The sequence below is a fragment of the Squalius cephalus genome (assembly GCF_949319135.1).
Source record: "Squalius cephalus genome assembly, chromosome: 7".
Classification (NCBI taxonomy): Eukaryota; Metazoa; Chordata; class Actinopteri; order Cypriniformes; family Leuciscidae; genus Squalius; species Squalius cephalus.
Window position 1 is genome coordinate 34,573,126 of NC_137128.1, and position 121,706 is coordinate 34,694,831.

At 36.8% G+C, this 121,706-nt stretch overlaps 12 protein-coding genes and 1 long non-coding RNA gene across 17 annotated transcripts; 5 read left to right on the top strand and 8 right to left on the bottom strand.

Annotated features, from left to right (window-relative positions):
- Positions 1-1,851: 1,851 nt before the first annotated feature.
- On the bottom strand, positions 1,852-17,228 carry nfatc4 (nuclear factor of activated T cells 4). The gene is made up of 13 exons (XM_079876139.1): positions 16,747-17,228; positions 14,359-14,519; positions 11,698-12,204; positions 11,354-11,529; positions 9,896-10,058; positions 9,495-9,595; positions 9,304-9,405; positions 9,030-9,217; positions 7,009-7,149; positions 5,159-5,214; positions 4,932-5,058; positions 3,445-4,131; positions 1,852-2,662 (listed from the first exon to the last, which is right to left on the bottom strand). Exons 1-13 carry the CDS (start codon positions 16,880-16,882, stop codon positions 2,592-2,594), a joined length of 2,616 nt encoding a protein of 871 aa, XP_079732265.1. The 5' UTR covers positions 16,883-17,228; the 3' UTR covers positions 1,852-2,591.
- A 2,563-nt stretch (positions 17,229-19,791) lies between these two features.
- ltb4r2b (leukotriene B4 receptor 2b) lies at positions 19,792-24,711 on the top strand. Its single transcript, XM_079876144.1, has 6 exons — positions 19,792-20,113; positions 20,216-20,346; positions 21,201-21,795; positions 22,550-22,750; positions 22,847-22,887; positions 22,967-24,711. Exons 2-6 carry the CDS (start codon positions 20,309-20,311, stop codon positions 23,169-23,171), a joined length of 1,080 nt encoding a protein of 359 aa, XP_079732270.1. The 5' UTR covers positions 19,792-20,113; positions 20,216-20,308; the 3' UTR covers positions 23,172-24,711.
- Positions 23,811-27,330, bottom strand: LOC307161437. 2 transcript variants are annotated; one of them, XR_013821725.1, is made up of 7 exons: positions 27,231-27,330; positions 26,861-26,881; positions 26,642-26,685; positions 26,410-26,465; positions 24,242-24,262; positions 24,028-24,066; positions 23,811-23,933 (listed from the first exon to the last, which is right to left on the bottom strand). It is a non-coding gene; the product is annotated as an uncharacterized lncRNA (long non-coding RNA). The 2 variants fall into 2 exon arrangements; XR_013821726.1 differs by lacking the exons at positions 23,811-23,933; positions 24,028-24,066; positions 24,242-24,262 and adding an exon at positions 25,587-25,642.
- A 657-nt stretch (positions 27,331-27,987) lies between these two features.
- Positions 27,988-31,012, top strand: sdr39u1 (short chain dehydrogenase/reductase family 39U, member 1). Its single transcript, XM_079875206.1, has 6 exons — positions 27,988-28,126; positions 28,549-28,655; positions 29,150-29,232; positions 29,332-29,453; positions 29,708-29,860; positions 30,326-31,012. Exons 1-6 carry the CDS (start codon positions 28,111-28,113, stop codon positions 30,751-30,753), a joined length of 909 nt encoding a protein of 302 aa, XP_079731332.1. The 5' UTR covers positions 27,988-28,110; the 3' UTR covers positions 30,754-31,012.
- A 2,051-nt stretch (positions 31,013-33,063) lies between these two features.
- On the bottom strand, positions 33,064-37,693 carry mettl17 (methyltransferase like 17). Its single transcript, XM_079875210.1, has 14 exons — positions 37,467-37,693; positions 36,561-36,699; positions 36,280-36,429; positions 36,121-36,208; positions 35,947-36,028; positions 35,797-35,870; positions 35,356-35,450; positions 35,203-35,273; positions 35,000-35,107; positions 34,526-34,594; positions 34,332-34,382; positions 34,139-34,231; positions 33,746-33,945; positions 33,064-33,604 (listed from the first exon to the last, which is right to left on the bottom strand). Exons 1-14 carry the CDS (start codon positions 37,542-37,544, stop codon positions 33,511-33,513), a joined length of 1,392 nt encoding a protein of 463 aa, XP_079731336.1. The 5' UTR covers positions 37,545-37,693; the 3' UTR covers positions 33,064-33,510.
- A 1-nt stretch (position 37,694) lies between these two features.
- Positions 37,695-44,994, top strand: parp2 (poly (ADP-ribose) polymerase 2). Of its 2 annotated transcripts, XM_079875207.1 has the most exons (18): positions 37,695-37,772; positions 38,056-38,144; positions 38,413-38,613; positions 38,694-38,864; positions 39,101-39,171; positions 39,644-39,694; positions 40,073-40,169; positions 40,266-40,341; positions 40,432-40,534; positions 40,634-40,784; positions 40,901-41,039; positions 41,522-41,585; positions 41,777-41,911; positions 42,057-42,184; positions 42,353-42,452; positions 42,591-42,689; positions 44,348-44,472; positions 44,562-44,994. In XM_079875207.1, the coding sequence occupies exons 2-18, from the start codon at positions 38,072-38,074 to the stop codon at positions 44,719-44,721; spliced, it is 1,944 nt and encodes a 647-aa protein (XP_079731333.1). In that variant the 5' UTR covers positions 37,695-37,772; positions 38,056-38,071; the 3' UTR covers positions 44,722-44,994. The 2 variants fall into 2 exon arrangements, with proteins under 2 accessions (XP_079731333.1, XP_079731334.1); XM_079875208.1 differs by lacking the exon at positions 37,695-37,772 and having other exon boundaries at positions 37,926-38,144.
- A 1,770-nt stretch (positions 44,995-46,764) lies between these two features.
- On the bottom strand, positions 46,765-52,412 carry LOC307161499 (protein lifeguard 1). Its single transcript, XM_079876235.1, has 7 exons — positions 52,017-52,412; positions 50,745-50,956; positions 50,511-50,590; positions 50,214-50,414; positions 48,187-48,315; positions 47,586-47,729; positions 46,765-47,466 (listed from the first exon to the last, which is right to left on the bottom strand). The coding sequence occupies exons 2-7, from the start codon at positions 50,953-50,955 to the stop codon at positions 47,314-47,316; spliced, it is 918 nt and encodes a 305-aa protein (XP_079732361.1). The 5' UTR covers position 50,956; positions 52,017-52,412; the 3' UTR covers positions 46,765-47,313.
- A 217-nt stretch (positions 52,413-52,629) lies between these two features.
- On the bottom strand, positions 52,630-60,673 carry LOC307161500 (uncharacterized protein). The gene is made up of 5 exons (XM_079876236.1): positions 59,901-60,673; positions 58,025-58,120; positions 57,836-57,941; positions 55,394-55,482; positions 52,630-54,733 (listed from the first exon to the last, which is right to left on the bottom strand). The coding sequence occupies exons 1-4, from the start codon at positions 60,403-60,405 to the stop codon at positions 55,425-55,427; spliced, it is 765 nt and encodes a 254-aa protein (XP_079732362.1). The 5' UTR covers positions 60,406-60,673; the 3' UTR covers positions 52,630-54,733; positions 55,394-55,424.
- A 772-nt stretch (positions 60,674-61,445) lies between these two features.
- cbln13 (cerebellin 13) lies at positions 61,446-62,646 on the top strand. The gene is made up of 4 exons (XM_079876240.1): positions 61,446-61,677; positions 61,794-61,856; positions 61,954-62,085; positions 62,176-62,646. The coding sequence occupies exons 1-4, from the start codon at positions 61,494-61,496 to the stop codon at positions 62,451-62,453; spliced, it is 657 nt and encodes a 218-aa protein (XP_079732366.1). The 5' UTR covers positions 61,446-61,493; the 3' UTR covers positions 62,454-62,646.
- A 236-nt stretch (positions 62,647-62,882) lies between these two features.
- On the bottom strand, positions 62,883-65,894 carry hbl4 (hexose-binding lectin 4). Of its 2 annotated transcripts, none has more exons than XM_079876239.1 (5): positions 64,664-65,894; positions 64,042-64,238; positions 63,796-63,882; positions 63,378-63,461; positions 62,883-63,264 (listed from the first exon to the last, which is right to left on the bottom strand). In XM_079876239.1, the coding sequence occupies exons 2-5, from the start codon at positions 64,226-64,228 to the stop codon at positions 62,885-62,887; spliced, it is 738 nt and encodes a 245-aa protein (XP_079732365.1). In that variant the 5' UTR covers positions 64,229-64,238; positions 64,664-65,894; the 3' UTR covers positions 62,883-62,884. The 2 variants fall into 2 exon arrangements, with proteins under 2 accessions (XP_079732365.1, XP_079732364.1); XM_079876238.1 differs by having other exon boundaries at positions 64,042-64,272; positions 64,664-64,938.
- Positions 65,844-69,157, bottom strand: LOC307161501 (mannose-binding protein C-like). Its single transcript, XM_079876237.1, has 4 exons — positions 68,977-69,157; positions 67,733-67,937; positions 67,543-67,629; positions 65,844-67,345 (listed from the first exon to the last, which is right to left on the bottom strand). The coding sequence occupies exons 1-4, from the start codon at positions 68,977-68,979 to the stop codon at positions 66,876-66,878; spliced, it is 765 nt and encodes a 254-aa protein (XP_079732363.1). The 5' UTR covers positions 68,980-69,157; the 3' UTR covers positions 65,844-66,875.
- A 2,452-nt stretch (positions 69,158-71,609) lies between these two features.
- Positions 71,610-107,455, top strand: tep1 (telomerase-associated protein 1). 2 transcript variants are annotated; one of them, XM_079876231.1, is made up of 56 exons: positions 71,610-71,871; positions 73,555-74,091; positions 74,471-74,653; positions 74,999-75,148; positions 75,244-75,408; positions 75,593-75,730; positions 76,097-76,168; positions 76,275-76,396; positions 76,521-76,678; positions 76,774-76,883; positions 76,970-77,048; positions 77,763-77,955; positions 78,059-78,272; positions 78,385-78,537; positions 78,969-79,049; positions 79,158-79,279; positions 79,451-79,528; positions 89,688-89,834; positions 90,044-90,335; positions 91,706-91,827; positions 92,022-92,135; positions 92,220-92,337; positions 93,015-93,200; positions 93,315-93,499; positions 93,585-93,726; positions 94,335-94,514; positions 94,615-94,707; positions 94,813-94,945; positions 95,630-95,789; positions 95,876-96,009; positions 97,463-97,551; positions 97,637-97,751; positions 97,839-97,883; positions 98,037-98,244; positions 98,395-98,515; positions 98,623-98,747; positions 98,842-98,941; positions 99,033-99,188; positions 99,270-99,482; positions 99,590-99,646; positions 100,059-100,200; positions 100,411-100,641; positions 100,954-101,111; positions 101,205-101,312; positions 101,405-101,509; positions 101,597-101,726; positions 101,832-101,917; positions 102,428-102,563; positions 102,772-102,902; positions 103,013-103,134; positions 103,929-104,066; positions 104,211-104,310; positions 104,396-104,885; positions 105,368-105,450; positions 105,549-105,653; positions 105,771-107,455. In XM_079876231.1, exons 2-56 carry the CDS (start codon positions 73,564-73,566, stop codon positions 105,888-105,890), a joined length of 8,166 nt encoding a protein of 2,721 aa, XP_079732357.1. In that variant the 5' UTR covers positions 71,610-71,871; positions 73,555-73,563; the 3' UTR covers positions 105,891-107,455. The 2 variants fall into 2 exon arrangements, with proteins under 2 accessions (XP_079732357.1, XP_079732358.1); XM_079876232.1 differs by having other exon boundaries at positions 102,775-102,902.
- A 7,564-nt stretch (positions 107,456-115,019) lies between these two features.
- LOC307161589 (mannose-binding protein C-like) lies at positions 115,020-119,944 on the bottom strand. The gene is made up of 4 exons (XM_079876442.1): positions 119,764-119,944; positions 118,518-118,722; positions 118,327-118,413; positions 115,020-116,709 (listed from the first exon to the last, which is right to left on the bottom strand). Exons 1-4 carry the CDS (start codon positions 119,764-119,766, stop codon positions 116,237-116,239), a joined length of 768 nt encoding a protein of 255 aa, XP_079732568.1. The 5' UTR covers positions 119,767-119,944; the 3' UTR covers positions 115,020-116,236.
- Positions 119,945-121,706: the final 1,762 nt, after the last annotated feature.

Here is a 121,706-nt window from a genome sequence, read left to right on the forward strand (position 1 = left end):
TGTTCGATAAACGTGCTAATGTTAGCGATGGCTAACCGTAGCTGTTAGCGTTTGATAGTTAGCTCTACCCACAGATCCTGTTATCTACCAGAGCCCGTCTCTACCAAGCTGATGCTAAAATGTAACATTAGCTAAGAAGCTTGAAATGTCTTCGATGATAATGAACCCCAAATGGACGCACGAAACGTAACGGAAAACATTGCAAGGTGTAATGAGACCGAATGTTTTTTGGTGACTAATGATATGACTCTATTAGGAGTTGGCTCGGCTTCGGCTATGGCTCTAGGGTCGTTGTGAAGGTAGGGGCGGAGCATAGAGACTATGCCGTTTCTCGGTTGTTACTCTAGAGTAGACCAACTCACTTTCTGGAGGTATACTGCCCCCATCTGGTATGGAATGTGGAGTATGAATTGATTTTTTGGCGGACATTACACAAGGCACCTTTAATGAAATAGGTACTAGTAGCTAAAAAATAAGTAGCATGAAAATAGATACTGGTACGTATTAAGGATTAAATGTAAAAACGGCTTGCCATTGGAGCACGACACTTGAACAGCAACCAAAGCTTTATAGACAAAACAACAGAAACAACGACATCTGGTGGCCAAATGGGTTAAAACCAGGCCTTCAGAGAAAAAGCACCTGAAAAACTACTAGAGAAAAACATATTTTAGTATCAGATGATTAAAAAATAAATTTGTGTACTATAAACTGTTTTAAAATGACTATAATACATTCACTATCATTTTGCGTTAGAGTGCCAAGAACATGAAGGCAACATTTCTCAGAGATAGACTTTATAGAAGTCTGGATGAGGGTGTCTACTTTGGAAATCAAAAGTTGCGGGTTGATAATAAGTGCTTTGGTAAATTATTTACAATGAACATGTAAATGTAATGTAGCCTAGCCTACTAGTTTATCTCAGCTCATGTGAGTGCACTGACAGACTGACTGACTGATGTTTGGAATATACAAGTGTAAGCAACTGAGGAATAGATCCGGGTCCATTCACAACCTCACCAATGTGGTTTCAGACCATGATAGTTTACCAGCGCCAGTTTCGGGCTGAAAATATGCTGCTATTTGGCAGTCCACCAAGATGCAGCCCTGCTTATTTTGGAACAACACAACATTCCCACAAGACAGATTTTCACATATTTACTGAGGTGATTCAGATTAATTATACTGATTTACAACTGAGATTAAACAATTTGCTTATCAGCTCTACAACCTGAGGTTATATTAAATCCAGAATTTTTAAAGGTCAAGTTGCATTAAATGCCTTACTTTTGCTAAATCTTTTGTTTACCTCTGTCATTTGGACTGTGCGAAGCTCGTTTTACTGAAGCTGAATGAACGCCATGGTCTTCAGAACTAATGACATTTCTAGTGTTCCTGCTTTACCCTCTCACCCATTGCCATCTATTACTGAAACATTCAAACTAAAATTGGACACTGTTTACCATCTCTAAATTGCGTAATAAGATGTCCTGGGCCTAAATTTATTATTTTACTAGATTTTATGAGACAATACGCTAAATTTCGAGAACATTCTTGTACTTACCCTCAGTCACTGTATCATGGTGCTTCCACGGTCACCGTGATTTTGCCAAGTAAGACATGTTCCTGTCCGAAAATGTAGTCCTAACCCTATCCCTACCCGTAAACCTAACCCTACCCATAAGTTATCCCTAAAATCAGGGAAATAGGTAACAGATTGAACTCTAACCCTAGTTGTAAAGAATCAGGAAGATGTTGCATGAGAAATCATGTTCACCGTGCTTCCACGGTAGGATACTTTTTTTTGAATAGTTGAAATGGAACAAGCACCATCTAATAAGTATTGTTGTTGTCATTTATGAATCAAAAATATTAATTTAAAAATGTTATGCGAAAACATAGACATTGACTTCCACTATAGGGGGCAGAGTCCCTCTTGTTGTCCAAATAGACAAATATTCCACTTCATTTACACTGTCAACCATGACAGAAACTAGTCACAAATCACAACAAGTCCACATTGTCTTTTTACAATTCAGTGACTTTGAATTCAATGATTATACATTTGATATTCTCCCTTTACAAATATTTAGATGTTTGAGGGTTGTAATATTTCCTGTGTGGGGGCAGGGGTGAAGAAGTCACATTTAAACTATCAAGACACTGTGTACAAAGGACATGTTCAATGATCCCACAAATAGACAGCAAAAATGAAGGCAGTTTCCCAGATAAAAAAAAGGGAATGGGGAACATATTGAGGTTTTGTTTTACATTACCTCATCGTTAAATTAATTTCCCCCATAAATGGACCTTTTAGAGGATCAAAACATAATAATATAATGATAATTTATTTTGCATATAGATTAAAAACATTAGTTCCATTCAAATATGCAGTCAGGAAGCAGTAACAGTTACATACTTACAACTGTATGCCTGGCTTCTGTTTTACCACAGATTCCCCACTGAAGTAACGCAGTCTTTATTATTATTGCCATATTTTAGCAATATACCATAAAAAAATTATACAGAAAATGTTGATATGATATTATCTATACACTGATTATCATTGAACTACAGCTGAGAGGATGTTGTCATCCAGGTCGACTGTCCATGTGTGACTCCATCTGAAAGGATCTGATATCCTCTCCGATGAATTCAGTCACTGCAGGGATAAGAAATTATGGTAGAAATCATTTAATTGATTGATACAGATCTATCATGAGACTCTGGTTCTACTTAGCAAATCTCATTATGATTATCCATTTTCAAACTGTAAATAATAATGTTGTGATGCCTAAATTCACTTGTAGCATTTAAAATGACTGAATTTAGTTTTTAGTGCTTTTTTTTGTGACAAAATAGCATAGAATTTTAGTATAAGCCTTTTATTAATTATTGGTCATAACATGAATTATAAATATTAGCTTATTGGCATCTATATCATGACATTCAGTATCATTAAATATTATAATAATATAATGTTTTACATTCAATAATATTTAATACATTGTAATTTACCATTATCTACATAATTATATAATAATAAATTATTATTTTATATGATTACACTACCATTCAAAAGTTTGGGGTCATTTAGATTTGAAAGAGGTAATCAAGATTTGTTTAAAATGTTCAAAAGAACAGCATTTATTTGAATGTATGCGTTCTTGCAGAATAAAAAAAAAAAAATTCTTTAAAGAAATAAGAGAAAAAACTCTTCTGTGATACTATCTGCAACACTTTATTAGAGGTCAGAGCAGCACATGATGTTTGCGAAGAAGCATCTTTTAATTTTTTAGACAAAAATATTAGTATAGAATTTTAATATGAGCCATTTACTGGTTATTGACCACAACATGAAAATAATTATTGGCTAATCGGTATCAGTCTGAATTTTAATATCAGTGCACCCCTAGCATCACACATAAAATCAGTCATACCCACCTTCCTCTAATGTGATATGTTGCATCGGTGAAGGGCCCGTAAAGTCCGGGGGTCCCTCCAACTTCAGGCTAGAAGCGGTGTCTCTTTCAGCGGGGCGCATCTGGTGCTCCCAGTTCTCGTATTGGCCGTATGGAGGTGGGCACAGGTCCTGATAGTGGCTAGTATTTGACGGAGGCGAGGAGCACATCTCTTGGGGGCAAGGACAGTGTGGATATGGGGAGTGAGAGAGCGGAGGAAGAGGCGAGGTGGAGATCGGACTGCTGGCAGGGAACGGGCTCAGAGAACAAGAGTGTGAGGGAGAAGGTGAAGAGGATAGATAGGGAGAGTCGAGCCACGGAGACGGGGAGGGGGAAAGAGGTTGTGAGGCTCTTGGGTACATAGGAGGAAGAAGCTCTGTGAAACCCAGCTCCAGGCTCTCAAAGCTAGGATGTCTTTCGGTCAGGGCACCGCGACCTCCACCATCCTCGATAACCTCTGGTTTCCGGCAGTAGTCCTCCTGGTAGCCGTGCAAGGAGTAAGAGTACTCACTGGGATATGGAGGGAGGTGGAAAGACATGCTTCTGTCATCTACGGATAGGTCTGACCTCATGTCGACAGAACTGCCACTCTCCATAGGGCAAAGCGTCACCCCTTCCAGGGGCAAGATGGAGGGACGGGATAGGAGTGGATCCTCTTCTTTAAACATGACTAGAAAATGAGGAAAACACACAAGTCAAGATGGACATATTATGACATTTAGTGACTTTCCTGTGCACTCCCCATCTACCATTGGTCAGCCAAACATATTTCCCCTCCCCCGAATTCACAACATTGGTTCAGCTGGTTGTGCAACAGAAAATATATTTTGTTTATCTATTTACATAGAGTTGTATAACAAAGATGTCTCATGACTTTCAGAAAATTTTATATGTAATATTAAATAATGTAATTTATTCCTGTGATGGCAAAGCTGAGTTTTCAGCATCATTACTCCAGTCTTCAGTGTCACATGATCCTTCAGAAATCATTCTAATATGCTGATGTGGTGCTCAGGAAACACTTATTATCAATGCTAAAAACAGTTGTGCTGCTTAATATTTTTGTCGATTTTTGTGATACAATTTTTTCCGGATTCTTTAATGAACGAAGTGTATTTTAGAACAGCTGAAACCTTCTGTAACATTAGAAATGTTTTACTATCACTTTTGATCAATTTAATGCATCCTTACTGAAAAATAAAAATTATTTGAAATATTAATTTCTTAAAAAAAATAAGAGAAAGACATTAATATGCTCTTCTGTGATGCTATCTGGAACACTTTATTGGAGGTCAAAGCAGCACTTGCGTTGAACACACTTTTAGATTATGAAAGAGAACAGGTTCTTTATTACACATGGCATGCAAAAGACATATTTTGCATTTCTTGTCAACAGCACCGATTAATACCATGCGCAGAGGGATTCTACCATGTAAAAACACAGCTAACTGCTGCCTGTGTAACACTCACTGGGCAGATATTTAAAGCAGTGTGTGCTGCTCCTCTTCCTCTTCCCATTGGACACGTACAGGCAGACAGATACTGGGTGGTTCAGTGAAAGATCATTATAGGCTGGCACTCGTACACACAGCAAATTCTGGACCATAAGTAAATATAGACAGAATTAGTCCATTTCCTTTCAAGTTCTACACAGAGTCTAACTCACAGAGTCATAGTTAAGTATATGGTCGATGTACCTCATTGCTTTTGTCCCTGTCCACATGTGCCTCCTCCTCCCACTGGACTTTGCCATCTAGAAATAAATAATAAAAATAAATAAAACATCATTGATTTTGTGATATTATGGTGTTTTCTTCCTTATGCGCTCATGTTAGCTATAATATACACTATCGTTCAAAAGTTTGGGGTCTCTTATGCTAATTAATGCTCTCTTTCTTTCTCTTTTCTATTTTAATACATTTTAAAATGTAATGTAATTTATTCCTGTGATGAAAAATATACATTTAGTCCAGTCTTTAGTGTCACATGATCCTACAGAAATCATTCTAATATGCTGATTTGGTGCTCAAAAAATGTGTTATTAATTAGTTGCACTGCTTAATTTTGTGGAAACCATAATATATGTATTCAGGATTCTTTTGAGAATAGAAAGCTCAAAAGAACAGCATCTATCTGAAATATAATTTTTTGTAACAATGGAAAAGTCTTAAGTGTCACTTTTAAATTTAATACATCCTGGCTAAAAACAGTATTAGGGTACATTTAAACGACAATGTAATAAAAATGGATTACAAAAAAACAGACTACAGAAGACAAAGTTGTTAAAATGATCCCCGTTCACACCAGAGTATGTGAGCGGTGCGGAGTGGGAGCGGAGCGAGGAGCGGAGTTGCGTGATTTTGCCAGGAGCGAGGAGCGGATTTTTTTAATGTCGGAGCGTTGTGATTTTCTCTCGCTCCGAAAACGCTCCACTATCGCTCAATTACGAATCACGAGCCAGGACCAAACCACTGTGAGGCAACGGAGGGGGACTCAAAATGTTTCTAATCATATTTTGCATTTGTTTGCATTTGTACTGTTTTACTAGTACTTTCACAAACATTTATATAAAGTATATATCATGTAATTAATTTTACACATGCTTTTAATGATATTTTTACCGACCCCCTTGCGATTTCCGCCTGTGCAACTCCATTATATGATGGACGATTTTATAAAAGTTGGCTTAAAGAGATCTATATTTTTTCGTTTGGCAATTTGTTTAACTTCATATTTTAGTTTGTGATTTATTTATTTTATTTAATGTATGTTTTTCGTTTGATAATTTATTTAATATAATGTTTTTCATTTGATAATTTATTTAATTTAGCCTCATTCAACACTTATTTTTTATTTTGCTTTGTTTAAAAGTGAGCTAAAGGATAGCCTAATTTATTGGTTTGGGGCTGTTCAAAATTCCAATAAAGTATGTGGATGTTCTTCTCTTAGTACTGCGTATTCGTTTTACAGTACATGCATCTTTTGATCAGAGGTTGGTGTTATTTAAAAAAAAAAAGAATAAAAATTTACCGTGGAGCGAAAACGGAGCGAGACGTATTAAGGACGGCGTGGGGAGCGAGCGAGGAACGGAAAATTGTACACCCAGAGCGGAGCTTGAGCGGAGTAATTATGAAATGCTTTGAGCGTGGAGCGCAAATTCTTTCCGCTCCGCTCACATACTCTGGTTCACACGGATCTGCGAAAACTAATACAAACGCTGTATTATGCATGCCAGGCCAGTAGTTGGCGATGTCACATTGACTGAACACGTAATACGCATGCACATGACATCACCATTTCACAAATTCTCGTTTTTGTAGTTTACATGATGACAAAAACAGTATTGTTTTCAAAAACTTAAAACCCTTTTTCAAAAGTTTGCGTTTTCATCCCCCAAAACGCTGTTGTCGTGTAATTGAAAAATATTCCGGTTTTAGTTGAAAAAGGTGTTAGTAGGTGTAAAGGTGTAAAGTAGGTGTAAAGAAAAACAGCTTTAATTTTTTTTTTCTGCATGAAAATGTGCCTTATTGTAGGCCTACTCGAATACCTGATCCTCTCTCCATAAAGAAGACTCTGGAGGTGGGGAGAAAGTTAGTCCCACCAAGAAGCAGTTCCTCCCCTCCCTCTGTTGAACAGGAAGTAAGACTGACAGACTCCACTACAGGAAGCTCCTGTGCGGAGCGCTGTGCTGCAGGCAGAAACAAGCATACATTTAAGCTTAAATTTGAGTGAACATGATGCTGGTATTTAGAGAAAATTGTGCTTAATTTATAAAAAGACGTTTAATAAAAAAAAGAAAAAGATAAAAAGCATTTAATTGACTTGATGTTTGAAACAGCATTCAAGCAGGCTCGGGTTACTCCACTGCTTAAAAAACCAACGCTAAACACATCATTTGTAGAACATTACAGACCTATCTCTCTCCTACCATTCATTGCAAAGACACTTGAAAGAGCTGTTTTCAACCAAGTAACATCCTTTCTGTCTCTCAACAACCAGCTGGATGTCAACCAATCCGGCTTCAAGAAAGGGCATTCTACTGAGACTGCATTACTGTCTGTCACAGAAGCCCTACGGATCGCAAAAGCTGCTTCCAAATCCTCAGTCCTCATCCTCCTGGACCTGTCTGCTGCCTTCGACACTGTGAATCATCAAATCCTTCTGTCCAGCCTCTCAGCACTGGGCATCACAGGAACTTCACTCCACTGGTTTGAGTCCTATCTCACAGGTAGGTCCTTCAAGGTCGCATGGAGAGGCGAGGTATCCAGAGCACATCAACTGACCACAGGGGTTCCCCAGGGTTCAGTTCTTGGTCCCCTCCTCTTCTCCATCTACACCACATCACTGGGACACATCATACAAGCACACGGCTTCTCCTACCACTGCTATGCTGATGACACACAGCTCTTCCTCTCGTTTCAACCAGATGATCCCACAGTAGCTGCACGGATCTCAAGCTGCCTGGCAGACATCTCGACGTGGATGAAGGAACATCACCTGCAGCTCAACCTGGCAAAGACTGAGCTTCTCGTCCTCCCTGCCAATCCGTCTCTACAGCACAACTTCACTATCCAGCTAGAGTCATCATCAATCACCCCATCAAAGTCGGTGAGAAATCTTGGAGTAACGTTTGATGACCAGCTGACCTTCACAGATCACATTTCAAAGACAGCTCGATCATGCAGGTTTGCACTGCACAACATCAGGAAGATCAGGCCTTTCCTAACTGAGCATGCAACACAACTTCTCGTCCAGGCCCTGGTCATTTCTAGGCTTGACTACTGTAATGCTCTTCTGGCCGGACTTCCAGCATGTGCAACTAAACCTCTACAGATGATCCAAAATGCTGCAGCCCGTCTTGTCTTCAACGAGCCAAAGAGGGCCCACGTCACTCCTCTGTTCAGCTCACTGCACTGGCTACCTCTCGCTGCTCGCATCAAGTTCAAGGCATTGACGCTTGCTTACAGATCTATCACAGGCTCAGCTCCCTCCTACTTTCACTCACTCCTACGAGTCTACATCCCTGCCAGAAGCCTACGATCGGCCAACGAGCGACGTCTCGTGGTTCCATCCCAGAAAGCCACAAAATCACTTTCCAGATCATTCTCATTCACAGTTCCATGCTGGTGGAACGCTCTCCCCACCCTCATCCGGAATGCAGAATCCCTGACAACCTTCAAAAAACATCTGAAAACCCATCTCTTCCGGGAGCACTTAACCTCATAAAAAAAAAAAAAAAAAAAAAAAAAAACACCTCCCCTTTCCCTCTAAACCTCACTTATCGGGCTTATGCTACTCTGAATAATGCCTGAACTTTGTATCTTGAGCACTTCTTGCGCTGCTTTTTGTTTTTTGCCTCTTCATGATGACTCGCTTAATCTAGTCCTACTTTGTAAGTCGCTTTGGATAAAAGCGTCTGCTAAATGACTAAATGTAAATGTAAATGTAAATGAAACAGTATTATGTATGCTCATCAAAATGCACTTTTAAAAAGTTAAAAAGTGAAAGTGGTAACTTACACATAGGAGTCGCAGTTAAACATGCATAATTGTGATTTGCTTCACTCACAGCACTCAATGGGTAAAGAGGCGACCTGAAGGGCTAAGACTCGTCCTGGGGGGACGATGGGCGGAGACAGCGGGAGGTGTGTGCGGAACACCAAGCGCACTCGAGTGTTCTTTCTTCCTACATCCGTCTCTCCTTTCCGGAGTTCAATGTCGGAGTTCCTCAGCTTTAGAATACCTGCACAGTCAATGCTGAGAGGCAATCACAGGAATTCATGTATGAGCACTTACTGAGGTGTTTATGACATTTAATCAGAGGTCAAATGTCTCTTTCTCACAGGGCAGTCATGTTGTTCTCCGGGTTGAGTGGGATGTCCAGGAGTTTGGTGCCAGCCTGGACGCTCTCCTGACTAGCTGTGCCTACCATCTTCCCTGTTACTCTGTGTGAGAGACAAGTATATCACATGTCAAGCCATGGATCAACCAAAAACACTTTTGTTCAATACTGTGAAGTATCATAGAGTTTTACCTATGTATTTGATAAAAAGGATGAGGACGTATTGATCTGTCATCGGCAGTTCCTACAAACACCTGTAAGGAGAGCGGCTGTCTCTCAGTGTAACCTACGAGCTGGATGCCAGAGAGAAAAGAGCAAAAATTGTATATAAATTCAATTATTTCGAATAAATGATCTATACTCTATATCTAATTAACTATTATCTAAATACAGTAATACAACAGAAAAGTACACACACACACACACATATATATATACACACAATAACACTGTTAATAATACTGAAATACAATAGTTTTTCTTTCTTGAAAGATAAAATGACACACACTTACAAAGCAAGTCACACACCTATGAAGTAACGGCACATACTGTACAGGATTGTACATTAATTATAGCTTATGAGCGTTACTAACCTTCACCACTGGATGGCCTCCAGGTGATGCCTTTACTGCTCCTCGACTTCCTTCAGTTTCATAATGAGCGCGATGGTGTGGTCTGGGTTGTACCTCTATACGCAGTTCATACTGGTCAAACTGTGAAGGAAGTGGCCAGTCAAGTGGCGGCAGTGCATTAGATCTGTGGAAGTATTAAGGAAGCAGAGTTGATTATCTAAGACATTATTCTGGTTTCTATCAGAATGTAAATCTAAAGTAGTCACCAAAACAGTAGGTTTAGTATGCTACATTTTTATCACATGACCTCAGTATGTTGTCACATAACCTCATCATGTTGCATGTTTAATTCAGAAAATTGTATAACTTTATAATCTTGGCAATTTTGTGTAAAAATTTCATAACTGATTAAATAATCATTTAAGAAAGTGGATCACTGATCATAACATCATTGATATTGCTTCTATTTTATCCATCACACTGGAAATGAAATGTCGAATTGTGTGCATTACATTGTGCGATACAATATTCTACAGTATTCCAATGTACTTTTTTTTTTACTTTTAGCATTTCTGCAGTATACAAAATGTATACTGTGCATAAAATTCTGTATTCACTGAATACCCGAATGACCTACTAAATTTGGCAGAATGCTCAGTATACAAAAGAGCTTATTGCATGGAATCCTAAAATGATTTTTTTTTTAAATAATCAATTTATAGTGGATAGATAGCAGGGTTTATGGAAATACATATGTTGAGAGGCAGGTAGGACATGGTATGATTGCATTCGGAACGAATTTTTTGGTCCTGCATGAGACTTCCGCAGAAGATATAAAGAGTATACATGTTGTAATATTTAGACCACTTCTGTTATTGATTGCTATCAGGAAGTGAAGAGAGTTTCAACCAGTATAACAAAAAGTGTTTGTAGAAAAATAATTGTTTAACACTTTACAATAAGGTTTCATTAGTTAACTACATTAGTTAACATGAACTAATAATGAACTGCACTTCTACAGCATTTATTAATCATTGTTAATGTTAATTTCAACATTTACAACTACATTATTAAATCAAAAGTTGTATTTGTTAACATTAGTTAATGCACTGTGAAATAACATGAACAAACAATGAACAGCTGGAATTTTATTAACTAACATTAACTAAGATGAACAAATACAGTAACAAATCTATTGCTCATGGTTAGATCATGTTAGTTAATACATTAACTAATGTAAACAAATGAAACCTTATTGTAAAGTGTTACCAAAAATTGCCTACCCTGCCCTATCTTTAAACTTTAATTATTTAAAAATACAACCTGATGAGGTCATGTGATATCATATCAATGTAGCGTACTGCAGTTGAAATGTTTGCATACTGTTTCAAATACTATTTTAAATATTAGGCAGTATTCTGTTCTAAACAACTCCTTAACATAAAAATTGAAAATGAAACATAAGAGATGTGTGCTAACCTAAAGAGAGGACTGTGAGCGCAGGCCCTGGTTCTGCCCCAGCCCAGAGCAGGGGGCACAGACAGGTAGTCCATCCCTAGTGTGGGGACATCCCTTCTCAGCTGAGCGACCTCTGGGAGGGGGCAGGTAGAGTTCTGAATGGGGGTCAGCTCTGGTTCGATATCTCTTGATGACACCTGGATTGGCACACATATTGTGAACACCCAGAAACACACCAAGATGGTCATGTGACAGAGATAATTCTTCAAATAACACACTCATTTCTTTGTTTGATTAGAATGGACCATCAGTGAATGACCACAAGAATGGACCATCAGTGAGTTTAAGGATTTCAAGAGGATCACCTGTTCCAGGGAGGTTTTCCTGGTCTTCTGTGGGATGTTGAGCTCACAGCTCGCTGGAGCCTGAGACTGAGCCGAAGTTTCTCCCGCGTCTGGGAAGGAAGAGAGATCCTCGGAGTAGCTGCTTCTGCGGGAGGTGCTGGGGGAGGCCATTGGGGAGTTCCTGCGCTTTTTGCCCCCAGGAGACGTAGGGCGCGAGGAGGGCGATAGGCAGAAGTGGGCAGCAGCTTCACTCAGCTCCTCCTCCTCCACCAGGAGAGAGTCACAGCTGGAAGCTGGACTCAGCCATCCACGAGATGAGGAACTGGAAGCAGGGCTGGGGCTGGGGCTGAGGGAACCTGCCCCTGTCATGACATCACGGTAGGAATCCAGCAGGGGCAGGTATAGACGCTCCCTGTCCCAGCCACCCCCACTGTCCCAGTAACTTCCCCCCGCTGGACCTGAGTCATCTTCAGGGGAGATAGTGGTGATCTGGATACTAGGGCACTCAAGCACTCTAGAATCTGATACCTAAAAAAAGTGTGATATTATTGAACTACCAGCAACTAACAGCGCTGCAACACAACTAATGAATCTACAGCATGACCAAAACAGACAGCAATGTTGTCCTTTTTATGAATGAATTCAGTTCTTTTTAGTGAATCAAACACATACAGCCCAATCAGTGTTCGGATTCCCGAACTATGTGACTTTTATTTATGTTACTTTTAGTGAATCAAACACATACAGCACAATCAGTGTTCGGATTCCCGAACTATGTGACTTTTATTTATGTTACTTTTAGTGAATCAAACACATACAGCACAATCAGTGTTCGGATTCCCGAACTATGTGACTTTTATTTATGTTACTTTTAGTAAATCAAACACATACAGTTCACAACTACCTAGTTTTAAAGGAGCCATTTTTTAACTAACTAAACCTATGCGCGTGAACTCGACAATCGACTACTTTGGACTTCAACCGAAAACAGGATGTAAATACAGGTATTTGCGCTGGCTTAAATAACATCATTTTTTATCCATTTCTTTCACATCTACTGCAGTCAGATTCACTCGTGTTCACTCTGAAGGAATCACTCACATGACCTGTGCACTTGTAATGACACATCAAGGATGTTAAGAGGCTAAAAGCAGGTTTAAATATTGCCCCATTGAAGTCAACAGGGTGCAAATTTTAAAAAGAGGATAACACGGTGTAGGCAACACCGATTTTTGTCGTTGTTCTCTGTATTGACAGCACTCCAAATTGACAAAAAAATGAGCTCAATGTTAAAATAGACCGGAGTTCTCCTTTAAATCAGTGTAGTTACTGAATATGCAGTGTTATTTTGTATTATTTATATACTATTATAGCATTTATTATTATTTGGAACTAGCTTTTATTTGAATATTATTTAGTTCATTTTATTTTAGTTTAAATTTGAATAACTGTGTTGTCCTTTCCATTCATTTTTTTTATTTTAGTTATTTTTAGTACTTCGACTTCAGTAAATGGCCCAGACAACAAATTTTCTTTCTTTCTTTTCTTAAAGTCTCCCTGCGGTGAAAATCAAGTTTTTAATATTGCTTATATGTCTATGTGGTGTTTTTAATGTTTTTAGACAAACCATGTGTAAATTCATAAGTCAACACCATTGCTGAGTATTTTCTCCTTAAAACTGCAGTGAACCAAACAGTCTCTAAAACGCGGTTTAAAATCGCTGGTGTTTCTGGTTAAAGTGTTTTAAGTTTAAACTTTTCATCTAATATTTATATTTTGTTTTCGTTCAGCTTTATTTACGTTAGTTCAAGTTTTAGTTAACAATAACAGCAATGTTCATATGATAATGTGTTATTAAAGATTTTCACCCATTATGAAGTTTTTCATTTTTAAATGAAATATTATTGAATAAAATGTGTTACCTGATTGTTTGTTTAATATTGTTGTATAGTAAAAGGCTAATATGGAGCTGCATTTATGCCGCCTATAAAAAGTGAAAGTCAATTAAAAAGTCACACATCTTTTGCAATAACTGTTTTAAATGTACTTATTATTTGAACAAATAAGATAAAATAAATAAATAATAATTATAACTTTTCTCATAATTTGACAATGGAATTGCATTTTTCCAGAAAAAGTACTAAAAGAATCATTAATGGAACTATTAAGGAACCAGAATTGTTTTGAGAAATCAGAAGCGGAACCAGATTTTCTTCGATTCTACATCCTATTTGCAACCCTGTTTATTACATGTTTTTGAGTTTCAAAGAAAAAGGTCTTGATTTTATCCATCAGAACAAGATTACAAAGACAAACATGTTTTGTTTTGGATAATAATTTACAGATGAATGACATACAATATGGCCAGAAACATGTATTAAATAAATAGGGTCGATTCTGGTTTTGTGTTGATTTTTGTGTTGATAAATGCTAAAGGACATTCAAATTTTATTTGAACTCTGACATTTATCTACAGACCTTATGTGCCAAAATAAAAAAATGCAGGTCAGGTCCTGGCAACCGAATCTGTTCACAATAAACATTACTGGGCAACAAAAATGAACTCCTGAAATTAAAACCAGACATCTGGATTTATTTTGCCATAATTAATCACAATGTGTAACATTATCCTAGTATCAGGATGTTCTAGAAATCTAGAATTCAGGCAAATGTGCTTCCCACCTGTATTGATCTTGCTGGTAGACTCTCGTAAGTGCCACTGAACTCCCTGACTAATGCCCGCCTGGGGGGAGGCGAATGCATCCCAGCTCTGCGGCCGGCTGACTGTGGAGGCAAGGGGATACCCATGGGCTGGCCAGCCTGTGTGGAAGTCAAGTGGGTATCTGGTGGCAAAAAAAAAAGAAAAAAGATTATTGTACATAGCAAATCACATGCTTTTTGAGCTGCAAGTATGTGCATATGGGATAAACAATTGCTGAAACATGAGACACAAGGCCACTCAATAGAAAATCATAACAAACACAGGGAAGCCTTTGTGGAAACGTCATTTATTATTTCCACAAGTACACACAGACTTGTTTACCTCAGAACACATCCATAAGGTTTTCCAAATGGGGTGATTTCTGAAATCTCTCAACTCACAAAACTACAATCTGCCACACCAAATCATTAGCATAGCAATGATAGTTTACACAAAAATGCCACAGTTTCTTTAGTTTTTTTTGTCTTGAGGATGCTTTTTTGTTCCCACCCTTGTGCTTCACAATAATTCAGCTTAATAATTCAGGTTAATTTAGCTTAAATTAACACATTTGTCAGATAGAATGTTTCAGATATTATAAAATCTACTTTAAAATCAACTTATCGCACTGGTAAAAGCCCTCATTTGCCGTCACTGCTCTATTGTTGGTAAACTATGATTAACAAATTAAATGTTTGTAGGGGCAATTCTAAAGTACAAAATTTAGAACCTACTCAGCAAGTTCTAATCCTTAAAGTTGTTAATATGTAGGGCACAAGTAAATAAATAATTATATATGGCAACGCTTTAAACATCTGAAGAAAGCACTTGCGGTAAAAGGCAGCAAAGTGATGCGGTGTGTGCGGACGGAAACCTGAGGTGCATGTTTCTACGACTTCATGCCAATATGAAGGCGGAGGATGGGTGTACAACAGAATGTGTGCCAGGAGGGGGAAACAGGGCAGAGAAAAGGAGGGAATATTGGAGGGAGGTATCTAAATGCATGCTCAGTAAACAGAGATTGAGGGTTCGGGTCCAGATGGCAGCTGTTAACTCTGCTCACACGCACAGCTGATTAAAAACACATTGCGCTGTGCTCCACACTTACCCATAAACACACGCACACTTCAGCGGATAAAACTTAGTTACATGGGCAGTGAGTCAGACTACATGAACATATAAGAATTCTTGAGAGAAATGTTTCCATGTTTTGTGCCTTTTTTTAAAGTAAAGACATTCAAAAAGTCTCCAAAAATATGCACAAAAAGTGTACTGCCAATGGGTCAATGACAAATAAGAATCAAGTTCATGTATTTTAAAAAATATTAAACATTTTTCCACAAAACATATTGAAGTAATGACTATATATAAAAATGTCAACTGGTCTAACCATCATCATGTAAAAAACTAAATAAAAAATATTTTCCTTCCACCTATAATTAACTAGTGTCCACAACTTATCGTTATTTTTAAAAACGTTTTAAACATGTCAGTGCAAAAAAATATTGTATGCATATAAATGTTTGAGCCTTGATTTTATATTATGAACTGAACAAAGTGTTCCCTTTCATAAAAGGTGAAAAATTGTTTTGGACACAACCATGAAGGTCTTCACTGTTTATGATTTTCTTGTCACGTGACAACAAAATTAATTGCCAGATAAACTTTTTTTTTCTTCTTCAAAATGTTCATAATATTTTAATGCAAAATCGTTTCACAGCGCATTTAAATAATAATAATAATAATAATAATATTAATGAGTAAAACTACATGTGCCAACTTTTTTTATGAGGTATTATGAGTTTTTCGGGCAGTTACAACACCTAGAGATTTTTGACAACTATAACAGAAATACTTTTAATTCAGAAAATGAAAATATGTTCATTAGGCCAATAGAAAATGTATGTATTTGTTTGAATTGAATTTGTATGTGCTTTGCGTAACATAGCGTCACCTCGTCGACTCATTTAGACCTACACTCACACAGACACAAGTTAAAAAGTCTGTGCCCGGCCATGTATGTAGCCTATATAGTATGTATTCTGTATGTTTCGGTCATTATATCAGCATCCTACAGAATATGCACTATATATATTATATATATATTGTGCATATTCTGTAGGATTCTGATATAATGACTGAAACAGTAATAATTTATCCAAAGCTACTTATAAATACGCCCCACTTAAAGCAACCTATTATAAATGTATTGACTGCTCAAGGGGACAACAGTTATCATTTAATATAGATTATGATTTACGGTTTTTGTACCTAAAACATCGGTTACCAGCCCAGATCTATAACCACTCATATGCACCATCCCAATAGGCTACCTATTGGTTCGCCACCCTTCCATCGTTCACACATACCGGCTGGCTCATGATGCGTCTGGCCGCTCTCGGGGTCCTCTGGGCCGCAGCGGCTCTGGCGCGGCGGATCCTCCTCGAACACGAGCTTGAACTCGAACTCTCCCTCCTCCCATCCCGAGCCCGGCGCGGCCCCCATCTCTGACTCCGAGAAAAGTACGACCGAGACCGGCGACAGAGAAATCACTGACCCTCTCTCACTTCTCAATATCGGCTCCGTCTAAAACTAATGGGAGCCATACAGCTTTTCCAGAAAGTCACTGCGCGCGATCCACTTTCTCCTTCGTGCGCCTTCCTTGTATTAGGCTACATTAAAGAATTAAAAGTTATCCTCAAGTTGAAGTATCACATTTGCATTGACCATTTTCTTATTTCCGCATCGCTCTTGCTGTTTAACAGTTGCACATCTCTTTATCTAACTTTTTCTTCCCTGTAGATTCGCTTGCGATTTCCGTGACAGTCGGTTATTATAACTTCATCTCACGAACTTCCATCGTCCAGAACAGTCCATATTCACAGCCTCAAGTCCCACACATACGTTCACGTTCAATACCAAATATCCGAAGAATTTACATTCATACCATCACTCCTTCACCAGCATAGAACAAAAAAGTTATATGTAGTTCTTTTTCGTTCTTTACCCTTAATTGCCTTTGGGCGGGTTCTTCGGTACCGTTACTCTCTCCCAATTGGCTATTTGACCTGTCAATCTACAGACCTTAACTTTACATGCCCGCGTTTGCTGCATAGTGTGTTGATTGGTCAGTGAGTACAACTACATATTTTAGGGTGAACTGTGAAGTATAACTTTATGATACCCACAAGAATCTATTCCAACACACATTTTTAAAAGCAGAAACACATTCTCTTCTGCCTAATAGAGAATTCCCTGGACAGACACCAGCGAAAGTCTTCTGGCAAACAGGTCTGAGAAAAACATATTTCATATTCCTTTTCCACATGCTTAAACATAGTGGCTATTTTTGTTTTAGACAAGATCCTGATGCTGAAAGTTTGTCCATCTATGACGCCATAACTACAGTCATTCTCTCTCTCTCTCTCTCTCTCTCTCTCTCTCTCCCCCATCATACTTTCCCCCTTCAATGTCCCTCCCCTTCCTTTTCCCCAACTCTTTATCCCAGTTCTCCCTCCTTTCCCTCCCCCTGTAAGATCTGTTTCTCATTATCCTCTGTAGTCTGCACTCTGTCTGAGACGGGAGATGAAAAACTTAAATAAACATGTTCTCTCTCTCCTTCTTTCTGCTTTCTGACAATTCTCACAATAATTATCTTTTGTCTTATTTTAAAGCTTGACTCAAGTTTGATGCTTAGAAGTGAGCTTTCCATGGCATCTGTTGCTTGATAAGTTGATGTACAGAGGCATCTGGCTGGGATTCATCAGTACTGGAATTACATTCCCATTTAATTTAGTGATGGGAACAGCCATAATTCTGGGAGAGAATAGAGCATATAAAGCCTTTTTTTGAAATGGGATCCTATGGTCTTAAGCACAGGGCTTGATTGTGAGGTGCCCCATTTCATCTAGTTATATAAATATCAGAGTTATGCATGAGCTTCTCATCAGCAGCAATCTGTGCTGGCTTCAACTATATATACCATCCACCACTAGACCAAAAGCATTTTTATGGGAGAATGTTGCCATCATGTGGACAACAAAGATAGCTATTATGTTTAGTTCCCACACAGCCTCCAATCACGTCACAATGACATATATGCAAATTTGAGTAACTGTAAACTTCATGCAAAGCAATGATTAAGCTGCTCACTTCGGTGCTCCATTGAACCCATGAGAGTTTGGAGAAGCTTATTTTACTCATGGGAAACAGGTCACTGAATAATGACCCAGAGGTCAGAAATAAGGAAGTGTATTTTCTCGCTAAGTCCCCCCCCTCCCCCCCTCCCCCCCCCCCCCCCCCCCCTCTCTCTCTCTCTCTCTCTCTCTCTCTCTCTCTCTCTCTCTCTCTCTCTCTCTCTCTCTCTCTCTCTTACACACACACACACACACACATTTCTCACATGTATTAGTAGTTTCCCGTTTGAGGAATGCAGTGCCATATTTTCAATAATAGTCACTGAATACCTCATGCAATGAGTGCGTGTGTGTGTGTGTGTGTGTGTGTGTGTGTGTGTGTGTGTGTGTGTGTGTGTGTGTGTGTGTGTGTGAAAAACCAATTCCCTATTCACTGACATCCTTTTTCTCGTAAAAATAATCCTTTTGGGTTCCCCAAAGATAGCAAATCATCCAACCATCCAATCCAAATTCCTGATGGACAAAATCAAGTCCTGGCCAAAAAAAATTCTTGTTTGAGAAACTGTTTAACTTTTTTCACAATATTGAAGTTGTAACTTCTGTTTCATGTTGACTTTAAAAGTGTGAAGAATGTTCTTCATTGAACTATAATGCCAAAACTTTTATTTTTAAGGGTGTAGAGAGTTGCCAGTTTTTACCAAGTGCTAAAAGCGCCATGGCACACATTTTCTTGTGTTCTTCTCTGCTCTTCTATTTAATACTCTTCTGAGTAATAATACCTTGCTAATAAGTATGCCTTCAAAAGACATTTTAATATAGAAGATGAGTTGTATGAACCACGTTTATGATACTTTTATGCTTCTTCGTCTTCTTTTTTTCGGAGCTCAACATCACCTTTCTCTAGTGATTTTCATTAGAATGAGTGGCCATTCTTCAAAATGTCTCCTTTTGTGTTCCACAGAAGAAAGAAAGACAGTATGAAACAAGATGGTGAGTACTTGATGCCAATATTCATATTTGGTGAATTTTGGGTGGGTTGTGGATTTTAAATCAAGATATTTATGTGTCAGGAAAAAAGTGGTAAATTACTATCAGAAAAGTCAAAGCAGGTTAGAGCAGGTAGAAGAAACATGCCAATGCATGTAAGTGTGTGATACACCTCATTCACTCCTTTCCACATTCTTCTGGAATGCTGTAGCCTGCAGGTTAGAACTTTGTCCTTTCATTTAAACAAAAAAAAAAACAAAAGACATGGAAATTGGTGTGTTGAAACATAGGGAGGAGAAAGGGGATGGTGGGGAGGAGTAAATTTGAACACGATATGTCAGAAGACTAGCAGTTTAGTAACAGAAAGAAGCAGTAGGGCATTAATAAGTATAAGTGTGCTTGATTATTAAATAGCTTATTTAAAATTTGATAGAGTGAGATCACTGAAAAACAATATAAGCTTAAGAAATTTAGAATAATACGTGAAAGTTTATCTGAGAGACAGGGGAAAGAAATAGAGAGACCAACTCGGAGACCACACAACCTAACCAGGTCCATCTGGTCACTTCAGGGAAAATACATTTCAGCCATTCGGATCTAATCAAGTGTATTGGTGAGTTACAAGAAACCCTATTTGATTTTCAAAGTGGAAATACATTAGTCTTATTACTCATAATCTGCCTGTATTTTTCCATCTCCATCTTTGTCCTTTCAGGCCACTTTCTGTTGACGCAACTCTGTCCAATTTCTCAATTTCACTCATCTTTGCCGTTCTGAGGTCAACAACGTGCGTAATCAGAACCGACTGATGACATTGCCGACTGGACAATCGTATCTTCTTACACTGTAGGGATTACAATACTGAATAGGTTCACCACAGTTCAATTTGTGAATATCCTCCCAATGCTATTTCTTTAAATGCCTTTACCTGTGTTCTTTTAACATGAAATTAGTACTTTTAGATAGCAGAGGAGAACTTTTGGGATGAGGGTGAGGACGTGATCCTCTGATCAACTGATAATACAGCATGAGTGGTTTTAGTTGAGCGCAAGATCACAGCAAGTTTTAGCACGTTGTTTCCATACATGTTTTTTTTCATTGCTGACAGATTGCTGGCTGAATTTCAATAATTACATGGTTGCCGAGAGCCCATCCTTGATGCTGTCTCATACTTTATTTGCCCGCTGAAGCAAACATTATTAAAGAAAAGAATCCTCAATAATTTGTAATCTGAATTAGATAACATGGTCAAATATAATTGTTTTTACCCCACCTGATCATATGCTAATAATAATTTCAGGTTAGTCTAGAAAATAAATGTACAATGTTAAGTTTAGTATTTTTTTCAAATATTTTTCAAGATTAGTGAAGTACGTTACAATTTCTAGGCTACATCAAAATGCCATGCTTGATTCAGTGTGTTGCTTGTCATTTCTTATTAATTATTTGTGAAATTTACAAGCAAATTGAAAATAGTTTGAAAGTGAATCCTACACCATTTTTTCGGCTTATAAAAAATTATAACAGCTGACAAATAAGTAAATACATAAATGAATAATCTTGCTGGTCTTACCTGTTGTCAGGATAGTCTGTTGAATTTTACAGGGATTTTAAACACTTTTAAAAAACATTTTTAGCAGGGTTATATGGTTATGAAACAATTTCCAGCTTCAAATAACATTGCTTTCTGATTCCATCAGTTCTTCTGACGCCTTCCTCATGGGATCAGCAAATGGGAACACATCCATGGATAACACGACAACAATCGATCCTGAGGGTAAGGACAGTGTGGGTAACAATATTTCTGTTACCTTTGGGGCCCTCATCCTCAGCATCGTCTTCCTCCTGGGTGTTCCTGGAAACCTCTTCATTATCTGGAGCATCCTGGCACGTTCCCGCAAACGCTCCGTCACTACCCTGTTCATCCTCAACCTGGCGTGTGCAGACGGTTGTCTGATGTGTCTGACGCTTTTCTTTATAATTTACCTAGCCAAGCAGAAGTGGATATTTGGAGGTGCCATGTGCAAGCTGCTTTTCTACTTGTGCAATACAAACATGTACGCTTCTATTATGATCATTACGCTGATGAGTCTACACAGACTAGTGGCAGTGGTGTGGCCCAAATACTTGACTGCTTGTACTCGTAGACGGATGGTATTACTTGTGCTCGGGGGCCTGTGGATTGTTGTATTTCTTTTGGCACTTCCTGCTTTGATATTCAGAGAAGAAACAACAAAGATTGACCATGGAAAGAAACGCATAATATGTGCAACTCATCACCAGCATTCACAATATGTGAGTGGTTTCTCTTTGCTCCACTGATGCTTGAATACTTGATCATGATTGGTCTATCCATCGTCCATTGCAATGCTGTATATAGCCTATCAAACTGCTTAGTATTGTATTTCATATCTTTCATATCACGCTGCAGACTTGCTCTCGTTTCATATAAACCAGTGATTCTCAACCAATGGGCCCAGGGCTTCTAACTTCTAACAGGGCTCTAAGATTAATTCATAATATTTAAATTAAGTTAAATTAAACAATTAAAATAATAATAAAAAAACACATCAAGGTGTAAACAATATATTTATTTAAATATTTATTTGAAAAGTTCTTATTTCATTGTGAAATTTTATTATCATTGTTAAGAACTTTTGTTTTATTAAAGAATATACAGTTCTAGAAACTTCTGAATATATTTACATATATTTGAAAACAAGCTGCTTTATCATAAATGTATACCAGAGAAATGATTGTAATTTATGATGAGCCTTTGAACATTTTGTTGGACAATTGGGGGCCTTCCAGTCAAAAAGGTTGAGATCCACCGATATAAATACAACCGGTGCAATCTTTTATTTCAGTTATCAATCATATTGAAACTTCCCTCAGAAAACTTCAGTATTTAATATTACTGTACTATAATATACGGTAGAAATAATATAATATCAACTACTCCGGGCGATCCATGTTTATTTTTCGATAATGATCTGCAGACTGTGCATTATCCTTACAAAATGTAATCCATAAATGTCATTATGAACAGGTGGTATTCCAGTACACACTTGAGACGGTGGTGGGCTTCCTGGTACCATATGTGATCATAGTCAGCAGTTATGTGTGTATCCTTCGCCGCCTCAGACAGACCAAGTTCAAGAGAATGATACGATGCGAGAATCTTATTCAAGCCATCATTGTGACGTTCTGCATTTTTTGGCTTCCTTATCACATTATTAATATAGTGCAAGTAAGTATTTTTTATTTAAATCTGTTAATTTTCTCAAATCCTAGGAATTATATTGTAACAAGTGTATGAATGAATTATCATTTGTCTTCTGGTCAGGTGGTGGCAGCACTTATACCAAAGGGAGAAACCCAAAAAACGTAAGTGGTGTACTAAAGATTTTAAAAGTACAGATATTTCATCAAAAGTCAAATCACCACCTTCTCTGTCTATCCCCAGATTGGATAAAATCTGGCAGGACAGCCGTGCGGTTACATCAGCTCTGGCTTTTATCAGTAGTTGTGCCAATCCTATCCTCTACGCCTTTGCTGGACGCTCCTACATCAAAGCTGACGGCCTGGCATTCATGGCCCGACTCTTTGAGGGCACAGTCCTGGACTATGGTGCCCGTAGAAGCCAGGCCAAAGAGGTTACCAGACTTTAAACCTCATGGAGTGGAGAACCATATAAAAGAATCTAGGACAATACATTTTGATACTGTAGCGAATAATCACCAGGACAAATTCATAAAGCAGCCTTTTAAAATGTATTTAACTCCATTGATATAAATGAGCTAATTCACCTTCATATTAAATTACCTTTCAAGTTTGCAAGCAGTTTACATTGTTGCAATGCTGTTATACACTGGAACAATCCTGGTAAATCTGGAGTGGTTTTGTATAGGTTATAAAAAAACCTTGTATTCCCATGCAAATAATTTGCATAAAGAGTACTTATACCTCACACCAGTGTGTACGTTTACAGGAGTGGGATTATGAAATAACAGGAGCATGAGAACATGCTCAAGAATTATACTTTGTGCTTTCACATGTCGGTAGTACAAACTCAACTGCAGAAAGCAAACTCTTCAGGACTCTGTTTGAAGGTCAAATATCTAAAGACAAATAGTTTGAAACCCAATTTCATAGGAATACGCATTAAATTCAAACCTTGAATTAAGCCAGATATAAATGAGTATTTATTGTAGCAGTTTCAAGTCTTTACATCATTGACAGTATATATTGCGGTCACCTTTCAAACTAACAAGACAGCAATGCAACTCAAAAAGAACAAATCTACAAGTCACAATTATATATTCTTATGTTAGGTAGCATAGAATCGTTTTTGTCTCTAGCAGGCCTATGTAAAGAGAAATTAAACCTCAATCAACTCCATAGTAGAAAGCCAGATCACATGAAGTAAATACCTAAACAAAAAAACAAAAAATACACAGACTTAGAATAAAAAGATCTCACTGTTCTTAAGGATGCACTTAATGTCAGAATGAAAGAAAAACCTACCTTTTTGAACACCTCCCTCCCTGCTTACATTTGAGATTCCTGCAGAATATTAGGTATGTTAGAGCATTCAGACTAAACTTAGATGATTAGTTTTCACCAAGAAGCACTTTTTCAGAGCATGTCAATAAATCACTGAATTTCATAAACACGGACGCATGCAGTTCATCAACTTTGTGCAAGACATTAGCATGAGAAACATGAGATTTGGACTCACCATTTCCATAAAGGCGGATCCCTGTAAAATAAACAAGTGATCGCACATTAGAATTTGTATTCTGAGGGAAACCATAACATCTCATAGCTTTATTCCGCAGCTTTAACCAGTCAGTGCAGTAGGTTTGTAATCATTAGATTCAGGTGAAACACGGACTGCAAGATCATCATGTCTAGGTTGAGAAGCTGCGTACTTGGTTCAGACAAAAAAAAAAAAAAAAAAAATTATATATTTTTTTCTTCTAGAACGGTCAGAGTATGTAGGCCGTAGAGAACGGTCCACTTCCTTTTAGTCTAAAATTAACATCTCTCAAACCCAAGATACAAATACAACTAAAACAGATTTCAAAACATTGATGACTGCCTGCACACAAATGTTACAACACCACCATTGAGAATTGCCAGCAGAAAGATGTTACTATGGCATGAGGCCGAATTTATTTCCTAACCAACCAAGTTTCTACAGAGAGGAAAAGAAAAAAAAACGCTTTTGGTTGCGGCACCCCCACAAATTATGAACTGAATCCTAGTTGAAGGGTTGGACTCCGAAGTCACTGCCGCTACAATGTATATCGAATGAGTGATTTAAAAGTAAGGTATTAAATCAATATTTATCCTTCTACATATTAAAATCCTTTTATATGTCGGTTTCAATCTTATGAGATTATACTTAATCATATAATTACCTGTTTGTTTACTGGATTGTGCCCTCTCCATATTTTGGAGAGAGGCATCCGTTTTAAACAATTTAATCTTCTGACCATTAAGCTGACCAAAATATCCGAGGTAACTTCATCCCGTCACTTACATGACCATTTCCTTTCCTATATTCAATCACTAGAGTGTTTGTACCTCTAACTGTGAGAAGAACATGTCATTAGTATATTTTGGGTAAGTATCCTGTTGGAGCCAGAGCTCAACCAATTTCAGCCTTGAAGCGGTGTATCCGTGTAGGTATTCTTTGCTACAGATCAGTATTGGTGAGGTGAACAACTAGCACCCTGGGGAGATACATGACTGGTTCTTGACAAGCTGGCGCCCAGAAACATATATCTGACCTAGGAAGGTCACCTAGTACCTAAAACCAGGGTCCTGGTATCACCCACACATGGACTTCTAGGCAGAAGCACATCTCCAAATATACGGCTATTTCCTAAGTTTATCCATTTCTTAGCCAATCAGAACCATTCAACCTGCAGTAAAGACGTAGTTTAGAGACTTATATAAGGCATTATTGTTGTGAAAATGTGAATGTATGGGAGAGCGGCCTACAAAGTCCTTGTGAGCACTGAAGCGGACTTCTGCTGATAACACTGCAAACTATTCTTCAGTAAAATTCTTCAATTGACTGCACTTCTGACTCCGGGTCTTCATTCATTATATCTAGTCCTTGGTTCTTTGACTGTAAATTCCCCAGAGAAAACTCATTAAATTCAGGCAGTCCGACATGTTACTTGTATAAAATACCTTTGATTAATTTATGTTGTATGAATTGCCAGCAGACATAGTATGACGCATTTAAAACCATAGTTGTAGGCATAATTAATAAATCTGTTATACTAAAAGGGAATTGTTACGGTGTGCTATTATTGTATTTTACTTAATATTAAAAATATCATTACTAATTGGCATGAAATATTGTTACATGGTGGATTAGTTTGTGTGGATCACGTGGTAAACGACATACAGCCTTCTTGGCGAAAGATAGGAAAGTGGATTTCTGCAAGTTGTCAGAATAAACTGACTCCACTAGCATGAGCGTTGTAATAGATAAGTCACCTATATCAATTTTTGCATTATCACTGCATGATAGCGCAACAAATCTTGCACATTTTGTTTGCAACACAGGGCATCTTTGGATAGAAAGATGGCTCTGCTACATTAAACTCATGTCCTAAAATATCTTGAAACCTTCTTTGCATGTGACACGGCTGGGTTAATTTACCAATCACTGGAAAAATTGATTTTTCTTGAGGTGATTGTTTTGTAAGTGCCGTAACAGCACATGTGCGTACACGCGGAGAACGGCTATTATTGTTATTAATTGGCTGCAAACATGTGAATGTCATACTATAAATATAACCTACTTTCATACGGATAAACATCCCCACCCCCCAATTATGTTGATTTTTCTTATTCTGTTTGATTGTAAAATTTAAAATTTCTCACTTTTCTTCCTCTCAGGCATGGGCTCAGGGTTTGTGGGTCGTGAGCTGAAACGTTCACTGAAAAGCAAAGGCAAAGAAAATCACAATCATATCCAGACACAGGCAGCCTAGTCCAGAAAAAAAACACAACATGGCATGAATATTATCCAACTTACATTGAAGACTATATTGACATCTCAGACTGATCTTTAAAGATGCATTTACTCAAATGTCAGAATGAAAGAAAAACCTACCTTTTTGAACACCTCCCTGCTTACATTTTTATAAGTTGAGGTTCCTGCAGAATATTAGCAATGATGTTAGAGCATTCAGACTAACCTTAGATTTGTTTTCTCCAAGGAGCACTTTTTCAGAGCATGTCAATAAATCACTGAATTTCATAAACACGGACGCATGCAGTTCATCAACTTTGTGCAAGACATTAGCATGAGAAACATGAGATTTGGACTCACCATTTCCATAAAGGCGGATCCCTGTAAAATAAACAAGTGATCGCAAATTATAATGTATTCTGAGGGAAACCATAACATCTCATAGCTTTATTCCGCAGCTTTAACCAGTCAGTGCAGTAGGTTTGTAATCATTAGATTCAGGTGAAACACGGACTGCAAGATCATCATGTCTAGGTTGAGAAGCTGCGCACTTTGTTCAGGCAAAAAAAACGTTACAGTAATGATAGAGCCGGGTTTAACATGCGGCGTCTGGATGTAGTTAAAGCAGATGCACCTGCCAATTCAGCAACCAACAAAACTTGTCATTGAAAACACGTGACTTATTGTCTTTCAGTATTGCTCTAAAATATGAATCAAAGGTTAAACTCACAGAATACGCTCCAATGGGTCCATTACACCGGTATGGTTATGAAAACGCATCCTTTTGACCTGTAGTTTTGTATGTTTTCTAAAACGGTCAGAGCATGTAGACCGAGAACTATCCACTTTTTATCTAAAGCCAAAAATAAATAAAATATATATTTTATATATATAAAAAAACAATATAAATAGCAACAAAACTGGTACTAAGGTATTAATACAACTAAACTGGAATACAAAACAAATAATTCGATGACTGCACACAATCGTTACTACACCACTGAGAATTACAAGCAGAAAGGATGTTACTATGGCATGAGGCCGAATTTATCTCCTAACCAACCACGTGTTTACAGAAAAAAGCACTTCCGGTTGCGGTCGGCACCCCACCCCCATTAATTATAAACTGGATTAATATTAATATCAGAGTGATATCATTAAATTCAGGCTGCCCAACATGATGTGACTTATGTATTGAAAAGCGTTGATTCATTTTTATGTTATAGGAATTATCAGCAGACATAGTATGATGCATTTAAAACAGAAGTTGTGGGCATCATTGAGAATGCACAATAATTCCAAAGATTAGTTTTTCTGAAAGGGAATTTTTATTATTATTATTTATAATAACATATTTTAAATATCATATTACATATTGGAATGGAATATCATTGTTGCATAGTTAAGTACAATGTTGATAGTTTTCAGTTAAAGGAAGGTAAGCCAGCCGTCCTTATCAACATGGCTGCAGTTACGCTCCAGTTTGTGTGGATCACGTGGTACATACGACCTTCGTAGGCATTTTGGCACCGTAGTAGCAGGCAGAAAGATGTGAAAGAAGTGGATTTCTGCAAGTTGTCAGGATAAACGGACTCTACTTTACAAGCATAATGAGAGTTGTAATAGGTATATCACATTTATCAATTTTTTCGTTATCCGTGCATGATAGCGTAACAAAAATAGCTCATTGTGTGTGCTGATTTGTAACACTGAGAGCTATTTTGATAGAAACATTAAAACTTATTCATGTATTAAAATATCCTGGAACCTTCTTTGATTGTATGTGATTGTGTTATTATGATATGGCTAGGTTCATTTATCAGTCATTGGATAAATGAGAGTTGATTTTTCTTAAGGTGATGTGTTTCGTAAGTGATGTAACAGCGCATGCGCGTGTACACGTGCGCGAGATGGCTATTATTATTATTTTTGGGCTGCAAATGTCAAATCTTTTTTCATACGGATAAATGGTTGTACCTTATATTCTCTATTTGATTGTAACATTAATAAAGATTTAGTTTTCTCACTTTTTTTCCCACTCTCATCAGGCGGAGGCTCAGGGTTTGTGGGTCGTGAGCTGATACGTTTGCTTAAAACCAAAGGCCATGAAATCACAATCATATCCAGACAGCCTGGTCCAGGACAAATAACATGGGTATGATGTAACTTACATTAAAGACTATATTGATATGCATCAAAATCCACCTTTACTTCTGATTTTTGGTATCTGTAAATATGTCAGTGGTGAATATATATATAACTTTACAAGCCAAAGTAAACCAGACATGCTATGATATTATTCAGTATCATAGAAATAATAATGAATTTCCTTGTAAGGCCTGGTTCAGTTCAGAGTTTTTCACTAAATGTGTGATGCGTAAATACCTCTTAAATGTAGAGTTAAATGTAAATGTTGATGATGAGGCCACTTTGACCTATGCCAGGGGTGCAAAACTAAGTCACTGAAGGGCCACAGCCCTGCAGAGTTTAGCTTCAACCCTAATTAAATACAACTGATCCAGCTAATCAATTCCTTCAGGATTATTTGAAAACTTGGAGCAGGGATGGAACTAAACACTGCATGTCTGTGGCCCTCCAGGAAATGAGTTTTGAACCCCTGAGTCCCTGACCTATGTTTACTTATCACAGGCTGATGTAGAATCAAGGGGCCTCCCGCCATGTGAGGGCGCTGTGAATCTAGCAGGGGAGAATATTATGAACCCTATGAGATGGTGAGGACGTTTTTTCCCCTCAGTGTATATAAATAATTATCTTGCCTTTAATATGGCTTTGTTAATATTATTTTTTATATTTTGTTTTTGACACTCTAGGTGGAATGAAAATTACAAAAACGATCTGTTCTCCAGCCGAATAAACACAACCAGAATTCTTGCCCAAGCTATTGCTGCATCACCTACTCCACCACATTCATGGGTGCTTGTTACAGGAGTAGGTAAATAAGTGGTGGTGTTTTAGCAAGCTAGACAAAATATGACTTTTTTTAATCAAATAATACAGAATAACTTGACAGAATAATCTCATTCACTTCTCTGTTCATCTATAGTCTTATACTGATTTGATAATTTAAAGGATAAAAAGTCAGAATAATGTTGTTGCTGTTTTTTTCTATAGTTATTTTTAATTGTGAATGAATTGTAATTTTATAAAGTAGACTTTTTTGCAGTTTTTCTCTGATTTTGTCTTCAGCGTGTTATAAACCTAGTCTTCAAACCCAGTACACTGAAGAGAGCAACTGGACACCATTTGACTTCCTGTCTCGCCTGGTGAAAGAGTGGGAGGGGGCAGGACAACTTCCTGAAAACTGTGCTAAGAAAACAAGACAAGTGATCATCAGACCAGGTGAATCTAAACAAATGTCTCATTCATCACAAATACCTTTATTCAACAAGTATGCATTAGATTGATGAAAAGTTAACGTAAAGACATTCATAACATAAAAAGTTTTCTATTTCAAATAAATGCAGTTCTTTTGAAGTGTCTATCCATTAAATAATTCTGAATATATCATGGTTTCCACAAAAATATTAAGCAGCTCAACTGTTTTCAGCAAATTAGAATGATTTCTGAAGGATCATCATGTGACACTGAAGACTGGAGTAAAATTCAGCTTCACCATCATACATTTGAAAATGTATCAAAATAGAACACAGTTGTTTTTAATAGTAATATTTTTCACAATATTACTGTTTTGACAGTATTTTTGCTGAAATAAATGCAGCCTTGGTAAGGATCAAAAACAAGTCTTTCTGAATCTTAACTTCTGAATGGTAGTGCAATTATGTTCTTTCTTCCACTCACTTTCAGGTGCAGTGTTGGGGCGTGACGGTGGCGCCATGAAACAGATGATGATTCCCTTTTGGCTTGGCCTTGGTGGGACGCTTGGCTCGGGACGTCAGCCCTTCCCTTGGATCCATGTTTCAGACCTGGCTGGCATCATTGCCCATACCTTGGAGCCCCATGAAGGACCACCATCCACAGAGCCAGATGTATTTAACGGAGTTGCGCCTGCATTGAATACAAATTTTGAATTCACTAAAGAGTTGGGCAGTGCTCTAAAAAGACCTACCATCTTCCCTGTGCCTGGCTTTTTCTTGGATGTCGTCCTCGGTTCTGAAAGAGCTGTTATCCTCACACAAGGCCAGAAAGTAGTGCCCAAGAGAACTCTTGAATCAGGCTTTGAGTTTCAATACCCAGATCTTACTTCTGCTATAAAAGAAATTGTTGGATCTTAGTGATCAGTCGAAACAGAGAAGAGACATGAATAACCTTTTTGAATTTAATTATGCATATACAAAATAAAGCTTGCTTGTACAAAAATGACAAATACATTTAATATAAATAATTTGATTTAATGTAGATACTCTGAGAGAAACAATGGTTTAACTTTCTTTTGATTGTCTGTCCCTCGTAAGAGCAAGTTATGTTTGTCTGTGTGTACAAAATGAGCATTGTATTTGTAAATAAATGTCTACATGAAATGTTTGGAGTCCAGCTGTGGTGTCTCTGAGTATATTCCATCATTAGATGATAATAGCAGATGTTATGTCTCTCATGACTTTGAGTGGCTATATTTGATTTGTCTGATCCATAAGGTCATCCTCTAGATGGACCGTTTACATATTTTTCTTCAAAAACTACCATTGGAACAAAAGCACATCAACAAAAAAAATCTGTGTATGGACACAATCCACATACACAAGCTTTTTAATCTTAGGTTCACTTAGATGTGCACAACATGCTTCTAAGGAATTTATCATGTTACTGCTTCCTATAAAACTAAAAGTACGACCAATAGTAATAATAAAAACCTGTTAACCTCAAGATGAATTATGTTGAGATACAGCACAAAAGTAAAACTTTGTGGAACTGAGAGTGGAAAGTTTAGGTACCTTAACTATTCAAAATTGCACATATATGAAAATACTCATTAAATATTTTTGAGAAGTTGACATTTCTAGTGTTGTATCTTGGAATACTCCATGCAAAACTATTTTAAACAGCATTTCACTTTTTTTTTTTAATTAAGCATGCAGCAATTTAAAATAAAGACTAGCAAAGGCAAAAATTGTGAAATTTGAAATATACAACTTCCCTTATCCAATAATGTTTTCATTCAGTGCCACGAGAACAAGAGGTATTATTACAGCAGTCAAATTATTTACAATTGCAGCCTGAAAAAAAAAAAAAAATCAGTTGCGTTTATTAAATGCTTTTAAAACGTTACATGAATTACATTACATATTTTTAATATATTGGTTCAAAAAGGTTTATGAATAATTTTAAATATGTAAAATGTAAGAAATTTGGTTTGTGTAAATGCTATTTTCCTAATAAAATACACAATTACATTATGTATTACTTTTTACATTCCAAAAATATATATGAAAAAGGTCTAAGGATACGTCATGCCTCAACTATCCAATCACTGCGAAACAATTTACATAAACACCACCTTGAATGTTCTACCGAGTTTCGTGTACTATATTATAACAAACGAAATTACAGTTATCTGGGAACATTAGTAACTGAAATGTATTATAACTTTACGTTTTATAAATTGTTTACTTCCCATTACCTAAATGACTCACCATCTATGTAAAGTATTGTCCAGTAGCGAGCTTATAAAGCGTCTCGCATTCTACGTCATGACTCAGAGCGGAAGGAAGCTCACTGTAGAGGTTACATACTGAGTGCTCGTCACTCGTCCAATCACCTCGGGGAAGGTCTGAGATAAGAGCCAATCGCTGTCCTCGCAGGACATCATCTGAATGGATGAGCGAGCGCACAGAAAACACGGGTCACGGCGCGGTATTCTCGCACGAGACGTTGATATATGCGCAAATTACAGCAAATCAACTGATGCGATCCCCGCTGACTTGGAAACACTCGCGGCTGGCGAATGAGTTCAATGTGTGAGCTAGCACACGCTGCTAGAACCCAATTCAGACTACTCTCCCTCCGCTCTTTTAGAAATGAATATGCATTATTATTATTGCCCGGTTTCATAGACTAGCCCTGTAAAAAAAATGCATGTTTAAGCAACTTGCACTACATAAAGTGGGAGAGAGGCCGCACTATGCTTAAATAAGTTTTTATCTTTATTTGCACAGACGCGTTTCGGCGCGTGCCTTCCTCAGTGTGCAACAAAAGCAACTTGCACTGACATATCTTAAAATATGTTTTATATTTAAATATATTTTAATATATATTATATATTAATATATATTTTAAAATATATTTTAAGACATATCTTAAAATATGTCAGTGACATTATTTTGTCTCAGGATGCACACCAGTAATGTTTTTTTTCCTAAGGCATGTTTATAAAAGCTACATAAATGTCCTTATTCAACTAAGGCCTAATTCTGGTTTAACCCAAGCCCTGTCTGTGAAACCAGGCCTATGTATGGGTTTATTAAGTGTCCTTATTATTAAATAATAAAAACAATTCATATTTAGAACTATATTATACTGCTGTTAGCGCTGCCTTGAGGGGATTATGCATTATTATGTATAACTTTATTGATCATGAAATCAGAATGGACATTTTCTTATTTTTATGGAATATTGCACTGTATTTGTTATAAATGATTTATCCGAGCACAATATGCACATCATTTTTTTTTTTTTTCATTTATGTGCCCTCATAATTTTTATTTTCTCTGATGACGTGTTTACTGGTGCGAGGGCGGGACAACCTGTCATGAGATCACCGCATTAGCAAACACAACCATCAATTCAATTCCCGATGGACAAAACCAAGTCCCGCCCTTCTCGTTCAGAAGCTGTTTCACTCCAATATATGTCACAGTAGGGAAGAACTATCGCAGCTTCAATTATGCTGACTTTAATTTGGATTTTGGGCTTTGATACTGGTGAATAGTGAGCATTAGTGAGAATCACAATCAGGTTGCATTGATCAACTAGTGTATTTGGAAAGAAACATTACAAAAATCCAACTGTAATCCACACACACTATCGTAATAGCCTCATTGAGTCTCGTCATTTTCAGTGGAATCTTCTGCATGAAATATTGGCAGCAGATCTCCCCAGTCACTGCTACGAGCACATCTGTACATGTCCCTGTTAAAATGGACAACAAAAATCACTGTTAAAACAACCTGTATGATCTCCACCTGCATAACATAATAGAGGTAGTATTATAGGAGGAGGTCATGCACTGAAAATGCAAGAAGAGATCTATTAAATGAAAGCATAACATACTTTCCATGATGACGGGCTGTAACAGCGAGTTGTTTGAGTTCTCCATTGGCGCAGCACAGCTGACACTGAACATGTCTGGGTCGGCGACGGACTTGTGCGATCAGTCTGGCCATGTCCCAGTGCTCAGTCTCCTGAGCCTTCTCTCCATCGGACCTGGATATAATCAGGAAACTGAACTTCTCCTGCTGCCTCTCTTGGCTCTGTAATGATTGATTCATATAGAGAGATGGGGGAGAGAAATATATAATATATTGGATTATACAACCATCCATAACTACTTTATAAATAGCCAAAATGTTGACATCTTATGAAAACTACAGAACAGAAATTCAGTTATTCAAGACGAATGTCACAATTCGAAAGTCAACTGCTCGAACACAGTTTTGAACTTACCCGAGATAAGGGCAGAGAATAGTAGAACTGAGTGAAGTTACAAGGTACTACAGGTCGCTTGATCATCTTGGGACAAGGCAGCTCATGAGTGCACTGTTCAAAATGAAACCCAGCAGTAGATTTTGTCAGCCACATATCAGTATATCATATAAATGGAACAAATAAGGATGGTTTCAATGATATTTCAACCTACAGGAGCAAATATAGATGGTCTCCTCAAGTCATGCTGTACCTCCTCTTCTCTCTATAGTTATACAGCAAAAGTTTGAGAGAAATTGCATCACACACTTTCTGAAGATTTCTGAAAGATGCAGTTCTATCACTACCACTTCAAACAGAAAGACATATTTTAGCAATTTGACATATAGCAAAAAACTTAGATCATACGTTAAGTAAAGCGTCTCTGGCCTCCATTAAGATTTGATGGCCATCCTTGGTTCCATTCTCCACCAATACCTGTACAAAGTATCAAGAACTGCATTAGGAAAACGTAATTCTGGTTAGATAGCAGTGTTATTTTAGCAATATTTACTTCAAGAATTTATTGATATTTTGAATTAGCTCTTATTTTTATATTTTCAGTTTTCATTTTAATTCTAGTAATTTTGTTAAGTGTTTTTCTCAGCTTTGATTTATTTTTATTTCAGTTTTAGTTTCAGTAATTTCAGTACTTCAACTTAAACTACACTTCCAAATTGTATTATTTGATTTGATTTCAACTCTATTTCGATTAACAAAAATATTTTTTGTAGTTTTAGTAATAACACTGCAAGACAGTAAAAAAACTATATTCAATGTCACAGTTCCATCATTTATTAAATTAGTTTAATCAATAAGAATAACTCAAGCATCATCACTCACAAGGTAGGAGTTGGTTTTTCTCCAAAGTGTGAAAATAACATTCAGTCGCTCGTTCAGATTGGCCAGTTCTGACAAAGAGAAAGCGGCTACCACAAGATCAAACTGCACCTGTGGAAAGGAAATACATTCATTTTATTCAGTTGTATAAAAGCAATGTATCATTTGGGCAAATAAATTCAATTAAGGATGCCATCTGAAGATACCTTACGAGAAACAGGCAGGAACTGGCGGAAATATACTTGCTGGATTACTGGGTTATCCATCTCACTGCCCCCTGTTTGGTACAAACAAACACTTTTTTTCTGTAGATCTGTTTATATAACACTGTGCTTAAAAGTTCGACTGAATGACCTTACCTCTAAGAAGTTGTTCTGCCAAGGTGTTCATGTCTCCAGAGCTGTCTACACAAACATACTCCTTCAGAGAGTCTCCCCAGAGTGAGTGTGATGCCCTGAGTGAAAGAATAAAAGGTTACACTTTATTTTACAGTATGTGTACTTAGTGTCTGGTAACATAATGTAACTACATGGGTTAAGGTTAGGTTTAGGGGTAGGTTCAGGGTTAGTACCTAGTTATAAAACCAGTTCCTGTAATTGCTATAATAAGTACATAGTATGTACATGTACATAGTATCTACCGAATAAAATATAATATCAATTCACTAATTGATACACAATTAAAAAATGCATCTTTCAAAGCAAGTTAATAAATACCACAATAAATCAATCCTACTTATATGCCCCCAATGTTCTTTTCACTTTAGAATATTAAAATATTAATATCTAATTCATACTCACCATGTACCTGTTCCGAGTCCTGATCCAAAGTCCATTAGAGAATATGGTACAAATAAAGGCTCTCTCTTCTTAATCTAAGATGTATATCAGAAAGACTGTTTACGACAGAAAAAATGCAATGAAAATACTGTTAAAATGTGCATTAAATACCTCATTTAATGCTCTGAGGACAGCAGCATAACCACCTGCTAGTCTAGCAGCCATATACACCAACCCAAGCTCTTCATTGTACCTTGAAATAAATCCAGAGTTAACCAATAAAACACACAAAACCTCACAGTCCCATTCTATGACAAATGTTTAATACAGATTATGTATTTGTACCTTAGGGGAGTCCTGTGGTATGTTGTTCTTCTCAGTTCAGATAATACTCTGTTTTTTATTCGAGCCGCTAGTTTGTGGTCATCGCCATCTGAAGGAAATATTTAATAATAACAGTTTTATTTAGTCTTCAATGTACAGTCTATCACATCTATAACTCACCTTTATGGATATCCCCCTCTTGCTCCAAAAATGTCTTCTCAAGAAGGGTGGCTTTTTCCCTGAGTTGTGAGGTTTCTATAGCTCGCTTCCTGCTCCAAAGGAAGTTGGCCAGCTTATGTGCCCTTTCAGTCAGACTTTTTACATCTGCCCCTGGATATCAAATAAAGGCAATTACACACAACTCTAGCGACATGTGATTGATATGTGCATTTCAGAACACAGACTGATTTAAATGCTCAAGATGCTAAAAAATATAGACTGGTAGATCAATGTTTACTTACTTTGTAAGACGGATTGTGCTGCTACCTGCAGTTGCTCCGGTAGGCGCACTGTTTTGAGGTTTGTCACACCGGGGTGCTTTCGATGAGGAGCACCTTTCAAGAAGTCGGCCTGTTCCAGAGGTGCTGCAGAACACTGACACTTAAAAAAAAAGGTATGTATGTAAATGCTATGGACATGCAAGTACATAGCAGCTGGTTGGAGGGGAAGGCAGTATTTTGGTATCATTGAGATACTATTAGTTTTTTCTTTCTTTCTAAAGAATGCCTAAATGTCCATATAGTTTCAGTTTTAGTAATTTTTAGTACATTGAGTTAAACTAAATGAAAATGATGAAAATGAAACTAATAAAATACTTTTACGTTTTTACAAAACAACAAAAACAGAGAGTGCTACAAGGGTGTCTTTACATAGCCACTGGTGCTCACTGGATAAACTGGAGGTAAACATCAAATTATAAAGATGAAATACTCCAAGGCACTTTCAGGACCACTCACAAGTTTAACCAATCACTGCGCAGCAATTAACATATTCTCAATCTTTTAATCTTTTACTGAGATTTACTTATTCAAACTAAACTTTTCGTCAACTAAAAATAACTTTTCTCAAGAAACTATTTTAGTCGGACAAGAAAAAAATATTTTAAAATGATGACACCCCTTAACATTATTTAAACGAATAACGTTAGCTATAATCGGATGATATATATGGGAGCACACATTGCCTTTACAACTGCTGACTTGGAAACACTCGCGGCTGGCGAATGAGTTCAATGTGTGAGCTAGCACACGCTGCTAGAACCCAATTCAGACTACTCTCCCTCCGCTCTTTTGCTGATTAATATATTTTATTCTTAATAATTCTGTATGTATTCATCATTAAGAGATATCATATGACGGATAACTCACCCGTTGCGCTTCCCTCAAACATAAAGCAAAATGGCATCTTGAACATTTAACATACATTCGGCTGCCCAGTAAAAACATGTTTTATTCACAATTACTACACTTAACAACAAATTAGATACTGCATTAATTTAACGCCGTTTACAGTCACTGTATGTTAACATCGGTCAGTGTGTACGGTCGCGTGCTCATGTGGTCGTCTGCAACACGACTTCAAAATAAATCCGTGTAGAAAGAAACTGTGAACAATTCGTTCCTAGACAACAGGTCCGAGGTATAATACTTTTGGCGCCAATCAAAAGCTCTCAGGTTGGTGTTGAAAACCATTTCAATCTTGTGATTATTTACATTTTAGCAAGAGAATATTGTGACTTTAACGTATGTTTTGTTCAAACGTTTGTCCTAAATTGTTTTGGCGCCGTATCCATGGCTGTGTCGTGTCCCATGTGCTAACGTTAACGTAACTTAGATGAAGAGGAAGTGAATACAGACTCATATATTACATCACCTCCTATATGAATGAATGAGTTTACCTCATACTGATATGTGAACCATTGCTGACATTTACGAGAAACGTTTCCTTTCATTTTAGCAGTTTTATTAAAAGCATGCGACGAACAAGAAGTAGCCGGGGCAAGTCTGTGGCCGATTCAGGCACTGAAGCGTCAGAGACGAAGACAGGTATGATTTCACTTTCAGTGAACATGCCAAAACAGCTCAAAGTTTCACAATCAGCAGTTAAAGTCAGTGCGTCACGCACTGAAGTAACAAACATTACCCATTCACACTAAATGCTTTTCTAAATAAATGTGTTTAAGTACGTAGCATAGCCACACCTCTCTAAATCTCTAAATGACTTTATCTGTATAGATGTGACGCTGGTTTATGTTTATATTTTCATATTTCACATAAGAGTGATTATCTGAATACAAGTTTTTATTCTTTCCAGTTTGGCAGTGGAAGGGGGACGATGAGTGGGAACCGTATCCTCCAGCTGTCTGTGTCCAGCTGGATACAGCAAAGCAGGCTGGAGAAAAGTCGGTGTCACTGGCACTTGGACCTGGCTATGAAGTGGATCTTGTGAAAATGACTCAAACTAACACTGTCACTAAGTACAAACGAAAAATACGCCTTCAGAAAGTGAAGTCAGGTACGCCTGTGTGTATTAGCATCTGATTATGCATCAGTATCTGGCACAGAAAACTAATAGCAGTATTTGTTGTATTGCAGAAGATCTGAATGAAGGGGATGCTTTGAATAGTAATAATGGAGCTGCAGCTGTTCTTCCGATTAAAGAAGAGAAAGAGGAGGAAGAGGAGCAACCCGTTTCCAAGAGACGCAAAGAAGGGAGGAGTCAAAGGGTGAACAAAACCAAGCCCGTTGTAAAAGAGGAATGTGAAGGTGATACTTCCCTCGACTTTAATTTTTGTCTGATGTTACCCCAGTCCCTCTCATTTATTTTCAGCCTCATTTATTTTATCTCCTTTCAAATTAAGACACCTTCCACAGCTCTTTCAATTAAAATAAAATATGTCCTGACATAAAAAAAAAATTCACACAAATGCATCATAATTATGTTACATAATTGACTTTTCAGATTGATTTTAACTGATGTTTTTTTTCCTCCTGTTTTTAAGAGGTTGTGAAGACGGTGGTTATGAAGGGAAAAGCCCCGGTTGATCCGGAATGCAAGGCTAAAATTGGAACGGTAATTTCCTTATATTGTAAGAGACCTTATGTAGCCCCTTTTCAGCGCTGCGCTCGTTGTGTTCTGGCTTCCGGTTTGTATTTTCATAGCATGAAGGTAAGATCTTGCGTAATGAATGAACCAATCGTTTTAAAATCTTCCCGGGCTACTGACATTTGTTATGACATCTGCTTTAAATATTACAATGAATGCTCATGATAACTATAGTTAACTCTACAATAAGTTAATTCACTTCACCAGCTAATTACTCATAGACAGCGATGCCAAAGAAATATACAGAGCTACCACAAAGACGGAAGTTAAATCTTCAAATGGCTGCACACTTGTTTCTCTGGCGCACAAGATCTATAGGGTCACGCAAAATGAAATTGCTGTATAGTATTTGACTAACTGTTGCGTAATCGCCTTTAAAATCTTCCCTTTTCCTGCATGCATTCTTCTGATTAGATTTCTTTTCTTTGTTTATTCACAGGCCCACGTCTACAACGAGGGCGCCGATGTATATGACGTTATGCTGAATCAGGTGAATATTGAAGACGTTACATTACTGTTCAAAATTTTTTAGTGTTTTTTAAAGAAGTCTCTTATACTAACCAAGGCTACATTTATTTGATCAAAAATACAGTAAAAACTGTAATATTATGAAATATTATTACAATTTAAAAGAACTGCTTTCTATTTTGATATATTTTAAAATGTAATTTATTCCTGTGATGCAAAGCTGAATTTTCAGCATCATTACTTCAGTCTTCAGTGTCACATGATCCTCTAGAAATCATTCTAATATGCTGTTTTGGAAAAAAGTTGTTCTGATTAATATTTTTGTGGGAACCATGATATATATATATATTTTTTTTTTTTACATTGTATGACATATTTTAATTTTACTCTTGTGTTACAGACTAATCTTCAGTTCAACAATAACAAATATTACCTGATCCAGCTTCTTCAGGATGACAGTGCAAAAGCCTACAGTGTTTGGATGCGGTGGGGACGAGGTATGAGCAGAAACACCTCAGATGGTCTTTACCAGGCTGACCTTTGTTATCATGATGTTTTATTATTATCCATGTTCTTGTTGTTTTTCTCTTCAGTTGGTAAAGTAGGACAGAACAGCTTAGTTAAATGTGGGGGGAATCTAGCTCAGGCCAAAGACACCTTCAAAAAGAAGTAAGTTTATCTTTTACTTTATATCATCAATGTTATTTCCTCATATACGATATGAGTGGATGAATCAGCATATTATCTGCTTATATTCAGATTCTTTGACAAGACCAAAAATGAGTGGGAGCATCGAGCACATTTTGAGAAAGTTGCAGGAAAATATGACATGCTGTTTGTAGACTATAGCACTGAAGACCAGGTAAAAAGACAATTTTGTGCCCAATCCATTTTTCTACATTGTATTTATGTTTCATTCTTTTTTATGGTCATATTAAGACCTAATTTTTCCTTTCACCAGGAGAAGGACAAGGCTGTGGTATCCTCCCCACATCAAAAGCCCTGCCAACTGAACAGCAAGGTCCAGTCTCTACTAGAGCTTATATGTGACCTCAAAGCCATGGAGGAGTATGTGCTTGAGATGAAGTTTGATACTAAAAAAGCCCCGCTTGGTGGGTGTGTGTGTGTGCATTTGTGTACCAAACTGATGAAAATAATTTAGCACATTCTTCATGATGAAGATTGCAAATGAAACAAATTAAATAATTGTTTTTAATTTTCCCTAAAGGAAAACTAACTACAGAGCAAATAAGAGCTGGCTACGCCTCCTTGAAGAAAATTGAAGAATGTTTAAAGAGGAAGAAGAGTAATAAAGAACTCTTGGATGCATGCAACCAGTTTTACACTCGTATCCCCCATGACTTTGGGTAAGTTGCACTACGTTCAAAAGTTTGGGGTCAGTACGATTAAAAATTTTGTTAATACTTTTATTCAGCAAGGATGCATTGATTTGATCAAAAGTGACAGCAAGTACTTTATAATGTTACAAGTGTTTTCTATTTCAAATACAAAAGAGAAAAAAAAAGAGATTTCTATTCTGAGAATCCTGAAAAAAAAATGTAATCAAGATTTCCACAAATATTAATTCAGCTTTGAAAATTCAGCTTTGCCATCATAGGAATACATTTAAAATATAGAAAACAGTTCTTTTAAATTGTAATAATATTCCACAGTTTTACTGTTTGCTGTATTTTTAATCAAATAAATGCAGCCTTGGTGAGCATACAAGACTAATTAAAATAAATAAATAATTACATGGCTTTAATGACTCAGATTTTACATTTACCTGTGTGTGTGTGTGTGTGTGTGTGTGTGTGTGTGTGTTCCTGACTGCTCGATCCTCATTTAGGTTGAAGACACCACCCATAATACGCACAGAGGATGAGTTAAAGGAGAAAATCACTTTGCTTGAGGTGTGACATTGTAATCGCTGCTCGCCTTATAGGGAAAGCATTGTTGATGCTGAATGGGTAGAAGTGATTTGACAATTTATATTTCACTGCATTCTCATATAATTCTATGTTTATAGTCAAATTTGACAGACAATAAGGAATAATTCACACACACAACAAAAAAAAATCTGTCATTGTTTTCTGTCTTTTAGGCTCTAAGTGACATTCAGATAGCAGTGAAAATGGTTCAGTCTAGTGTTCAGACTGATGAGCATCCTTTGGACAGACATTATCGCTCTCTACAGTGTCGTCTGGAGCCACTGGATTCTCACTGCAATGAATACAAGGTACAGTATATGGGACTTACCACTTTTATGGTTGAAATAGAGTCTTAATAGTAATATATTGTATGGTGGATGTTAACTTGTCTAGTTGATTTTAAAATATGTAATTTTGCACATCCCAAAACACAAACTGTCTGTCTTTGTGTAGGTTATAGAGAAGTATCTTCAGTCCACTCATGCACCCACCCATACTGACTACACAATGACTATTCTGGACGTTTTTGCTGTGGAGAAAGAGGGCGAGAAGGACAACTTCAACTCTGAGCTGGAAAACAAGTACCAAACCACCTTCCTCAATTACACTTTATCACTTATGTAATGCTCTATGTAAACAGGCGGTCCCTTAGATTCTTGTCTAGTGTGTGCCTCATCCCATTTGAATAGATTAAGGCAATTTTACCATGTGTTTCAGATAGTAGAATTTGTTTTTGTGTGTGGATACAGGATGCTCCTGTGGCATGGCTCTCGTCTGACGAACTGGGTGGGGATCCTGAGTCAGGGGCTGCGAGTGGCCCCTCCAGAGGCTCCTGTGACCGGATACATGGTGAGACGAACAGATACTGAATAACACAAATATTATCAATAGAAGAATTCTAAATCAGTCTTTGTCTACAAGACATCTGTAACCAATCTATTTTTCTTTTCTTTTCTTTTCTTTTTTTTACTTTTCCTCCTCCTCTAGTTTGGCAAGGGGATCTATTTTGCTGACATGTCATCTAAAAGTGCCAATTACTGCTTTGCCAATCAGAAGAACAACCAGGGACTCTTGTTGCTGAGCGAGGTTGGTTTTTTTGTATCTAAACATCAAAAAATCTGCTCCCATTTGCTTAAAGGTGAAGTAAGTGATTTCTAAGAAACACTGCTGATATTTGAAATCAACCCAAACAAACACACCCCTCCCTTCATTGCTCCGTCCCCAAAACGCACAAACACGCAATGCAAGAGTGGATGGCTCTTTATCATAGATGAAGCAAAGCAAAATACTGCGAAGATGGCGAACGACAAGGAAGAACAAAAAATTTACATACAGTACACAAGAGTTTATACATATATATTTGTTGTTAGTCGCCAGGAGCACACCAGCTCCAGACTATGGCTGTGCGCTTAATAGAAATCGCATATGCAGTTTCTAAACCGCAGAAAGCATGATTTTTAGTGTGCAAACTGAACGCAGTGCGCCTATATCTAGTGCGAGAACAGAACAAAGACGATATGGCCAAAATTCATATCACAATATATTTCTTAATTTCAGTCGATACGATATAATTGTGATATAGATATGAACAATGTAAAAGCTTCAGAAAAACTGCCAAGAACGCCCACAACGGATGTCTGTACTTAGAAACTTCTGAAAAATGAATTTGCCAAGTCTATGAAACCTCCTCCTATAAAATGATATATTTTAGAAATAAAAATGGTACAAATAAATTAATGTTCACCTTTTTTTTGTATTTAGCCTTCATCCAAACAAGAAATGTAAAATCATTGTCAAATAAACACAAGACTCTCAACGTATTAATATTAATTTCTATAACTTTAAACTGTAACATTGGCTAATTATATTATTCTTATAGATTGAAACAAAAGTGCTTCGGCCAGGATAAAGAATATGAAAAGTGCTGAGTTGCTGCAGATAACAGAAAAAAGAGTGATTTATTTTTTTATTTTTTTTACAGTACTTTGAACGTTAACAAGTGACGTCACCCAACATCGCTTAGAGCACCTTTAAGTATCACTATTTATATTATGTAAGTGATTAACTTAAAATAATAAACATTTAACATGGTTACCGGTCTTGTTTGACTTCTTAACACAACACAATACATTAATCAACATAGTGAAATTAATGACTAACTAAATGTTAAAGAAAAAAAAACATGGTGAGGACAGGAACAACTTTAAACTATACACGATCAGGGATACACACATATGTGTTAAAACAGATAATGTGTTATGATGTTAGAAAAGTGTATGTATGCATGTATGTTCTCAGTCCAGTGTCATAATAAGAGTCATTTTACAAAATAAGAGTCCCTAGTCACAGAGCCTCACTGTGCACACCCCTTTCAATCCGATCGAAATTTCATTCAGACCGAGCTCAATCAGATTGATGCAAGGTGTTTGCATGAAGGCTTTTCATTCCGATTGAGCCGTCCATCCGATTACTAACAGAGTATTTGGTTGCATGTAAACGTTGTAATGTAATGTATATTGAAATATCGGAAATGTGTTTATGAGTCAATGTGTTGTGGTGCTTGATGAATAGAAAAGAACAGCATTTATTTGGGATGTTTATTTGAGTAAGTAATACTAGTTAAAAAAAAGTGATTATTTACAATTATTTTAAAGATGTAAAAGCTAAAAATTATTCAAATCTTTTTAAGTGTTGGATAATTAATTTCAGAGATACTTTATTTTGTTCACTTTTCCCCACCACAGGTTGCCCTTGGGGATAGTAAAGAACTTTTGGATGCGGATTACAGTGCTGACCAACTGCCTTCTGGGAAACATAGCATAAAAGGCCTGGGGCAGACTGCACCCGACCCAAAGAACTATGTTGCATTGTGAGATGACATTTCAAGTTTTCCATTTTATATTTTAAATGTTTGAGTCATAATTGCTGTACTGAATATTTTTTCTCGTTCTCTCTCAGGGATGGTGTGAGCGTACCCATGGGGCCCTCAGTGAAGACTGGGGTGGGGCAGAAAGGAGGTTACTCTCTCCTTTATAATGAGTACATTGTTTATAACCCTGCTCAGGTACAGATGAGGTACCTCCTCCGAGTTCAGTTTAACTTCTCTTCACTGTGGTGAGGCTGAGGGGATTCTTTACATTAAGCACACTGACAGTCTTTACAGTCTGAGGTGAAGGACCTACCCTATAGTTATACAGTATGTAGCTCATATTTCATGAATTTGAATAGACTCTCAAAAATCCTAAAAAAAAAGAAAAAAAAAAAGGCATATTGTTCTGTTAATGTCTGTTTTATCTCCAGTTGTAACCTGAAGCTGATATGGGTCATTTCTATTAACATAAATGGAATATTGCAATTATTAATTGAAATAAATTAAATATTTTCTACTGATATAGTGTTGTGGTTTTATTTTTTGATTAGTGTAAGATGAGAAAGATTATCATAAATGTAGTATTTGTGAGGAACAGACTAAAATTGAAGTTATTTTGCTGAAAATCTCCCTATCTTCCCTTCTCTTTGTTTGGAACTTGACACACATGGAACTGCAAACTGTCATTGTATGGCAGATTGTATGAAGATTCTTTAGAATCTTTCTTTTGTGTTCAGTGGAAGAAATAAAAGCAGAAAGATTTTGAATGACATGAGGAAAAGGTGGCTACACCCTCTACTACAATGAATATCATGTCTAACCTGCCCAACCAAGTTTCAAGTTTGGTTTATTTATATAGCACCATTAAAACAGCAGCAGCTGACCAATGTGCTTTACAACATCGGATAAAAGAAATACAAGCAAAAGCAGTAGAAAACTAATTTCACAAATAAAATCAGAGACAATTTTCCAACTAAATTGCAAAAGAAAATCAAAATACTAACAGAAGTCAAATACAAAAATAATCAAGGAACATTAAAAGCAATGGGAAAATTATGAGTTATAAGCAAAGATTTAAAAATCTGTAATGTAGGAGCAAATTTATTGTGAACTGGTAACGTGTTCTAGAGTTTAGGGCCCGCAACAGCAAAGGCACGTTGCACTTCTTAATGCAAAACCACTTCTTAGTTTCATGTTATCTTCTTCACACTATGGCAAGGCAGAGAGTCTAATTCTTTACATTCAACTCATGAATGGTTTTGAATGTAAAACAAAGATACAATTTGTGTGTCAAGGACTTAATACATACACAGATGAGCCAAAACATTGACCATCCTAAAATGCTGTTGGTCCTCTACGTGCTGTTGCCGTGGATTGAACTAGTTGGTCCAGCACATCCCACAGATGCTCAACTGGATTGAGATCTGGGGATTTTGGAGGGCAGGGCAACACACTGAACTATTCAAGATGTTCCTCAAACCATACCTGAACAATGTGTGCAGTGAGGCAGAGTGTATCATCCTGCTGAAAGAGGCCACTTCCACCAGAGAACACCATTGTCATGAAGGGGTGTACCTGGGTCTGCAACAATGTTTAGGTAGATGGTAGATGTCAAATTTTCGTCCACATGAATGGCCGGACGCAGGGTTTCCCAGCAGAACATTGCCCAGAGCATCACACTCCCTCCACCGGCTTGTCCAACTAATTGTCGCCAGTTTGGGGTTTGTCCCTCCTCGGACCACTGCTTACCGGGAGCAACCCAATCGCATTGCCGTATCAGAGATACCTTGCCATAACAATTTGGCCCTTGTCAAAGTCGCTCAGATCTTTATTCCTGATTGTTTGCTTACCATCTAATTTACCCAGACCTTAATATATGACCTTGTCAGGAGACCTCTTCACCTGTGACTGGTCATAACGTTTTGGATCATCAGTGGCTGCATCAGAAATCGCATACTTCACTACCTTATAGTCGGCAAAAAACAGTATGTGACCAAAGAAGTATGTCTGAATTCACAGTACTCATAAAAGAATAGGCAAAAGTACCCGGATGACTTACTACTTCCGTCGAGATTCTTAAGTGTGCATACGTTGGACACTTTACTATCCCATGAGGCCACAGAAGAGGATCTGGGAATGGCAGTGCTGCAACGTAACTGACGCTGGTAGGTCACATGATAATGACAGCATGGTGAATGTAGTAAATACTTCTTTTTTTTTTAGCGGTTGTGAAGTAATTACTTATTCAAAATACCTACTCAAGAGAGTATGTGATTTCATACGCAGACAAAAAATTGTGAAAGTGTTCATTTATTTTGACTGTCTGTTAATGTAAGAGGAATAGGCCTAGTATATTATTATTGATAATCAAATTAACATGTATTAGATTTATATGCAACATGTGTAGGCTAAATAAAATGGGTATATTGTCCTTTAAACATGCATGTTAAACTTTTTTTTTTTTTTGACAAAACACACTTTATTGATTTCATTAAAAGTATACATAAGTAAGCAGTCATATTATTACAGGGGCGTATAAATGTTAAAGCATTTCATGATTCACATCAATAGGGTGTTTGTCACCATAGCAGAAGTCTTTAAGATTCAAGTTATTTAGCAGACTTTAAAAAAAGTTATTGTGATCAACAAATGGAAACAACACGATTATCTGCTGAAAAAGAAAGTGAAACTTGAACAAATTAGCAAGAATCAAGCAGCAAGAATAAAGAACAGTAAAGGGGGAAAAGCGGACATGTGACGTGAGAATATTTGAGGTCGAAAGGTTGAATATCATCCAGGCATTTGCAGACTTAGAGTGCCACAAGCTGTGCATGTGTGGGTTTAATTTTTGGAGCCCCCGCCCAAAATCATAAGTATGTAGAGGAATATCATAATGATATCCAGGTAGATAATTAAGGCAGCGAAGACATACTCTTCAGGATTAAGGCTGTATTTTTGCCTCCCCATCACCAACTGACAGTCCACTGCCAGGAACTACAGGAAAGGGAAAGAGAAACATGGATAACAGTAAGAAGGAAATGTCGTCATTCTTAAGCACTTACATGTAGTTTTAGATTTGTTATTAGTATTACGGAATATTGATTATGCTTTACCAAAGCGTAAAGAAAGGCTCCCAGACATCCGTAGAGAACTTGCAGAACACGGGAGTAGAAAAAGATGCAGAAGAATCCAAACATGAGGAAGTTGACGGCCAGTACAAGCAGAATGCCGTTACAAATGGTGAAGTCCAAACGAGTCTGAAAATCACAGCAAATCAGAATGACATCAGCAGCAAATGAAGAAAAGAACTGGCAGAGCAACTATACAGCTAAGGTCAAGCTTTTTACAGGGTTTTATAAACTAATGCATTTTATAGAAGATTTTGGTGTTTTAAGATGCATTTTTAATCAAATGATCTTACGTCAGATTAGTGTAATTTACAGCAGGGTAAATTTTTAATTTAAAAGGCAACTATATTTTCATAAAGACAATTTATTCAGTGAAAATATACTTTTTTGATTTAGTTTCTATTGTTACATTAGTACATATTCATTTACTCATATTATTTTTTTTATTTTAATCCAAATGTTTTATGTATTCATTTATGCATTTACATTTTTGACATGTTTTTCATTAAACTTTTCAATGGACCCCCAGCACCCCCTTGAGGACCCCAGTTTGAAAACCCCTGATTTATAGAGAAACTGAACATACCTGGGAAGAAAAGATGATGATGGCGAATGAGATGATCAGAGTTGATCCTAAAGCGATCACCACAGCTTCTGTGTTGTGAAATGAGGCTACAGTTCCCACCATGTAGGACAGACTCAGAGTGACCACTGACTGCAGGCAATACAAGGATGAATATAAGGTGAAATTATTAAAGTACTGACTGCACTCTGATTTCTGTTCAAGAACCATGTGTATAATGACTATATTGAAGGGAGGCCAATGGGTCTCATTCACTAATCGATTTTATTCTTTAATTTATTTTCTTTATTAATTTAATGTTTATTACACATTGCACAACCAACTGAAACCACACGAAAAACTAAGTAGCCTACCAATTAAAAATTATGTCATGGCAAAAATGTAGCCTGCATAGATCTTTGCATAAATTAGAGGTGCGAAACACGAACTTGTGTCATTTAAAAACGTTCTTTTTTTGTGTGTGTGATTTAAGTGATTTTGAGAATGGCGCGCTTGACTTTTTTTGTTTGAATATCTTGTTGCGCATGCGCTCAAGGGCAAGCGCGTGGGCGAGAAATCGCGCGAGCGAGCAGGAATAACTTTTAAGAAAGTCCTTACATGGACAATTGGACATGATATGCGAGTGTTTAAGCATACTACGAGTACGCGCTCTCTCATTTACAATAATCGTGATTTATTAATCACCGGGATTAATAATCGGGATCAATTAGAACGAAGGTTAGAGCAAATACAACTGTTGTGAATCTGGCGGAAATTCTTAAATTAATAGGCCTACCCATGTATGTTCATTTGGCAAGCAGGTATAATAAGCAAGATAATGTACACTCTGCCATTATAACAAAAATAACCCTCTTCACCGTTTATTTTGAGATAATGACTGGCATTACTACATAACTGCTCATTGCTCACATAAACTTTTATATAGCCTAAATGTAGCCTACTGAACTTGATACAGAGGAAGTTGGCTACAGGCTGTACCAGTTTGTCATAGAGTGAAAATAACTAATGGTTGACTTGAGGGAAGGTGGTTTTGTCCTGGGCAAACCTATATTATAGAATGTTATTAAGTACTTCATTTTGGGGAAGATCCAAGAGGAACTAAGAGGAACCAAGAGGAGGAACCAACTTAGTTAATAGTTCACTGAAATGCTGCCTTTCAAAGAGAGTTCAACACAGCCAGTTTTCAAACTAATCCTTCACACAGAATATGGAGAAGAATCAAGAGAAGCGTAGAGTGCAACAGTCCCTGTTCACTTTTTTTTTTAGCTTCCTTGGTTCTGGAAGGGAATTTAAAATAAACAATTTAATAGTTTTAAGCCATGAACCAAACCAACCAGGAACAAGGTGAATCGCAACATTACAAACTTTGATTTGAAGCAAAAAAGGTAGACAGTACAATCCCATGAAGCATTGAGAATGGCATAATTTAATTAAAAATACTGTAGAAATATTAAACTACTCATTTGAAGATGTTGATTAGGCTATATAGAAACAATATATTTAAGATATAAGATATAAGAAGTCTCTACGTCATTCGCAGTGCTTCATGGATGAGTGATTGATGGAGATTTCTCTGCAGAATCATGGGTTATGTATTTTTTTCACCAGGAATTCCTCTGTTGAACACGATTATTTGAAAAGTAAGTTGAAATAATATGGGCTGATGGCTTCAACAAAAGCATATACCATTGATTAAAAACTTTTTTAAATTTAAATTTTTACTTCCAGAACCTGACTGTTGCACTCTTTTCTGATGCCGTTCTTCATCTTCTAACTGTAGGTTACTTTTCTGGGTTGCAGTAATGTTCTACATGTAATGCAAAGCATAAAGACATATTGGTAGCACTTTATTTTACAGTCCTGTTCCCCAATATGTACTTAGAGTAATTGCAATAACTGGGTAATAACTAGGTACTAACCCTGAACCTAACCTTAACCCATGTAGTTACCTTATATTACCCAGTACTTTCTTAGCTAAGTACACGTACTATGAAATTTAGTGCAACTGACATTCACACACAGACACTCACCAGTCCCAACAGGTTCCAGGGATGTGTGCGACTGAATGTGGAGCACACGGAAAGACATATGGCCACCACTGCAAAGATAATGTATGAACTGAGGTACACCCAGAGGTTACCCTGAACTGCAGTCTTGACTGTTTTTGAGAAGGTGAACACACAGACTACAGTGAACGTGACTAGTAACTGAATCGTTACCACACTGAACACCTGTGTGGGTGGAAGAGAGATTGGAAATGACAATGAGGACCAATTCAGAACAATCATTATATTTATTGTAGCTGGCAAACGACAAGAGATTCTCACCTTTCTGATAAACGCTTTCCGAATGGTGTTATCATCAAATGATGACAAGACCACCTGACTTTCCTCAGCTGGAAATACATCTGTATTAAAGAAAAAAAAACATTATTCTTGTGATACCTTCCATGTCATTAGATGGGTATCATCCTCTATAATATTTCAAACGTTGCTCAGATTGTTTGATTTTGTCTTTATAATAAAGTAAATGTTAAATGGATATTGCAAACAGTGGAGTACCTGCTGGTTTTGGGTCTTCTGTTTTGCTGACGCCTGCCTCTTCCGGTGGCAGATCAGGTGGGATAAAGCCAATTTGTGCAGGACCAGGTTGGGGGTACATGACAGGGGCCGTGGGATAAGGAGGGGGCATGTATGGAGGGGGAGCATACATTGGTGCTGTCGTTGCATGGCTAGGGTCACTCTGAATTTTTTGGCTCTCTACGTCCGTCATCCTAAACAAGATGTGGTCAGATGGGAATGTATTGTCAGATTGTCAAAACAGGAAATTAGTTTTTAACATTGGGGTTGAAGTGAATTTTAAGTGTCTATGTGCAACCATAGAGGGATAAGAAAAAGCATCAGTGTACAGGAAATAGTGGTGTCTGCAGTGTTTGTTTATTATGTGGTTTGTTATAGTTCTATTTGATATGACAACAGCAGATTTAGAAATGCATTGAAAAATAACCTGAGTGTAGAAGTATACAGATAGAATAAGATGTGAAATTTGGCACTTTTATTTTTAGGTAGGGGACACAGAGGAAACAGTAAATTTCCTTCACCACGAACTACAACAATTGTACGCCAAATTTGTTAGCACACTAGAAAATTGAAGGGCAAGAGTTGAGAACCTGTGTGTCAGCCAAAAAAGTATAAATAATAGTATACTTTTATTTAAAAAAAGTAAATGTATCATTAATATATTTATACTGAGAGACTATAGATACATTTGTGTTTCTTTTAAGCTGTTGAAAAATAAAATCACACTGCACAAATACAGTAATAAATATTATATAATTTAAAAATTATAGCCTATATTAGCATTTCCACTAAAAACTAATATAATTATGCTTTAATATTTTTTTTAATTAACTCTTTTAGTTAAGGAAAGACAAGATGAGAAAATGTTCAAAAATCACTTCATTCCGGGTTTTTTTCTGAAAACTTTTTCATTATGATTTCATGATTTCACCTAAATCAGTAGTAGTTCATTTGAATTGGAAATGCTGAGTGGATACAAATGGGCCAAATCCTCAATTTGTTGTCTAAAAGTTGAGTAGAGACATTTGAGCCATTGAAATGTCATGCATATTCAGTGTTAAAAGCTGGCTTTTGTTCTCATTTGTATTTCAGTTATCACTTTATTTTAAAGAGTCTACGGATTATAATTAGATCAGGTTTACTTTACAGATAAGAAATTTATTTTTTTCTCTTTAGAACAATCAATTTCTGAATGGACTAACTAATTCAAATATTTTCTATTATTATATTAGAAAAAACGGGGAAAAAGCTTACCTTGTCTCCTTGGTGTTGCCTTGTTTGAGGTCTAAGCACTCCGAGCTCTCAGAGGTTTAATGCTTCACCTTTTCACACGGGCTGAAGTAGGTTCCACATCCTCTGCTTACATCATTTACAAAAAACCCTGTGTGGAAAATCTGCTGTGAAGAAGTTGATTGCGCACAATCGGCCAAACGTTGCTAATGTATAAGTTCAAACCATTGCATTGGCTTCCTTTCTCAGCACATTCTGTACATTTTTATGAGTACACCGTTAAATGACAATAATTCTTATGTGCAATCTTTTAGCAGTTGTATTTTAACACAAAAGTATATTAAAAGTAAAGTATACTTTGATCATGTTTGTGTGTGTGGGGGGGGGTGGGGGGTGGTCAGAACAGGGTTAGCTAGTTTCACAAATTCAACCACAAAAAATGCAAGTGCAACAAGAGCTGTTGAAACGTGGGTTATTCAAGATTTTGACACTTCATAGCTCAAGCACAGGGGCTTCCTTTTTAACAGAATTCAAAATGTTTACTATAAAAACTAAGATGAAATGAATGTGCAACTGCATTACAAAATCCATTTAGAGTCTACAATGTAGAAAGAAAAGATGATCCAAAGCACAACAATCACACTTAAGCATATTTATTGTAAAAAATACATATAAAAACAAATTTTCAGACATACAAAAGATTTAGGCATAGAAACAGCATCATGGACAAACAAAAGACAAAGCCATTTTGAAATGCGATACGTATTTACACTTTAATAAATAAATACTCAATTGTTCTTTAGCAGAATGAAGGCAGATTGTCCGTGTTTGGGGATGAGAATATTTGCAAATCATATTGACCTAAAGAACATTCCCAACTCATTCATATTTGACCGACAACTGTCAAAACACAGGATCAAGTGGGTGAAGACCCTTAGCACTGAATAATTACAGAACTTTCTATAGCATTTATACTGTGTATATATATTTATATATATAATATTTCAAGAAAAAGAATCAAACCACCTTTGGAGTTAGCTGCGCCCCAGGTTAGTTTAGTAAATATGGATATTGAGGTATGGCACCACATAAGTTAAAGGGCAAAAGCTAACTTACAGAGCTTAAAAGATTGTCAAAATATTCTGACAATACTTTCCTCCACTCCACAATGCACTACACCAACACAAAACAGAAGTGTAACTGTAAAAATGACTCTTGCCTTTGACCCACACCGACACACTTGGCATTTCTTGTGTTTTCAATTGGAAAGAACCGTTAGACTGTCATGTAAAGGAAACAAATTGCAATACTTTCAAAGGTAGAAGATGTCACCTCTCTTACGAGGCGAGGAAATCACCATTCAAAGGTCTTACCACTCAAAATATGAATCCTTGAGCTAAGGCAAAAAGGTAACCGACCAACTGACCGCTACAAGACACAATAGAATAATGAACATAACACCCATCCACAATCAAATAACCCCCATAAACCTCAAAACATGAAAAAGAATCCTCAAAATATTTAACAAGCATATCTGTGAAGGGCTGTCCAAAGAAATTACCTTTCCATTGTTCATTCCAAGGGGGTCGATGACATCGTCATAATTTCCCCTCATCTGTTCTCAATCACCATCTTCAGGCAAAGCATGCGCCATATGGCATTACTGCGCCTGACATACATCTCCAACACCACAGATGGCCTCATTCAATGCAGAGAAGGCCTGGTGTAAAGAGCGTAAAGTGACTGGATTTCTTAAGCAGGCCACGTCTGAGACGCAGAAAAGCAATTTCATCTCCTGCACACAACTTTCCCTCCAAGAATATTACATGCAGTCAGGTCATCGGTCAAAATCTTCTGCATTTGAGTACACACTTAAACACACGCACACTTCACCGCAACCAATAACACGTCCATTAATATATCTAGTGGAAGTATTGCTCTGATCTGTTAACAAATGTACAGTTCAATTGAGTTAAATCAATCAGATCAAGAGGTTTTAAAGAGCTTAATGTGGGAACGAGAGAATTTTGCCTCAATGATGGATAAAAGTCACTATTCATGGTACGGTAGTTTCAATCAAATTAATCTATTGGAAATTTCACTCCGTCTCTGAAACGTTCCTATAGTAACAAAAAGGGAAAAGGGTAAACAAAATAGATTAATACCAAAAACATTTTGTATCATTCGAAATATAAAACATCATGCCTCTTAGGTAATCCTGTGCAATATTTACGCATGTACAACTCGTTTGCGTTCATTCGGGATCTGCCCAACAAACTCAAGTAGTTCATTCAAGCCAAAGCAACCCCAGCAGGCTGCACAAAACCAAATGCTAAGCCCAGCATAAATGACAGATCGCCAGTTTCCATGGTAAAAGAACCCAAACGCCACCCCACGTCCACGCCGAGAGGCGTTCCATGTGTAACTTTTCTCTCCATATTTACATATGATTCTTTTTCAAAGTTCTTTTCAGTTTACCAGTTTCACTCTTGAGTTTTAAAGTTAAAGAGCTAAATATAAAAGGCAAGCAGAGCAAACCCGGCGTTCGCACAGGTGCCGTAGAGCAGAGAAAAGCCAAGTCTCAAGAGTCACATCAGATAGTTAAAGCCAGGCTCACTCAGGGCCAGACTGATTAAGCTGACCACAAGTGTTGACGCTTGTTATTTGTTTTTGTTTCTTTGTGTCTTTCTCTCAATCATCTCATCAGAAAATATATGCACCTGCTAGGGGGGTATAGTCTCCTAAAAAGAAGCAAAAAATAAAAAGTTAGAAGAAATATAAAAACAAAACAAAAAATGAAATAAAGTTATAGTTCACTCAAACAGATATTTAGAAAACAGATATTTAGAAACAGATATTTAGAAAAATTGTGGTCCATACAATCAAACATTGGGGTCTAATGTTGATTATTGAAAATATCTTTATATATGCAGAAGAAAGTCATACATGTTTTGAAGAGTAAATCATGACATTTTTACTAATACATTTTAAAAAAATAAATCTACTTAAAGGGATAGTTCGGCCAAAAATGATATTTAACCCATGATTTACTCACCCTCAAGCCGTTCGAGATGCATATGTCTTTTTAAAAGTTTTAAATGTGTATATTTTTACGACAAAACCGCATGGATTACCCTCAGAAGGCCTTCGTTTATCCCCCTGGAGCCGGATGGATTACTTTTGTGAAGGATGCATGCACATTTTGTGACTTGAAGGAGTGGACCCCATAACTTCACATTATAATAAAATGAAAGATCTTAAGACATTTTCTAAAATAACTAAAAATGTGTTCGTCTGAAAAAAGATTGACATATGCATCTCGAACGGCTTGAGGGTGAGTAAATCATGGGTTAAATATCATTTTTGGCCGAACTATCCCTTTAAAAATAAATAAAGCTCACCTGAGTCATTGTCATTGCACGTGAACATGAATCAATCAAAAGGATGCTCAGGGCAGCATGGCTTCACTTTGCTCCAAGTGTCAATGCAGCTATTTAGAGAAATATCCAGCATTACATATTTGAAAGCATTCATTTGTACAGCAAAATTATGATTTGAAATTATTTTAAAAGAATGGTTAGCGTAACGGATGCTAACGATTAATCGACAATCGATTCATTGTTGATAATGATTTAATCAATAAAAATGATTGATGTTCGATTAAGAAAGGTCATCATTGGAGTGCATCGTTTTGAGGTGCGTGCGGCTTACGTTCAGCAGACACGCATGGAAAAATTAAGCGAGCACGCAGTGGTTATTATGCCGTCTGCTCTCTTTTCGCTCACGTTACTTTGATGTCATACACCGATCGGCCTGCACAGCAGAACTTAAAAGTAGAAAACTAGAGCCCGACCAATATGGATTTTTGCGGTCCGATGCCAATATTAGGGAGTAAAAAGCCGATATCGATATATCAGCCGATATTATTTATGTGTGTATTATGGTACAATACCAGTCAAAAGTTTGGACACACTTTCCCATTCGTGTGTACAAACTTTTGACTGGTACTTTATATAAAATACAGTATACATAAACTTTTTTTTTTTTTGCAATGATCACTCAAATGTGGTGATCAAACACTTGTGACAAAGATATGTAATGGAGGCAGGTAGTACTCAGATCTTTTTAATAAAGTAAAAGTAATAATACCATAGTAAAAACATGTTTAATTACATATGTACAGTACTTTTACTTAAAATACTATTTTAAATAAGTAGTCAGCAAAATTTACTGAACGTGAACGTCAAACGTGACTACTCATTATGCAAAAAGTGTTATAATTATATCAATTATTGGAATATTGCTTGATGTTGTAACGTAGCGGCAGAATGGGCTTTAACACTGTGTCTGGTGTTAAAGCTCATTCTGTCTTTTGTCGCATCGAGCCACTCGCGTCTGGTGTCTTGTTCAGGCAGCAGACAAACAGTCAAGCGGTGTCTTAACGGTAAGTTGCTAACTAGTTACCAGTGCGGTGGTGGCTTGAGTCTGATGAATGGTGATTTATCATATCTTATCATACTCGTTTGCTACATTAGCTAGCTAGCCATGTTTCATACCTTGTCAGTGGAGTGAAAGCTAATGTCTGCGCATCTTACACCGTGTCTGATGAAGAGACCTTTTACTGAAGTAAAAGGGTTGGCTAGTGTCACTACAGTAACCTGGGTCGCCATTAGCAAACAATCGAGCACGCTCTGCAGGACAAACTACGTAGTTACACAAATTACAAGCATTTTATCCGCGTTATATGTTCTGTAAAAATTATTTTTTTTTTAAAATCATATAGGCGCCATATATGCATCATACGCCGATACTGATATATCTGCGACAGGCTCATATCGGCCAATAAAATCGGTCGGGCTCTATCGAAAACATCTAATGTCTTCATGCAATGGATTAGGTTATTTCGGAACATAATTAACCAAGGGTCCAAAAAAAATCAAAACAAGTGATTTTACCGAACATAAGAACTACTTGTGTAAACGTCACAATAAAAGTACAAAGAATACACAAGTAATAATATCCTGGTGGAAGAGTGATGATCTAGCACTGTTTCAGCTGTGCGCTACTATTCTGTGGTGCATCAAGACCAAACAAAGCAATCAAACCAATCCAAGCGCGCTCAAGCTGTAAAACGGTGTCCGATTGATCCATACACATCATCCCTACCCACAAAACCCAAGATCCAGTTAGTTGAACTTTCAAATGACGCTGGAAGACACTGCGTCATGATTGCGATGCGATCATATCCCGGAAATCCTATAGCTTTAGCCAAGCAGCACGTCGGGTCACTCTGTGTTGTTGTTTTTGGGCTCATTCGAGACCACCACCACTATGGTTTACTATTGTTTCGCCAAGTTACAAACAAAAATGCATCTCATCATGTGTATACCATTTACATGTGCGTCAGCGGCGCTTTTTATTCAAATACTTGGTAGGCTATAGTTTGGTCTCAAACTAAGACAAATATGCTTGTATTCTGCTAGTTGAGGCCATTGAACATTTTTAATGACAAGTTTATCTGTTATGTACAATGATTTGACAGATCACATTTTCATGTAAACCAGCTACTTTTTCACGCTATGAAAATAGAGCACTTCTAATATGCCAGCAAATTTGGTCATGGTCATATTCCCTATATTCACTGTAAAGCCAAGCTTCTAGGCTTTAAATTGACACCTATTTTGTGTTGGTTAAGCAAGCGGTTAAGTAACGTGCTAACTTAGTAGCGCCACCCGCTTCGGACTTAAGGTTGGTTAACAATTAATCGATTGTTCTTTTAAACAACGATCAATTATGGGAATTTATGTAAATTGACATCCCTATTTATTGCAATTTACAATTACCTCTTATGGTAGACGCACAGGCAAGCCAGCCGAGCAATGGTTTCTCCCTGTAGAAGGTCTTCGAGACAGATAGAGCACTCTCCACTGTCCTTAGCTAGCACATCCGCTGTTGGATAAATAAGATACAACAATTACTAAGATATTAGCAGACGAAAGAAAAACGGTGATAAAAACTAATTGGATGCTTACTGTTATAAGGGAGAGGTGGAGAAGTTAGACAACTTAAAAGATGTTCTTCGATCCGCCCTCCAGGGAACGGCTTGGTGCAGAAGGGGCAGCGAATAGCTGGTAAGGAGAGAAAAACTAAAACTAAGCAATGCAAAATGGATACAGAAAGCGTTTCATGACAAGCAGGCCAGTCAGAGTAATAGGCGGGTGAGTTTGCCGCCCATGTGGCCCACTTTTCTGAACCCTCTGGCTGGACAATGGCCATCTGACCAATATAGTGTAAAAAATAAAATAAAATAGGAATTACACAGACATCATTAGTTAACTGGATTTACCTTTGGCCTTTTCGTTTCAATCCATCATGGATCATCCTGTCAGGAATGTCTGAAATGTCTATAATGTCCCCAAAGCCTAATTCCACCACAAGCTCATTTGTCTCGTGCAGAACCATTAATCTATTTTAATCACCTTCCATATTTTATATGCTTTAAAACAGAATAAAATCACTTAAATACCAGTCAACCTGGGTTTGTTGTCTATTTTATTATGTACATAAACTTTCAGTAACACTTTACAATAAGGTCCTTTAAAGGGGTGGTATAATGCCCTTTTCACAAGATGTAAAATATATCTATGATGTCCCCAGAGTGTGTGTGTGAAGTTGTAGTGCAAAATACCCCACAGATATTTTTATATAGCAAGTTAAAGTTGCCACTTTCTGAGGGTTTGCAAAAACGCATCATTTTGTGCTTGGCCCTTTAAATGCAAATGAGCTGCTGCAGAGGGCGGGGTTTCAAGAGCTCGTGTGTGTTAGCAGCTGCTATTACCTCACGCAGACACACTAAAATGACAGAAACTGTTCTGCCTTTAATGTTAAAATGGTGTCAGACAAAGATGGAGAGACTCAAGAAGAAGTGACAACATGTAGAATGCAACAGGACGTCTCTGAATGGTTAGTTGATGAATTTATGTTGCTGATGTGGAGTTAACTATCTTCAATTAGGATATTCTGTCATGATAAATCTATAAATCGCTCATATAGGAACTGTTGTGAGATGCACACAGTGACTTTCTATTGCATGGGAAAAGATGGATGCTAAAGTTTGAGCTGACTCACAAATGTACTCTTATACAACAACTCTTCCTCTTCTCAACATGGACTGCGTGTTCCCGGGGGCGGGGTTTATTTAAATTCTAGGGTTTGTGATGTCACTAACCCGGGAAGAATGTTGTGTAGTCCCAACCAGCCGTTTGTTGTAGTCCTTTTCTTTAAAAGCAAATATCTCCCTTTGCTTTGAACTTTGAGTGTTGTAACTTTGCAGATGTTGTTTATGATCAAACAGCAACATTACACACTAACTAAAGTTAGAAAAGTGAAATCATAATCAACCACCCCTTTAAGTTAAAGCATTAACTTATTAATGATTTATAAATATTATTCATTGGTAGTTCCCGTTGAGTAATGCTAACAAATGGAACCTTCATGCAAAGTGTTACCAAACTTTCATTTAGCTAACTAGTTAAAAACAAAATTAGAGACTGGCAACTGCAGTCACTTTCTTTCAATGAAAGTGAACGGTGACTGGGGCTGTCATTCTACCTAAAATATTTTGTTAAAGTAAAATAGATCTTAAACAACATGAGTAAGATGAGTAATGACATTTTTTTTTTTTTGGGTGAACTATCCTTTTTGAGTAACACGGTTAAGTACATATAGGCTTATTTTGTTTAATACATAATATATTAACATGTTGAGCTCCGGTCAAACCTGTTAACTGTATATTTGGCTATCAATCACTGTAAACAGTTCAGGTTTAAATGACAGAACGGCGATTTAACTGGGTGTATCGTTTGAAATGACTGTCAAAGGAACGAAACGATCTGCTCTTTAACTTACCACCGTGGCGGTTGTTGAGCCTGTAGAGGCCGATCCACGCCTCGGAGACTGGCCGTGCGTGGGTCCCTCTCAGCCGGGCGGACCTCGCCGTGACGCCGCCGGTGGAAGAATGGCGACCGCTGGGCAAACGCTCCGAGAAAGTGCGCTGCGGTGCACGGCCTATTTCCTCTCCGCCCACAGGGCCTCCAGGACTGTCATCTTCCTCGCGTTTCTCGTCGGCTCCGTTCTCGTCCGTCGGCGAGGCCTGGCTGCTCAGCGACGGGGATGTGTGGCGGTCGGCGGGACTGCCTTCGCTGCTCGCCTGCTGCCCGGTATCCGAGTCGCTACCCTCCTCCGACCGGCTGCGGTTCGTCTCGGAGTCATGATCAAAACTCCCGGAGAACTCCACCATGAGGCTAGTGGGCCTGGTGCTTCGGATTCGTCGGCAGGATTCTCTCTTGATGCCATCTTTATCGAAAGGTGTCGAGGCAGCTTCCTCGTGTAAACGGCTCGATCTCGTCCCCATGTTCAACCGCGCGCACTCCCTAATACCGATCGATCGATGACTGATCAGCTAACCCGATTGCTTTCGTCTCAAAGCCCTTAGGCCATATAACCAATTGCCACATTTATTTCAAAGTCGTAATGATAACACTAAGATGTGCAGTGTTTCATTTCGCTTTCAGTTATGACAACTGCCTACCGCATTTTCCTGGCAGTTATGTCCTGTGTTCCCTGTTCAACGGCAGCAACAACGCACCATACCGGAAGTTGGCCTCTTTCCTTCTTCGTTCAACCGACAGTGTGACCTCACGCTCTAAATGAACTTTTTATCCAATAGAGGAGCAGGCGCATGAATGTTTGAAAAGTAGGCTATGTGAATTATTTCGTGAGACATTGAGAATTAAATATTATAATGTCAACTGCAACAAGTTATTTTACGCGACGTCACAAAATTGTGCTGCTTTTTCATAGCCTGAGCTATTATTTATTTTTATTATTGATGATTTTAGCTATAAGTAGGCCTATGCACATTTGTTTTTTATTTATGTTTTTTTTTTTTTGGTGCTACCTTGGCATTGAAAAAAAGAGCATGGACGTCACATTTATTCAAAGCGACAAACGACTTAATATTTAACTTTTTTAAATTAATGTTCATACCATCTTGGGAGACTTGGAAATATCCTACATTTAATATATTTGTACAGCTCAGTTTCATATCACTTAGGCTATATTATAGTTTTATAAACGATAGGCTACTATAAACATTACTAATACAATACTAAACTAATTAATATTGAAATAAAATAAAAATCTCTTGTCTCTGAACAAACCACTGATTTCAAGCTGGGAATCTTTCACATCACAATGCACAGGATTATACATTGAGGCATTTTCCTATAAAGAATATACCCAAAAGAAAACGGAATAGTGTGCAGAGTTGAGGTATTGCTGCAAAAGTTATTATTTGTGACATTTGATCTTCTCACTTAAATACACATTAAACTAAACCTTTTATGAGTCAGCGTTGCAAGTCCAAACAATTCAAGGTTCATGTTTACTTTTACAGCATCATGTGGTTCAGTATCGCCCCAAAACTGTGCAAAATACAACATGCAACATAAAAATCAGTCATACAAATTTATGAAGATGTTGGCAGCTCAGAAGATGCTTTTATTGCTTTGTGTTGGTGTCTCACTGGCACACGATTTAACTACATCAGCACAGCTAAAGGACATTGAGGAAAGGCTGCGAGCCACAGAGGAAACACTGAAAGAACTAAAGAGAGAGAATGAAGGTATGAAGCTTTTTATCTACATCTATTATTTTCAAGACTTATTGTTTTCCAGCTCAACACATTATAAAAACCAATGTGGCATTATAACAAATTTATGAAATGTTCATTCTGAACAGCTTTAAGGATTTTCACAAAAGCCTCAAGTGATACACTTGAATCTATCCAGGCAGAGAATAAAGGTAAATGGAAATAATTATTATATGATGTTATATTTAAAACCAAGTGTAAATGAATATGACAAAAAAAAACTAACCAAATCCACTTATCTTTTCACAGCCAAAAAGGTTGCCTTTTCAGCTGGACTTTTGTCATCTGGAGCCCAAAAAATTGGACCCTTTGATATTCGGAAACCCCTGGTCTACCAAAAAATTTTCACTAACACTGGAAATGCGTATGACTCCAACACTGGTAACCTGCCCTGCTCACATTTCTGTTGTGTAAAGTATAGCAGATTCAACTTAAAGGCGTTTCTGATTCATATGTGTATGTGTTTCACAGGTACTTTCACAGCACCAGTGAAAGGAATCTATTTCTTCAGATTTTATGCTCATGGTCACCCTTTTAACCAAGTGGCAGTCAGTCTCCATAAAAATAATCAAATCCAATGCTCTGTGTTTTTTCTGAAGCCTGAGACCAATGCTAATGGCAGCAATGCTGTTGTTCTCTCACTGGAAAAGGGTGATGAAGTGAACACACAGCTGTGGGAGAACAGCTGGGTTTATGATGATGAAAGCAGCTATACCAGTTTCAGCGGTTTTCTGCTTTTCCCTTTGTGAGTGTCCACTTAATTCAAAATTGAATGTGACAATTTTTTTTTTTACTAGTGTCATAATAATCATATTAGTGTGATATTTACATTAAAGGAAGAGAACATTGTATGATCCAAAACTCCTCTTGAATTTTTAACATTAAAAAAAATAATCATTAGCTTCTCTAATGACATCAAACTTGAAAACATTTTAGAAATTGTATCTTTATTCTTTTTGTTGACAAGTTTTCTTCAGCCCTTTTTAATGTATCAGTATGCAGTAAATTAAACCACACAAAAAGCCAGTCAATGTGTCATTATTTTACTAGTCTTGATTATGGTATAAATACGTTTATCATACAAATTCAGATGTGACTACAAATAATCACCTGAATGTTTATGATTTTCTTTATTCCTTTATCATTCAAACATCAGAGCAATAACAATTCATAATCTGTTTTACAGTTCGCACACCACAAGCCACTCGGAACTACAGTTAATATCATTCCATACACCACTTTTGTCAGTAATTGTACAGTCCTCTGCCCCCTTATGATCATTCGGCTCATTTTCTTTCCAGTTGGTGAAAGTTAAAGGTTGGCCATTCATATCTACAAAATGCCCCTCTTTCACTCTGTCTGTTGCACCAACATATACGTAAGAAGACTCGAGGGCAGCTTGCAATGATGTTAGAACTTTGTTCTCATCTTCACTTCTTGGCAGGACAATTTTAGCACCAGCGTCAGAGCAGAACTTCTGTGCCTTTTCAAAAGTTCCCTTTAGCCCATTGGACACATAATATTTCTGTCCCACTTTCCTGAACATTTTAAATCCTAGGACTAAAAAAAAAAAAAAATTCTAAAAAGGAATTGTACTATTATCTTTTAAAAATATTGTTACATGAATAAACAAAAGATGTGGTGTAAACATTATCTATGTAGGAGTATTCTACCTTTCTCTACTGCAGTGAGTCTGTCAGTTAGGTATTTGACATCTGATTGAAGTTGTAGTACTAATGCACTTTGGACACTAGTACCTGTAAAAGAATACCAGAGTGAAAATCAGAAGCAGAGTATGTGGAAAAAAAATATTTTACAGATTTTGTCTTGTACTTTATGTAACTATAAACTCAGTTAAGATATGGTTAGCTTCTTTCAGCATCATTCATTTTACATTGACCTTATTAGTTTTTTTGTTTGTTTGTTTTTTTTTTGATTGATTGATTGATTGACTGACTTTTGTATTCTGTTTTCAGACAAGAAAAAGATTGACCTCTTACTTGTTTCAATTAATGTCGTTTTTCTGTTTTATAAAAAAATTATATGAACTACACACACACACAAACAAAAATGACTGTGTTTTAACTTTACCTGGCAGACCTGGATTTCCTTTGTCTCCTTTATGGCCAACAACACCCACGGGTCCTATTTTCCCTGGGGGTCCCTGTGCACCAACTCCTGCAGAGAGAGAGAGTGTGTGATGATTAAATCTCATTTCTCTGATCTGATCATTTCTCTCATTTCATCACCTTATCTTTCAGCATTAGAACATGGTTCTACCACTCAATCAATTTTGAACACAATAAAACCAACAACCGGGGGAAAAAAGGCATGAACCTGGATCTCCTTTTTCCCCTTTCGGTCCAGGAAACCCGTCTCTTCCATCTCTGCCAGGGCTGCCGTTGTGTCCAGGTGTGCCCGGCACCCCAGCATAAGCTGGACAGCTACTTTCAGATGCAGCAAGCAGAAGCACAAACTCCACCAGGAACAGCGCAGCAACGAGGAGATGCTTTAACAGCGCCATCTGCTGTTCACTGTGGAAATGGCAAGATTTCGGTTTCTGCAATGCTGTGTCCAGCCGTCGGAGAACACGCACTCTTTAGTTCAAATTATACAATTATTTCCACTTTTCCAAATTTCCATTTTCATAAAGATGTCATTCCTCTCTCAATATAATGATATTTAATAACAGCGAGGTAGGTTTGATATAGCTAATATAGGTAGCCTATATTTAGTGATTTCAAACAAGTTTACTTGGTTAAAGTAAAAAGAAAGTAGCCTAGGCCTAAATTAAGAGAAATATATGTTCTTTTTGTCTCATATTTTTTCAGTTCTCTATTGAATGTTAAAAGCGATTTTGCCCAACTGTGATTATAAAATCCTTTTCACCGAAAACTGGACAACAATAGGCTACACATTACTGACATTTAGGCTACTAAAAAAGAGCCTAGCATCTTACCAACAGAATAGGACTGGCGATCCGCACTAAATGTGAACAACTGCTTGCAGACCCTTCACCAAATTTCAGTGACGTGGTTAGTAACTCAGATCAGAGTTCGTTCGATGACGAAACAAAAAGAGAAAAAAAAAAGTTAGGTTTATTTATACCGGTGTCATTTTTAGATCTGTAGTTATCAGTCTTATGTTTTTCTTTCCCGTAATTTAGTCTATATGCGAAATGTAGGCTAATGAAAAGTGACACTGTGATTTATGACTAAACGATCTAGGTCACTCAGTCTTGAAAAGGATAAACAGATGAAAGGTTTTGCTTCCCGATTGGTGCTCAGTGTTTGTCTAATGCAAATGCACTGTGTTTGAACAGTTGAAAGAACATTAGGACATCAACTGCTTGACTTCTAAAGATAAACTTTTCTCATTAACCTATGTATCTGTTATAATTGCATAAATAGTCCTACACTTTCGGTGTAGCACACTTAAGGTAAAACTCACTTCTGACTGATTGAATGCCATTGACTCACTTCTGACTGATTGAATGCCATTGATTAGGCCTATTGGTTACTTATTTAAAGTTACTAAAATGTCTGTGTTTTTTTTTTTATCCACTAAACATTCAAATACCACATTTAGGCTATAATTATGTTCTGCTGAGAAATCGCTGGATCAATAAATAGCCTATCACTTGTTGTCTTGGCTTGTGAAAAATATGTGAACCATATAGTAGAGGTTTACATTGATTAATCCAAATAACACAGCAAATACTTGACACTGCTTTAAGTTTTATATAAAACAACAAGATCCAACTCTTGTGTAAATATTAATGATTCATTTTCTAATCAGCATTGAAGTCATTTTCTAATCAGCATCATGGGTTTGCTTATTTCATTCAGAAGTGCAAAGGCTAAACTTATGACTATCAGAACCAGAGCATTTTTTACTACCAATTAATAAAGTGCTCATGTCTGGTGTAGACAGGATGTTATATATAGTTTGTTTTTTTCCTAGACTAAAAAAAATAAATAATAATAACTTCATACTTACTGTGCCTGTAATGATATGAACAGCTTTATATGCAAAAATCAGCATGCTAGCCAATACATTTCATTAGTTTCAGTTTGAAGTTTTGTTAGACACATAATTAATGTCAGATTTGCAATGGAAAAAAAAACATGACACCTAATCATAAGAAATATTTTATTCATTAATTTGAATCAATATTAGGCTATTTGTATTTATTATTTCATACATTTCATAAAATTCTTTCATATAGGCCTGCTGTGAATTCTGTGAGCATATTAAAGACATTGTTAACAGATTTGTATATTTCTTAATATTGTATCAGTGTAAACAATTATTTTTGCTGCTTGTTAAATTTACTTCAAGTTACACAAAGTAACACACATAAAGTAACACAGTCGCTGAACATAATTAAATTGTGCCCAATATACTTTGATAAATAAACTGAAGTTTACTTAATTTTATTTGAGTTGGAACTACCTGAATAATTTTTGCAGCAGTAAAAATTCAAATTGGCAATGGATTTTTAGTTCCCAGCATACTTTGTATGTTGGATCAGGAGAGTAAATGTTGTTTCAGGAGAGTATGTTTGACATTTGAAAGAGTTTCTGTTATATTGAAGTTTTTGAGGTTTTCATTGTGCTGAAGAGTAGAGCTTGTGCTTGTGAGTTGCTACATGAATTAAGTTGATTACACTCAATGAGCTTTTACTGTACTAATTACAGTACAGTGATAAGTACTTATTTATTCATTGCAAATATATGCTAGTCACAGCTAAAAGTAAATAATAATCAAGAGTTCAGAATCGAATACAGTACTCGAATGAGATCCAGCGCCGTTATCTTCTGAATGTTTCATTTTTAGTTCTAATATTTGTTAAACAAGCTTAAATGTCTGCAATATGTATTCAAAAATATGCTATGCTGTAAAATATGATCGAAAATAAAGGAATTATAATGCAAACCAATGGTTGTTGTGAGGAGTATTTTTAAAAAAAAGTTTAGAGGATTTAAGTAAATCCTTAAACATTAAGTCATGATTGAATTAAAAGAAAAAAGTACTATAGTAATGAATCAATCTGCAGTATGTAAAATAACCAACATGTGTTCTGTCCTATATTTACCCAGCCTTTGGGTTGAAACGACCCAAATTGGTTTGTACTGAGTAGACTATAGGTTTGTTTTATAGTGTAAATTCTATCTTATTTCTATTTCACATATAATGGGATGTAGACCACCACAACCAACATCATCCCAAAGGCCAGACTCTAACATAGTTGCACAGTCTTGTACTCCCTTATAGTCATCAGGCTGACCAGGACTCCAGTTTGTAAAAGTCAACTGCTTTCCCTCAGTGTCCACAAACTGTCCCTCGGTTTTTCTATCTGTGGCTCCAATATATGGCTTCTGATTAAAACCACTGGATACTTTCAATAGTGCCTGGTTTTCTAAAGCAGTACTTGGCAAAGCTATTACTCCACCAAAGTCCTTGCAGTACTGCATCCCATTATCAAAAGTGGCATCAAAAGCATCAGTGACGTAATATTTCTGTCCAACTTTTCTGAATGTACTAAAACTCACAGCTTTCTCAATCATAGAAATCTTGGCATTAAGATGCTGGATCTCAGATTTCAGGGAGTCAGCCGTGTTTCCACGTCCAGGCAAGCCTGAAAACAGAATAATTACACTTAGATATTAGGTACAGGGTTGAAATCTCCTGGGGTGTTAAATATAAATATTAACAGGACCAAAAAAAATAAAATAAAAAAAAATCAACATTTCCACTCAATGAAGCTCTACAGTAATTTCAACATGAGGAATTTTGAAATATCTAAATTACTTATAAACGTTTAATGTTTCATACCTGGTTGACCTGTGGGTCCCCTTTCACCCTTGGCTCCAGTCGGGCCAGACGGTCCTGCTTTACCTGGCGGTCCCTGCACATTCACTCCTGAGACAGTAAAGTATGAAAAACATAACCACATCTCTCTTCCTTACACAAAGAGGTGAACCACTAACCACTTACTTATTCATTCTCTCTCACATACACAAACCTGGCTCTCCTTTCTCTCCTTTGGGTCCAATTGCTCCATCTTTGCCATCTCTCCCATCTCTCCCAGGCAGGCCGTTGTGTCCAGGAGTGCCTGGAACGCCACCATAAGTAGGGCAGTTCAGGTTCTGAGGTTCAGCTCCATCCGAAAGCTGCATTGCGAACTGAAGGAGCAGAAAAGCCCTGAGGAACATCTTTAACAGCGCCATCTGATGGAACACAATGGGAAAACTTAAGAGAAAACTGTGAATTACATTTGTTTAGTTCTGCCTGTAGTGTCTTGCCTTAAACCTACAGAAATAAAACAAAAACAAAACAAAAGCTCCAAGTATTTAGCAGTGAATAGCATTTTTCTTTACAATTTGCCTTGTAATGACTCATCAAATACATTAGAAAATGTATCACTTACAGACGTATATTATTATATATCTTGTGTTATGTGTATTGGGATTTTATTTGGGTTTTGGAATTGAATTCCATGTTTCTTTTTTAAAAAGTCATTATTTGTGTTTGCATAAAGCCCTTAATAATTATCAGAGAACATTCTGAATTGCATCTTAATCTGAAGACTATTAACTTCGATCTATAATTTATTAATTCTTATGAGATAGGAGGAAAATTAGTCTATATTTAATTGTGTGGCAGGATAAAGTTACAAAATGTTGTGAATGAACATCGATGAACCACAGCAGTCCATGCAGTTATGCTGAAAAGATGCACACTTTTCTTATATGTGTGACTCAATCCCACAATTTTCCCCCTAAGTCAGCATGGAAACAGAAACACATCCTTTAAATCCAAATCCAAGTCTCATGAGAATATAGAGGAAAGGATTTGTACGGAGAAAACAGGAAATATTTGCTTCAGGCGGACAGACACAAGTTCCCTTACAAAGTCTTTTCATTAGCAACATTTTAAAGCTTGCCCAAATGAGATTTTGAGACAAAATTGCCCTGATCAGTTTGTAAATCTTGATATAAATTAATTTAATTCACTTGTATAATTATACAACGCACAATCATTTTAAATAATTATTTATCATTATCTTATTTCTAAAAGTTTATTCATGGGTCATCTGGATAAATTGGAAGTTATTATTGCACTAACAATAGCATATTGTGTTAATCGCCATCCACTTAATGTCTCTTTAAGTTTAAGCCACTTTTTTGGTTCACAGTTCCTGTGTTTTCTTTCTTTTATTAACTTACTGCAATGGTTCTCATATTAAAATAACATTCAGGTACTTACCATTTTAATGGAGGAGTCCAGGTGACAACCAATGTCTGTTGCCCAACAAGTCCGCAAGACTAAATTCGCACAAGTGACTGAAGAGAGGAAGGTCTTCTTGCTTTAAATCTGAGGGGCTTGTTGTTGTAAATCTCATATTCTGAAATACAGCTCTTCCTCTCTAGATATGCTGCGCATGTGCAATGTGCTTTTAGAGAGATTTGGCCCTCTTAATCTCTCATGAATTGACACCCTGCTAAACTGGTTGTGACTATTGCTTCAAAATCATATGCTAAATGACTGAATTTAAGTGTATAGGCTATATTTCAATTATGAATTATATGCATTGTTGTTGGGATACAAATTTGAATGGATTTATTATTTGTTTGTGTATATTAAATATAATGTAATTTGTTACATATGGGAAAAAAAGCTTCACAATCAAATTTAAACTGGATTTTATAAACATAATATCACTAGCTAGCATTGACATCAGCGGCAATCCACCTGTCACTCAAGTGGTAACGCCACACCCTTAATTATGCAGAACTTTAAATATTAATCAACTAAACGGATGAGTTATAAAAAAATTCACCCCCCTCACAGTTGTCATGAAGGGCAAACTTAGCTGTATAGACCAAAGCCACATACAGACACCAGGCTGTAAATACGTTTTTTTCTGCTGTAAAATTTGGCATTTTAACATGGGGGAGATACAGATTTGACTCCCTTTTGACAACAGCCTCAAGCGGCTAGTCAATGAATTGCAGTTTAACTCACTTCCGTGTTGGTTTCAAGAGAGAGACGGGGAGGTTGCCGCTTGATAAAACCTTTAAATAGTTGTGTCCGAAATGACTATACACTATGTATTTATGCACTATGTACTCAACCGTGTAGTGTATGAACTTTCGTTCTGCTCTCACGGAACAGATGGATTATAATATGCTTATGTACCGTCAGATGAAATCCTGCAGGCGTCGGCGCTTTCTCCGTCCATGCAATAAATGCACATCCTTGAATGAGCGCGGATTTTCTAGCGCATTTACTTGATCTTCATAGGCAATAATATATCTATGGTTTAACCCATTTGAGAGGCGGCCAAAATCAGAATTTAAAATGTACTGAATAAGCTCTCTACGAACTTGACGAGCGATGCCGCGCTGACGGACCATAGACTATAAAAAAAGTGACTGACATGTATGCACAAATCACTGTCTCACACACACACTCAAGAGTAATATTAACTTAAGTTACTGCATAATACATTTTCAACTAGCAGAATAGTACAGAATCACGATACACAGTCTCACTTGTAGCCATGTCTTTTAACTATTATAATATTTCGAAGGGCAAAAATAGGAACTTTTAATTGGCTTTACATCATCAACTGTCACTATAGCGCGAGGCCCTGTGCAGTCGCGACTTGGTACTGTAAGCAGCATAACGTTATAGCATTACCTCCCCAGCCTGAGCTAACCATAGACCGTTTATGAGCTAACTCGATCACGTCGAGCTAGGTGGTGATTTCAGATAGACAGGCTCCTGAGCTCCACTCACGCCCCGCCTCTTTGCCCATTTTCTGTTATCCGGGAGTGACGCGAGGCCAAGATGGCGACGGCCGGCTCCGCCCACTTTAGGCTTCAAAAACGACGGTCTTCAGAAACCTACGGGTGACGTCACGGATACTACGTCCATATTTTTTTACAGTCTATGGGTTCGATACAAGAAAATTTGCCCCAGTGTGTAATTTTGACCTTGTTTAAATATACAAATAATAATACTAATTAGATGAAATTATAGTGCCCTACAAAACAAGCAAATAAGAAGGCAACTTCATCAGGCTTATGAAAACAAGAAAACTAGTTTTTAAACAAAGATTTGCCTCATGATAAAGTGGACAACACAAATTACATATACAATGACCTTATGTAAAATATAAAGGCGTATTCTAATGAGTTATATAAAATATTAAAGTGTTGAATTATAAGATCTATATTCACTTTTATTTACTTTTCAAAGCGCATCGGTTTAAAATAATGAAATGAGTTATTGAACCAGGTACAGTAACAAATTGTGCCAAACAAGGTTGTATGTTGTTGGCAATTTTGAAAAAAAAAAAGGAAATGTTTGTCCATCAAAAAATAAATGCATCAAAACTATCATATTGTATTATTTGTCTGATGATGTTCAATTATCCATGTTTCATCCATTCATAACCAAGAGAATTTACTATTCTACATGAATCAATGTGATTTTAGCCTTTTATCATAGACTTTTGAGTGTCCCAAATTAGGGAAACAACTGTCCCACATTAGGAAGCTGCAGCATGTCTCAGACGACTTGCACTAAGAGCCCTAATTTGTCTGTCATTTCTTTTATGAATGTGTTATCTGCATTTTCTCTTTTGATTTGATTAGGACACATCCTGGGGTTTTAAAAATGGTATTGGGTGTGGATTTAATGTTATGGCTACACATCGCAACATGTCACAGAAGTCTGAAATGCAAAAAATGTCCCACATTAGGGCAATTCACCCTGAAACCCATTTTCAAAAGTTTGCATTTTTGCAAATTAAGCTATTTACAATGCAAAGACGTTAGCCAATCACAGCAGTGGGCGTTTACACTGAAGTCTCACAGCAGACACGCCCCTTCAAACAGAGTAGAACATACCAGTTTAATGGAGGAGCCTTGTTGAAATGTCGACAGCTTTCAAAACTAAAATCACTCATGTGACTGGAGATGGAGAAACGCTTTAGAGACGCCTCCTATCTTTTATAATGCATCTATTTGGTTCATTACGGTAGTGACATAGTCATGACATGACAGGTGAGGAAGTTAACAAGTTTCATTGGTTATCTGCAGCTCACCGGTTTACTTCATTTTACACTAACACTTGGTCACGAAGCATTAAAAGGTGAGTTATGTCTTTATTTTTTAGTGACACAACTGAGCAAACCGTGTCGCACGTAATAATCCAAATATAGTGCGCATGAGTTTGTTTACAACAGGGTTACTCGGCTGTCTCGGCAACTTTCATGTCTATAATTACTGCAGTCAGTGTCAGACATAGCCTACTGCTCAAGCTTATAACGTGTGTGTATGTCGTTTACCACAACGGATTTAGAAGGGTTTTTAAAATGCACGTGAAACATTAAATGAGGGTGTGGTGATGAATTTGTCTTCTATTCGTGCCAATAAGGAGTCGACATTGCGAAAACACATTTTTATTGTTCTTCATTCGTTATCAGCTTGAGATAGAGGATGCTCTTTGACCCGCACACAATCGACAGTAAGTGCCCTGCGAATTGGACTTTATAGCGTATTAAATCTTAAAGAGCGGTTCTAATCCGACGGGAGCGTAGCAGTTCCTGTAACCTACATGTCCAGTTCGAAAGACACCGCTAACAGCAGCATCAGCATTAATAAGGGAATATCACATTATTTCATATGCAGTGCAGTGTATAGGGAAATATATCTACCAGTACTTAATGTTTAAATAGACTCGGTGAAAGGGTGAAAAGGATTGGAGAAAGCTATTGTTTGATTTTTCTGGTGTGTCTACATTACGTTTGTTGTTTGCATAAGACACACCCATGCTTGTCAATGCTTGTGATTCTGAGTCGCATTACCTTAAGACAGAAAATCTCTGACTTTTGACAAGTTTATGGTTGACAAAATAACAATATTATTATTACTATAATCACCCATGTGGTAGAATAAATTATTTTTTTATTTTTTTTTATTTTTTTTTTGTTGTTGTTGTTTGCCTTGTATCTACTAGAGCCTAGTTATAATGAGGCAAATGATCTAAAATAACAAACTATTTCTTTACAATTTGTGACAGGGTTACATATAGCCAATAGGGGTAAAATATTAAATATTTCCATGGCAGGGCAGCTGGCATTGAAACTTTTGTCCCCTCTCCATATAGCAGTGACAGTATGCACAATTACTAAAAAGGGATAATTCACCAAAAAAATAATAAAATTAAAGTACTCACCACCCTCAAGTTGTTTCAAACCTGTATGAATTTCTTCTGCAAAACACAAAAGAAGCTATTTTGAAGAATGTCAGTAACTAAACAGTTGATGGACCATAGTATTCTTTCCCCCCCATGCTATGGAAGTCAATGGGGTCCATCAACTGTTTGGTTACCCATATTATTCAAAATATAATCTTCTGTGTTCAGCAAAAGAAAGAAATTCATACAGGTTTGGAACAACTTGAGGGTGAGTAAATAATGACAGAATTTTCATTTTTGGGTGAACTATCCCTTTAAGATTATCTACAGAAACATAATACTCACCAGAGCCTGCGTGGTCTTGTTGAACTCATAAAAAGATGGAAAGAGGACTTTTAGGATAAAGACTGACTTTGGCAATGTTTTTTTTTTTTTTTTTTTAAATCCATTTATGTTAAGAGAACTGTATTGTGATCATCTCTGATTCAAGTTTCTTATTTAAAATCTAATTTGCAGGTAAAGTTGTGTTGCATATTTTGTTCAATATCTCAAGAATTAGTGATTAGAATTGTATTTTTAGCATTTGCAATGTCTTTGGAAAAAAAACACACAATTTATGTTTCTCCTTTCTTCAAGCAAGCAGACATGAAGGCTCCGGCTCCTCTTCAGTCTGATCTGAAGGTGAATATGGATGCCAGACTACAGCTAAACTATAGCACTCCAAGGCTGGAAAACCGGTTTCTGGCTCAAGTGCCCTCAGCATTGTCTGACCATCAGTACACATCTCCATCCTGGGTCAATCAGACCTCCACCTTCTCATCATGTCCAGCACTCCAGCCAACCAGCCTGTCCTCCACCATGGCCACCTCATCTCTTCTGTCATCCACAATGATGAGCTCAATCTCCTCTAATTCCTCTCTGCTGAGCACCCGGAATACCCTCCTAATGGAGCCTCCACTCCACCCTCCAGTCTCATCCTCTCTAACCTCCACCTATTCCCATAATCCTTTACTCTCTTGCTCCCAAACTTCCACTGCTAGTGCCATCCCAACACTCTGCCCCTATCTGTCACCTTCAAATGAGAATCAAGCGGGCACAAATGAAAAGAGAGAAGTGGAAGACATGCTTTTCTTACCTGAAGGCCGGCTGGGATATAGTGAGGAGCCTAGACAGGTATAGAGTGATTTCCTCTGTAATGCTTTGTAAAATTGCATGTGAATTAATGTAGCATAATTATTTTTTAAATTCTTTAATTCTCCACAAATTTGTATTCATATTTAATTAAAATAACACAATCATTGCTACTAATTCAACTCAACCACTGAGCATACACACATTTTATTAATAATTTCATCTTTAGGTCGTACATCTGTTTATCCAAATATAACCACTTTGAAAAACATTAAGAAAGCACATTACGGTTAAGACAACTCTGATCAAAGACTTCTCTTTGGTTCTGCGTAAACGTACAGATATCTTGCGAGGACTGGTATTTTCTTCTGGAAATACAAATGTAGTTAATTATATTGTCTTTTATATTGTATCTTAACAGGATGCCATCAGGATGCCTTCCAAGGAAAGCTTAGAAGAGGAAGACCAGATGCTGTCCTCTGAGATCCCTGTTTTGGATATGGATTTAGATAGAGAGGGGGAGCAGACTTTTGCTCCTCGTGAGGAATTTGGGGAGATTGAAGCAAGTGAGGATGAAAAACTTGTGGATCTGAGGGTCCGAAAGGTGAGCCAAATGGTCACAGTTCTGGGGTTTGAATAATGATCACCAAGGTTGCATTTATTTGATCAAAACTACAGTGAAAACAGTAATCCTATTTCTGTTTTCTATTTTAATATGAATGCGCTTTACATATCATATTATAAAACATATTTATAATGTATTTTAAAATGTAATTTATTCCTGTGATGGGTAAGCAGAATTTTCAGCAGCTATTCAGTGTTACATGATCGTTCAGAAAAATCTTACTGACCAAACTTATTTGTAATCATTCTCACATAACACATAAGAGTGGTGAATGTGAAGTCAAACAACATTTCTACGTCGACAGTTCTTTTGTTTGTCCTTCAGAACATCCTGCTGAATATGGTGTGCTCCTCCCTGGTTAATAAGAGCTGTACCCCGGGCCAGAAGGACTGGGATAAGAAGTTGAGTGTGTGGAGCATTATTAAGAACCTGGCCACAGAGATTACTACAGAAGACCCAGAGTTTCTCCTTAAGGTTGGTGATTTCTCATGTGTGAGTGCATGTGGGTTATGTTGTCAGGTGGTTATGTTGTCAACGTGTGTGGTTTTGCATATTTGCGTTGGTTTTAGGTTGCAGTCTATACTAGGCAGGAACTAAACATTCGAATCACAGCCAACTTCTTGCTAGCGCTGGCGGCCCATCTGCCTGCTTCTAAGCCACACTTGAGAAGGTACTTTTGTGCTGCTGTGCAGCTGCCATCTGATTGGCTGGAGTTGACAAGAATCTATAGCCTGGTAAGTGTTAATATAGTAAATATCTTGCTGTCCTTTATTTTATGCTGTCCTAAATTTATCACCATATTCATATACGTTTATATTGTAATATAAAGAATATTATGGTGGATGTACAAATAAGGATTTACTGTATTATTCCTATAATTCTTGTTTTTTTCATACTTTTTAAAATGTTTTTGTGCAGTGTTTCAGTAAATCTTTACCCTCCTGCCTGAAAAAAGCTCTAGTGGACAAATTTAAGCAGTTCACTGAATATCAGCTGGCCAAATACAATACACGGAAGCATCGCTGCAAACACAATAAGAAACGAAAGAAAGGAGAGGTAATATGTCAAAAAACACTTAATATTTAATATTACAGATCAAAACACATACAGTGGGGTTCACTGAACATGGTTCTTTGAAAAAAATTAGGTTTGATTTTATTTTTTTAAATAATAAAAAAATTAAATTGTTCCATTTATTGTTTTAATATAGTTTTAAAGTCTTTGTTTATTTCCAGGTTTATTTTTTTTTAAAGATATTTTGAATCCTTTATTTTTTAAATGTTGTCTAATACTTGTGTATCTTACATCTTTAGAAAAGCACACATTCTACCAACATGCAATAATGAACTAATTATTTCTTTCAGGTTTTTTTCTTTCTACATAACTTTTTAAATGCTTTTGTTTTCTACCCTCTTCTTTCAGAAAATCTCTGCTGCACAGTGGAAAATGTGGGGTGACCTCGTCAGAGCGGATGATTCAATTCTCAAACAATATGTAAACTTTGCCATGTTTAGCTTCATCTGTTTGATTGCGCATGATTATTGCACATCAAAATGTCTTCTGAACATCTTTTAATTCAGTTCTGTATGTTATGATATAGTTGGAGAGTCAGAATCGTGCTACAAAGGATAAAAAACAGAGTGAATTCAACTTCAAGAAGATGATAAAGCGCCTTCACATCAAAGATCCTGCAGAACATGTCATGGCCATTCTGGGAAAGAAGTTAGTCCTACAACTGGCATATAAATTTTAATCAAATCTGTTTAATGTTGGTGAACTGATTGCTTAGTCCAGTGTAACTTTCAGCCATGACGAGTGACTGTTTGTTACCTGTTTTTGCTTGCAGATACCCGAGTGATCTGAAGGCCTTCTCTCGCAGTGGTCTTAGTGGGGCCTGGGAAAGAGAGAGAGCTGGAAAACGGATGAAACTTAAGCAACCTGACACATGGGAGTGCAAACTAAGTCAGGAGGGAAACAAAGCTGCCACCTGGGAGAAACTCATCGGTGTGAATTAGGGTCCAAGATGCACTGGGTTCATAATGTACTTAATTCTTGAACATCTACTCATACTTAAGTATATGTTTTTTTTGTGATTTCAGATGGGAAGTCGCTTCCTTTTATGGCAATGCTGAGGAACCTGAGGAATATGATTTCTACGGGTATCAGTGAGAAACATCATTCTGTGATCCTCAACAGACTCACCTCGAAGGTGAGCATTTCTGAAATTCAGATTTTCACTTACTGGAACATATATAATATGATCAATTCGTTAACAGATTTAAATTAATCTTACAGAACGCTGTAATCAAGAGCAGACAGTTTCCCTTCCGTTTCCTGTCTGCTTATAAAGTTGTTTTGGAGCTCTGTAAATTTGGTAAGTTGGAGTAGCAGTGTGATTGTGTTCCTGATTTTAGGGTTAGGTTTTCAGCTGATGTTGGGGCTTCAAAAACATTCTCAAGCTATCATTTCCATCTGATTTTAGAGGTTATAAAAATTTAGTTTTAGGACTATTTTTGTTTATCAAGGAAAATATACTGATCCAAAAACTGGTCCTGCTTGGCACAATTGTTAAAATTATTACTTTTATTTAACAACAATAATATATATGAAATTGGTCAAAAGGGACAGTACAGACAATTATAATGTTACAAAACTTTTCTATTTTAAATTGATGCTGTTCTTTTAATCTTTGTATTCATCAAAGAATCCTGAAAAATATGTATCACGGTTTCTTCAAAAATATTAAGCAGCAGTTTTCAATATTCATAGAAAATCAGCATGTTACACTGATTTCTGAATGATCAGAACTCATTCATCAAAGGAATTAATTTCATAATGCTCATTAATTAAAATGTTCCCAATAACCATAAAATCTTACCGAATGCAAACTTTTGAACAGTAGTGTACAGTTAATTCAGTCATTATCAAAGATTTGTTTATGGTGCATTAGGGATTTTTAGTGTTTAAATCTACAAACCAAGGTTTTCAAAAACAATTTCATCAAGAAAAGAATCACAATGTAATAATGCAAATGTCTTTTATTGACGTGTTCTTGAGGAAGTTTAAGTGACATGTTCTCCCCTTTCAGTTGGTGGGCCTGCGGTCGAGGTGCCAAGCTCCAAGGTGATCCTACGAGACATTCTGAAGAAATTGCCGAAGAGCAAACGATTCCACCGACACAATTGGGACACAACAGCGCGCAAGAGACTGAGAGTTACAATGCGAGTGCCCTTCGTATACCGCATTTTCAACGTCAAACGCAATCTCCTGAGAAAAGCAAAGTGTGTATTTATTATTAAAGAAAACTATTACATAGTATAAGTTGTATGATCGAGGTTTTTTTTTACTCCTAAACTGACGTTGTTGTTTGTTGTAATTTGTTAGTCAGAGACTGTACACTCAGGAGCTTCTGAAGAAGTACTGCTGTGCTTTGGAGAAAGCTGTGCAGATCTCCTGCAAGTACAACATCCCCCCTCTCCCTGGACGCACTCTTGTGATCTGTTCTTATTCAGAGGATCAAGACTGGCATGACGCTGATGAGTTCTGCTTGCCCCCTGAAAGCACCGATAACATTGACAGCGATAAACTCTCAGCATCGGTCAGATATGAACATCTGTGACTGTGGATTTATATTTTTGTGTTATAAATGATTACTATAGTTTATGTCAAAATGAAACGTATTGTGAAGTATCTTTCTTTTGCTTCTGCAGGTGCAGGAAGCTGCGCTGCTTTTATGCATGATGATTAACTACTGCAGTGAAGATTCCCAAGTCCTACTGCGTAGATTCGAAGACTGCCAGGAGTTAAAGTTGAAGTCTGACGTCCTTCTGGATAATGTGAGACAAGCAATGAAGCAAATTAATGTAAGCAATGTTCCCTTTTATTGTGTATATAACTTGAGAATCAAACAGGCTCCTGCTTTAAATAAAATTTAAATAAAAACAAAAAACTGAAATAAGAGTAAAATGAGAAAAAAAAATGGATGCAATTTATTTACATAAATAAAACATTAGAAAATAAAATCACTTATTTTATATGCTCTAAGTGAAGTTGGGCATTACAACATTATAATGTACAGTTTGAAAAATGGATATTCAATTTGAGATTGGCTGAAGATTACTTTTAACGCCGTTATTAAATTATTAGTGTTTTTAAATGTAAAAACAGTTGTTAAGCATGCACAATTAAATATCCAATATTGTATAATAACAAAAACTTTTAATTATATTTTTGGATTGTGTCATACCTTTTGTGTGTTTTATCCTCTTCGTCTCTCTTTCCATCTCTCTCTTAGGATATGAATGATTGCAACAAAGAATCTGAATACATAAATTCGTCTACATTCTTTGCAAAGCTGACTGAAGAAAAGACAAAGGTGTGAGCCCCTTTTTAATTTATGGTTATACCAGGGTGCGTTTTTGCACAAATTTCTGCACATGGGTTAAAATAAGTGGCATGTCTGTTAAAACCTCTCTCCCAACAGCTGGATCGTATAGTTGTGTTTGACACTTACTACACCGACAGCGCTTTAATGGCAGATATCAATAACTATCGGCAAGACACTAACGCTGATGCTGTTGTGATAGAGGTGCTGCTCGGAGACACGTACGTTTTTTGAAACTTCTTCTATCTCCAATTTCCAAAATTGAAATTGAGTCTGATATGTTACTTTTATAAGAGCAACTGCTTATGTTTCCTTGAAGCATCTGCTGTTTGGATCATAAATGCTTACAAAAATAGTTGCAAATAAATCTTGTATTGTTTGTTTTTTAACAGGTCTTCACAAGATGATATTCAATTCAGACGTGAATCAAGCACAGTACAACTTTGTGGGTTTAGCGAGCAGATCCTGAAGTAAGATCTTTAGTTCATTCCTATGTTGTACTCTATATATATTCTCTCTTGTGAAAAGATTTATGATTTTCTTTTGAAAAACAAAACATGTAATTGGCAGTAAGAGCTAGTGTCGGATCTAATATTCACAATATACACTACTGTTCAAAAGTTTTTTTATGCTTTTGAAAGAAGTCTTTGTTCAATACGGAGCCCCTGAGGGGACCTGTGAAAAAAAAAAAAGGACTTTGGCGTGCGCACGAGAAACTATCGCGTGCGCACGAGAAACTTTCGCATGGGCACGAGAAACTTTCGGTTTGCGTTATAGCGTCATTAATACAAATGTGGAAATATGGATGATGTATATATCATTTATGTTGTTGTTTGACATGTTTTGAAGTGTATATTTTAGCAAAAATCTCAAGCAAGGTGCTATTAAAGACAAGACTTAGAGGCATATTTTAGTCACAATTCAAATAATTGTATTAAGTTTGAATATAGGCCTACTTTTAATAAACTTTGTATTTGTATGTGTATTGATAAAAAATAAACAACAGGCTAATAATCTTCTGCTACTGAGATGAAGGAAACATTTTTTTAAAGAAGTAAAGTTCACAAGATTGCTATTTATCTTGATCAAACTGTTCCGTCATCAGCTCTTCCTCAGTTCCGCACTGCAGAATAAAATAGTCATCCTCTGCTGCAGTTGTACGGATTCTTAACGCATTTATTGCAACTACATTTCATCTTTTTCTCATCAAACAACCAGATTAACGAATGGTTCGACACAACCCGTACCGAAGAGCCTAGACAGGTCTTTCTTCTGTATAGATATACTGTATACAGGGTGAATGACGACTGTTGGCCTACCATGGTCGCCCTCGTCCAGTAAGTTTTAAATAATAATAATAATAATAATAAATTAAGATATAAATCAATATAATTCGTTGTAAATTAAATTTTAAACAAAAGCTACAAAAAGGTAATAATTTACTGTATAGTCCTAACGTTCATGCATGAACTGTCATTCAGACTTACTGTCTAACAACCAGAGAACAGATGAGAACATCAGAGATATTAAAATACATACTCTTCTGAGTTTTATGATGTAGGCCTTTTTTTATTAAAATTTATCGGCCTATAATTTATATCTCAAGGATGCGAGCTTGTGCGTGGCGCACTCAGTCATGTTGAGAGGGAAACACGCATTATATTATTAGGCTAGTCTATTCAGAAATAGTGTAAAAGACCTGTAAATAAAATACAACATTAACATTATAAACACTATTAATAACATATAGGCTATGCGTATTTTACTTCCCCAAAGCCAAATCCTTAAATGAATGGAATCAGAAAACAACAAGAAATGAAAAATAAGTAACCACTTATAATAATAATAATAATAATAATAATAATAATAATAATAATAATAAATACATAGTAGCCTAGTCTATAAAAATAGCCCATTGTGCCCTTTATTACAAACAACTTTTAGCCTATTTTAAACGCCAAGCCTAAACGAATTTATTTCAATCGAAACTGAAACTATACCGCAAAGTTGGGTTCGCGCATCTTTCGTTCGGTCCGAAGTTTAATACTGAACAGGAATTAATAATCATTTAAAAATATACATTTTACTGTTTCGAATGACAGAGTATGAAACGATAAAGTATTAAGTTATTTCCCCAACTGAGGAAAAAAATTCAAGTGATGGCGCCGGCGAATCGCGCTATTAACAACATTGGTTCACTTCTGGCATTAACTTGACATCACAGCCGGTTCATTATTAGCCTAAATGATTATTAATTCCTGTTCAGTATTAAACTTTGGACCGAACGAAAGATGCGCGAACCCAACTTTGCGGTAGTTTCAGTTTCGATTGAAATAAATTCGTTTAGGCTTGGCGTTTAAAATAGGCTAAAAGTTGTTTTTAATAAAGGGCACAATGGGCTATTTTTATAGACTAGGCTACTATGTATTTATTTTTATTATTATTATTATTATTATAAGTGGTTACTTATTTTTCATTTCTTGTTGTTTTCTGATTCCATTCATTTAAGGATTTGGCTTTGGGGAAGTAAAATACGCATAGCCTATATGTTATTAATAGTGTTTATAATGTTAATGTTGTATTTTATTTACAGGTCTTTTACACTATTTCTGAATAGACTAGCCTAATAATATAATGCGTGTTTCCCTCTCAACATGACTGAGTGCGCCACGCACAAGCTCGCATCCTTGAGATATAAATTATAGGCCGATAAATTTTAATAAAAAAAGGCCTACATCATAAAACTCAGAAGAGTATGTATTTTAATATCTCTGATGTTCTCATCTGTTCTCTGGTTGTTAGACAGTAAGTCTGAATGACAGTTCATGCATGAACGTTAGGACTATACAGTCAATTATTACCTTTTTGTGGCTATTGTTTAAAATATTTAATTTATATATTATTATTATTATTATTATTATTTAAAACTTACTGACGAGGGCGACCATGGTAGGCCAACAGTCGTCATTCACCCTGTATACAGTATATCTATACAGAAGAAAGACCTGTCTAGGCTCTTCGGTACGGGTTGTGTCGAACCATTCGTTAATCTGGTTGTTTGATGAGAAAAAGATGAAATGTAGTTGCAATAAATGCGTTAAGAATCCGTACAACTGCAGCAGAGGATGACTATTTTATTCTGCAGTGCGGAACTGAGGAAGAGCTGATGACGGAACAGTTTGATCAAGATAAATAGCAATCTTGTGAACTTTACTTCTTTAAAAAAATGTTTCCTTCATCTCAGTAGCAGAAGATTATTAGCCTGTTGTTTATTTTTTATCACTACACATACAAATACAAAGTTTATTAAAAGTATATTCAAAGTTAATACAATTATTTGAATTGTGACTAAAATATGCCTCTAAGTCTTGTCTTTAATAGCACTTGCTTGAGATTTTTGCTAAAATATACACTTCAAAACATGTCAAACAACAACATAAATGATATATACATCATCCATATTTCCACATTTGTATTAATGACGCTATAACGCAAACCGAAAGTTTCTCGTGCGCACGCGAAAGTTTCACGTGCGCACACGATAGTTTCTCGTGCGCACGCGAAAGTCCTTTTTTTTTTTTTTTTTTCCCACAGGTCCCCTCAGGGGCTCCGTAGTTCACAAAGGCTGCATTTAAAAAATAAAATAAAAATACAATCAAAACAATTAAAAAACTTAAATTCATTTATTCATTTTCATTTAATTTATTCCTGTGATGCAAAGCTGAATTTTCATTGTCACATGATCCTTCAGAAATCTTCTTCTTCTTCTTCTTCTTACAAAGGGGATAAATGAAATAACCTAATCAAATGCAAAATAAAATACAGTTGGCTTACTTAAATCCATATCAAAAACAAAGCACAAACAGGTTAACCCAAAAAAAGAGGCAGGACACCTCATACACTCTGAGATCTTTTAACATATTTTTAACATAATTGAACATGATCCACGTGTGTAAGAATCAGAATGAACTTCACGAGTTTGATAATCGGCTGGGGGAGAGATCCAGGAGCTCTCAACCCGATCACGATCACAACCAGAAATGAGCTCTCCGTCGAGTGCCAGCAGCGTCCTTATAAAGACCACGCATCGACTGAACAGCCAATGACTGTTGTGCCCATCCTCAGACAATCTATCAGAAAACAAAGACAGAACAAGAAAGAAAAGCGCTAGAGAGAAAGAACCCAGCGCAACAGCACAAATACAAGTAGCGCAGGTCGTAACACACTTTTGATCAGTTTAATGCATACTTGCTATATAAGCATTAATTTAATAAAAAAACCTGACCCCAAACTTTTGAATATTGCAATGATCTTAATATGTTTTTTGTTTATTTGTCTCTTAAAGGGACTGTAAGTAGGAATTTCTCCCATCTAGTGGTGAAATTATATTTTGCATTCAAACGAATAATGCTCTCCAGCGCCTCACTTTTTCAAATGCGCGTTGCATCTACGGTAGCCGTTATGTACCAAAAAGCTATGACAGGATGTCTTATAATAGCACTTCGAGTTTTTCTTCGGGTGAACAGGTTTGTTATTTAAAACAAACTGAAACTTGAAACAACGAAAAAAGAATGTTACAGTATGAATTACTGACTGTGAAAAACATTAAATAAGGTAGTAATAAAGCCTTCTTTACTCGTTATATTTTTTGAAGTACTTGCATTGTTAGATATCATCATCATCAGAGCCTTCTCTAATGTTACTTTACTCAATAGCTGCTATTCATCAAAGAGCCTGTTTAACTTTTACTATAAATGTTCTTCTGTCTATATAATAAAGTACTTCTCAATATAATAAAAAACTTATATAGTTTTTTTTCTGTCTATATAATAAAAAACTTCTCTAATGTTACTTTACTCAATAGCTGCTATTCATCAAAGAACCTGTTTAACTATTACTATAAATGTTCTTCTGTCTATATAATAAAGTACACAACCAAGCAATGAAAAAAAAGCTTGTAATTAAGAACGTAACATTGACTTACCTCTCGAGAAGAAAGCAGGCAACTTCAGCATCTCTTTTGAAAGCTTTCTCCTGCATTAGCTATCCCGACATTAACCCTTGTTTTTGTAATCTCCGGTCACGTTTCCTTTTACGGTCTATTTTGGACTTTTTCGACGACGAGGACTCCTTATCCTGTGACTCATATGTATGAATGAACGGTGTATAAATAACCGTGCAGTGCAGCCTTTTAAACTTGCCGGGGGAGTGACAAGCGCCTCTCTCTGCTCTGCTCCTCCGCTTCTGCTGGCTTCAGTCACGTGACGCTGGTTCTGAACGAAACGCGTTGTGGAAACGCGTTGGCCTTGTACTTTTTGTCCCTCTCTGCTATTATAGTTTTTCAAGATGGCGGAACTACATGGAAGCCTCCGTGGACTTACCCGTCCCATGTATATAAAGATAATCAATTCTTCGTTTACGAGGATTAGTCTGATCATTGGCATAGGTATTTGTACATCATTGAGGGCATATTTATTAATAAAAATATTGATTTTAGATAATAAAATACCTAAAAAGTTACACACAGTCCCTTTAAAGGTTGTGTAATTATTATGACCGCCGCTAGCATAGCTAGCGAAGCGGTCATATAGGGATTGTCAAAGTTTTTTTTTCTTTTTTTTTTTCGTCATCTACTTCCTGAATTTTTGGTCAATGATACCAGGGACACCGAAACACCGGGGGAACATGAAATTTGGTGGGCATGTAGCCCCACTAGACTTTTACGGAAAAATTTCGTTTGGTCCCCGGGGGCCACTCCCCCCCTGCGCTGGGCCCCCCGAAACCCAAAAAATGCAGTTTTTCCTAAATAACTACCTGAACCGTGGCACCGAGGATGAAGAAATTTTTATGGTATGTTGGTCTTAAGGGCCCACATCAACCTAGCCCATAATCACTCATTTGTGATTTGCGCCCCTTCCCATAAAAATGAAAATGCAATATTATTCTGCTTTAATCGCCCCTATCTTCAGTTGAGATGTTCAGAACTGCACCATATTTCATGTGTATGATTAACTTGACATCCTCTGGGGGTATGCTAAGTTTCGTAGAATTTCATCCATGGGGGGGTATAAAATAAATTAATTTATGTGCACATTTAGTGACTGTACACTCATTGCCTGTAGATGGTGGTGTTGAGCGAAGGGTTGCTGGTTTAGGATGATACTGTCACACACACACATGCAGGAATACAAACAAACGCAAGCATGCACACACACTGACATCCACACGCACAGACACACACCCATACACACACACACAAACACACACGCGCACACACATGTACGCACGCATACATACACGCACAGACACACACACACACAGACACACACATACACAAACACACACACATACACAGACACACAGACAGACATGCACATACTACTACTTTTTTTAGGTATCAGCCATATACCCGATTTACCAATACCCAATGTGTTATGCTTGGGCAGTATACTAATGAGGTGGGTGGGACATGTTTCATGCCATGTTAGATCACATCCTGAGAGTCTACGCTTTCAGAAAATATATAGTTTATATAGTTGAATCAGTTTTCTCTTCATGGTACAGACCAAAATGTATTATGTGCACACTTTCTTCACCTAAATCCATAAAATCCCATTAATTTCAATGGGACATTTATTTAAGTGTTCTACTAGGTACAGTGGGAATGAGTTTAATTTTGTTAACATTGTTTTTTTAAAACTCTGGGACCAGGGCTACAAGATAAAACCACTTTTTTGGGTAAAACACAACAAACCCATGCCAAAGTCAGATAACTGACTTTTACCATCAACAGGCACCTCAACCGTTTGGTAGAGGTTTGTAGAAATTTAATGGGAGGGTCCTTTGAAAAAAAAATCACAGATTTTTCATACTTAGTATGTATAAGTATATATACTATTTTGATCCCGTGAGGGAAATTTGGTCTCTGCATTTATCCCAATCCGTGAATTAGTGAAACACACTCAGCACACAGTGAACACACAGTGAGGTGAAGCACACACTAATCTCGGCGCAGTGAGCTGCCTGCAACAACAGCGGCGCTCGGGGAGCAGTGAGGGGTTAGGTGCCTTGCTCAAGGGCACTTCAGTCGCTTTTTACTCTTCGGGGTTCGAACCGGCAACCCTTTGGTTACAAATTTGAAGTGCTAGCCAGTAGGCCACGGCCTACTAGAGCAAGATAAAACAAAAAAATATTTTTTTTCATCACTTTATCATGATGTGCATGTGAAAGGGTTAATGATTGTGCACCCATCGGCCTGTATATGGTGGTGTTGAGTGAAGATTGGGTGATAGAGTTGATGTTGAAATGTCTTTTCTGCTGAGATAAACACACACATTCATGGACATACAACCCCCTCTTGTAATGTTGCAACATGTTATAACATTCACACAGTTATAAACTGGAACATATACATATGCAGGCATACACATTCACACAGTTATAACTGTACATACTCCAAAACCTACATAATTCAAACCCTGACAAGATAATTTTCTTAGACACTTCAGTTAACTATAGTCATTAAAAGGTCAACTCACTCACATATTGGACTCACTCAGAAGGTTGCGTTATGGTTATGTGTTATGTGTAACATAACACTATAAAAGGCTCTTTTATAGCAGGACTTCGTATTTCTCATGTTGATACTTTGCATGGTTGTTATCCATTGTTATCATTTGATGACATAAATCTTATTGCAAAGTCAAATATCTTATGGCTTTTGAGATTTCTGTTAACGGCTATATGGTTTTGCGGTTTCTTCTGAATGCTGTACATGGGAAATTAGTAATTTCACAACACTGACATTATATGTAAGTACCACATTGGAAATGTGTTGCTGTTGAATTTGACATGTTTATATGTTAAAATATATTAGTTAGTAAGCAAATGTAGTTAATTACAGATCAATAATAGACATTCAACATTTATAACAACTAGTGCAAAATGCCCATGCAAAATCAGTTTTTGTGTGTGTTTTTAGTAATTGTTGGTTTGGTGTGATTGAATGCTCATTGTTACAATTACACAGCAAAAGTTCAGTGACATTTTTATTTGTGCATGGTAGAAAGCACACAGTGAACTCCGAGAAAAAGCTATGCTTGAGCAAACAGTTTGTGAAAAGGCAACTACAAATGATGCCCGTGAAAGAGACTGTGAACGCATTGAATAGGATATGTTTAGTTGGTGAATAGCATAGGCTACTATTACACAGTAGTGATAATGTTAAGCGCACCAGAATGAAATATAATATTCAGAAGTAAACAGCATAGCTGACTTACAGATTCAGTTTACATCCACAAATGAATAAGCGTGTCGATTCAGGGAGCAGTGCAAAGTGCCCGTGCAAAATCAGTTTTTGTGTGTGTTTGCATTCTTGGTAAAGAAAACACATTTTTACTCAAATTAATCAAAATGGATTCATCACGTTCTGGAACCAAACTATAATATTCAGAAGTAAACAGTGTAGCTGACTGAGTCTTTATGTCAGAATGTTTATTTTTAAACCACAACCTTCTTGGGGCTTCTTTGACCGATACAACTCTCTAATGTCAGAATGTTTATTTTTAAACCACAACCCTTTAAAAATGATATATTTAACGATATCTTTAGCATTTCTCATCCAAACAACGTCAAACTTGGCACTGCACTTACTCGTGCCCGTGGCGAGACACCTGTCGAGTTTGAAATCCATCGGACTAACGGTTCGAGAGATATGTGGTTAACAGACACACACACAGACAGACAGACACACACACAGACACACAGACAGACAGACGTTTCTGTAATTTATAGAGAGATGATACCTCGTGCACCTTTCAATAATGTCACTGTAGTATAGGTTTACAAAGAAACATTATAACTGACTTTTTTATGCTTTTTTATCAGCATTTTCATGTATTTCATATATTGTTCATGAAGTAAATGTTATTTGGTGTTTTGATTCTTGAAAAATCCTCACATTTCATATAATATTTTACATCCTATGAATACATTTTATCAGCGTTATGGACATAACATGAAATACACACACTTTACAAGTGTCCTACAAACTCTGTGAATTATTAAACAAACTGCCGATGTAGCATGAAAAACACTTGCTTGAACACAATAAGTGTGTTTTTGAAACTCATTTTTGTAATACATTATGTAGGGAAAACCACTGTTATGGATGTGACGTTTTCACATTATGGATGTTAAGTGTCTAAACTAATGACTTTTGATATAAAACTTAAATAGTAATGGCAAATAATTACAAAACTCTAAATTATCCATGATCCACAGGAATACTCCAGACAGTCTTTTAAAATATACAACTTATCTCTCTATAAATTACAGAAACGTCTGTCTGTCTGTGTGTGTGTGTGTGTGTCTGTCTGTCTGTCTGTCTGTCTGTCTGTGTGTCTGTTAACCACATATCTCTCGAACCGTTAGTCCGATGGATTTCAAACTTGACAGGTGTCTCGCTACGGGCACGAGTAAGTGCAGTGCCAAGTTTGACGTTGTTTGGATGAGAAATGCTAAAGATATCGTTAAATATATCATTTTTATAAGGTTGTGGTTTAAAAATAAACATTCTGACACTAGAGAGTTGTATCGGTCAAAGAAGCCCCAAGAAGGTTGTGGTTTAAAAATAAACATTCTGACAATCTGTCAGCTACACTGTTTACTTCTGAATATTATAGTTTGGTTCCAAAACGTGATAAATCCATTTTGATTAATTGGAGTAAAATTGTGTTTTCTTTACCAAGAAACCAACAATTACTAAAAAACACACACAAAAACTGATTTTGCACGGGCACTTTGCACTGCTCCCTGAATCGACACGCTTATTCATTTGTGGATGTTTACTGAATCTGTAAGTCAGCTATGCTGTTTACTTCTGAATATTATATTTCATTCTGGTGCGCTTAACGTTATCGCTACTGTAAGTAGCCTATGCTATTCACCAACTAAACATATCCTATTCAATGTGTTCACAGTCTCTTTCACGGGCATCATTTGTAGTGGCCTATACACAAACTGTTTACTCAAGCGCAGCGTTTTCTCGGAGTTCACTGTGTGCTTTCTACCATGCACAAAAAAAAATGTCACTGAACTTTTGCTGTGTAATTGTAACAATGAGCACTCAAACACACCAAACCAACAATTACTAAAAACACACACAAAAACTGATTTTGCACGGGCATTTTTTGCACTAGTATACATAAACACGCAATACAGCCAAATTGCTCCACGTCATTTATTTTTGTGGAAAGCCAGTGCAGGCCTGAGCGGCGGTCATATTTTGTACCGCCATGCGGTACATCTAGTTTTAAACTTCAGGTGCTAAAACATTTGAGTTTGTAAGTTCAGTTAAATTCAAACTATCCGTTTCAATTAATCGTTTTAAAACTCTGCTATGTTCACAGAAATGTTCATAGAAGCCCCCATCTCGCATTTTGACTGTTTGCAAATAAATAGAAGTTATAAATATTCTTCCTTGTGTTTGATTTGTTAACAACAATGTATTTTGCTCTTTGCATTAAGCATTCTACAACTTTACTCATCTACTCTTGAATCTATTATCAGAGATAATGGCGATAATGGAGTTGTTTCAGATGTTCATTCAGATCTGTTTTGTGATCGTAGGTTTGTCTCCGAGAGAGGCTCCTCAAGGATGCTGCAGCACGTGGAGCACATTGACAGAGTCTATAAAATCCCTCCACCACAGGGGCGCAAAACTGAACCTGAGAGAGCTGCCGATGTCATCGCACTTCCAGCAACACCAAAGTTCAGGTAAGTTCCAGTAACTTTTAAATTATGGCTCAAATATCCATAAATTACTTGTATTAAACAAAATGTATGTCAATCCAGGAGTATGTCAATCACTTTAAGTCTAAATTGGGTGGTTGTGGATATACGTAGATATACGTACATTGGAAATGAAATGCTAAACAAAATTTTGTCCTTGTCAATTTTCTTTTCATTATTTTCTCTCTTTATAGATGGAAAGGTGTGCGAGTGTTCATCTCTTCTACGTTCAGGGACATGCATGCAGAGAGGGATGTTCTTGTGCGTAGTGTGTTTCCAGAGCTCAGAAGGCGGGCAGCGGCACACTATCTGTACCTGCAGGAAGTAGAGCTGCGTTGGGGCGTTACTGAGGAGGAGTCTAACCGTGCTGTGGAGCTCTGTCTATCGGAGGTCTGTCGCAGCCAGCTGCTGCTGGGGATTCTGGGGGAGAGATATGGCCTAGTGCCGCCCCACCCCACACTACCTGAACTTCCTCAATACAACTGGGTAATAATTTCATTTATTTATCTGATAGATACTTTTATCAAAATTGTGATACAGGTGATTAGTCATGTGCTGCACTTCTAAAAGTGTACAACTTCAAGTTTAAATGTGCAGTAAGCGATTTCTGAGAAATTCTGTTCAAAGTGGATTGGACCGAGCATCACAACACACTTGTAGCCAATCAGCAGTAGGGGATTTATACACTCATAATGGGGGAGGAGAGAGAGAGTGAGCAAGAGGGATATTTGAAGAAAGACTATAGTAAGAGAGATGACAGAGACATTACAAAAGAGAAAGGGTCATAGGAATATGAATACACTAGTGCTAGAGAGACCTAAGTGGGAAGGCTTGAAAACGGACGCCAAGGTTGCATTGTTTCTGCTCCATGTGTGAGTGACGTTGGTTATGCTGCTTTTGTAATGTTACCTATAGTAACAGGACAGTTTTATGTGTCATTGTTTGTCTGGCGCTGGTGTGCTGCTGGTTACTAACAGTGAACTCTTGCTTGTGTATATACTCCTGTATACTATGTTAATTTATTGCTCTTCCTTGTCATTCGTTCATCATCTTCACTTTATTTTTTGTGAAGATTTATTATTCTTTGCTTCAGCTATGACAGAGACATCCAGTCGTTGTGTGTATCTGCATTTTGGGGGCGGAGCAATGAAGGGAGGGTTTTGTTTGATTGGGTTGATTTCAAATATCAACATTGTTTCTCAGAAATCACTTACTGCACCTTTAATATTCACCAGAGTTGATGTCGGTAGTGTACCTTCTGAGCTAGGTCAGAAGTTTTAAATAAGGGTCCAGTTTTAAAAACTAGTATAGCCTTGCCCTTTATGTTCAGAGTCAGTCTTTTACGTATTTATTAAAAATGACTAGGGATGCACAATACATTAGTGCTATCATGCTATCATGTATATTACTTTTGCCGTAATCTAACGCTCACTTAAAGAAAATCTTAAAAAAAAAAAAATAGTTTACTAACACCGTTTAATGTAATGTTTAGCAAATCTCAAAATGAATATAATTTTTTTACTGTACATTATAATGCTGTGATGCCTAAATTCACTTGTTGTTTTAAAAAATGATTTTAGTTTTTTTATATTTAACTTTTACTTTAAAATTTATTTTGACAAAATAGTATAGAATTTAATTTATTTAGACAAAGCATAGATTTGAATATCGCCATTTATTGGTTATTAGCCATAACATTATCACTCATAACATTATTGGTATCAATCAGAATTTTAATATTGGTTCATCCCTAAATTACTAATATGTAGCCAAAGCAATATAAAACGACACTGTATACTGGTTTGGGCCCCTTGTCCTGAAGTTTCATGAATTGCTTTCATGCTTCACTCTATCAGCTGAACTCTGCGCCTGATGGGTTATCCATTACTGAAATGGAGATTCGACAGTTTCAAGCGCTGTATCCAGACTCTGCCCAGAGCCGCATGTTCTTCTACTTCAGATCACCCCATCTCACCAGGTATACATTCATTTATCATTTGTCAGCTGATCTGATTCATTTATGTTTCTGCAGGCTGTTCTCAGTCAGTTTTGATGTAATGAAATGAAATAATGGATGAAAAACAATTACAGCTGCCAGCTAATGTTTCTGAGGCTATGTGATTTAAGTACAGTATGTCATATCATCTACATTTTGTGTGTTTGTATGTTTAGTTCAGTACCAGTGGCATGGAGAACAGACTTTGTGGCAGAATCCAAAGAAGCTGAAGCTAAAATGAACAGCCTAAAAACATGGATCCAGAACAATGAGTTTAAAGTGACAGAAAAGTGAGTTCTGTACATTTGTTTTGCCTTGCACAATGAGGAATGACATTGCATTTATTATTTGTGCCCTGCTTCATATTCTCTTAGTTATCCCTGTGAATGGGGTGGGGTGGTGGATGGAAAGCCCTATGTGAAAGGACTGGAGGACTTTGGGAGAGCAGCGCTGGAGGATATCTGGGAAGCAGTGCAGCAGCTCTTTGTGGAGGTCAGAGTCTCATTAAAATGAATTAAAAGAATTGTTTTCATATGCTCTACTTTATGAGAGCCACTCACAGTTTGAAACAACAATTGAAAGATAAATCAGTTAAACGATGAATAAGGATGTTGAGGATAAATAGATACAAGTCTGCAATATGATCATTAAAATAATTTAATCTTAGATGAGTAAATTGAAAATGTAATATTAATTTTAATTCAGTACTCACCTATATTTAGTGTATTCTACTTGTGTATATATAAATATTGGGATTGGGATATTCGGCAGTCTACATATTGGGGTTATCTACATATTTGCTAATGAATAGAATTGCCAAAATTTGTTTATTAGGTCCCAACTTCTTTGATAATAGTAGATATTAGAAAATGCAAATATTCAATTACCAATCACTTCATAGTCACATGTCATTATTTCTATAATATCAATTTGGTCAAATTTATTTTCTATTTGATTATTTATCAATGTTTTATTAGATTATTTTTGTATGATCTAATCATTCATTCTATTCACATCTCTATATTTTTGTTTACACATTTCATAATTTATTTGATAAAATTAATTTTTCTTGACATATGGACCCCATACATCCCAGTGCTTATTTTACATTTATTAATTAGTGGAGTGATTTTCAGGAATTTTTTTTCTCTCCTTTTTTTTTTTTGTAGGAGACAGATGAAGATTTGATCTCAGAGATTAAAGAACAGGAAGTCCATCAGGATTCCCAACAGCGGCAATTTCACGGCAGGGCAAAGCTTATTTCTATGGCAACAGAGAAAGTTCAAGAATGTCAGGAAAAAGGAGGAGTTCTGATGGTTGAGGGAAAACCTGGAGAGGGCAAAACTGTGTTCATGGTAACTGTTCATTTGTTCAATAAACAATCTGTATCTTCATGTATTAATGCCCAATGTATGATGAATTACTAGAAATACATCTGAATATCTCTCTGTATCTTCTGTTTTATTAAGGCTGCCCTGGCCCAGGCACTCAAAACCTCTGTCAAAAACAAGAAAGCCCCTCTTTGTGATGTCATATCCTACTCCACAGACGCTAGCCAGTCTGCTTGCAGTGTTGGGCAGCTTCTGCGCTGTCTTGTTCAGTGGCTGAGGAAAAGAAAAGATGATGTGGAGTTGCCTCCAAACACATCTTATAAGTAAGGAAGGATCTGATGTAACATGCATTGTTATATGCAAATACAAGCAAACTCATTTCATAATTATTCTCTTGTTGCATTACAGGGACTTGTTGTCTGAGTTCCAGTTGAACTTGAAGGACCTGAACAAAGAGAAGCCACTGGCCTTGCTTGTTGATGGGGCGGACCGTTTCCATGACGGTCGTGGTCAAAGGGTGTCAGAATGGATACCGCAGCACATCCCTAAGGTAAGAGAGTTGAAGGGGTAGTTCGCCCAAAAAAATGTTGTTCCAAACCTATAAGGCTTTCGTTCATCTTCAAAACAAAGGTGAAGATATTTTTTATGAATTCTGAGAGATTTCTGTCCCTCCATTGAAAGTCTATTCACCCAAAACTCTGATGGTTTAAAACGATCATAAAGAGATCATAAAAGAAGTCTGTTTGAATCGAGCAGTTTAATCCATGTCTTCAAAAACACACAATTGCTTTATATGATGAATATTTAATTTAGGCTTTTATTCACATATAAACATTGATCAGCGGACGTGCATAGAGCACTCAAATATGATAAACGGAAGCTCAAGCATGCTTGCCAGTCAATGTTTATATGTGAATAAACTTTCAAATAGACTGAATGGAGTTTCAGTGGAGGGAGAGAAATCTCTCAGATTTCATTAAAAATATCTTCATTCGTGTCTCGAAGATGAACAAAAGTCTTATGGGTTTGGAACAACTTGAGGGTGAGTAAATAAAAACCGAATTTTGATTTTGGGGGGAACTAACACTTTAAATAAGTGTATTAAAAAAATGATGGAACCTTCTCATCAACCAATTACTGTGTTCACTTTCCTCTCAGGGTGTCTGTTTGGTCCTGAGTGTTACTTCAGAATCATCCCTACAAAACACTATTAGCAAAAGGAAAGGTGCCGTGTCATTTCCACTGGGGCAGTTATCTTTACCTGACAGGAAGGAGATTGTGCAGAAGCAGCTTGTTGGATTTGGAAAGAAACTGAGCGATTCTGCTTTCAATAACCAGGTGAACTTCCCTTTTGCTCTCAGTCTTTTGGAGTACTATAAGGAAATATTGAGAACTGTTTTTGCTTAACTAGTGACTTTATTGTTGTGTCCCCCTGTAGCTTCAGACACTGCTGATGAAGAAAGGGTCTGTGAGTCCACTCTACCTCCATTTGGCCTGTGAGGAGCTCAGGAATTATGCCTCCTTTGAGAAGGTAAATTATTGTTAAATAGGTTTTTTTATAGTGATCCACATAATGTTATTTAGCTTAAGAAATGTAAAGTTGAACGTAATGCTGATCCTGAAATTTGTCATTTAGATGAAGGACAGCCTCCAGTCTCTTCCTCCGTCCCTTGGTGAGCTGGTGCAGCACAGTCTGCTGAGGCTGGAGACTGAATATTGCAGAGCAGGACTGGGATGGGCATTAGCCACACTTGCCGTCAGCTCCACCGGTACAAGACATTTATTTATTGACTTAGTGCAGTGCACTTCTGCAAGAACTGTTATACGTTATCTTAATTTAACCCTGTTTTACACATTTTTATTTCTTTAAGGTTGTCTCCACAGGGGACAAGCTCAAATTAAATTGTCCAGCCCTTCTCTCTTAAAAGGGGTAACATGGTACAGTGATTAGTATCAAATCGTAATATTAATATGGCATTGAATGATTCATATATCATTGCATGGTACACATCTAGAAATGTATACATATCTTATGCATCAATATCATGCATGATATTGCCGTGTTCAAAAATTCAGGGTCATACCATGGTACTTGTTTTACTTATTGTTTTATTCCAAACAAATATCTGTGGGCCCAATTGATATCACAAATTGGACGTGTATCAGTTTTATTAAAAAATGTCATTGGTTGCACCACACAATTTAAAATCGCACCACACAATTTTAGAGGTTCTATTAAATATTAAACATTAGGCTAAAAGCTTAATTTTAAACTGTATCCCATATTAAGATCTTACATAGTTTTTATTGTAATGTTGTTAGAATTTTTATTGTATGTTGTTTCTTTTTTTTTTTATTAATTTAATTAGTTTAATGATTTAAATAGCATTATCATTTTTATGTAGATGTATTGAAAATAAGTATTTCTCATCACTAATCTGTTTTTTCCACAGGGATGCACGAGAGTGATCTTTACACTATACTGAACATGTGCAATGATTTAAACTCCAGAGGAGGGCTGGTGTCATGGCAGGAAATTCTCCATATAGCAAGGCATCCACAGAGCCGTGTTCCCATGGCAATATTCTCTCAGCTGGCACAATCTTTGCACAGGTACAGCACAGGACATAAGAATGTGTGGACATAAGAAATAGCTTCTGTTTTATACAATGAATGATTTATTCTTGTTGTATTGCCAGTATAATTGGACAGTCTCATGGTCAGGGGTCAGATGACCTCCTGACTTTGACCCATCCAGAGGTGAGGTCAGCCTTTGAACATCTGTATCTGTCTACTGAGGAGAGTAGAACCAGAAGTCATCTGATAGTTGCAGGTAAAACAGGATGCATGCAAATTGTGATAGATTGTATGTGCTTTATACACTACTACGGTGGCCGAGAGAGCTCAACGCGCTGCAACTGAAGAAAACGCATGCAAAAAGAAAAAGCTCCCGAAAATTAAGAAAACTTCTTAATTAGTTTTACAACACATGTGTGCTCCAAATACTCCCAACACAACCAAATACAGAAACGTGCTGCAAAAGTTCACAACACAACCAAATACAGAAATGCACTGCAAATAACACATTACACAACGGAAATGTTTCCAGGGGACTCTAATAAGTGACGAACCCGGTTGGGACATGCTTATTGTTCGTGAGCATCCCTATGCCCTACTCCCTTCGAAGGGCAAAGCAGTAGTGAGCATTATGTAGCCATTTGGAACCCACTTTGTGAAGCGAAGTAACGAAAGACAACGTAATTAATGTAACAAACTATACTTAATTTGCGGGTGTTTTTCTATTTGCATGTGTTTTCTTCAGTTGCAGCACGTTGAGCTCTCTCAGCCACCATACACTACAGTTTGGGAGCAGTAAAGTTTTGTTTTTTTAAAAGAAATTAATACTTTTATGCAGCAAGGATGCATTAAATTAAAGTGACAGTAATGACATTTATGTTGTTGCAGAAGATTTTTTTTTTGTTTGTTTATAGATTATATTTTCATAAATGATCTTTTAAACTTTGTATTCATTAAAGAATCATGAAAAATAAGGCATCATGGATTCCACAAAAATATTAAGCAGTACAACGGTTTTCTACTTTTGCAATGAAAAAGAAATCTTAATTGAGCACCAAATCAGCATATTAGAATGATTTTTGAAGGATCATGTGACACTGAAGACTGGAGTAATGGCCATCAGAGGAATAATATGCATTAGCTGTTTTTATAACCGTTCCAGTTATATTTTCACTTGAGCTTGGTTCGGCATGGCACGATTACAAACCGTTCACGGCCCGGAATTCTCAGCACTGTTTGCTAACCGTCCTGAACCGTGCTGGTAGAATGTGTGTAGTGACGTCGCCACTCAGGATTGGTCACTTGTCTGTTGCCATTTTCTCTGTAGCTGGGCAAGTGCACTATTTGAGCGAATTTAATGCAAGTTAATAATAAAATTATAAGAAATATCTGATCATCCTCTATGACAGTTATGTATTACATTCCAAAGAACTCTGTTATCAGCCCCACAGTGGAAAATGAAACCATATCATGGAATGAAACGGTTAAGCAATGAGAACGGATTGGTAGCAGCTATTTTAAAATATATTAAAATAGAATACATTTCTTTTAAATTGTAATAATATTTCACAATATCACTGTTTTACTGAATTTTTGATCAAATAAATGCAACCTTGGTTGACCATAAGAGACTTCTTTCAGAAACAGACTTTTGAACAGTAGTGTAAGGGTTTTTATATATTTATTTCTAAATAACTTTTTTTTCCCAGCTCACCTTTGGGTGCGGTCAAATCCCGAGGGGAAGGACACATTTCTTCACTCTGATGCTGATATTCTGTCTCATCTCCCTGCTCACCTGGTCAGTATCCCTCTACTCTCTTCTTCAACCTTTCAGCTTCAGTTACTAAACTCATAAGAGATGTCTATTCTCTCTCTCTGATCAGATGGGTGGTAATCAATGTGAGCCTTTGCGTTTTCTGCTATCGAGTTACTACTTCCTCTATGCTAATGTACGGTATGGACTGCTTCACCAACTTCTGGAGACCTACATTTTGTTCGGTAAAGCGCCTGATGTTTTTCAGTACTGCATTTTTCTGTTTAGTTCACAGGTTCTCATATTGATTGTTTTTCATTTTATCCATTTAGACCAAAAATATGGGACCGATCATCTGCAATCCAAAAAATCAGCAGGTATTTTACTTTTATATTATTGTATGTTTATGAAAACCCAACAACACTGACATTTAAAAAGATCTCAAAATGAATTCATGATCTTAATATGTACTGAAACTACAAATTATAGTTTTCGCGGTAAACCTATACCAAATTTGTGTGTTTTTTCAGATAACCTGAAGGATTTTAAAGACTGTCTCAGTTTTCTGAAGCGCCACAGCCTCCTCCTCTCTCAATGGCCCGCTCTCTTCGTACAAACAGCTCTTAATGAACCATCTGAAAGCTCTGCACACTTGTGGGCTGAAAGCATGACAAGAAATGGAGGGGTGCATGCTGTAAAATGGCTAAACTTCACAGATGCAGCACAAAAAGAAGTCAGGTACTAATTTTTTTTTTTTTCAGGTTTAGAATTTAGATTTAGAATTAGATTTCAATTAATAATGTGGTTTCAGTCTTCCTGGACACCACTATGTGCAAAGGTTGTTTATCTAGAATTTGTCTGTGTATGTTAATTGTTTCTTCTGCTCAGTGAGCTGGTTTCCACCTTCCACTCTGAGCCAAGTTGTGTGGTGGTGAGTCCTGATGGAAAACTTGTGGCACTGGGAACCGTAGAGGGAACACTTCACTTTCTGCATACAGAGACTGGACAGGTATTAGTTCAAAACGTATTTAAACATACATCTACTATGATTTTCGGCATTTTTAGGATAATTCAATCACAATTGGCTTTTTTTTTTTACATTATTTTTTCAAACAGGAAGTGAAGTCATTGATGAGCAGTGGTGATGGCATCTCTGGATGTATTTTCCTTGGGGAGGAGCTTTTGGCAACAACCTCGTTTGATGGACAGGTGGAGGTGTGGGATGTTGCGAGTGGTTGCAGGTAATTTGTTTTTCTGGCTCAAATGTACAATTTACATAGAAAATTTTGCACAGCTTTGTCATCTTTGGTTTATTTTTTTCGCTGTCACTTTAAGAACTGCCCACATGAATGCCCACTCCAACAAGATCACAGGATGTGATGTCAGTCCAGACAGAAAACTCTTTGCTACCGTTTCATTAGACCTAAACTTAAAGGTAAAACCAAGGAAAAAAATCATTTAAAATCTGAAATAAGTGTGGTGTTGTACTATTCTGACATATTCATCATTTATTTGGCTGTACTCAGGTGTGGTCAGCGCAGAAGAGCACAGAGTTGGCCTCTCTCATGAATCCCTCCCCCCTGAACTGTGTGAACTTTGACCTTGAGGGCCAGCTCTTGGCAGTGGGCTGCTGGGATGGAGCTGTTCGTTTGTGGAACTGGCTTGAACAGAAAAACGTTACGGTGAGGAACGACTCCAAAGATATGTTGCTATGCCTGATATACTAAAACTTAATTTCCCTCCCAATGCTTTCTCTTTTTCAGACTCTGTTAGGTCATCAGAGTTCAGTGCGGAGTCTGTCTTTCTCTCCCTGCTCCTCCATATTGTGCTCAGGCTGTCTGTCAGGAGAAGTGCGGCTCTGGTCAGTGGCAGCAGCTGCTTGTGTGGGCAGTTATCATGCTCACCGCGGCTCCACGCAGTCACTGAACTTCCTGCAGGGAGGAAACCTTTTGCTGAGCGCTGGACATGACAGTGTGGTGAGGACTATGGTCTTAAATTCTTAATTTTCAGTTGTTTGATTTTTTTTTTGCACTCTAACAGGCATCCTAAAACACTCCGTATTGAGGTATTTTTTGTTGTCCAGGTTAATGTGTGGTCCGGTGGTCTTGGGCGATCAGTCACTGTACTGGGAGAGAAAAAGGTACTTCCATGTTCTTAAATTAGAATTGTAAATTAGAATTAGAATAGACTCCAAACAGACTTTTTCTGCCCTTGCATACCTGAATGTTTAAATGATGTTTAGGCCTGTTAATTGAACTTTTTAATTTTGGGTGAATTTAATATTCTAATTTAGGGGCCTATGAAGATAATTCAAATATTAAATCACACTATTTTATTATTATTCTTTTTTTGTGTGTGCAAATACTGATGAATGTAATCAACTTAATCATGTCATGTTATTGGATTATGTTTTCTACTTATAATATACTGTATGTATCTCACAGCTAATAAACCAACTATAGCACTGTTTTTGTTTTTGTTTTTGTTTTTGTTTTGTTTTTTAATTTTTTTGAGTGCCTATAAGGATGATATTAATTAATCATCATTTGCAGGTAACAGTATTGCAGCAGCAACAAAAGCGCACCAGAAGTGGAAATAAAGATGAAGCTAATGCTCTGTGTGTGGCTGTGGCCAGTGGGTACGCTTCTGTGGGTTACCATGGAGATGGTATCAAAATGTTCAATTTGAAGTCAGGTACATAAACATTTGCAGCCAGAATTTACAAACGTACTCATCCAGAAATACTTGGAGCTCATATATTTAAACTGTTTCTCAATCTCGCTTGTTCTCAAAAGCCATAACATGAATGAAATAAAGTGCAAAAAACAATCCACACTTAATAATAATGGAGAGGACTGTGAGTAACCAGAAGTAGAACCCATCCCAAAATGCTCTGTGCTGTAGGAGAGAAGGTCTGGGCCAGTGAGGAGCTGCAGGTGTCCATGCTCTGCCTCATGTGGATGGAGGGAGGAGGAACAGAGCTGCTGCTGTCTGGGAGCATGGACCATCGTCTCAGAGTCTGGGAAAGGCAAGGAGAAAATTCGGAAAGCCTTGTGTCAGTAGGATCTTTTGGCGTGCAAAAGGGAGCTATTCTCGCTCTGGCTCAAATCTCCACTTGTGTGGCATCTGCATCTGGTCAGTAAACACAAAACATTTTGTCGATTGATTTTGGTCCATACTGGATATTTAATTTTTGCATGCTTGTTTCAACCTATTTTTACATTTCGATTATCTTTTCTAACACTCATTTAAAGTTATTCTTTAAAAGCACTAATAATTGAATAACACTAAAATGTAGTCTTTAGTTAATCTCAGAATGAATATCCATTTCATACTGCACATAATAGGTGGCCATTTTTAGTCAACTGAGTAGTTTTTAGAAATTTAAATTTGATTTATTTCATGTTTTAAAATGTTATTTTATTGAAAAATGTAATTTTGTTTTAGATGACTTCACTATTGCTCTGTGGTTGAAGAGTGAATTGACTTCTAAGCCCTGGATCGACCCTAAGGTGATGTGTATTCTGAGAGGTCACAATGGAGGGGTCACATGCCTTGCTTTCAGTCCTAATGAGAAAGAGTTGCTGTCAGGAGGGAAAGATCAGGTACTTGGTCCACTCCACATCTATCACCGGGAAAAATGGAAGAAAATACACTATGTCTCTCACAAGATATTTTATCATAATCTCTTCCACTAGGCTTTGATGATATGGAATGTAAACTCCTCCCCTCCAGTTCTTTCCAAGTCTTTTTCCCATTGCCATGGAGACTGGATTACGGGATGTGCCTGGACATCAACTGCAGTGGTAATAAATCCATTTGAAAAGGGCAGTTAGTTCATTTCAGTAACATCTGACTCTGTGTGTCTGTAACCAAATGCAAAACTCTTACACCTCAGCTTAGCTGCTCCAGTGACTGTAAGCTGCGGATGTGGGATATTCAGACAGGAAGTTTGCTGAGAGAGATCCTGTCTAGTTCATCTTTGAGCACATTGTGCTGTTGGGTAAGGCAGTTGCACCTCAAAGCAAGGTCACAAAAATACACAATAAGTGGAACCTGTTGACATTTATGTAATTTTTAATGACTTTAGGAGGATCATGTGGTGACAGGCTCTACAGATGGACTGCTAATGGTTTGGAAGTGGGAATCAGGTATACAAGTAACCAGGATCCAGGCCCACAAGTCCCGTCTCAATCACTGCACTGTTGTCTCTCAGCCAGGTACTGTGACTAATACACAAATTTACACACAAACAGAAGCTTGATATCTAAATAGTGTATCTTGCTTAAACAAACCTTCTTAGCAAAACCATTTGTTGCACACAGATCTGGGAGAGAGTTTAAAACCAGAAGACTTATTGGTAGCTTCAGCATCAGAAGATGGAACTGTTAAACTCTGGCATCCACTGCAGGTAACCAACTCTCACTTCTGTATTTTATTCATTAATCATTTATTTATATTTTATTTAAATAAAATTAATTGCAAATCAGATATTTTAAATAATTCCCAGAGATTAATTCTAGGAATGCATAATATATATCGCTACCGTATTGTTGATCAGTTGATACTGTGTATTTGATTATAAAATAATTTCCCCTATATTTACGTAAATTTAGATCTTTGCAGCTATTAAAAGTGCTCAAATTTAATAATTTAATAACAATGATAAATGTAATCTTTAGCAAATCTCAAAATAAATAGTCATTTTCATTATGTATAATGGTGTGGTGCCTAAATTAACTTCTAGTATTTAAAACAACTGGTTTTAGTTTTACTTTGTTTTGATAAAATGGTATAAAATTTTAATATTGGCCATTTGTTGTTCTTGGCCATAAAATGAAAATAACTCATCTTATCTGCATCGGTCAGATTTTTATATCAGTGCATTGCTAATTTATTCACAAAAATGACATTTTCATAGGTACATCATCATAATACTCTACATGGTCACAGTGCAGAAATCCAAGCTTTAGTGTGCAAAGAGGCCGGACTGCCGGAGTTTCTCACTGTCTCTGTGGATCGTTCCCTCAGGTCATGGAATGTTACCACGGCAATGGGTACGGCAAAATGGTCATTCCCAATTTACTCAACTAAACTGTCACATAAATCCTCAGAACATTCTGTTAGTGAACAAAAGCAGAATCTAAACTGATGTGAAAAGCGGTGACAACATTGCAATTTCTTATTAAACTACAGCTGTACATCCAAATATATCATTTGATTGGCATTAATAACATAACTTTTTTTATATACAATCATCCACAGAAGCTCCTCCTTGCCAGAAAGGGAGTGTCAGAGCTGTGTGCTTCCTTGATACTGATGACCTCATGGTCTGTGGTTATGACACAGGCAGACTGGAGATATGGCATCAGAATTCAGTGGTTTACTGGAAGAAGGTAATCATGGGTTGGGAACTGAATTTATTGTTGATCAGTTAGTAAAAATAACTTTACCTTCTTTCGGTTGGAAATTTCTGAATGAACGCCTCTGTGTGTGTTGCACTAAGGTCAGTGATGGCGGCTTATGTGCAGTAACCGGTATGCCAGAGGATCAGCTTGCTGTGGGTTGCAGCGACTGCTCTGTAATTGTCTGGAAACTGGAGAGAGATACCAAGAAGTGCTTTGTGAGGTATCAACTTTTATCCCTCCTCACTTTCATATTTCAATTTCAGTTTTGAAAACTTGTCGCCTTTCAGAGAAATGTGCCATTTTGAACCAAGAACGTCAATCACGTGATTCAAGCAAAGCCAGTTTTTACAAGGGGTGGTGATAAGAGGGTAAACAATTTGACAAAAGATTTGTCAACATAAGATCACTGAAGGTTTTTTGCATTGTTTACTATAAATACATCTTCATGTCAGTCTTGAAAACGCATTTTGCTCTTGAATTCAGCAGTGTGATTACAGGCATAATAATATTTGTTATTTCATAATAATATTGTGTATGTATAAAACTTTTAAAGGGATGATTTTAGTGTTTTGTTTTTAATTTACTTAAAAATAAAAATAAAAATAGTACAGATTTTATTTTCTGCGATTTATCGGGTATTATATCAGCCAGTGTCATTTTATGTTCAATAAACATAAAACACACTGGCTAAAGCAAGCTCTTATAAAGGATGATATAATGATTGCTTCACCCCTGAGTGGTTGTCTGTAGCTATTTTAATGCTTGTCAATTTCACACAATTTTATGTGTGGATTTTATTTTGTAAATAGGAAAGCACTGCAAAAAAGCCTGCACACACTAACAATGAAAAAAACAACAAAAAAAAAACAACACAATTGCAAGATTAATGAAAAAAGTTTCGGTCACATGCCCTTTCTCATTGCCTATTTAACAATGCTTAGTGCAGGAGTCAGCTTGTTATAAGGAATCACATGATTACATGGATCACATGGCCAACGTTTTATTTTCTTCCAGACTCGATAAGATGTCTTCATACAAAGTGGAGATTCCTGTGAGCTCTTTGCTCTACTGTGGCAGTCTGTTTGGAGTATGTGTGAATGGATCAGTCGTCGATGTGATCTCTACTAGCTCGTCGACCAAACAAACTTATTCGTAAATAAACACCACATCATTTTTACACATAGAAAAGATGTCCTACAATCTTCTGTTAAGCCTTTTTTCGGTGCAAGCTGGCACATGCACAGTGAATGATAACATTACTTCATTGGATAATAAAAAATATGTGTTTTGTTGTAGATGGACAAATTATGTACGTCCTATTGGCATGCTGCCAAATGATAACAAGAGCTTTTGGCTGTTGGGACAGAAAAAGAGTGTACTGTACATTGGATTGCTTGTAAGTTCATCTATCATTATCATGTGACACTGACATTGTAAAAACTGTCTGAAAACTAAATGATCTGAAACGGTCTGTCTTTCAGTTGTTTGTAAATCCAAATCGATGGGACGACTTAAAGTTTTGTTACGATACGGTGGGTAAGACGCCTGACGAATTGGAGGAGGAGGAGAATATGTGGGAGAATATGGAGCAGTGCGAGGAGCAGCAGGAGAAGGAGAAGGAGAAGGAACAGCAGCAGGAAGAGGAGCAGCAGGAAGAGAAACGGCAGCAGCAGCAGGAGAAGGAGAAGGAGCAGCAGCAGGAGGAGGAGCAGCAGCAGGAGAAACAGCAGCAGCAGGAGGAGGAGCAGCAGCAGCAGCAGCAGCAGCAGCAGGAGAAACAGCAGCAGCAGGAGGAGGAGCAGCAGCAGCAGCAGCAGGAGGAGGAGCAGCAGCAGGAGAAACAGCAGCAGCAGGAGGAGGAGCAGCAGCAGCAGGAGAAACCCAGCAAGGAACAGATTGAACAGCTGCGAATTGCAAACCGGAAGGCTGGGCAGATTAGCTCCCGGATCACAGCTGCAGCAATGCAAAATGGTACACTTGTTCCTACACTTTAATGTATAGCACAAATGAATCAATTTGTCAGAAAGTCAGTAAAATGTGAAGGGAGCTATCTGTTCAAGTCCATTTCTCTCTTTTATTGTTAGAATAAATTACTATTAACCATATTCACAACAGTTTGAGGCTGTTTACACTGGACACATCAAAGTAGTAAACATTATAACCTAGACAGAGACTGGCAGATCTGAGCGGACCGCGCTCATCTTTTTGATAGTGCCTGGGAGGCTCAATGTTTACAATTTTGGGGAAGATAAACCCATGAATGCCATACAAATAGAACTTAATGAACAATAAACTGGGTTAAGAGAATATATTTTAACAAAAAAAAAAAATCTTACATGCCCATGACCCATTGACCTTTTTAGTGGTCATTATGTAAACTGTTCTTGACTGATAAATGATTTGATGATTGATTTGGTTGTTTTCAAATCGTGTTTTTTTTTTTTTTTTTTCAGACTTTATTGTGTGTGGTGATTATAAAGGGAACATATGGTTCAACCAGCCTCCTAATATTTCCTCCTGGACTGAAAGAAAACCGGCAAGTATCCTTTAGCTTTCCTGATAGATAATAATGATCATAAGTCATGAAGGCATGGGTTGCTGATAAATTGGGTGGCTGTTGACTGGTCTCTATAGGGACACACAGACCAAGTGAGTGTACTGCGGCTTACAGAGAGCCTCATCATCTCAGCATCTTATGACAGATCCGTCAAACTATGGGACAAACACACTAAGAAACAGGTATTTTTATTATTTCTTTTATTTTTTTCTTATATTGAAGGAGTGGGTTTGCAATCACTTCCACCAGTGTATATTCCATTTAATTTCTGTTTCCCACTCATTTTCTGCCTTTCTTAGGTTGGCATGTTTGTGTGTGGAGGCCCTGTCAAGGTGCTGGAGGTGAACCCCCGTGACCCCAAGGAATTTGTTTGCGGAGATACGCAGGGTCAACTGTACTTCCTGTCCTGGAAAGGTTGAAATCCTCATAGTCTGTACGTTCGTAATCTTTAATCAGTTGTAATGTTGCATTCTGTTCATTTTCATTTACTTCACATGCATGGAGCATTTTGCACTAATGATACTATTGCCTTAAAATAAGCCATGATATGAAGAATATTTGCTTTGTTTTTATTATATGAAAATGACAACCACTTGATTTAATATTTAGTTATATTCAGTAAATTGATTTTTTTTTTTAAGGATTGTACATCCTTTATGTATGAAAAGCTTTTTGGGTGAATGAACTATGTGCAAGATCACATGGGGAAAAGCAGATGTCCACTGAATGTGCTGTGATGGTGTTCTCCATTGTCAAAAATCCATTGGCCAGGATAGAGATTTACTTTTACTTTATCCCCTTCTTCTAGCAGCAGAGAGACTCCATTTGAAGTACTGATAAAACCACCTTCTTGGTGTCCATGTGTAGAAATGATATGCTGGTCATTTTTAAACAGGCCTGCGGTAACGGCTTTCAGTGGATTTCCGAACGCTTTTGAGAAAACCCTGAATGCATACACTCCCCTCACAGGTGCTGTGAAGATTCCTGTATCGAACAAAGGTTAATTAGATACATTCAAATGAGAGCATTATAAAAAAATTACAGAGAGATATTAACACTATATGAATTTATTCACCTGTATTTGCATCATAGGCGTTTCCAGTGTTGAGGAAGATGTGTTTGTAAATCAGGGTGTGTAAATCATCAAAGGGTCCAACGCTTTGTGGTCCAAAAGAGGTCAACAGAGAGGCTGAGAAAGCCACTTAGGAGCTAAAACATAGACTTGTACATTAGATTACAAATTATTTCATTATATTTACACTACAGTTCAAGGTTTAGATTTTTTTAATGTTTTTTCTGCTCACCAAGGCTGTAATTATTTGATCAAAAATACAGTAAAAACAGTAATATTGTAAAATATTTTTACAATTTAAAATGGTAAGTTTTCTGTTGTTCTTTGATGGCAAACCATGATAAGGTTTGGGATAAGTAATATATGAAATAATAATAATACATAAGAGACACACAAAAGAGACATGTATGTTGTTACAAATGATTTCTATGCTTCTTGCTGTTCTTTTTACCTTTCTATTCATCAAAGAATCCAGACAAAAATGTATCACGGTTTCCACAAAAATATTAAGCATGCAAAAATGTTTTTTATCATTAATAAAAATAAGAACCATTATTAATATTTGAGCACCAATACTGGTTGATGACAATTGAGCACAAAATCAGCATATTAGAATGATTTCTGAAGGATCATGTGACACTGAAGACTGGAGTAATGATGCTGAAAATTCAGCTTTGATATCACAGAAATATATTACATAGAATATAGAATTTTAAATTCTATTTAAAGCGAAAACAATTTAAAGTCTAATAATATTTCACAATATTACTGTTTTTACTGTATTTTACATCAAATAAATACAGCTGTGGCGAGCTTAAGAGACTTTTTTCAAAAACATAAAAAATCGTAATATTTCCAAACTTTTGACACTTTTTGATGGAAACTAGTTTTATATTTGTCAATGTTCTTCACGTTTGTAAGCAGTGTGACATTACCTGTGTTTTCTGTTCTTAGTCGCTCCATTTCCTTCTCCATTGATTCCAGCCTTGTTTCCATGATCTTCATCTTTCCCAGTTCTTCAGTGATATCTATGTTTGGTAAAAATAAATCATCTGCTGGTATAGCCCACACATTAAGCATTAAAACTATTGTTATAAAAATCAACATGATTTATTGTTCTGTCAGTTACCAGTGATGTTCTAACTGAGAAAATTCACTCTTCTTAAAGACCACAACTTGCGTAATTGTTTAAACAGACCAAGGGACTTTGGATTCAAATATGGCCGGCCGCCACCTGATAAAGGGATTCGGCTGCATATTTTGAACCAGATGAGATAGAAATCTTTCTTTTCAAATGTAAAGTTGATATATATTTCACCTTTTCTGGCTATGGGAAACACACAAAAAAAAATTTTATATTTATGATTGGGTATATGTGGACCCTCAAAGTCCCCAAATCCAATCTGGCTACTGTCCGAAAAAGGATTTTGACTACAACTTTTGAACCAAATAAGCTACAGATGAAAACTTAATGTCTATTTAATTTTTTTACCATGACAAACACACAGGAATGCTTACATTTGTGATTGCCTATGTTTAGACCCCACATTTGCATTTACAAGAAAGCAACTACCTGATAATTCATACTTTCCAAATATTCCCAGCAATTTTTTAATTGGGAATGTAGGGAAGGCATATATGAGGAAGAGTCAGAATTCCAGCTTAGATTTAGGCAATATAGAGAAAATATTGAGAATACTAGTTGACTGTATGGACTGTGGTGGAGCAGCTGTTTAGTGCTACTCCATGCTTGTGAGCAAGATGGACCACAATGGTGAACAATGAAGATGACCAACAACAGTGTTTAGCCAACTACTTCCTTTCCTACCAACTTCCTTCCTCGTGTAAGTAACCAGGTGTACTTTTTACTACAAGTGTTTTGTTCTTAATATGACTACAATTGCAAAATAGAAAAAATATCCTGCTTTATTTTATTATTTTATTTTGCAAGGGTCGCACGGCGCTCTAGCTAAATCATTTCAGTATGACCTGAGCTACATCTGTGCCAAATTTGGCGCTTTTAGATGACTTTGCACGAAAATGTAGCCTGGAAATGCAGACCCTAAATCTAAAAGATTAATTAACTCGCTAAGCAAATTCAACTTGTGCTCTCGTGAGAACTCTGGATTACCAGGGTTGCGAAAATGTGCTTAAGGCCCCCAACTAGCATGCCATGGAATTTCCAGAGTGACAAACACACTGTGATAATGCTGGATTATATTTCCCCATATCAATACAAAATGGCAACTTAAAAGCTTGTAAAGGTGGTAGTAAGTAACCACTGTACATTGTTTTGTTTGATCATGTTTTACCCTTTCATGCATGAATTATTCTAACCACAGTCATTGGTTATATATTTTACACATATTTTAGATTTTCAGATGTCCACTTGAGTGTACAGCATGCATTTATGTTTTTAACTGAAGAGAAACTGTATTAAAGGTGCTCTAAGCGATGATGGGTGACGTCACTTCTTGTTCGAAGTATTGTCAAACAAAACGGAGGCTGCAGTGAAACAAACTGCAGTGTGGTCAGTCAGTCAGTTTCTTAAATAATAATAATAATAATAACATTTTACAGTATAGTACCTTCATTCATGTCATATATTACCTGTGTTTTCTGTTCTTAGTCGCTCCATTTCCTTCTCCATATATTTCATCCTAGCTCCCATCCAGGGGCGTCATGCAAGCCAAAATTCTGGGGGGGGCACAATCTGAGACGTTGCAATTGTTTTCTGACGGGTGATATGGATCATGTTAGGAGGGGTCAGGGGGTTTCACCCCCTGAAAATTTTAAAATTCTGGCAGCTAAACATACCATTTCAATGAAGTTTGGGAGGGACAGAAATACCTTAACGGAGCTAGCAGCAACCCTCTCTGAGGACTAAGTTAAAGTATCTATTTTGTAAGTTTATGTAAAAGACAGGTTGATGAAAGAACTGTAAGCTCAAATTCAAAAGCTTTTGAAGTCTACTTCATTACTGTAGCTTTTGAACGGGTAGCCTATCTTTTTTCACTGCATTTGAATTAGCTGCCTGATCCGTGAAGAACCGTGAATAACAGTCTATGGGAGAAACATCAAGTCGATGCCTTGATAACGTTAGGTTGGATTTTGCAGTTAGCCTACAACAAATTTAACACCCTCGTTTCTATGAAACTGAAAACAATTGAACCAGCTGGAGACACAAGACAAAACAGAACAGATGTTTCAAAACCGATCAGATAACGTTACTATGGCTTTGTATGGCAGTAACGTTAGCCAACTAGTTTACGGTTAGACTAGGCTAGCTATCGATAATGTTACACTGACACAACTTAAGTTAATGCTCTGAATTCGCAGCTAATATCAAATCCATAACTTTTTGATTAAGTTAAAATTTCCAGGTCAACCACAAATAATCCCACTACCTTTTAATATCATCCGATAACTAATTCAATGCTGATTTGTTGCTTTGCCCACTTACCACTTCAAGACCATCTGTAAAACATTGCCAGCTCAACGTGCGAGTTGCTTGAACATACACAGCAAAGATTCTAGAGCGCTACGTGCGTAGCGCTCTAGAATCTTTGATACACAGACACCATAGGAAAAAGGGCTGATGCTGACCGATTTATTACTGTTAGATCTTGGTGTATTTGGCTGAGCAGTGGTTTGGGTGGCTCGCCAATGTATTAGATTTTGGTGTATTTGGCCGAGCAGTGGTTTGGGTGGCTCGCCAATGTATTAGATTTCTCCAATACATAAAATAAGTAAGCTTGACCAGAGTTCTTGTGGGGAGAAGAATTTATTGAAGGTTTGTAGTGTAGCAGTCCTTCAGCAGCGATGTTATCATGTCGCCCTTCAACAATCTTAACCCAATGTTCTGTCTGTGTGACTGACCTTTATACATGAAGACAAAAGGGCTACAAACATAGGGAAACTGTTAGGACCTCCCACAGGAGATCGATCTATACTGACACTGTTTTCAGTTGATCAAATCTAAGTCACAATGAATCTGATGACTGAAAATACAAAATCTTTCATTACACATCCAGAAGAATACATTTGAGTCGTTATAGGCTCTGGTATATTATGGAGCATAAAGGCCCTTTCACACTGGACGCGATTTTGACGCACGAATAATTCGCGCGATGGGTTTATTTTTTGATCAGCTGTTTGTGTAATGAGCGCTTCCACACCGAACGCGAATGTGCTGAGGCGAAAAAACGACTTTTATTTTTTTCGCTTCGATGTCGATTTTTTTTTACTTTTGCGGCGACAGAATAGGCTTCAGCCAATCACATACTACAAGAACAATGATTTGAAAGACAATGTGTGGCGTAGCATTGCCAACCAACCGGTTATCACGACTGTGAGTGTGTTGTGTGATAGTTTGAGTCGTTGTATAGTCCTGTGCTGTGTAGGCTAGCAGACCAAACTACATTTGGGATAGAAAGCTAACACTATTATCGTCAAAGATAGAGACAGAGACCGTGTTTACTTTGAACACGTAACAAAATGCAGTGAGACTATTTAGGGCTGCTTTTAGTAGGCTATACTATACACATTCTTTGTGTGATATCTACAGTTTCTAGTCGAATGATTTTTAACTTACTTACTTTGTGTGTTACATGTAATGTGTAGTTACATTACAAAACGCACTGTTGAAGACGCAAAAAAACAAAACAAAACTGTGCACATAAGCATACCGGTACTCCCCTTCAGACTCTCTGTTCTGTAAGATTGGGTGCACCCAAAACCTTCTTTTCTGTCTTTTAAATAAAATGAAAAGCTCGTCTTCACTGGATGCTATGACTATGACTGGATGATGATGATGATGATGATGATGAAGTGTCCATGTTTTCTCAGCTGTCGGCGCGATTCGCGCGAAAGTTTTGGAATGTTGAAGCTCTCTGAACGTCACAGACGTCGCAAATTCGCGTCGCGGCTGATGTGAATGGTTTTGATGCGAACTATTCGCACACGAACTATTCGCTTTTTCGTTTCGCTTTTTCGTTACGCATCCGGTGTGAAAGGGCCTTAATAGGAATAAAGTTGTGACAAAAAAATTATCAGGGTGGAAAAATCTGAGGGGGCACGTGCCCCCTCACTTTGAATGGGCATGACGCCACTGTCCAGGTGTGCCCGGCACCCCAGCATAAGCTGGACAGCTACTTTCAGATGCAGCAAGCAGAAGCACAAACTCCACCAGGAACAGCGCAGCAACGAGGAGATGCTTTAACAGCGCCATCTGCTGTTCACTGTGGAAATGGCAAGATTTCGGTTTCTGCAATGCTGTGTCCAGCCGTCAGAGAGCACTCTTTAGTTCAAATTATACAATTATTTCCACTTTTCCAAATTTCCATTTTCATAAAGATGTCATTCCTCTCTCAATATAATGATATTTAATAACAGCGAGGTAGGTTTGATATAGCTAATATAGGTAGCCTATATTTAGTGATTTCAAACAAGTTTACTTGGTTAAAGTAAAAAGAACGTAGCCTAGGCCTAAATTAAGAGAAATATATGTTCTTTTTGTCTCATATTTTTTCAGTTCTCTATTGAATGTTAAAAGCGATTTTGCCCAACAGTGATTATAAAATCCTTTTCACCGAAAACTGGACAACAATACACGGTCCATTCCACCGAATGGGTGACATTTGCTTGTTGTAACTCTTAAAAATTAAACTTAATTTTTTGATTTTTTTCAACACTGAATCTAATACTCAAATATTTACCTATTCAAAATGTGTATTGGTCAATCTCAGGCAACTTTATTTAATTTTTTACAAGGTTTCTAAGCAGAAGATGGATGCATGTTTTCACAGTCCTGTTACCGAAACTCATGTGACATTTAAAAAGCATGTTTAAAAGCATGTCAATTATTCCTTTGTTTTCCCCACACGAAAGTGTTTATTTTAAAGATATTGTTGGTTATATGTTCAAATAACTGATATTTTTGACAAAAAATCACTATATATTAAGGCAGTGTATTTTAATAAAAAACACAAAGACATTTTTTCATTTTAAAGAAGACCGAAGCCTCAAGTTTATATATTTTTTTATAATTTAATTTATTAAACAATTGTATAAATGATGGACCAAACAAAACTGATAAAAACAGTGGTTTAACTTTATTTTTTTAGAAAATAAATAAATAATAGTAACAGGAATGAACATTTGGTAACAGGAATGAACTATTTCATAACAGGAATGAGGAACAGGAAACAGGAATGAGTGTCCATATGTGTGTGCACGAGAGAGGGTGTACATGACTGTGTGTGCATAATATTTCTATGTTGAAGTGATGTACTATATGCTAGTAGTACTTCACAGCAAAGGAGGTGGAAAGAGAAATAATATTTACAGTATTAAATCAACAAAACAGAGGACTCTATTCACTCCTGTTACTTTAACTCACTCCTGTTATTTTTCATATAAGTAACAGGACTGAAAGTAACAGGATTGAGTTTTTAAGCAAAAAGTTATCAAATACATGACATATGGCCACATAGCATACATGCTAATAGCATGAGGACACTGAGCAAATTCTAGTAACTTAACAAAAGTTAATATCTTTAAAATAAACAAATACATTCTAAGAAATTATTTAGGTAACAGGATAGTATGTTGAGATTGACCTTCTCAGTCATAGTTACAATTACATAAAATATACAGAAATTAAAATAAGAGGACTAACTTATGGTCTTCCCATTGCCTTTAGAAGATCAAGATGATGCAACTTCCTGTTGAAAATGTGTCTTGTGGAATATTCCAAGTTTTTCAGAGGGGGGAATGTGTTAGGGTAACAGGACTGAGTGAAAACCCGGGGACATGACTAAAATGTGTATTTTATCTAAAATATTAGATAAAATATTTTTTTCTCATAAAAACAAACAAACATTTTAAATACATTGGATATAAAGTCACACAACAATCCCCAAAACTTAAGATTTCTGAAGGATTTTAATCATTATATTTCATGGCAAATTTTAGAGACAGAGAGTGGGGACATGCAGAAAATGCTATTTTTTGTGTTCTATGTAGTTTTTATTAATGTTTTTAATTATAAATTTTATAATTTGTAGTTAGCTTAATATGCAGGACATTTTGCTTAATAATAAAATGTATTTTAGAGTTAATTTCCATGCAATTTTATACATATGGGCCCGGTTTCACAGACAGGGCTTAGACTAAGCCAGGATTAGACCATAGATCAATTAGGACATTTAAGTAATTTTTATAAACATGCTTAGAAAAAAACATTACCGATGTGCATCTTAAAACTAAAAAGGCACTGATATATTTTTAAGATCAGTCAGTGCAAGTTTATTTCAGTGGAAACAGCTCAGACTTACATTTTAGTCTAGGACTAGTCTTAAGCCCTGTCTGTGAAAACAGGGAATGGAATGGGAATTCGGTGGAATGGCTCACACATTACTGACATTTAGGCTACTAAAAAAGAGCCTAGCATCTTACCAACAGAATAGGACTGGCGATCCGCACTAAATGTGAACAACTGCTTGCAGACCCTTCACCAAATTTCAGTGACGTAGGCCTAGTTAGTAACTCAGATCAGAGTTCGTTCGATGACAAAACAAAAAGAGAGAAAAAAAAAAGTTAGGTTTATTTATACCGGTGTCAGTTTTAGATCTGTAGTTATCAGTCTTATGTTTTTCTTTCCCGTAATTTAGTCTATATGCGAAATGTAGGCTAATGAAAAGTGACACTGTGATTTATGACTAAACGATCTAGGTCACTCAGTCTTGAAAAGGATAAACAGATGAAAGGTTTTGCTTCCCGATTGGTGCTCAGTGTTTGTCTAATGCAAATGCACTGTGTTTGAACAGTTGAAAAAACATTAGGACATCAAATGCTTGACTTCCAAGATAAACTTTTCTCATTAACCTTTGTATCTGTTATAATTGCATAAATAGTCCTACACTTTCGGTGTAGCACACTTAAGGTAAATCTTAGGACTCACTTCTGACTGATTGAATGCCATTGATTAGGCCTATTGGTTACTTATTTAAAGTTACTAAAATGTCTGTTTTTTTTATCCACTAGACATTCAAATACCACATTTAGGCTATAATTATATAACTGCTGAGAAATCGCTGGATCAATAGCCTATCACTTGTTGTCTTGGTTTGTGAAAAATATGTGAACCATATAGTAGAGGTTTACATTGATGAATCCAAATAACACAGCAAATACTTGACACTGCTTTAAGTTTTATATAAAACAACAAGATCCAACTCTTGTGTAAATATTAATGATTCATTTTCTTAGGATAATCAGCATTGAAGTCATGGGTTTGCTTATTTCATTCAGAAGTGCAGGCTAAACTTATGACTATCAGAACCAGAGCATTTTTTACTACCAATTAATAAAGTGCTCATGTCTGGTGTAGACAGGATGTTATATATAGTTTGTTTTTTTCCTAGACTAAAAAAAAGTTAAATAATAACTTCATACTTACTGTGCCTGTAATGATATGAAACGCTTTATATGCAAAAATCAGCATGCTAGCCAATACATTTCATTAGTTTCAATTTGAAGTTTTGTTAGACACATAATTAATGTCAGATTTGCAATGGAAAAAAACGACACATAATCATAAGAAATATTTTATTCATTAATTTGAATCAATATTAGGCTATTTGTATTTATTATTTCATACATTTCATAAAATTCTTTCATATGTAGGCCTGCTGTGAATTCTGTGAGCATATTAAAGACATTGTTAACAGATTTGTATATTTCTTAATATTGTATCAGTGTAAACAATTATTTTTGCTGCTTGTTAAATTTACTTCAAGTTACACAAAGTAGGCTAACACACATAAAGTAACACAGTCGCTGAACATAATTAAATTGTGCCCAAACTTTGATAAATAAACTGAAGTTTACTTAATTTTATTTGAGTTGGAACTACCTGAATACTTTTTGCAGCAGTAAAAATTAAATTGGCAATGGATTTTTAGTTCCCAGCATACTTTGTATGTTGGATCAGGAGAGTTAATGTTGAAATTAGGTGCTATAAGTTTCTGAGTAAAAGGAAAGACCTGTTAGTGTTTAATGTTCAGTTATGTTTGACATTTGAAAGAGTTTCTGTTATATTGAAGTTTTTGAGGTTTTCATTGTGCTGAAGAGTAGAGCTTGTGCTTGTGAGTTGCTACATGAATTAAGTTGATTACACTCAATGAGCTTTTACTGTACTAATTACAGTACAGTGACAAGTACTTATTTATTCATTGCAAATATATGCTAGTCACAGCTATTATAAAAGTAAATAATAATCAAGAGTTCAAAATCGAATACAGTACTCGAATGAGATCCAGCGCCGTTATCTTCTGAATGTTTCATTTTTAGTTCTAATATTTGTTAAACAAGCTTAAATGTCTGCAATATGTATTCAAAAATATGCTATACTGTAAAATATGATCGAAAATAAAAGGAATTATAATGCAAACCAATGGTTGTGAGGAGTATTTAAAAAAAAAAAAAGTTTAGAGGATTTAAGTAAATCCTTAAACATTAATTCATGATTGAATTAAAAGAAAAAAGTAGGCCTACTATAGTAATGAATCAACCTGCAGTATGTAAAATAACCAACATGTGTTCTGTCCTATATTTACCCAGCCTTTGGGTTGAAACGACCCAAATTGGTTTGTATTGAGTAGACTATAGGTTCGTTTTATAGTGTAAATTCTATCTTATTTCTATTTCACATATAATGGGATGCTGACCACCACAACCGACATCATCCCAAAGGCCAGAGTCTGTGATAGTTGCACAGTCTTGTACTCCCTTATAGTCATCAGGCTGACCAGGACTCCAGTTTGTAAAAGTCAACTGCTTTCCCTCAGTGTCCACAAACTGTCCCTCGGTTTCTCTATCTGTGGCTCTAATAAATGGCTTCTTATTACTTAAACCACTGGATACTTTCAATAGTGCCTGGTTTTCTAAAGCAGTACTTGGCAAAACTATTACTCCACCAAAGTTCTTGCAGTACTGCATCCCATTATCAAAAGTGGCATCAATACCATCAGTGACGTAATATTTCTGTCCAACTTTTCTGAATGAACTAAAACTCACAGCTTTCTCAATCATAGAAATCTTGGCATTAAGATGCTGGATCTCAGATTTCAGGGAGTCAGCCGTGTTTCCACGTCCAGGCAAGCCTGAAAACAGAATAATTACACTTAGATATTAGGTACAGGGTTGAAATCTACTGGGGTGTTAAAGGAGTCATAATGTTGTTTTAACTTTGGTACCCAATGCTCTATTATAGTCTTTCAGGCACTTCTAAAAAAGAAAAGTGGAAAAAAAAAGTGTTTTGGCTGTCGTGGACGGTCATTATAATAATGCAAATGAGGGGCGCGTTGATTGGTTGCAGGAAGGAGGGGGGTTGACACCGCAGGTAACTCTTTAGCATATCATTACAAACTGACATCATGGCGCAAAGTGTCAATGAACCCGACCCGGCCGCGACATGTGGGATTCAACCGTACATGTTTGAGCCGGACTCTGAACCAGAGCTGGAAAGTGAAGATGTAGAGTCGATGGAAGGACGTCTACATCAAGATGTCTCTGAATGGTAAAGACAATAATTTTGACTGAGACATACATTAACATCAGTAACGAGCAAAAACGTGTGTTGCTATTTTCTCCCACATAAATTTACCTTTTATTTAATGTAGATTACATTAACGGAGATGTAGTTTGTTTTTTTGTTTTTTTATCAGCTTACAGTGGTTTTGAGATTTTTACTATCATGTGGTGTTTTTGCCTTGTTTCACGTTGTGGTTATTTAGACATTCAATATTTTTCTTCTTTAGACATGCAACGTGATGTTATACTTGCATTTAAACAGTTTTAGCCACTGAGCATGGACTCCTGTACCGTCACTACTGTAGCTGCTAGTGTAAAACAAAGTGGAAAGATGTGGCTAGCATTCGTAGAGTCCATTCCCCGTGTTTTCCTCGAAGGTAACGTTACATACAATAGCCGCATTAGCAGTTAGCTGCTATTTGTTAACCACAGTAGAGCAATACAAACACAGTCTTACCTTTTCAATTTCTGGCAAGTCCCTGATGGTTGGGATGGCACCTTTTCCCAAACGGAGCTTCGAGGCCAAGTTCGCCTGATTTTGCCCCAAATTTGTAAATGATTCCGGTGTAAAATGTTTAGCACACACACCTAACGATACGCCACTTGAAAGAGTTGTTGGGACAGCGTCATTAAAAATGAATTTCCTCCACTGTTCCCTGATAGTTTCGTCCGTTTTTGTTAGATAAAACACATTTGCATGTTGTTTGTGGCAGTCACCCACAGAGCATCTCAGGTGTAGGCTACACTCGGTTTCTCCATCTTTCTCGAGTCGACTAAACTGAATCTGAGGGGGAGAGGGGCGGGCTTCCCGCGGCATAGGTTTGCGGTGTCCATATTTGGTATATCCTCCCCCGTCTTGACGTCAAGAGGGGGAAGAAATCAAAATCTCGTTTTTTCGTGCGCGTGCACGTGGCCTATTTTACAAACCCTGAGGTAAACAAACGCTTCACTTTTAAATATCGGCTTCCCGGCCAGTGTTCAATCATTATGCAATCATAACATACATTGATTCTCGTGGAAAAGTGAAATTTCTACATTATGACTCCTTTAAATATAAATATTAACAGGACCAAAAAAACCAAAGGACCATTGAAAAATCAGCACACTCGCTGAAGCTCTACAGTAATTTCAACATGAGGAATTTTGAAATATCTAAATTACTTATAAAAACGTTTAATGGTTCATACCTGGTTGACCTGTGGGTCCCCTTTCACCCTTGGCTCCAGTCGGGCCAGACGGTCCTGCTTTACCTGGCGGTCCCTGCACATTCACTCCTGAGACAGTAAAGTATGAATAACATAACCACATCTCTCTTCCTTACACAAGGAGGTGAACCACTAACTTACTCATTCATTCTCTCTAACAGACAAACACAAACCTGGCTCTCCTTTCTCTCCTTTGGGTCCAATTGCTCCATCTTTGCCATCTCTCCCATCTCTCCCAGGCAGACCGTTGTGTCCAGGAGTGCCTGGAACGCCACCATAAGTAGGGCAGTTCAGGTTCTGAGGTTCAGCTCCATCCAAAAGCTGCATTGCGAACTGAAGGAGCAGAAAAGCCCTGAGGAACATCTTTAACAGCGCCATCTGGTGGAACACAATTGGAAAACTTCAGAGAAAATTGTGAATTACATTTGTTTAGTTCTGCCTGTAGTGTCTTGCCTTAAACCTACAGAAATAAAACAAAAACAAAACAAATTTTAAAGCTTTAGAAGTGAATAGCATTTTTCTTTACAATTTGCTTGTAATGACTCATCAAATACATTAGAAAATGTATCACTTACAGGCGTATATTATTATATATCTTGTGTTATGTGTATTGGGATTTTATCTGGATTTTGGAATTGAATTCCATGTTTCTTTTTTTAAAAGTCATTATTTGTGTTTGCATAAAGCCCTTAATAATTATCAGAGAACATTCTGAATTGCATCTTAATCTGAAGACTATTAACTTTGATCTATAATTTATTCATTCTTATGAGATAGGAGGAAAATTAGTCTATATTTAATTGTGTGGCAGGATAAAGTTACAAAATGTTGTTAATGAACATCGATGAACCACAGCAGTCCATGCAGTTATGCTGAAAAGCTGCATACTTTTCTTATAGGTGTGATTCGTTCCCACAATTTTCCCCCTAAGTCAGCATGGAAACAGAAACACATCCTTTAAATCCAAATCCAAGTCTCGTGAGAATATAGAGGAAAGGATTTGTACGGAGTAAACAGGAAATATTCGCTTCAGGCGGACAGACACAAGTTCCCATACAAAGTCTTTTCATTAGCAACATTTTAAAGCTTGCCCAAATGAGATTTTGAGACAAAATTGCCCTGATCAGTTTGTAAATCTTGATATAAATTAATTTAATTCACTTGTATAATTATACAACACACAATCATTTTAAATAATTATTTATCATTATCTAATTTCTATTCATGGGTCATCTGGATAAATTGGTAGTTATTATTGCACTATAACAAATAAAATAGCATATTGTGTTATCACCATCCATTAATGTCTCTTTACTAGATGAGTTCAAGACACTTTTTTGGTTCACAGTTCCTGTGTTTTCTTTCTTTTATTAACTTACTGCAATGGTTCTCATATTAAAATAACATTCAGGTACTTACCATTTTAATGGAGGAGTCCAGGTGACAACCAATGTCTGTTGCCCAACAAGTCCGCAAGACTACATTCGCACAAGTGACTGAAGAGAGGAAGGTCTTCTTGCTTTAAATCTGAGGGGCTTGTTGTTGTAAATCTCATATTCTGAAATACAGCTCTTCCTCTCTAGATATGCTGCGCATGTGCAATGTGCTTTTAGAGAGATTTGGCCCTCTTAATCTCTCATGAATTGACACCCTGCTAAACTGGTTGTGTTGTACTATTGCTTCAAAATCATATGCTAAATGACTGAATTTAAGTGTATATATTTCAATTATGAATTTTATGCATTGTTGTTGGGATACAAATTTGAATGGATTTATTATTTGTTTGTGTATATTAAATATAATGTAATTTGTTACATATGGGAAAAAAAGCTTCACAATCAAATTTAAACTGGATTTTATAAACATAATATCACATATTTTGTTAATGAGATGACTCCAACTCCTGTGAGGACTTCAGATGATGCAAACTCTGAATCAACATGCACCAATGCTAAATTTTCAATAAAATGTATCATGTTCACAACTTGTATTAATGACTTCAGTGATCTCATTGTTTCTGCCTAAAATTAATACGTTATGTTAGCTAACTCAACTGCATAATTTGTATATGTACATTTCTGAAATACATTACTTGGACATTGTCACCTCTGATAACAGATCACTCTAAATTGTAATGACATGCATTTTCTGTAAAGCTGCTTTTAAACGATATGTATTGTGAAAAGCGCTATACAAATAAATGTAAATTGAAAATTGAATTAATAGAATACTGGAATATTGAATTATATTATTTGTTATCTATTTGACATATAACAGGGTGTACTTCATTACAACCCCCATCATCCCAAAGGCCAGAGTCCTCTATAAGACCACAGTCTTGTACTCTCCTATAGTCATCAGGCTGACCAGGACCCCAGTTTGTAAAAGTCAAATGCTTTCCCTCAGTGTCCACAAACCGTCCCTCTGTTTCTCTGTCTGTGACGCCTATATGTGGTTTCTTTACCCCTTAAACCACTGGATAATACTAATTTCAATAACGCTTGGTTTTCTGCAGCAGTTTTTGGCAAAACCATTGTTCCACCAACATCCTTGCAGACTTTTATCGCTTCATCAAACGTTCCCTCAATGCCATCGGTAATGTAGTATTTCTGTCCAACTTTTCTGAAGTGGCTGACACTTGCAACTTTCTCAATCATGGCAACTTTGGCGTTAAGATATTGGATCTCAGTTTTCAAGGTTTCAAGAGCACTTTCACATCCAGGAGACCCAGAATATAAAATAAAAATTTACTGGATGTTGTTCGTGCACAATTTTAGACTCCATCTGGTGGTGTATAAACAGGAAAACTTCAAAGTGATTCTCAACAACCAATGGCAAATCATTTAGTTATTCAATTTTCTGAGATTAAGGAATTTATAGACGCTAGATTCATTTAACCAAATTTTTTAATGAAAAATAATTTTCCTTCATGGGGTTCGATACAAGAAAATTTGCCCCAGTGTGTAATTTTGAACTTGTTTAAATATACAAATAATAATACTAATTAGATGAAATTATAGTGCCCTACAAAACAAGCAAATAAGAAGGCAACTTCATCAGGCTTATGAAAACAAGAAAACTAGTTTTTAAACAGGAAAGATTTGCCTCATGATAAAGTGGACAACACAAATTACATATACAATGACCTTATGTAAAATATAAAAGCGTATTCTAATGAGTTATATAAAATATTAAAGTGTTGAATTATAAGATCTATATTCACTTTTATTTACTTTTCAAAGCGCATCGGTTTAAAATAATGAAATGAGTTATTGAACCAGGTACAGTAACAAATTGTGCCAAACAAGGTTGTATGTTGTTGGCAATTTTGAAAAAAAAAAAGGAAATGTTTGTTTATCAAA

What these genes read in the sequence shown, in the direction of transcription:
- nfatc4 (XM_079876139.1), bottom strand. Translation starts at nt 16,882, where the DNA reads ATGGGGGCCGCGCCGGGCTCGGGATGGGAGGAGGGAGAGTTCGAGTTC. An exon ending in GACGCATCATGAGCCAGCCG is followed by an intron (nt 14,520 to 16,746) that starts GTATGTGTGAAC and finishes TTTTGCCACCAG; the next exon opens with ATACCCACTTGACTTCCACA. An exon ending in GCTCACAGTCCTCTCTTTAG is followed by an intron (nt 10,059 to 11,353) that starts GTTAGCACACAT and finishes ATACTTCCACAG; the next exon opens with ATCTAATGCACTGCCGCCAC.
- ltb4r2b (XM_079876144.1), top strand. Translation starts at nt 20,309, where the DNA reads ATGACATTGCCGACTGGACAATCGTATCTTCTTACACT. An exon ending in CAATCGTATCTTCTTACACT is followed by an intron (nt 20,347 to 21,200) that starts GTAGGGATTACA and finishes TGATTCCATCAG; the next exon opens with TTCTTCTGACGCCTTCCTCA. An exon ending in AAGGGAGAAACCCAAAAAAC is followed by an intron (nt 22,888 to 22,966) that starts GTAAGTGGTGTA and finishes GTCTATCCCCAG; the next exon opens with ATTGGATAAAATCTGGCAGG.
- sdr39u1 (XM_079875206.1), top strand. An exon ending in GGTGCTTGTTACAGGAGTAG is followed by an intron (nt 29,454 to 29,707) that starts GTAAATAAGTGG and finishes TTTTGTCTTCAG; the next exon opens with CGTGTTATAAACCTAGTCTT. An exon ending in ACAAGTGATCATCAGACCAG is followed by an intron (nt 29,861 to 30,325) that starts GTGAATCTAAAC and finishes ACTCACTTTCAG; the next exon opens with GTGCAGTGTTGGGGCGTGAC.
- mettl17 (XM_079875210.1), bottom strand. Translation starts at nt 37,544, where the DNA reads ATGTTTTTACTGGGCAGCCGAATGTATGTTAAATGTTCAAGATGCCAT. An exon ending in TCCTCAGAGCATTAAATGAG is followed by an intron (nt 35,871 to 35,946) that starts GTATTTAATGCA and finishes TATACATCTTAG; the next exon opens with ATTAAGAAGAGAGAGCCTTT. An exon ending in TCCTGCCTGTTTCTCGTAAG is followed by an intron (nt 35,108 to 35,202) that starts GTATCTTCAGAT and finishes TCCTTTCCACAG; the next exon opens with GTGCAGTTTGATCTTGTGGT.
- parp2 (XM_079875207.1), top strand. Translation starts at nt 38,072, where the DNA reads ATGCGACGAACAAGAAGTAGCCGGGGCAAGTCTGTGGCCGATTCAGGC. An exon ending in TGTAAAAGAGGAATGTGAAG is followed by an intron (nt 38,865 to 39,100) that starts GTGATACTTCCC and finishes CCTGTTTTTAAG; the next exon opens with AGGTTGTGAAGACGGTGGTT. An exon ending in CTCACTGCAATGAATACAAG is followed by an intron (nt 41,912 to 42,056) that starts GTACAGTATATG and finishes GTCTTTGTGTAG; the next exon opens with GTTATAGAGAAGTATCTTCA.
- LOC307161499 (XM_079876235.1), bottom strand. Translation starts at nt 50,955, where the DNA reads ATGACGGACGTAGAGAGCCAAAAAATTCAGAGTGACCCTAGCCATGCA. An exon ending in AGAAGACCCAAAACCAGCAG is followed by an intron (nt 50,591 to 50,744) that starts GTACTCCACTGT and finishes TCTTTAATACAG; the next exon opens with ATGTATTTCCAGCTGAGGAA. An exon ending in GGAAAGCGTTTATCAGAAAG is followed by an intron (nt 50,415 to 50,510) that starts GTGAGAATCTCT and finishes CCACCCACACAG; the next exon opens with GTGTTCAGTGTGGTAACGAT.
- LOC307161500 (XM_079876236.1), bottom strand. Translation starts at nt 60,405, where the DNA reads ATGGGGACGAGATCGAGCCGTTTACACGAGGAAGCTGCCTCGACACCT. An exon ending in GCTCAACAACCGCCACGGTG is followed by an intron (nt 58,121 to 59,900) that starts GTAAGTTAAAGA and finishes TCTCCTTACCAG; the next exon opens with CTATTCGCTGCCCCTTCTGC. An exon ending in CTGTGCGTCTACCATAAGAG is followed by an intron (nt 55,483 to 57,835) that starts GTAATTGTAAAT and finishes TTCTCTAAATAG; the next exon opens with CTGCATTGACACTTGGAGCA.
- cbln13 (XM_079876240.1), top strand. Translation starts at nt 61,494, where the DNA reads ATGCAACATAAAAATCAGTCATACAAATTTATGAAGATGTTGGCAGCT. An exon ending in ACTAAAGAGAGAGAATGAAG is followed by an intron (nt 61,678 to 61,793) that starts GTATGAAGCTTT and finishes CATTCTGAACAG; the next exon opens with CTTTAAGGATTTTCACAAAA. An exon ending in TGCGTATGACTCCAACACTG is followed by an intron (nt 62,086 to 62,175) that starts GTAACCTGCCCT and finishes TGTGTTTCACAG; the next exon opens with GTACTTTCACAGCACCAGTG.
- hbl4 (XM_079876239.1), bottom strand. Translation starts at nt 64,228, where the DNA reads ATGGCGCTGTTAAAGCATCTCCTCGTTGCTGCGCTGTTCCTGGTGGAG. An exon ending in AGGAAATCCAGGTCTGCCAG is followed by an intron (nt 63,462 to 63,795) that starts GTAAAGTTAAAA and finishes ATTCTTTTACAG; the next exon opens with GTACTAGTGTCCAAAGTGCA. An exon ending in ACTCACTGCAGTAGAGAAAG is followed by an intron (nt 63,265 to 63,377) that starts GTAGAATACTCC and finishes TTTTTTTTTTAG; the next exon opens with TCCTAGGATTTAAAATGTTC.
- LOC307161501 (XM_079876237.1), bottom strand. An exon ending in AGGAGAGAAAGGAGAGCCAG is followed by an intron (nt 67,630 to 67,732) that starts GTTTGTGTATGT and finishes TTACTGTCTCAG; the next exon opens with GAGTGAATGTGCAGGGACCG. An exon ending in GGGACCCACAGGTCAACCAG is followed by an intron (nt 67,346 to 67,542) that starts GTATGAAACATT and finishes TTCTGTTTTCAG; the next exon opens with GCTTGCCTGGACGTGGAAAC.
- tep1 (XM_079876231.1), top strand. Translation starts at nt 73,564, where the DNA reads ATGAAGGCTCCGGCTCCTCTTCAGTCTGATCTGAAGGTGAATATGGAT. An exon ending in TTTGGAGCTCTGTAAATTTG is followed by an intron (nt 77,049 to 77,762) that starts GTAAGTTGGAGT and finishes CTCCCCTTTCAG; the next exon opens with TTGGTGGGCCTGCGGTCGAG. An exon ending in AAGCAATGAAGCAAATTAAT is followed by an intron (nt 78,538 to 78,968) that starts GTAAGCAATGTT and finishes TCTCTCTCTTAG; the next exon opens with GATATGAATGATTGCAACAA.
- LOC307161589 (XM_079876442.1), bottom strand. An exon ending in AGGAGAGAAAGGAGAGCCAG is followed by an intron (nt 118,414 to 118,517) that starts GTTTGTGTTTGT and finishes TTACTGTCTCAG; the next exon opens with GAGTGAATGTGCAGGGACCG. An exon ending in GGGACCCACAGGTCAACCAG is followed by an intron (nt 116,710 to 118,326) that starts GTATGAACCATT and finishes TTCTGTTTTCAG; the next exon opens with GCTTGCCTGGACGTGGAAAC.